This window comes from Rhipicephalus microplus, chromosome X (genome assembly GCF_043290135.1).
Source record: "Rhipicephalus microplus isolate Deutch F79 chromosome X, USDA_Rmic, whole genome shotgun sequence".
NCBI classification, from domain to species: domain Eukaryota; kingdom Metazoa; phylum Arthropoda; class Arachnida; order Ixodida; family Ixodidae; genus Rhipicephalus; species Rhipicephalus microplus.
Window position 1 is genome coordinate 426,221,621 of NC_134710.1, and position 110,169 is coordinate 426,331,789.

General features: G+C 43.9%; 1 protein-coding gene and 1 long non-coding RNA gene across 2 annotated transcripts; one reads left to right on the forward strand and one right to left on the reverse strand.

The window, feature by feature from the left end:
• Positions 1-20,987: 20,987 nt before the first annotated feature.
• On the reverse strand, positions 20,988-54,209 carry LOC119160930 (uncharacterized). Its single transcript, XR_012887629.1, has 4 exons — positions 53,954-54,209; positions 33,351-33,423; positions 24,423-32,405; positions 20,988-21,197 (listed from the first exon to the last, which is right to left on the reverse strand). It is a non-coding gene; the product is annotated as an uncharacterized LOC119160930 (long non-coding RNA).
• A 6,085-nt stretch (positions 54,210-60,294) lies between these two features.
• LOC119160929 (large ribosomal subunit protein eL34) lies at positions 60,295-98,515 on the forward strand. The gene is made up of 5 exons (XM_037413207.2): positions 60,295-60,376; positions 60,496-60,569; positions 60,763-60,856; positions 71,259-71,362; positions 98,375-98,515. Exons 2-5 carry the CDS (start codon positions 60,505-60,507, stop codon positions 98,469-98,471), a joined length of 360 nt encoding a protein of 119 aa, XP_037269104.1. The 5' UTR covers positions 60,295-60,376; positions 60,496-60,504; the 3' UTR covers positions 98,472-98,515.
• The last annotated feature ends 11,654 nt before the right edge of the window (positions 98,516-110,169 follow it).

Consider the following 110,169-nt stretch of genomic DNA (forward strand, 5'->3'; position numbering starts at 1 on the left):
TTCAGTTTCGGTTTCTGCGCCGCCGACGCCGCCGCCGCCGACGAAAATTGGCCGCACGCCGCCGCCGATGAAAAAACCGGCGTGCGCCGACAACGCCGCCGCCGCCGACTCTGTACGACCCCCACGCCGCCGCCGGTCAAAATCGCCTCGGCGCACACCTCTAGTCAGAGCCACGACCTACTGTACTCTACATGAAAGAAGAGAACTCCAGTAGGTCGTGCTGCTGACCACAAACTCTATGCTGCTGACAAACGCCACAGCGAACAGACCACGGATAGACACCAATCTAGTACACTCTACCACGGAGGAAGGCTTGGCCGCTCGACTGGCTAAAAAATAAAAAGCGTTGCTACACATAGCCTTCAAGATCGGCAATGGCAATTTTTGCGTGCATTGCGACATTGGCCCGACATCCATCCATAGCTAGTGCAGCATATTAGTGCTGGCAACCTAGGAAACGTATTGTTAACGTTGCAGCGTCGCTAGAGTTAGGGTCAACGTTAATATTCTAGTAACGTTGTTAGGGTCAACGTTGTGAGTTAGGGTGGCTACTGGCTAGAATGATTCCAGCCACCCTACTAGAGTGTACTAGGACAAGGAGAGCACAGAACACTTACCAGGGGAGTGCCTGAACCGAGCTCTGAAAAATGAAGCCCAAAGAGAGTCAATCCGCTTCCACTTATGGCGCTGCAATTGGTAGTGTGTAGTGTGTCATTGTTTAACGCTTTTTTTAAAAGATGCCTGCCGCATGAAAAGAAAAACACAGCTGACACACCCCTTCTCTCCTTTATTGTAGAATGTTCCCGGTCACTAGCGGCACTTGTGGCGGACGGTGCGCAACGCAGCACTTTGCATAGCCTCTGAAACAGTGTTGTACAGTGCAGGTCTTGAACAGCTCTCGACTGACGCGCCCCTATGGGCCGCAGTTGAAAAACGCTTAGCTGGTACCGCCCTTCGCCGTGAAGATCAACGTTTTTAGAACAATTCTTCTAAAAAACGTTGGTGAAGATAGTGTCAGTCGCAAGCGCCACTGCACGGCGCTTGTTTAAAACTGAAGGCAGGCCAACTCCGCTGAGAGCGCGAGTCATTTTTCAGGCATCTTTCTAGAGGAGGCGTTGCATTGTTTTAGGAACCGTGCCTAGTTCCTCCAAAGTGGTTAAGGGGTAGAATGCTCACTTCCAACTCAAAGGACCCAGGTTTAAATCCCACTTGTGGCCGATGTGTCTTTTTTTTAGTTTTATTTGCAAAGGTGTTTTGGTTGGCTTTTATTTTTTAAATCTAGCTTCAGTTGCTACATAATGCTACAAAAAATTCCACGAAATATGAAGTAAAAAAAACTGTAAATTACTACGTTCTAATAGCTCCCCTCTGGCATTTCTAGCACCGATGCCATAATCTCCTACTGCCTGGTCTCCAGTTTGCTTCTTCCCTACCTTGGCATTGAAGTCGCCCATAAGAATAGTATACTGTTTTTTTACCTTACTCAATGCCGATTCTACGTCTTCATAGAAGCTTTCAACTGACGCGTCATTGTGGCTGGACGTAGGCGCATAAAGCCTGTACCAACTTCATCTTGTATCACTTATTGAGTTTAATTACGATACCTACCACCCTTTCATTATTGCTATAGCATTGCTCCATGTTGCCACCTATGTTTCTGTGGATAAGGAGCCCCACTCCCAATTCTCTTCTGTCAGCCAAGCCCCGATAGCAAAGGACGTGCCCGTTCTGTAGCACTGTATAGGCCTCATCTGTCCTCCTAACCTCACTGAGCCCTATTACATCCCATTTAATACTCTCTAGCTTCTCGAATAGTACAGCTAGACTTGCCTCACTAGATAAGGTTCTAGCGTTAAAGTTGCCAAGTTCAGGTTTCAATGGCGGCCTGTCTGGATCCAGAGATTCTTAGCATTCTCTGCTGCTGCTGCGTTGCAGATCTGACCGCCGCCGTGGTCAGTTACTTTGCAGCCGCTGGGGACTGAGGGCCGTGAGTTAATTGATGTAGGCATGTGGGAGATAGTGGCCAGATACTGCACCAAGATGAGCAATCCTTCTTTGGTGAGGGAGTGCGTTACCGGTGGTGGAAACCGGTGAGGCTACACCCCAGGCCTCTTAATGCAATTCTATCACCACGCGGACTTTTTTGTTTATCCGGTTGGGAGCTGCGCGGCACCGGGATTCGAACCACGGACCTCTTGCATGCGAGGCTGATGTTCTAACCACTACGCCATCGCTGCACCGATATATATATATATATATATATATATATATATATATATATATATATATATATATATATATATATATATATATATATATATATATATATATATATATATATATATATATATATATATATATATATATATCTTACGCAGTTACTAGGTTTTAAAGTGAGTGTGGGACTAGTGTTTGTAGTTTTTTGGATTTGCTGCACATTTACCTACAGTTGTTGTACGTAGAATTTCATGGATACATATTTGTTCGGAAGGATGGTATCTGGATCGAATCGTGCCTGGCGCCGATCTTATCGAATTTGTACATAGCGAAAAGAGATCGCGATTTGCAACCCTGGTTGCAAAGGTACTGTGGCATGTTTCCGTTACGTTGATGATTTCTTATTATATTTTCTTAGGTCAAAAAGTCCCAGCATAAAACCTGACTATTTTGTTGCAATGTTTAAAACGACATATCATGGTTTTGATTGCACTTACAAGAGACCCACAAGTTCTGGCATAAAATGTTTAGACATCATTATTTTGCAAGGCGAGGGACACATTTGCTGGGAATATCACGTTAGAGATGACAAAAGTTTGTTGAGCTATAACTCGGGTCACTCCAAGCTTGTGAAAAGAAGTGTCGCATATGCGTGCATGTTAAACAGCTGCCAAAAGTCGTGTGACAATATCGTAGCGCAAAGCTTGATGAAGCAAGTTGATAGAGTCAGGTACAACGCTTACCCTGAAGCTTTGATCACTACCTTGATTGAGAGGCTCTTAAAAACCATCGGTAACACGCATAAAACGAACGCAGGATTAAAAGAGAATAAAATAGCACATCCCAAATCCCAGCAAATACAATTTTATAGGTTGCCCGCAAGTTCTGGCTTAAAATGTTTAGACATGATGATTTTGCAAGGCGAGGGACACACGTGCTGGAAATATGATGTTAGAGGTGATAAAAGTTCGTTGAGCTATAAATATATATATTATATAAAATTTATATACATAAATATATATATATATATATATATATATATATATATATATATATATATATATATATATATATATATATATATATATATATATATATATATATATATATATATATAAATATATATATATATATATATATATATATATATATATATATATATATATATATATATATATATATATATATATAAATTTGTTCAGCTAGTTTGTTGAGCTATATTGGGGGTTAAAATGGTTCTGATAGTAGCAGCAGCATCCAACCCTCCTGCATTTACCGTAGGTGTGCACATGTTCTTCGTGTCTTTTGTCTTTGTACCAAGCCCGCACTGCAACCAGCTGCTTGACGAACAGTGAATGCATTAATCACACATCATCATCTTCAATCGTTTTCTTTTTACATGCCCCAGGAAGATTTTAGCACAATAACGGATACGCTCACATGGAATAATGACGGCTTTTGTCCCATAAAAATGCATGCCATTGTTTCTTTTCTTTTTAGACAACATTTGTTCAAACACTCCTTAGGCTGCGCGATTCGAGATGGAACAATACCAAAGCAGCCTTCACAGTAACCTAGTCGGGACCAACCTTACTAATGTTTATCACCATCGGCGTCGAAAGGTGGCAACCACAAAGGGGAAGTTCAAGCAAATCAAAACAATGACACACCTTTTTAAGTCTAACCAAGAGGGCACTTCCAAGCGAAAATTTATATTACTTATTGAGCTAGTGGCAAGAAGCTGCTTGAAATATTCTCGGCATTAGAGAATAGCAGGTATAGCAGGACAGACAAGCAAAGTGGTCCATCTGATATGTGTCAACATCCCATTCGAAGTTACTGAGAAGTCCTTCGATCAATGGAGGACAGTAAGTGCACTGGCAGTTCTATGTAGGACGTATTTTCTTTGTTATACTGCTGAACTGCTGCTTAAGAAGGTTGTGTAACATCAAATGAAAATTTTATTGTTTTCTGGCTTCATGTTTTTTTATTACCAGAAGGAAAGATGGGATAATGTATTTACTGCTCGAAAAGTCATGTTTGTCTGCTAAGTTTAGACAGTGTAATGCAATTTTCACCCTTTCAATGCGTAATATATAAAGGACACGCTACAACTAGGGCAAATGCTGCTAAATGAGTAAACGATGCGCTTTGGTCCTTTTAACCTACTAGATATACCAACTGATTTTGTCTCTCCTTTCAGGGCAGAATCCACTCAAGTAAACTATTACAAAAAAAAAAAAACTCTTAACTGCTGAATAATCTTCCAGAGATCTCTTTGTGTTTAAAACATGCTTCAAGCATTCCCGGTCACTGAAAAAAAAAATTCCAGAGTGATGGGAGTTTCGTTTGGGAAAACTTTATTCTGAAAGTCCGAAGGCGTGCACCCTAGAAGTGATGGAAGTGACATTTAACATTTCACAGGAAGAGTACTACTTTGGAGCAGCCGTAAATGCTTACGACAGAAAAAAATGCTAATTAACAGTAGCCACTGGTATTTTAGAAGCAGAAAATTTCTCACACCATAAAGTTCAGAGCATTGTCGAAGCATCTCGTAAATGCTAATAATATATTCAAGACACAACAATCAATATAAATTTCACGAAGCAAACAATCGCAGGTTGTCAAGAATGTGCTCTGAAATAAGCTACAATTCAAATACTAGTATTTGTGGCACAAATCCGATCAAAACTAGAAAAGCTGAGTGCCATATTTTAGTGGTAACCACAGTCCAATATAAGTGTTGCCAAATGAGCAGTAGATAATCGGTATGAGGTAAACAGAATCCTGCTAATTTTCACATTTCATCACACTAGCCTGCATGTCTAACAGAGAAAAAAAAAAGAACAGCCAAATGAGATATATGCTTAATACGCCAGCTTTTGTAACACAAATAAGATCAGAGCTGATAATGCTGCACACATGTAGCACACTGGGATGATAGTACACATATTCTTTTCAGTTTCTCTAGTCAGTCAAACACAAAAATTCGTCATTATCATTCTCTAAATGTCATTTCAGAGCAGGTTTGGGGCGATTCCTAAAAAAAATTACTGTTTGAAGCAGTTTGGAGGATTCGGAGCAGCACTTCCACTATGGCTGCCAGGTCTACGTGGAACACACAATGTAGTCACGGCCAAGACTGGAAGAGCGGCTTGTCAGAGTTTTTTCTAAACACTCTTTCGGCGAACTACAAGAAGCTCACTTGGATAGGTGCCCACTATGCCACAAATGATCATAAATTTTGCGCAGTAGGCGGGCCCACGGTTTTGGCTGGTCTTCATTATGCTATCCTTCGTCATTCTTCGAAGAAGCGTGGTATCCCCTACACACTTGCAGAAAATTTTGAGCGAATTTTTTATGCAGTTGCTGGCGACGACGAAGCGGGTATGCGCCACACTTAATAGGTGATCAAGAACAAGCTTTTGTAAAGAGTTGTAGCACTGAACAATGCACTCGTTATGCGATTTGCATGGTGTGACGCCTGGTAGATCCCTTGCTGTTTTAAGACGCTTTATTATTCATACTAGTGCAATTCCTTTCCCTACATCAAGCCTGCCTAGGGAGAGCTTGCAACAAAGTTACGGGCAAGGGGAGGCTCTGCAGTAGAACGCTGGGCTGTGATGTAGGGTTCCAGAGTTCGAATCTAGCTCTGTTCTCTGTGTTTTTATTTCCATTTTTATTTATTATTTCCTGCGATAGTGGTAAAAAACACCTGCAGCGGAAAACTACGGGACCACACGCAACCCTTCTTGTGATTTCATAACAGCTTTCCCTATCAAAGGAATCATGCTACAATGTCACTAAATGTAAAGAGACAGCCCTTAAGAAATTAAACAGAGAAACAATGGAAAAATTAAGTAGGAGATGGTGACTTGCCACTGAACACTGGAGTGAGCCCAGCTAGACACTGGGAGTAAGTACTGCTCAAATATATATACATATATATATATATATATATATATATATATATATATATATATATATATATATATATATATATATATATATATATATATATATATATATATATATATATATATATATATATATATATATATATATATATATATATATATATATATATATATATTTTGCTCTGCCAGAGCAGACAGGTCGGTCAAATGTGGCAATCAAATCTGCAAGGCCTCAGCGGACAGCCTGAAAAAATCCAGAAGGAACATTATGAAATGCAGTGTACTTTCTTTGCTTCCCGACACAATTTAAAGTATTATATACACCATTTGCATTGTTTCTCTCTTTCTGCACTGCGATAGAGATCATTCATTCCATTGTAAGAAGGCTACCGTGCTCACTTAGCAAAATAATTTTAACATTGATTACCGTTACAGAAAAAGCTCATCAATTCCAACCCGGTTAGTTAGAACTTGCAGTCAATTTGAACTGACGTGCTGGTCCCGGCAGCACCCTGTTTATTTCTATGGGGGCGGAGGGGACTCCACAATTCATATGCGTTGGTATCCACAACGGTGAATTCCACAATGGTACATACAGCCGCCCATTTCTTTTTTAGACCTGGGTCAATAAACGCAGATTTCCGGCATCCTGGTGTCCGGTTCTCTAAACAGCCATGTAGAAAGCAGTCCCACATGACTGTTCATCAGGAGAATGTACGTATTGTCCTTCCTTTTGCCGCCATCCTTCGTTATACGGCGCTTATCAACGGGACGGTCGACGCTCGCGCGTTCAGGTTAGAAAAAGGGCCGGCTGTACTTTGAACTGATACAACACATCACCGCTTGGCACAACCCAACGTAGTACTTCAGCAGCGGCACTCGCCACTGATCTATAGATGCAACATTCTCAGCAGCTTCACAAAGCTTTCCAGATATGTTTTGGTAGCCAGGATGCAAAAAGGCGGCACTGGTATGTTCAACACTTTCGCCAGTGTCGGCAAGGGTGAATCGCAGCTCCAGAATACAGCTCATTATAACTTCCTGCTTTATCACATTAGCGCTCAGTAAAGGATCTTGTTCAAGTTCGCAAGGTTCCGCAAGGCCGACGGTTCGAACAGCGCGTCCTCTATTGCTGGTTCGAACCATGGAGAAAGAAAAAAGGTGATCATTCTCGTCGATGGCGTTAGAACTTTTGTTGCAACCGTCTCTTTACCCTGAACTGGGCCATATCTGCTTATAAAAACATTCAGCCCATACGTGTACCAATGCTACTACAGACAGTATACAAATTACAAAACGCGCACAGTAAATGCTTCAAACACGCTCAAAGCAAACAGAGACGCTCGTAGAATTGTTTCACTATGGTCGTAGTGTGCTCGTAATGGAGAAAGAAAATAACTTCGCTCATCGCAATGTTTGGGAAGGGAAAAAAAGCCTCACATTTTTTTTTCTTTCAAAAATTATTCCGATAAAAAAAAGTGAACAGAAATATATAGATTTAGTGTTAATGTTTGTTAGCTTAACAGTTTTTTTTACCACACAGCCTTTGCAGATCCAAATTACCCAGATAAATTCTGTGAGAATAGAAGAGGCTGTGTTCATCAGGGGTTTAAAAGCGCAGGCAATTACATATCTTGTTTCACGTTGATAATAATTATTAGGTATATTTGAATATAAAGGTTTGCGTTTTAAGACCAAGGCACTTTTGCGCACTCAGAATGGATGTCACAGTAGCAGAGAAAATTTGTCTGCATTTGCCAGTTTTACAAGAAAAAACAGCACCACATTTGTGGACTTGGATGGTGACCACTTTGATTAAAGCTGTGGTTTGTCGATGTTTCAACAGCAATTTTTATTTCCTTCACCAACTAGCCGGGACGGCTCTTAGTGACATTTCGCGCCGGCAACCGAGGTGCGAACAGCGGGACGGCTCAGTGCTCTCCCATAGTTGAGTACGATGTACTCGAAATCGTTAAACATTTTTTCTAAACACAGCTCTCCCATAGAAGAATACCAAGTGCTCGTACTCTAAATCATTACCTACTCTGTCTAATCCCCCCATGTGTCTTCATTGTTCTTTAGATTCCGGGACGGCTTTAAGCTTTTATTGTAGAGTACCTTGTACTCTAAATCATTACCTACTTTTCGGCCCCCCCCTCCCCATGAACCTATGTGAAGAACCCCTGTCTGTGCATATAGCCTTCCTGTTTATAACCTTTAATCATCTCGATGCTCATGCATGAATGTCTTGCCTTTGTTGTACAATTTCTACATCGTACATCACTGCATATCCAAATGAGTTATTTTGGTTGTATTTAACAGCTCGCAGTGTACATACGCATGATCATCATGTCTATCTCTCTGTGTGCCCATGAGCTATGTAAGATATATCTGAAAGTAAAATTCTCTTAAACCAGTTCTGAAGGCCCGCTTTGTGCGCGCGTCGCTGTCTGACATATACATATAGGGTGAATCTCTATGGCGTCCCTGGTCTAAGGGATGAAGCAGTAAGGGATGTTGCGTTAATGCAACAAGGTGCGGTAAAGGGTTAACCCTTTACTGCACCTTGTTGCATTTACGCAACATTCCGATGAACGGCGTTGAAAACAGAAACAAAGTCCGTTTGGAGCTGCCTCTACACGTTGTTACATTTCTGCAACACTGGTTTCGAAAATGAACCGCCTTGTGCTGCTATCTGTGGATATCGTTCGCATTTACTACCATAACAAACATGGCGAAGGCTGCGCGCGCTCACGAGCAGTAATACCGGTAAGTTTTGCCTATTGTAAATGTACCTCTCCATAAAACGAAGCGTAAAAAGATTTCTTGCGCTAAGCTACACATCCTTCTGACTGTGTGCATCAAAAAAAAAAACATTGTTATCTCGGAATAGTTTGTTCCTGGTGAGGGACCATTGCTATGTTGCGCAAACGCAACAACGTGCACGTGGCTTTGTTTTTTTTCTGTTCAGAAGTGCAATGGATCCCAAACACTTTTATGGCCGAGAAATTCCTTCTGATAGCGAAGACAGCGACCTTTCTGGGAATGACGACGACCCTAAGGTTAAGTTCGTTTCGATTCACTATGTGTGCAACATATTTTTTGGCTGAATTCTTTTTTTTTCAAAAGGATTCGGTGCCTCCGCACGCTACCGTGTCTCGCCATTGCGAGCACGACATACGGCACTATTGCCTCCAAGCATCGTTCATCGTTTGCTGAGACATACGCACCTGCATCAAAGTCAATGCTTCCCCCTTGGAGCTTGAGCCGGCCGCGAGTTCACTTAATGATTCCAGGAATGAGGAGAAAATCGGACTTACCAACACATGCCCTGAAACAACTGAGTCTATTCCTACTGGAACAAAACTACAGTAACCACGTGCACATTTACACGGATGGCTCTTCTACGCCGTCTAGTTCAGGTGGAGCAGTGGTTATACCATCACAAAGGGTAACTCGGTGTTTTAAGACTTCACATGTGACAACGTCAAGGACGGCAGAACTCGAGGCTCTGCGAAATGCACTGGACCTCATCAATTCAGAAGAAAGACCAAATAAATGGGCTGTGTTTTTTGACTCAAAACCAGCGTTTTGATACAGTGCCTGATATCAGTTCTCCGACTCGGATGCCACGACCAGTTGACCTACCAAACCGTGAAACTTCACCACCTTTTAATACAAAAAGGCCATGACATCGTCTTTCAGTGGTTACCTGGGCATTGTGGTATAGGCGGCAATGATTCTGCAGATCGTGCTGCTCGCACGTCACATAAAGAAGCGAACAGCGTTCCGATTCCGCTTTCAAGAGTGGATGCGGCGAGGCAGATTCAGATTCGTCAACTGGCCCACAGTCTCACACTGACTGAGTAGAACACACCAAGCGTATGACGTACAAGACTGCACGAGCTTGACCCTTCACTACAACTCCGGCCTCCACCCAGCCTACATCGACGTGCAGCTTCGCTTCTCTATCGCCTTTGGCTGGGAGTTGCTTTCACGAAAGCTTATACCACGTTAATCGGAATTACTGACAGTGCGGCGTGCGATGTTTGCGGCACTGACGAAAATATCGAACACCTAGCTGTTGTGCCATTGTCCTCGATTTGCCTCAGATAGACAAGTACTTGCCAACGCAATGCAGCGACTGGATGATCGGCCTCTTTCTGTGCAGGTGCTATTACAGCAACGTCCACTTGCCTCGACAGCCCACAAGGCAGTGAAAGCACTGCTGCGTTTCCTGAGAAAGACAGGCTTGTGTGAACGCCTCTGACATGCGGTAGAGTTCTACACGCTGCAGTGAAATTACTGTCAGTCTCTCTCCCACCCCCTTTTTTCCCTCTCTTCCGTCTTTCTCGTCTTTCTTGTCCCCTTCCTTTATCCCCCAGTGTAGGGTAGCCAACCGGATGTCTTTCTGGTTAACCTCTCTGCCTTCTCTCTTTTGTTGCTTCCTCCTCCATATGCTTGACTTGACAGTCGTCAATGCTTGCTCTACAAGAGGAATGCAATGACCAAACCTGATGAACACATAGAAAGGCTGCTTCCCTTGGCAGCATTCAAGATGGACCTCGCTACATCACTGTGCAAGACCGGTAAGCAGCAGCTGAAAAAGCGAGGAAGACCTAGCAATGGGTCAGTCAAACGGGCCATCGAAATGAAGAAAAAAAGGATCATCAGCTCCTACTCCTACTCAGGATGTCAGGCTAGATGAGGTAATTCTATTGAGCTATCAAGATTTGCCCAAGTGCTTATTTCCATTTCGTTTTTCAGGTTGGTCACTGGGCCTTTGGAGCCAGAAGCGGCAACGCTGCAAATTTCCGATCTGCATGACGTACTGCTCAAAGTGTGGGATCCACCTTTGCTACACAAGCAAGAACAATTGCTTTTTTTTGTCCCACACCAAAACATGAGCACCAATGATCGTCACGTGCAAATAAACAAGTTCTGAGTATGAATCGCAGCAAGTCTATCTTTCACTTTCAACTACTATTATATATGCATGTTGTTGCGAATACGCAACGTACCAGTTTTGTGCGAAATAAAACCATAGACATCCACTCAAGTTATTTTTCATGGGACTACAGCTACTGTTATGCTTCCCTTCCCTGCAACTCCATGAATAATATTATCAGGAAACAAAAAAATGTGCAGTAATGGGTTAATGACAGAATTGGAACAGCGTTATGAATTCCGTAAGGTAATGCGATCCGTGGTTGTTCTGGGGTAATGTACGTGATATGATGCTCTCGGAGCAGCGTACTTACGCACAGGAGGGTGGTACGTGTTGCGACCATGCGTGGTACTCATCTCGAGTCGTAGAGCCCCGATTGCGAAACAACTTCGGATGGTCACACGTGCCTTGAGTATCGGTGTTGATGAAAGATAGCTGTGTTGTATTTTTGTCTCGCTAAAGATATGTACAAATGTACGCAGACATGTTAAACAGTCAAATGTGTACTGTTGCGTAACGATGCCAACAGCGACATGGATATTATTAACACCAGTAGCAGGAAGCTGATATGTAGCGCAATTGAGCCCGCGCAGACGGCGGCAGAATACTTGGTTGCAACGCAGAACGATTCTGTTCGATTCCTGCAGGCCTCGACATTTTTCATCTATATATTCGTCCGCTCGACGCAGCTGGCGTAAGCTGCGTGATTCCTTGTAAGTTCGAACACAGCATGGCTGGTAGACCTCTTAAATTTCATTCAAAATTTTATACATTGCTGCCTGATCTCTGTAAAGAAGAGACCCGCAATTTGTTTTGCTGTAAACATTTTCATGGAAGCACAGTAATAATGACGGAGATGTGAATTGCCACGCTTAATTATCTGCTCTGCTCTGCTGCATTTTTCGGATTTGCCGATGAATTAATTACACAAAATATATAATACTACGTACCTCAAATTTGTTTGGCTACATATAGGCGTATACTGGTCCTTACTCTCAATTATATTTCGAGTGTCTGTGTAATGTATACTTTGTTATAAAAATTCTCAAATTTAACATAAAAAGTTTTTCTGCCTAGTTTGCAGGCCTTTATTTAACAAAGGGCGCATAGCAGAGGGGTGAAAATTCATCATCACTTTCTCAGCATGCTTATTTATAAAACTGCCAAACCTTATATAAATATAACTTTTGTATAAAAAGGTATAATTGCGCTAGCTTCAAGAAAAGTGCCTGTAAGGGAAACTTCAGACGACGATTAAAAAAATCATTTTTGAATTTTTTTTTCATACTTTCCCCACTCATTCTACTGCACATCAGCTTTCACAATCAATAAAAACTTGTTACAATATATGAATTTGCTTGCATTTACGGCCCGCCAAAAAACGCCCTTGTGTAAGGATGGGCAACTGCAGATGACAGTGGTAGGTGTTCTCTGGATATTAAATCTATGGTTCTCTGGCCGCGTCTTATCTTGGCTGATCCTCTGGTGGGTGACTGTAGCAGCGGCGCTGTAGTCACATTGTGCTGAATATTTCGGGAGCGCGCGCGCCGTAGCCTGCGAAAGCGTGTAATTGCTCGTTTTTAGCACGTTTAATGGGTTTCTGAGTTTTTATCAGTGTATGCACAGCTTCTACGCGCAATGGTGCACGTTGAAATCGGAATTTGCACCGATATGCCTAGGTTATCACTCAAAGCAGCGCTTTGAGCTGCGCTAAATCATAACTAACTACTGGTGAAATACAAAGAGAGGTATCGAAACCACGATTAAATCATATGGTCGTTTTTCGGCAGTCTCTGGGATATCCAGAGCACTGGCTGTTCCTCATATGGGTCCACATGCACTCGATTGTTTCATGACAACCCCGAGTATAAGTAACATTGTCACAATATTTATGTCGGTGACGACTCAGTTTTTGCATGCGTTTTAAGGAAGATAATATTTATTCCTTTCTGAAAGGTTGATCTTGTTTTGACCACGTGATTTTGCGCTTACTCCAACCTCCAAGTGCTTATAATACGAGGAGGCAGCCAGGGAACCGAGCTGAAGGAACGCGTGTACCTCTGAGTGATTAACTCTACGGGAAACGCGTTATCTTAAACATATGCAATGCCCCTTAGAACAGCCACTAGTATTTTTACACAGTGTATTTATTGTCCAACTACGTTAGACTTTAACTAGTTTTGAGACCTCATACTGTCGAAAAGGTGAAATTTACAGTGTGCATTAGTACAGAGACACGCTATATTCAGCTTCGCCAACTGTAAACATTCGGCGCATGGCTACCAAGGAATTTTTGGGGTGGGGGGGGGGGGGGGTTGCAGGAGAGCGAATAAATTTGGTCACTGTGAATGTGTCAAATATTTTAGTCTACCCTGAAAAGGTACGTAACAAAAAAACTGTCCTAAAAGAACAATACATGTTGCAACAGGTCTTATATCCTGAGCGTGTGTGCAAAATGGCTCTATGAATTTAACATTTTCGGGAAGATGGATGGGTCAAAATTTGCCCGACCTTCCACATTCACCTAAAGCCGCTCGAGGTGGCTTTTTTGTTAAGGGTTTCAATCACCATTTCACAACCACACGTGACTCATATATATCTTGATGAAGGAAGGATAAAAACTATATGCCTTCGACAGAACAAAGTTCAGTTTTGACGGCACCCCACTATGGAGAATGAAGAATATGCGTTTAACTTAAAGAGAAAAAAAAAGAAATGAATGGTTAATTCAGCCAGTATCAAGAGGCCATAAGCAAAACCTTGTGTCACTCTGTGTCAGCAGTTAAAGAGAGCAGCTGTTATGAGAGGGTGCTGCATGTAGCTCATTCTTCTGATAGTGGTTGAAAATTCAAAAAGAGAAGCGTGCGAACTTACACTTGTTGGTGGCACATACCAACCCACGGGTATGTGCCACTGGTATGTGGGTATGTGTCACAGGTGATTGACATACTATATCTACCCAGAAACGGGGAGATTACACATGGGTAATTTTAACGCACGAGTGTAATGAAAAAGGTGGCATAGGAAACGTTGCCCCAATGAATGCAAAAAATAAATGTCAGGGTCCCAGCAGGAATCGAATCACAGCATTGTGCGCACGGCAATAAGTATTCTACCAGAGGCCTGTGTGCCAGATTTCGAAACTTCTTTTCAAGTAGACCCTAAGGTTTGGGCAATGCATTGTTGGAGTGCTGGCTATACCATTATATAAGCATTAAATGTACTCCTATTATACAGCTAACTGTCATGTCGGGTGAACGGCAATTCTAGTTAGGTGCCACTCACTGAAGTTCAGTCAGTTAGCAGTGTCCAGGGCTACCATCCTCACGAGCAACAACGCTTTTTCATATCGGCTTACTGCTGTGTTGCTAATATTCTTGTTGATATTGGTATAAACAGCTCGGTATGTAAAACATATGTGGCTGTTTAACATACGTCTGTGAGTGCGTTTGTACACACCTTTAGTGCCCCTTTGTAATGTCTTACTCAATAAAATATTACGACACAATCATCTTTCATGCGCATTCTTCGCATAACATTGATTCCCAAGATATATGTGGGATATGTCAATTTTTTTTTACTACAATAAAAAAAAAGAGGCTTACTTGCGTATCTACCCCACAATACTTGCACCCTTGTTCTGAAGCACACCACCATAGCAGCTAAGCCCCTACAGTGGGATAGTTTTGTTGGATGGTATAAACTTGAAAGCAATACCAATTAGAAATGCTAAATCATGCCTTATTTTGATAAACTAATGTTCCAAAACTGCCTTTCTTCATTTTACATTAATAAGCCCTCTACTAGAAGAGAAAGTTCACAAGAACATGCCCCATAATTTCATGCGTTAATCCCAGAATTGGTACCACGCAATGTCGTAGAATTCGAAGTAGGCTAGCACTTAACCTTTTTTTAGTCAGGTCATTGCAGCATACAAAGGTTTTGAAGCTTGCCAAGTTAAGGATTTGGCCAAATGGCCCATCCTGATTGATAAGTTAACTAGGCTTGAGCAGATGCCATCGAAATTCATATTGTCATGGCTAGCATACTTTTTTTGATAACGTGCAATCCTGAGCAAGAAACCCCACCCCCTTATGGTGAAGAATAATTCAGCATTTGGAGAGGAGGACCTTTCTCAGTCGTGGATCAAAATTAAAGCAGGCAGTAGAAGAGCCACTGATGATAAAATAAACACCCATGATTCTGGTATTGAATACACACATACACTGTTTTCATTCGCCTTGATGATGATGATGATTAATGAGGTTTTGTGGAGCAAGAGCTATAAGTGGCCAAAGAGTGCCGTACCTTTTATACGATGCAAGCGATGACCAATGATTGCGATGACAGCGTGTATTACAGCTGTAGAGAGGCCTAAAACCACATGCAATTTAGAAGTGTCAAAGGTGTGAATAAAAAACTATAAAATTATGGAATGTTGATGTGTGGTATTTTATGGCGCAAGGACCACTTGATGGCCAAACAGTGCCATTTCAGTAGACAAGAGATGTGAACAATGATATGGTACGTTGCTGTATAGGGGCGTTAAAATTCCTTGTGCTAAGGCGGGTAAAAGCATAGAAGTATTAAAATCATAACTGACGTGAAAGATGTGCAGCGAGAGTGAACGGCGAAAAGTGTTGATAGTCAAACAATGGTGGGGATGTATAGCCACTGCAGCAGCGACCTCTCTTTTGAGGTCGTGCTACAGAGTGCCTGGATATATGGCATTAAAAATACACATGTCTTTTAAAAATACCAGCAACAATTTACGTGAGAAAAATAGTTCTCCGCCCTGCCGCGGTGGTCTAGTGGCTAAGGTACTCGGCTGCTGATTCGAAGGTCACGAGATTGAATCCCGGCTCTGGCGGCTGTATTTTCGATGGAGGCAAAAATGCTGTAGGCCCGTGTGCTTAGATTAAGGTGCACGTTGAAGAACCCCAGAGGTCGAAATTTCCAGAGTCCTGCTCTAAGGCATCCCTCATAATCATGCGGTAATTGTGGGATCTTAAACCTCACACTTCATCATCAAAAGTGGTTCCTTACCGATGAACACTAATGGGAGAAAGGGTATCTTGTCGTTAAGGCAATAAAAGAAACATAATTCGTTCTGAGAGTGTCTAACTCATTGCACTGAATGAGGATGTGGAGAACCGTAAGTGGTTCTCCAAATCTCGCTCTCTGGACTTCATGCTGACCCGTTGTGCCACCGCTATCTCCGATGACAGCGCAGCTCTGGCTGACTGGCTCGCTCTACGCCATCTCCTCCTGCCGACAGGAGCTCTTGCTGAGTGGTGCCCCGTCCTCGGACTCCTACTACCGTGTCCATCTTTCCTATCTTCTCCTTGCTTCTGGGTGTCGCTGTCCCTGCGCCACGCTCTCTCCTCCCCCCTCTCTATCTCAACACCTTTAATCTTATCCTTTTAATCCCTCCTTAACCCCATCCCTTGTGAGCTACTGTTGAGGTGTTGGACTTTGATGCAGACAGTTATGGGGCTCACTTTTCTCCTTAAGAATCACATAAGAAAGAATGGCAGATCGCCACCGGACAAAAGGTATTAATCTGTTGCGTGAGTGTATCCTATTTGTAGCCTGGTTAGCGTTACTTGTGCATAGCATGATCTGGATACTGGTGGCCACTTTTGAAGTATCGGTTTGATAACATGTAGTTTGTTTTCTGTTAGCCTATATCATAAGTACTGCCAGCATGCCCTGCACTCCCGCCGTAGAAAAGGTTTCTTATCAAGTGCAGGGACGGCCATGGATGTATTGGCGAGTGCGTGGTCGTGCACAGATGCAGCTATAGCTGGCTTGCCACCACGTTTCCAGCGATCTCGCTGTGCACTGGCACCCAGCACACAAAAATATTTTGTTTGAGGGCGTAGATCATGCATAAAAGAAATTAAAGCTACACTAGGACAGGATTTTTATGTTTTTTAGAGTTTTTAACGTTACGATGCTAAAGGAATCTTTGTATATAACCATGCATTGTCGTTGTAATTCCTTCATATGCTTGACGGCCACAGATATTACATGGGCTTCTGCGGTGTAAAGGCTTGTTTAGGGGTGCAGAATACCAGAATTTGAAAAAAGATGGGCCAATAGCTGCATGGGACACACCAGTATAAGACGCATCTGTAAAGAATTCTGGGAAAATGCATTTATGTTGAAATTCCAGGAAGTGCGTGCAGATGTGTGTAGTAGGTGTGTGTTTAGTAACTTACTCGATAGATACTTCGCAGTCAATAATCTGCCACTTCCACGGCAGTGGATATGCTGCGGGAGCCATCAGACGGTATTGCAGAAAGTCCATGCCGGTTTCCTCAGAGCTCGTAACACATAGTAAGTACGGCTGTCTGATTGAGATGTGGGTAATAAGAGCAATATAATAATAGTAATAACGTTAATAATTGCATGCACCAGCAGTAACACTCTTTGGACCATTAGCAAAAGAGGTAAATTATATTACACACAATCCTAAATATATGTGAGAAAGTGCAATACTTATTACGAAAATGAAGTATAACAGCAATCATTTACTGAATTTAAGAAAACATGGTTGATCCCTACGTCATAGGAATTGGTTTAGCATGAAAATGAAACGCGCCTTTACAGAAGTAATTGAATGTTTAATGTACCTTGATAAAGGAGAATTCGCCAAATGTATACTTTAGTGGTTGACAGCTACAGCACCATTTAATGTGGATTGGGGCGGACGAATGGGACAGATAGGCAGCATTACGTTTTGCAGGTGCTTATCGCGAAGGCCACAGTAATGATGATTTACTTTACTGCTGCAAGAGGGTGACACTACCCCGCTAAAAAAGAGCACTTTAAGAGGAAAGTGCGAGATATATTACGTGTTTGTATAGCAGTTACAATCTGTGGCCGTTGTGCAGTGGATAGCGCACATGGAACTTGTGGTGGCGGATCGAGAGGTGATCAGTTAGATGCCCATTGAAGGAATTTTTTTCCTTGACATGTGATTGCGTCCATTTTTTCAACGTCGTTTCCGTGATGGAAATGCATCGCTGAAGTCTTAGTGGACCCCGGCATACTATGTGTTCTGCATTAAATTCGACAGATCCCATAAACTGTGGGAATCGGTTTCATACGAAGCTGTCAACGAGTCTATGCCACATTTTTTATTTTAGTTCAGGCATGCGTTACGGTGCGGTCAAGTAGATATAGCAGTGGTGACGTGATGGAACCTCAACATTCACGTTTCAGCACAGACGTGAATTTGATAAATACAAAGTATGTGGTATTGTGCAATGAGGTATCATTTGTTAGTGCATTCCTGCATTCCCAAGCAACGCTTTGTTATAGCTTGCCGAGTCAAATGAGTGTGTATATGTATATCATGTTTATGAGGTTGTTAAAAGTGAAGCTGACGCTGAATCTACAATTGATATTAACCGGACATGACGTGCAACTGTATAGAAGGAGTACATATGCAATGTTTATTTCCTTTTTATGAAGTCACATAGCTAGCATTGTCACCATAATCACTTTTCACCGACTCGATGTCTCCACAGTACATTTTCCAAAGCAGATTCAATATCTTCCATGTTTCTACTTGACTGCTGCCCGAAATACTTGGTTTCGATTGTTGCTGGGATCCTGATTTTTATTCTTTCCAGTCGTCGGCTCAACACTGCCAATGCCGCATTTTTTAAAGGTTCTCGCGTTTCAATTACCGATGTCGTCGCCATTTCTATATGTATAGATACAAACTTTTAAGCGCGTACCCACAAACCGCAGCATGTGGTATACGGGTATGTGACACACATGGCTACAAAAAAAGAGTTTCATGGTGCACAAGTAATTTTCATGTTATATCGGGATTATATGCATATTCTCATACCCTCGCGCCCCTTTTTATTGATTTTGGTCAATAATCAAGTGATGAGTCAGCTACAATAGCACCAAGACGTTGCTGGTCGGTAGAGGAGGAGATAGAAATGCTCAAAGTGTTTTTTGGTTATATAAGGACTGTTTTGCATTTAGAAAGACATCTTTGTAAGCTACTATTAGTCATCATTAAAAAATCATTAAGTGATACAAATATGTACTGTTGCGGAGGCCGCCATCAATATATTTGTATTTATGCAAAAATTTGCGAGGTAATGCATAAAAAGCATTGCGTGTTACATGCATTACGTGCATACATGTGTTGTCTCTGTGCATGCTGCTAAAGACTGACTCCCTTTTGTATGCCAGTGAACAAGTGCTGTGTGTATGCATAAAAAAATCACACGAAAGTGTGAGCGCCTATATATATATATATTTATATATATATATATAGGGAGGCAGTAACTAATGGTAGAAGTAGAGAAGGAAGAAGTAATTAGGGAACCCTAAAGCATTGCCTTTTATAATTTTACCCCATACCGACATCCTGTTCCTAGTGCGTACTTCAAACACTTAGTGCATGAAACCTTTTCGAATTTGCTATGCACCCACTACGTGGCCTTAAGGAAATAGGCACAGTACCGTATGTGCCTTTTGTTGTTGGGTACCAGTTTTTAACTACAGAGCCACTTTGATAATCACGTATTCTGACCCGGTTGGCAATGGACACTTGTACCATGCATTCATGCATTATTACTGAAATCTTTCATGTTGCATTGTGAAGCATGTGTACAGGACGCATATTTATGTGAAGCATGAGAGCTACTTTCACTGCATTTCTAAACAGAGCAAGTTGTTTTCACTGTTTTCGTAAGCAGAGGCATTGTCTTGGCACCTTGCACACCAGATTTTGTGCTACTGGGAAACAACATCGTAGTTAATGGCCCTGTTCTCCATGAAATGATGCAATCAAACAGTGGAACCTAGACATCCTTGTTGCATCAAATGTAAGCCTTGAAGCACTTATAAAATGAATATCAGAGCTGCATAATTTTACAACCGAGTACTGACCAGTGTACTTGACTATCTTCCATCTCTCAAAACGAAACTGCAATATTAGTAAGACTGCCCCAAAATATTTGAAGTGGAAAAAAAAACTGTACATGTAACTCAAATGGCACCAAATGAAGACAAGTTAATAAAAAAAATCTTATACTTCTTACTTTTCACAGAACTTAACAATGGCCACAATTATTAGTTGACATGTTTATTAGAAAACGAGTGCAAGAGTCTGAACTTTTTTTTTCAGCTGTTCGATCTGATATAGAATGATCATTGAGCGTGAGAGTATACCTTTAAAAAAATAAAGACAGCAACACAGAAGAAGAAAAATAAGGTGAGGAAGCTAACAAACTGAGAGAACATTCCACTCTGATGTAAATGAAATTTTCATATGACACGAGCAGCTAATTTCTTGCACTCATGTTTAAAGACTGGAGATTATGTTTTAAGATGAGTCTTTTTTTTTCTAACATTATGAACATGTGTAGTAACATGTGGAAAAAAGAATGAAATATTAAATGAATTTTTCCACACAAAGGCCCTGGTGACCTAAACATTTGCATAAAAATCAAGACGAATAAGCTTGCCACCACTCTAACAGAGGCTAAATTGGTGCACGGCTAAACTCTCGCATAAATATATTACACAGATTGACATAAAATACCTTTGCCATTGATATAAAGTAGTTGCGTTTGAAGTGTCCTGCCAATGCTAGACTTCGAAATTGGGAAAGAAACATAAGCCACGCAATGCAATCAACAAAGGTGCTGGGTTATTGAACTATACAGACAAGCCATGAAAATTAAAATTCAATAGTGGTGTTTTTGCTTCAGCAACATGCTCATTATGGTAATACATGGCTTGACAATTCACTTAGAGCCTGTTTTGCAGCAGTTGATGAACCATTAAATTGAGGATTGCTAAGTAATATAACACTGAAAATAGCAAATGTGAAAAAAAGGCACGACCTAGTTCCAACACTAGCTTGATAATGTGGGAAAAATTGTTGATGCCATGTTTTATTGAAACAAAGCCACGGATTCATAGCATGGGTCCTTATACACAGTCAATGCAGGCACTGGAGGGCGCCGGGTAATTTCACAAGGAACAAATAAAAAAAATAATGCAGGCTCTTGGGGTACCCAGGTCTTTTGATGATAGGTGAATAAAAATTTATCTTCTTTGGCCCTGATGAAGTCCTGAAAGTTGGAGGAAACAACCAGTCAATGTTAAGGCATCGCAGCCACTATAAGAAAGCAGGTAGCAATGGAAGTTGTACAATGAAATGAAGCCAATCAAAATTGTCAGTCCAATTTTTTTTTAGCTTAATGCAAAACATGCATGGTTTAAATAAAACCAAATGTGCACCTGTATTTAGTAAATTGAAGGGCAACTCTGAAAATGCGTGATCAACTGAATAAGAAAATTTTGCCAATAGCTGGCTCAAATATGTAGTTTAAAAATCTAGAAAAAAAAAGCAACAGCCCATAGGCTTACTGAACGTGGAGAGCCATTTGTTTCAAGAAGGATCAAAATAATCTTGTGTTCAAAAATATTGTACACTTGCAGAGCTTAAAAAATATATTCAGTGCTATTCCCGTAGGCACTGCAAGCTTTCAGAATCTTAAAATGGCATTTATCTACAAATGTTTCTGCTATGCAGCTATGTTTACCACAACACAGAGTAAACAGAATCTGATACTTTTAAATCACAGTGAAATCTTTGTAACTGTAAGCAGCTTGTTAAACAGAAGGAACACTCAGACAGACCGCTTCCAATTTGGCTGGCTTTGTACTTTGATGCTGTACTCCTATAGTACATCTGTCTCTGTAAACAAAATTGCTGTTAAATGGAACATATCTCCCAAGCACCTTGAGGCCCTGTTTGAAAAAATTCGACTGTTTATTACCACAAAGTCTCATTTAAATAATGGAAGTGTAGTTTGAAGTTCAATAAGTTGACAACTCAACGATATTACCATAGCTCAAAAAACTGAAAATTAGAATCTTACGGTTGAAATTTACATTGTAGCATTAGCCATCACCAGCTGATCGCAATTATTAGAGAGCAAGTTAATATACCTTTACTGTCATAGTGTACATCTGGATGGTATTCATAAGGCATTAAAGGCAATGAAATATAATTTATATATGCATTGAGACGCCCACACCCATGCAATATCTTTGCAGTAATTACTTAGCCTAAAAGCAGTAGTTTAGAACATTGTATAGAAATGCAGAAAGAAGATTTTCTACTCAGTGACCAATGTTCACAGCTTCAGTTGGCAACTAGTGCAATATACCTTTTTAACGTAGACAATTGCCACCAACGGGTGCGCAAGCGTTCATAGGAAAACTGTGTACACCACAGCAGCTACCGTGATGAGTGCATGGGCCTTGCACTTTAGCTTGCCACTCGTGCCAAGCCAAAACTTTTTAGACAGTGAAATTGAAAAGGTGCAACTTAGTACGTACTGTGTCATTCAACCACAAACTTCAGTGTTTAGCTGAGACAACTTCTGAACAATTTTCATCAGTCCTACTGTAGGACGAGATGAGCAGCTCAGAGGAGACTTTCTGTTTTTGGTGCCAGCGCTTTACAGCATTAATGAAAAAAGAAAAATATATCTATGATTCATGGATGCATTTGGAATCGACTTCCATCGACACTGACAATGAGCACAATGTGAAGTGTATATTGAAAGAGTACACTAGAAAATATAGTCTGCATTCAGTAAAATAAGATACATCCACTAATAGGCATGTGCATTGCTCGCACCATATGTGTGACAAACAATAAATGCCTATTAACCTGCGTTAGCACAACAACGATAAGTTGAAATAGTAGTCAAGAGTGAAAAAAAAAGCAGGACAAAGAAGTGAATACACATACCATGGCTGTCACTCAACTGGAGGTTTATTGCATGCGCAAAAAAAAAGGGGGGGGGGGGTGCAGCGCATGTGTCAAAGAAGCACAAAAATTTAAGCAACGCAGGGGCACGTTTCAAGTTGATTAATAGTAACGACCGAGAAGGTAGACTTATACAAAGTGACATAACGTGGCGTTATTTTTGACATGATATATCGCTAGAGGCTGGAATGTAGGCAAACGCCTATATTGTTTCTTGCATTTCTATTGTGCCACTTTGATATATGAGCATAAAGTGGAGGTTAAGAAGGCCTTTCCTTACGTTTTTATAGGGCCTATATAAATGCCTATTTTTGACTTTTGTGCTTAAATTCCTATAAATGCCCCATTTTCCAATTCAGTGCCTAAATGAGCAATATTTGATTTCGAATTTCGTTTTCGAGTACAGGGATACCAGTATTCATGTTATCAGGCAAAATAGGGTTTTCAGAACCCTATGGGGTGCAACCTCCACTCCATCTTGAAGCTCCTTCCAGCATGGTCAAGGCTAGAAGGCCCCTTAGCCAATAGAAAGGCCTATTAACCTCTACACATGTATTAATCTGTGTCGCGTCGCCTCAGCACTTCCCTGGCGTCTGCTCTCATGCGTAAGGAACAGGTCACATGAGAAATTTTAGTAAGACACTGTAAGTTGCTGCATGCCCAAAGAAAAACTTTGTGCCACAAGAATTTTTTAACTGGTTCATTACGAACCGCGAAAGCAGGATGCGAGGAGGTGAGCTTGAAAACTGCCACTCGATGCGGGTATGCTTCACAAGCCAAATACTTTTCCTGCTGACTTGGGTATCGGATAAATGCGGAGCCAGAAGATAACATGACACAGACACATCAACACGTCATGCGCATGTAAGGTTACGTTCGCAAAGCATGCCGAAACCAGGTCGTGCACGCAAGCAGTGTCGTTTCAGTGTTCTCTGTATTGTACTGCTTGTTTATGTGGAAGCAATCCCTCTATGCTTACATGTTTGGAGAAGCTGGCATAGACCATGTGCCCTTACCATGATACACAGCGTCGCACCGCTAGAACTGCTCTAAGAGATGATGCACCAAAAACACGCCAAGAATTATCAGAGCAGGCACTAGCATGATGCGAGAACGACGAGAACAGCAATGCAAACGAAAAGAAGGCAGCTTAGTCTAACATCTCGCTCAATACAGAGTTAAAAAATAATCACGTGCACAGATTTAATTTGTATATTTTAATATTTCTATCAATCTTGATACCTCTATTCAAGCAACAGATTCCACAAATTACACACGTAGCATCGAATATTTCTCATAGTGTCACATATTACTTTGATGTACGGAGAACCATTCCTTGTCGAGTCTGTTATTTTACCTCTTCACAGGGCGGGTAGTGGTGCAAATCTCGGCAGATGACACCGTGAGCGCCAAGTGCATGCATTTCTTTTGCCTGTTCGTAATGCTCAAACCTGGTGAGGGGCCCTTTAATGTGTTCACAGACAGACGAGAAATTGATCGTGTGCGATCATACCTGGTTAATACGCTGCTACAAGACCCTTCTGGCCTATTAGCGGTCTGGCTATTTGCTCCTGCTGCCCTTCTGAGCCATGTCGAACATAAAGACGCCCGGGATGCATGTTTAATCGACGATTGACACTGGAATAACCTTGCTGGACAACAAAAGGAGAGATCGTGTTCTGCAAACACTGCGGGAAAAAAAAAGCATAGTTATGCTAAACTGCACCTTTGCATCATAATAAAGTAAAGCATTGTGGCTTTCCTGTTGTAGACATAGGTCCCGCATATATTACTTCAAAAATGGGAGTCATTGCAAAAATTTATTGTGGCTATGTTTAATATATTGGGGGCCGAAAATTATGCTTTGTCTGCCTGTTTTGGTGCCTAAAAACCCGATTTTTTAGTCCCTATAAATCGGGCCTCTGCATATCACCTCTGAAATTTCTCTCAGATTAGGTTGATGGTGCAAATTTATTGTGCTTTATGTCGCCTCCATTCAATTAATACATCAAACAGACTGACCAATGCACATGCGGACGAAAAAGAAATTGGCATTTAACTCCAACACAATAAATGGTAAAACAATAAAACAATAGACCATGTTCAAGCACATGAGCGCCACGAACGGGCATGCAAGCATTCATGAGAATGGTGGGTATGCCGCAGAAATCGTCACAATGAGCTCGTGGGCCTGACGCTTTAGCCTTCACTTGCGCAGTGGAAGAGCTCTTTAGATACAGTGAATTTAACAAACAACAACACATTACTACGCGGTTCAGTCACCAACTTCAGTGTTTAGCTGTGATGGCCTCTCAACAATTTTCATCAGACTCACTGTTGAACTAGCTGAGTGGCTCAGAAGTGTCAACCCCCTTTTTTTTGGGTGTGTGTGTGTGTGTCTTACAACATTTCTGGGGTGTGTGTGTGTGTCTTACAGCACACATACACAACCCGTTTGCCTATGAACTGCAGGAGTGGTCTACGACTCGTACATTAATTTGGAATCAATGTCTATCAATACTGTCGATGAGTACAAAGTGAGGTTCCGATATTTGAAACCTGCTTAACTTGACTCACGGTCCCAGTAACTTCAAATTAACGAGGGTTTACTGTATGTATAAAATGAACAATAAGCCTTTACTAACCTTTGTTGGTACTACACAGGGCTGGGCAAAGATACTTTGAAAATGTATCACGCTATGATACAAGATACATGGACAAAAAGTATTGGTGATACAGATACAGGATACTTCCGTGAAAATTGTATTTGGTACGATACTTGCGAATAGTGTTTTAAGATACTTCGACACATTCGCAAAGTTGTTGTTATAGACCCCCAGAATATAGTAGCGAACGCATTTGCACAAAAACGATGGCTTTAAGACTTCTGAATTATGCCTAATTTCATTTTAATGAAATTTTTATTGGTATATGAAAAGTTTTGTCTTATAGTTATACAGTTTACTTCTGAAGAACTTATTCTTTTCTTCCCTTTTGTTTGCTTCCACACTATTATGTTTCTGAATAAGGAGTACTAACTAGCCCGGTCTGCCACCCTTCTCTGTAGACAATTTGATGACAGTGCTTCTTGCTTGTCAGTTCTGGAATTCCTGGGAGCCGCTGCTCAGCTTGCCGACCAGCTTGCGGATTGCCACATGAGCTTCAATTAGAAGCCTTCGCACGATAGTGCAAATACCAGTGTGCAGTTTTAGCTTGTTCATAAATGACCGTCTTGCAATGCCCAATCACTAGTGTACAGCCACAAAAATGCTGGTAGCGATATTATTTATGGAACATTGCGTATATAAAGAGGCCTGCACAGAGCGCATAAAGCTGCTATTTCTTTTCTTAATCTGAATATATGCTGGCATAAATCGTTCATTATCTTTATACTTACCAAGGTGCAATCAATTTTCTTGAGCGAGAGGACGTCTGTACCTCAGAAACCCCTCATATCCACTGTGTTGTCACCTGACGGTGACCCTGAATAAAGCACCAGTCACTCTGGTACAAATTAAATTCCTCATAAGCCAACTTGTTCCCAGAAAACTATGCAATTCAAAGTACAAAGGAAGTTCACTGTACTCTGATAGCGACATTAAGTGTTGTAGGCCTTCGGTAATCTGAATATCGGCAGAACGAGTCTTGTATTTATACAGCAGTGATCGCACCTTCCAGTGTTATCGCTGTTGCATGCATAAGCTCGCGAATTAGTTTGAGTATGCGTAGTGTGCGTAATCTGAAAAATAATAAATTAGCCTTTTATGTCCAAAAACTGAGATCTGATTGTGAGGACCGCAAAAGTGAGGGATCCGGAAAATTTGACCATGTGGTATTCTTCAACGTGCAATCAAATCGAAGTGCATGCGGCTCTAGCATTTCACCTCTATCGACAAGTGGCTGTCGCAGCAGGATTTGCGCGTAATCTTAGCAGAACAATCTGCGACAATATCAAAGTTTATGAAAAATTGGGGGCGGCTTGCACCGAGCGTTCATAAGTTTTTTGTGTCTTAGCCAAACCAACACCAAACCAAACAAACAATCAAACAACCAACCAAACAAACAAAAAGATAGCGCAAGGCAGCATAGTTACACACGTTGTCACGGGAGAATACCACTTACAGCAGCCCATAGCTACGATTTCCTGGCAGTTAGCAATAACAAGAATAAAATAGGGTAGACTAACACAGGAAAACAATCACAACCAAAATAGAAAAGCCGTTCTGTTTCAAGCAGTCATGGTGAATAAATCGAGATACCCGATACAGGTGGTGCACCTCATAGCTATGGCAATTAATCATGAAGTATCGTCAACGTACTTGTTAAAGTAAGACAATAAACAAATCAGTGCCTATGACAAATTACTTGAAATGACTTGTTGGGACGCTCATAGGAAACGGACAATTTGACCGAACAATGTTTCTCAAAAACGTCTTCCAAGATCTTTCCGGTAGCTTCTAATTATTGCGATTAATATTATTAACTAAATTTGGTCATTTTATGAAGCATTAAGCAGAATGTTTGTGATGTATAACGCCTGTCCACATAAAGACGTATTTGTTTCCCAAATTGCCTTGCCAGAAGAGCAAACATGAAGGAATATAAATGTATAAGTGTATAGTAGAACAAATAAAGCGGACCAATAAATTTAAGGATAAAACAGAGATATTATTTTGGCTTTACATTACAGAAGGCATTCACGAGACCAAAAAAAAAACAGTTCAGAACTATAGATGAATATGAGATGCAAGCGAAGAACAAATGAGAAAGCACTTGTGGTAATAATTCTATTATAATTTCAAGAGCTCTTTCAATAGAAACAGCAGAAGGAAAGCAGCATGGACAGCCAAGATATCGTCTGATAGGTAAGTGCTTGTTATTCTAGATACATCATCAGTGCCAGCGGTGCTATATTTCAACGCTTGAAAGCGGCACCAGAATTGGTGCTGTCATAACTGCACGCACAAAGGTACGTGGCGCTTTCAAGAGGCCAATGCTAAGTTTTATGGCTCTGACACAACTACCGAGGGAAGAAATTTCGAAAACAAAAAGACTACGCAAGCCCTGCTTCACTGAAAGGGACGCGCGCACCTCATCGCCTACCCTGACTGTCGGAGTGGAACGAAAGGATTAAATGTCATTGCCCTTAGTTTTATTCAGGTGTCTTAGTGGCACCAGCACCAGCCTGAGCAGCAGAGTTAGGTCAGCTAAATATGTTTCGCAAGGTATAGCATTCCGACCGCTGTACATTGTATCTTAAAATACACGATACATTATCGAATGTAACGGAAATACAGATACAGATACTCGTTTTGAGAGACGTATTACGATACAGATACAAAATACTCAAAGAGTATCTAAGATACCCCCATTTTTCAGATACTTCTCTTTTTTTTTAAACAAAAAGTCAAACAACCAAGCTGCGTGTTTACAGTTGATTAATGAAGCTCACCTTCTCTATCATTACAACACAAAAAACATGACTTGGACAGATTGCGGCGTTATTTGTGACATGATATGCCTCCAAAATTTCTTGCGTTGTTGAAAGCACAGTGACAAAATCACTGCTTTTAAAGATAGGATTACATTTGCATTATTGACTTATAAAGGCAAGGTCAGAGGCTCCATTTAATGGACTTTGATGCTTGCTGAGAAGTGTGCTAATACATCGACCTGGTCGATGTGCATGTGGGCAAAAGAAGGATATTTGCACTTAACTTGTGTACAAATATTGACCAAACAATTGACATGCCTTTGACCGCATTTCTCTTTGAACACTGCACACCTTTGTGATCTAGTGTGCACTACGGAACAAATGTGGCTAAACTTATTTGGGCTAACAATCGCTTCCGTATAAATTTCCAAGTCACTTCGGTACACATTCTTTGCTTTGTGCCACTTCCTATACATACATGAAATAACTGCGATATTTCTAGTTGCTTCATTTTTTACTGGTAGCAGCAGACACAGTGCTTATCTTTATTTGCCATGCGAACAAATTTCAACAAACTGATGCAACGATATGCAGGATACCCTGCCTCTTTGCGACGATCAATTCAACATTCGGATATGCTGGTGTAAAATTAAACACCGTGGTTTCGCTGCATTCGGACTATAGGCGCGCAAACAAGCTCACAGTGAAGCAAAGGGATAATAAAGAGCAAAACGATTTTCCACGCATTAGTAAAGTACAGTTTCACAATGCTGAAAACAGCACTCTTACCGCAACAGGATGCTTGGTAGGCTAGAAAATGCATGAAAAGAAAATACGGGTGGAAACGCCATCTTGAAATTCCCACACCAAGTCATTGTGACGTCATACATTTTGAAGTGAACTAATGGATCCTATGTGGCTTTTAATCGATAAACATGAAGTACATTGACATCTGTGGGTGCCATAGACCAAGAACATGAAGTTTCAGGATATTTCATTGAGCCAATGTAGCGAAAATACAAAATTACATTTGGAAATTTTCAATGTAACGCACAGAGATTTCAGTGCGGAATTGAAAAACGAAACTTCAACCTTGATTTTCTTTTCAAAAAATAAACTAATGATAGTGAAATTTATAGCATTATAGTTCTCAGAGTTCAGTTTGTCAACATCAACCTAGTCATTGTTCCTCTTTAGTGTCCCTTTAAGAACATGTACCAAGAAACTGCAAATTACCAAAGCAGGGCACATTGCAAGTGAATTCTAGTCCCATCCCTTTTTTCGTAAACATGTTTAAAATGAGCTCACTTATTTGCACAGAGCATAACTTGTCAATTAAATCAAGTAATAATCTCTATAAATGAACACTAACACCTCTCTTCAGTTGGGTTAAACTTTATCACAGATAATTAATCGTTCAGTTTATGAATAAGTAATTATTGAATAATTATGAATTGGATGTTACAGCTCACATTACTCACGACAGCTCGTTTTAACTGCATGTATCGGCATGCGGCAACTCGCATGCGTATCAAGCCGTATACATACGCTCAGTTATACCTGCACTCACTGCATGATTCCTTTCGATTTTCATGCGTTGAGATACAAGCAAGTGCCTTCAGACATGTGTAGTACTGTTAATTTAATAATAGTCAACAAGCGGTGATGCATTTTTCATTTCGTGCTCCCAGCACTAACAAGCAGAGGGTGAAGAAACCGCCGGCACACTCAACGTAGAGGCTATTCCCATCGCGCGTTGCGCGCCCACGGGGGTTTCTGGGATTGCTTGAAAGTGTTCAATTGGCATGCCTCTAACCCCATTTTCTTTTGCCCTATGCAGACCCTTAAACCCTTTTGTGCACTATGGAACAAATGCGAGTAAGATTATTTGGGGCAGCAAACACAACCCTCACCCCACATTGCTTCCCTCCATTCCTCAGTCCTTATGCAAGTTCTTATACATACAAAGTACAACTGCAATATTTCCAGTTTCTTCATTTGTCATGGGTGCACAACATCCGTATTTGTCTTTGTTTGCCATGCAAACAGATTTTCACAAACCGATGCAACGACACGTAAGAGTCACCTTGCCATTTTGAGATGATCAATTTGTAGCTAGAAAGAATGCTCATCTTATGCGCACAAGTTTTTTTTTTCTGTTTCACATTATTCAAATGCGCCAAAACGAAATAGAACTTGTTTAGCAGAAACCGAAGAATACAGCCCACAAACACGCTCGCAGTGAAGCTTAAAAATATAGTGTCAAGAAACTGCAAATTATCAAAGCAAGATACCTTGCAATCGAATTCTAGTCCCATCCCTTTTGCTTTAGACACATTTGGAATGCGCTCACTTATTTGCACAGCACATGACTTGTCAATGCAAATAAGATTATCATCTCTCTAGCTGAACACTATAACACCTCTTTGGAGTTTGGTTCAACCCAATCATGGACAAATAATTGTTTAGCTTGTGAACAAGTAATCAATGAATAATTAGGAAGTCAGCATGTCATGCCACATTGCTCACAATAGCATGTTTTGACTGCACGTATCAACATCTGATAAGTCTTTTGCTGTTTAATGGCTACATCCTGTACAGTGCAAAGCTACGCTGACTGCACCACTGCTTTCGCAAATCATCTGTAGAGATACATGCAGGTGCGTTTACATATGTGTAGTAATTGGATTTTATTAACAGCCAACAAGCCATGAAATTTTTTTTTTCGTTAGGTGCTCCAACCGTGCCAACGAGCAGCAGGTGACGGAACAGCCACAACGCTTGACGTACAGTACTCATGAATTCAAACCAGACATTAGTATCATGACCGGGATTCGCTATTGCTTGTGATAACCGTCGCGACCAATCTGCTCTCTAAGCATAAGTTTGGCTCTGATCTACTCATTCGAGTTGAAAAGATGCCAATGTGACCAGAACTGAAGACGGTGGAAAGGAAATAATGTGGGTTACTTAGCCGTAAATTGTCCCGTTTCAATCCGTGGGTACTGTACAAACTTTTCTCAAAGGGCTCCATGTGCCCTGTGTGACAAGGCATGCAAACAACGAAGTGGAGCATAAATGAAATGGTTCCATGCATTGCAAAAGGAGCCCAAGGCTGAATACTGAACACTAACTCACTTGACAGTTATGATAGACACGACTATTGTCACACACTGAAATAGATATGCATGGACATATTCAGACAGACTATTAATATATTCCCTAGTATGTACTGAGGTGGACATCTGTGCACGTTCCTATTCCATGATTAAAAACGGTAAAAGCACACTTAAAACGAGGACACACACACAGGTTGCGCTATATGTGAATGTGCCTTCTTTGTGCCCTCGTTGTCAGTGTGCTTTTAGCGTTCTTAATATGTACTGACCGGGTAGTGGGTGAACAATAATATATTTGATGACTCGGAATACAAGAAACTGTTCTTTCAGAACTGATAAATGCTGAATATCATAAAGAACATTTCTTACTTTTTTTTGCCCCAATAAAGCCAAAATGTAAAAGATGAACAAAAACTAAATTATATGTGTGGTGGTTCTGGGGCCTCAGACACGGACACGAAACATTTATTGACTGGATACAATCACAAACACTCTGATTGGCCAAACACTATAAATATCATGAAAGTCATAACCCTATGCTCCTAGCCCACACAAGTGCGACAATCGGTGCATCCAAAAATAATTGTTCGTCGGACGTCACTCACAGTACCAGGAGAATGACGAAAGATGCACGAAGCGTTAGGATCACGTGTAGTACCCGTGTGCACGATGATGTCGTGCGTCGACGCACGAGCAGATGTGGAACTGCTTGTTTCCCAACACGCAGGCCGTGTTGCGCCCGACGTGGCACCGAAACCACTCCTTCAGCTCGGGCTTCAGCTTCAGCTCCGCTTGGACGTGGCACTGAAACCACGATCCCCGCCGGTTGAACGGAAACAACAGCTGCTCGCCCAGCTGCTCCCTTGCTCACCACAGAAGTACTGCTACGCTGGGTCCGGACACTCGCCCTTCCGGCGAGCAGCTGTTTCAGGGGGTCTATAAACTGCGAAAAGTACAAAGCTATAGCCCTAAAGCGATGCCCTAATGCACAGGCATTCCAACGAGGGTATTATTTCCAGAACAACAGCTTTAACTTGATTTTTAACTAGGACTGCAACACCCCCTTTCCTAGAAGATCTATCTTCTTGATAAACATTGTAGCAAAGGGGAAACACATCTTGGTCGTTAATTTCCTTGCAAAGCCAAGTCTAAGTAATAACTGTAATATGAGGGTCATGTTGAAGTAACAGTATCTCAAGGAAACTTGTTTTATTTGAAACACTTCGAGCGATAACATTAATTATTTGCAGATGCTTGTTTTGCCGATATACATTATTTCATGCTTGCAATACCTGTCTTCTCTAGCTAACTTGTAGCCAAGTCTACATTTTGGCTATTTTGATGAAACAACTTCAGTTAGAAAAAGAAGTATTGAAAACAAGGACAGAGCGAGGCATTCCAGTGGGAAATAATATGGCCAAGAAATTATGTGCAAGGTTTACCGTATGGCTTCAATATATGGGAACACTGGTCAACTGGTATTTTCAGAAACTGCAAGTAGCAGCCCTGTGTAGATGTTTGAGCTATTCACACATACCGCTTATCTCTACGAACTTCCTGTAAATAAGCTCGGCCAAAATATTCACAGATCCTTACTAAACCAACTAACACAATGTCTATTCAATTAAAGGGGCTGCTCAGGACCCTATCAAGGGACACAAGCCTCACACTAACTTTTCAGCTTGTGGTCTGGTGCTCTGAAAGGTACAACATAAATTATGACACTGACCAAGGCATTAGATTCCCTCCTGAATGATGCAGTGAGAAACTGTGGCATATCATGCATATAAAGTATTAAAACCACGGTTTCTCAAATAACTAAGATTTTGATAATCTAGGTGAAGTCAAATACGCACACGCAATATACTAGTAGGTACTAAATGCTTACCTTTTCGGTGTCATTTGAGAGCTCTTTCTACAAAGAGAACCACAGATTGGACCAAGTGATGTGCTTCCTGGTGCTAAGAAAGGAACAGAAAAACCAAATGACAGACACGCTACACTCACCCGAACAAAAGGTATACTGACTTTGCCAGCACCACTGTGAATGAGCTATTCGTGGTGCAAGACACATCTGCATGCATTTTTTGAATGGGCAGCACAAAAAGCGAGGACACTGGAAGTACTAGACACCACACAGCACTGATGATGCGATGTGATGTGTAACACTCCTAATGTCCCCATTTTTTTGTGCAGTCGGTTCCAAAATACATAACCAATTTTAACTAGCCCAAATGACAATTCTTCTGAGATCTGGAAATGAATGACTCAATGCATTTTGCACAAAACACAACATTTTCTGTGGGATGGATACTAATAAGTATAGATTATATACCTGTACAAGCAGACTGTATAACAGCAGCAAAGATTGGACAAAAAGACTGACAAGCTAAACAGTAAAGTTCTTTTTTTTTCGATAAGTTTGCTAGAAATGATTACAGTGATGCTTCCGAGGTCTGCTGATTTGGAGCAATTTTTGGAACTAAAAAATTTACATATTGGAGCACTTTGGAGCAGAAAAATCTGCATTTTAGAGCACTTTGGAGTAGCAAAATTTTCAATTTTGGAGAAATCAGGAGCAGGTAACTTCACATCCTTCAGGAGAAGCAAGTTGCATTTACATTCAAGGGCATGAATAATTATTTTTGAGCTCTCGGAAAGAGCTAGAAATATCTCATTTGATTGCAAACCTTATGGAGCCAAATTATTTTAGGAGCACTCCCTGTCTCAGTTGATGATGCAGAAAATATGTCATGCTGTAGAGAATTCTGGAAAAAGTTGTTCAGTGACTATTTTCATAGTAAATAGACAGAATACTGGTTGAATAAAATAGCACATCCCAAATCCCTGAAAATACAATTCTATGGGACAAAAATTATATTATTGTGGCCCTGAAAATATACTCTGCTATATATTTTGAACTTGGCTGGTCCTCTAGCATGCACCTGACCTCAATTGGGGGTTAAACAATGGTTCTGATAGTAGCAGCATCCAACTCTTCTGTATTTACCGTAGGTGTGCACGTGTTCTTCGTGCCTCCTTTTGTCTTTGTGCCAAGTCCGCACTGCAACCAGCTACTTGACGAACAGTGAATGCATTAATCACACATCATCATCTTCAATCCTTTTCTTTTTACATGCCCTAAGAAGATTTTAGCACAAAACGGATACGCTCACATGGAATAATGACGGCTTTTGTCCCATTATATTGCATGCCTTTCTTTCTTTTCTTTTTAGGCAACATTTGTTCAAACACTCCTTAGGCGGCGCGATTCGAGATAGAACAATACAAAAGCAGCGTTCACAGTAACCTAGTCGGGACCAACATTACTAATGTTTATCACCGTCGGCGTCAAAAGTGGCGACCACAAAGGGCAAGTTCAAGCAAATTAAAACAATGACATACCTCTTTAGGTCCAACCAAGAGTGCACTTCCAAGCGAAAATTTACATTACTTATTGAGCTAGTGGCAAGAAGCTGCTTGACATATTCTCGGCATTATGGAGAATCACATGTATAGCAGGACAGACAAGCAAAGTGGTCCATCTGATATGTGTCAAAATCCCATTCGAGGTTACTGAGAAGTCCTTCGATCAATGGAGGACAGTAAGTGCGCAGGCAGTTCTATGTAGGACGTATTTTCTTTGTTATACTGCTGAACTGCTGCTTAAGAAGGTTGTGTAACATCAAATGAAAATTTTATTGTTTTCTGGCTTCATGTTTTTTTATTACCAGAAGGAAAGATGGGATAATGTATTTACTGCTCGAAAAGTCATGTTTGTCTGCTAAGTTTAGACAGTGAAATGCAATTTTTACCCTTTCAATTTATAATATATGAAGGACACGCTACAACTAGGGCAAATGCTGCTATATGAGTAAATGATGTTCTTTCTTCCTGTTAACCTACTAGATATACCAACTGATTTCGTCTGTCCCTTCAGGGCAGAATTCACTCAAGTAAACTATATAAAAGAAACTTAATTGCTGAATAATCTTCCAGAGATCTCTTTGTACTTTAAACACATGCGTCAAGCATTCCCGGTCACTGAAAAAAAAAAAATTCCAGAGTGATGGGAGTTTCGTTTGGGAAAACTTTATTCTGAAAGTCCGAAGGCGTGCACCCTAGAAGTGATGGAAGGAAGATTTAACATTTCACAATAAGAGTACTACTTTGGAGCAGCCTTAAATGTTTACGGAGCCGAAATAAAATGCTAATAATAGTAGCCACTGGTATTTTAGGAGCAGGAAATTACCCACACCATAAAGTTCAGAGCATTGTCGAAGCATCTCGTAAATGCTAATAGTATAATCAAAAGACAACAATTGATATAAATTTCATGAAGCAAACAATTACAGGTGGTAAAAAATGTGCTCTGAAATAAGCTACAATTCGAAGTACTAGTATTTGTGGCACAAATCAAATCAAAACTAGAAAAGCTGAGTGCCATATTTTAGAGGTAACCACAGTCCAATATAATTGTTGCCAAATAAGCAGTAGATAATCGGTATGAGGTAAACACAATCCTGCTAATTTTCACATCTCGCCACACTAGCCTGCATGTCTAACAGAGAAAAAAAAAAGAATAGCCAAATGAGATATATCCTTAATATGCCAGCTTTTGTCACGCAAATGAGATCAGAGCTGATAACGCTGCACACATGTAGCACACTGGCATGATAGTACACATATTATTTACAGTTTCTCTAGTCGGTCAAACACAAAAATTCGTCATTCTCATTCTCTATGCGTCATTTCAGAACAGGTTTGGAGCAATTCCTAAGACAAATTAGTGTTTGGAGCAGTTTGGAGGAATCGAAGCAGCACTTCCATTGCGGCCGCCAGATCTGCGCGGAACAAGCAACATAGTCAAGGCCAAGACTGGAAGAGTGACCTGTCAGAGTCTTTTCTAAACATTCTTTGAGGTAACTACAAGAAGCACACTTGGATAGGTGCCCACTATGCCACAAATGATCATAAATTTTGTGCAGTAGGCGGGCCCACGGTTTTGGCTGGCCTTCATTATGCTATCCTTCGTCATTCTTCGAAGAAGTGTGGTATCCCCTACACAGATGGAAAGAATTTCGAGCAAATTTTTTATGCAGTGGCTGGCGACGACGAAGCAGGTATGCACCACACTTAATAGGTGATCAAGAACAAGGTTTTGTAAAGAGTTTTAGCACTGAATGCACTCGTTATGCAATTCGCATGGTGTGAAGCCTGGTAGATCCTTTGCTGTTCTAAGACGCTTTATTATTCATACTAGTGCAATTCCTTTCTCTACATCAAGCCTGCCTAGGGAGAGTTTGCAACAAAGTTACGAGCATAGGGTGGCTCTAAAGTAGAATGCTGGGCTGTGATGCAGGGTACCCAGGTTCGAATCTCGTTCTGTTCTTCATGTTTTTATTTCTATTTTTATTTATTATTTCCTGCGATAGTGGTTAAAAACACCGGAAGCGGAAAACTACGGCACCACACGCAACCCGTCTTGTGATTTCATAACAGCTTTCCCTATGAAAAGGAATCATGCTACAACGTCACTAAATGTAAAGAAACAGCACTTAAGAAATTAAACAGAGAAACAATGGAAAAATTAAGTAGGAGACGGTGACTTGCCACTGAACTCTGGGGTGAGTCCAGCTAGACACTGGGAGTAAGTACTGCTCAAATATTTTTTTTTTTTTTTTTGCTCTGCCAGAGTAGACAAGTCGGTTAAATGTGGCAATCAAATTTGCAAGGCCTCAGCGGACAGCCTGAAATAATCCAGAAGGATCATTATGAAATGCAGTGTACTTTCTTTGCTTCCCGACACAGTTTAAATTATTATATACACCATTCGCATTTCTTGAAGTATCTCTCTTTCTGCACTGCTATAGAGATCATTCATTCCGTTGTAAGAAGGCTACTGTGCTCATTTAGCAAAATAATTTTAACATTGATTACCATTACAGAAAAGGTTCATCAATTCCAGCCCGGTTATTTAGAACTTGCAGTCAATTTGAACTGACGTGCTGGTCACGGCAGCACCCTGTTTATTTCCATAGGAACGGGGGGGACTCCGCCATTCAAATGCGTTGGTATCTACAACGGTGAATTCCACAATGGTACATACAGCTGCCCATTTATTTTTTAGACCTGGGTCAATAAACGCTGATTTCCGGCATCCTGGTGTCCGGTTCTCTAAACAGCCATGTAGAAAGCAGTCCCACATGACTGTTCATCAGGAGAATGTACGTATTGTCCTTCCTTTTGCCGCCATCCTTCGTTATACGGCGCTTATCAACGGGACGGTCGACGCTCGCGCGTTCAGGTTAGAAAAAGGGCCGGCTGTACTTTGAACTGATACAACACATCACCGCTTGGCACAACCCAACGTAGTACTTCAGCAGCGGCACTCGCCACTGATCTATAGATGCAACATTCTCAGCAGCTTCACAAAGCTTTCCAGATATGTTTTGGTAGCCAGGATGCAAAAAGGCGGCACTGGTATGTTCACCACTTTCGCCAGTGTCGGCAAGGGCGAATCGCAGCTCCAGAATACAGCTCATTATAACTTCCTGCTTTATCACATCATCGCTCAGTAAAGGGTCTCGTTCAAGTTCGCAAGATTCCGCAAGGCCGACGATTCGAACAGCGGGACGGTTCGAACAGCGCGTCCTCTATTGCTAGTTCGAACCATGGAGGAGGAAGAAAAATGGTTGGAACATTCACGTCGATGGAGTTATAACTTTCGTTGCAACCATCTCTTTAACCTGAACTTGGCCAAATCTGCTTATAAAAACATTCAGCCCATACAAGTACCAGTGCTACTACAGACAGTATACAAATTACAAAACACGCACAGTAAATGCTTCAAACACGCTCAAAGCAAACAGAGATGCTCGTAGAAATATGTTTCTCTGTGCTCGTAGTGTGCTCGTCATGGAGAAAGGAATTAACTTCGCTCATCGCAATGTTTGGGAAGAAAAAAAAAAGCCTCATATTTTTTTTTTCTTTCAAAAGTTATTTCGATAAAAAAAAAAGTGAACAGAAATATATACATTTAGTGTTAATGTTTGTTAGCTTAACAGTTTTTTTTCCCACACAGCCTCTCTAGATCCAAATTACTCGGATAGATTTTGTGAAAATAGAAGAGCTAGGCTGTGTTCATCATGGGTTTAAAAGTGCAGGCAGTTACATATCTTCTTTCACGCTGATAATAATCATTAGGTATATTTGTATATAAAGGTTTGTGTTTTATGACCAAGGCATTTTTGCGCACTAAAAGTGAATGTCACAGCAGGAGAGAAAATATGTCTGCATTTGCCATTTTTACAAGGAAAAACCGCATCACATTTGTGGACTTGGATGATGACCACTTTGATTGAAGCTGTGTTTGTTGATGTTTTAGCAGCAATTTCAACGGCGCAAGGTGTGTACGTGATTCCACGTAAGTTCGAGCACAGCATGGCTTGTCGACCTCTTAAATGTCATTCAAGATTTTATATATTGCTGCCTGATTTATGTAAAGAAGAGATCCGCTATTTCTTTTGCCATAAAAAGTTTCTTGGAAGCACAGTAAATCAATAATGACGGAGATGTGGAGTACCACGTTTAATTATCTGCCCTGCTGCGTTTTTCAAATTTGCCGATGATTTAATTACACAAAATATATTAATACTATGTATCTCAAATTTGTTTGGCTACATATAGGCGTACTGGTCCTTACGCACAATTATATTTTGCGTGTCTGCTTTATTATAAAAATTCTCAAATTTAACATAAGAAGTTTTTGTCCCTAGTTTGCAGGTCTTTATTTCACAAAGGGCACATAGCAGAAGGGTTAAAATTCATCATCACTTTTTCAGCATGCTTAATTGTAAAACTGCCAAACCTTATAATAATATCACTTTTCTATAAAAAGGTATAATCGTGCTGACTTCAAGAATATAGCCTTGAAGGAAACCTGTGACGACGATTTGAAAAATCATTTTTGAAAATCCCACCCATTCTACTGCACATCAGGTTTCACAATCAATAAAAACTTGTTACATTATATGAATTTGCTTACATTTACAGCCATCAAAAAATGCCCTTGCGCAAAGATGGGCAACGGCATATGAAAGTGGTAGGTGTTCTCTGCATATTTATGGTTCTCTACCGCGTCGTATCTCGGCTGATTCTCCAATGGGTGACAGTAGTGGCGGCGCTATAGTCACAATGGCATTCACTACAGTGGTGCGATGGGCAGGAGGGCCGGTAACAGAATGGGTCGCCAAGCCACAGCTCTTTTAGGGGGACCCAGAGCCCTGAGGCCAACAGTGTAGCCAAAGACGGACCTAAAGGGGCACAAATATTCAAGCCAGATGAAGTCCGTGGGAGAAGAAATTGACGTAAGCACAAGGGCCGAGCTAAGTCAGATGTAGGCTATATTAACATGCAGGGTGGCAGGAATAGGTTAAAGTGGGAAGAGATAGAAAAGCAGTTGAGGCAGACAGAGCTGATGGTATATGGGGTTGTGGAGACACATCTTCCGGACATGGAGCAATCACCCTGCAATCCGGACTACGTATGAGAATATTGCAATAGAACAAAAGGCAGCAAAAAGGGGGGTGGAATTGCTGTATTTATACATAAGAGCATGGGTTGGCAAAGAGTCAAGCAGGGATGCATGGAACATTAATCATCATCATCATCATAAGCCTGACTACGTCCACTGCAGGACAAAGGCCTCTCCCATGTTCCGCCAGTTAACCCGGTCCTGTGCTTGCTGCTGCCAATTTATACCCGCAAACTTCTTAATCTCATCTGCCCACCTAACCTTCTGTCTCCCCCTAACCCGCTTGCCGTCTCTGGGAATCCAGTTAGTTACCCTTAACGACCAGTGGTTATCCTGTCTACGCGCTAAATGCCCGGCCCATGTCCATTTCTTCTTCTTGATTTCAGCTACGATATCCTTAACCCCTGTTTGTTCCCTAATCCACTCTGCTCTCTTCTTGTCTCTTAAGGTTACACCTACCATTTTCTTTCCATTGCTCGCTGCGTCGTCCTCAATTTAAGCTGAACCCTCTTTGTAAGTCTCCAGGTTTCTGCTCCGTAGCTAAGTACCGGCAAGATAAAACAGTTTTATACCTTTCTCTTGAGGGATAGTGGCAATCTACCTGTCATAATTTGAGAGTGCTGGCCAAATGTGCTCCACCCCATTCTTATTCTTCTAGTTACTTCAATCTCGTGTTTCGGCTCCGCGGTTATTACCTGCTCTAAGTAGACATAGTCTTTTACAACTTGAAGTGCACTATTACCTATTAAACTGAAAAAGAGATACAAGATGAAGGTGGTACAGGCTTACGTGCCTACATCTAGCCATGATGACGCTTCAGTTGAATGCTTCAATGAAGACGTAGAATTGGCAATGAGTGAAGTAAAAACACAGTATACAATACTGATGGGAGACTTTAATGCAAAGGTAGGGAAGAAGCGGGCTGGAGGCCAGGCAGTAGGAGATTATGACATCGGTACTAGAAACGCCAGAGGAGAGCTACTAGTAAAATTCGCAGAACGCAATAATTTACGGATTTTGAATACCTTCTACCGAAAATGAGGAAACCGCAAGTGGACATGGAGGAGCCCTAATGGCGAAGATAATAACAAAATAGACTTTATAATGAGTGCACACCCAGGCATCGTGCAGGATGTGGAAGTGGTTGGCAAGGTACGATGCAGTGACCATAGAATGGTACGGTCTCGAATTCGCCTAGACTTGAGGAAGGAACGACAGAAACTGATACGCAAGAAGCCAATCAATGAGCTAGCACTGAGAGGGAAAGTACAGGAATTCACAGTCTCGCTTCAGAACAGGTATTGGCTCTTGGTGAGGAAACCAACCTTAGCATAGATGCAATGAATGATAATCTGACAAGTATCATTACGGAGTGTGCAGTGGAAGTTGGAGGCAGGGTAGTTAGACAGGACACTGGCAAGCTTTCCCACGAAATGAAGAATCTTATTAAGAAGCGTCAAATCGTGAAAGTCTCAAGTACAACAGACAAAATAGAATGGCAAAGCTTTCGAAGTTGATTAATAGACGTAAGGTATCCGATGTAAGAAGGTATAACATGCAGAGAATTGAACACGCTCTGAAAAATGGAGGAAGCGTCAAAGCAGTGAAGAGGACACTTGGGATAGGCGAAAATCGGATGTATGCACTAAGGGACAAAGAAGGCAAAATAACTACCAATATGGATAGAATAGTTAAAATAGCGGAGGAGTTTTACAGAGATCTGTACAGTAGCCGGGACAACCACGACTTTAATACTATAAGAACTAGCAGTAACCCAGATAACACCCCACCAGTAATGATAGAAGAAGTCAGAAAAGCTTTGGAGAGCATGCAAAGAGGCAAAGCTGCTGGTGAGGATAAGGTAACATCAGATCTGCTGAAAGATGGAGGACAGATTGTGTTAGAAAAACTAGCCACTCTGTTTACGAGGTGTCTCCTGACAGGAAGGGTACCAGAGTCTTGAAAGAATGCTAACATCATCTTAATACATAAGAAAGGAGATGAAAAGGACTTGAATAATTACAAGCCGATTAGCTTGCTCTCTGTGGTATACAAGCTATTTACAAAGGTAATTGCTAACAAAGTAAAGAAAACATTAGAATTCAATCAACCAAAGGAACAAGCTGGATTTCGAACAGGCTACTCAACAATCGACCACATTCATATTATCAATCAGGTAATAGAGAAATGCTCAGAATATAACCAACCACTATACATAGCCTTCATAGATTACGAGAAGGCATTTGATTCAGTAGAAATATCAGTCGTCATGCAGACACTGCAGAATCAGGGCGCCGATGAAGTATATATAAACATCCTGGAAGAAATCTACAGGGGATCAACTGCTACCATAGTGCTTCATAAAGAAAGCAACAGAATACCAATCAAGAAGGGTGTAAGGCAGGGGGACACAATCTCCCCAATGCAATTTACCGCATGCTTACAGGAGGTTTTCAGAAGCCTAGAATGGGAACAGTTAGGGATAAGAGTTAATGGAAAGTACCGTAGTATCCTGCGCTTTGCCGATGACATTGCATTGCTGAGTAACTCAGGGGACGAATTGCAACTCATGATTACGGAGTTAGACAAGGAGAGCAGTAAAGTGGGTCTTAAAATGAATCTGCAGAAAACGAAAGTAATGTACAACAACCTCAGAAAAGAGCAGCGCTGTGAGATAGGAACATTTATGGTTAAGAGGAAAAGTAGCTGGGCAAATGACACTCCTTGGTTTGTCGGATTTGTGGACGGGAGCAAAGGCCAGAGAGGAAAACCAGGCAATGATGGAGTGTATATCAAAGGACATTGAGGAGTTAGGAGGAGAGTGCGAGATAATTATACTAATAGATATGAATGCGCACATAGAAAATATAGATGGGTATACTGACTCAACAGGCAAAATGATCATGGATATGTGTGAAAGGCATGATTTGATCATTTGCAACAGTACCGAGAAGGGTGAAGGGCAAATAACATGGGAGGTAGAAAGGCTGCAGTCGACGACAGATGACGCACTGATGTCACATAGGATGTATGATAAGCTCAGGGGAATGCACATAGATGAAGGTGACTCCAGAAGTCGGGGTAGTGATCACAAACGTATCAAGCTAAGTTTTGGAAGAGCAGCGAAAGTGGGAAGGAGACAAGATGAGCAACCAGTACAGGAAAATTTTCATTCAGAAAGGCAAATAGGAATTGCTACTAAACAAATTGAGAAAGTAATTACTGTGGATTATAAAACTGTATGGACATACACAAATCTAATTAGACTGTTTGGGCTAGAGCTTGCTAAGGCACGTGACAAGTCACCCCGGAAAAGAAGACACAAGCCTAAGAGTTGGTAGGATGAGGAAGTTAAGAGAGCCATAACAAAACGTCAGGAAGCTTCTAGGGAACACAGACATGCTAAGCAGCGGGGTGAACCGACAGATGATGTTGAAAGAAAACGGGAAATCTTTCTAAGCTCTAGAAGGGAAGCATCCCTCCTGATAAATGAAAAGATTAGAAGAAAGGGTGCTCAGTGGCTGGCAGAAGTACATAAAAAGGACAGAAAGGCAGCTGCGAAATTTTGGAACCATATAAACTCCCTAAGAAATGAAAGAAATCTAGAGCAGAGGTTTATAACTACAGCTCAAGGTGCTTGGCTAGAGGGGACGAAGCCATTGAATATATAAGAAAAAAAGTGACCGAAAATTTTCAAAAAAGAAGTGCCTTATGCACCACAATAGACAAGGTTGGATCAAGTGTAGCAATGGCTCCATTTTCACAACGAGAGTGGGATGGGGCTGAGAAGAGGGTTTCAAGTAGTACATCAACAGGCCCAGATGGCAATCCAATTATGCTGATAAAGACATTGGGTCCGAAGTATAAACAGACTTTGAGAGAGTCAGTGAGCAGAACTATATTCGATGGTGAAGTCCCTGATGGATGGAAACTTAGCAGGATGAGCATGATCTATAAAGGAAAGGGGGACAAAGCTGACATAAACAACTACCGTCCTATAACAGTGACATCAGTGGTCTACAGGCTGGCGATGCACATAATAAAGGAAAGACTGCGGGCATGAATAGAGGATGAGGAGGTGCTGGGATAACTGCAGAATGGGTTTCGGAAACACAGGAGGTTGGAAGACAATCTGTTCTCACTGACACAGTGCATCGAAATAGCAGAAAAGGAACTCAGGCCTCTGTGGCTAGCATTTTTGGATACCAATGGAGCGTACGAAAGCGTGGTTCAAGAGGACTTGAGGGGAAAACTAGACACACTGGGTGTGGAAGTTGGAGTCACTAATCTTTTAAAGGAAATCTATAAAAGTAACAAGGTAGTTATAAAGTGGGAAAAACAGGTATCCAAGCCCACAGAGGTGAAACGGGGACTTAGGCAGGGGTGTCCACTGTCACCCTTCTTATTCATGATGTACCTACAAAGATTAGAGGCCAAATTAGAGGGAGGTCGAAATGGCTTCAACCTCTTTTTAGTGAAACAAGGAAAACTCATTGATCAGGCACTACCAGCATTAATGTACACAGATGATATAGTGCTAATGGCCGACAACAAGGAAGATTTGCAGAGATTGATGGACATCTGCAGTAATGAGGGAAATAGGTGAGATTTTAGATTCAGTAAGGAGAAATCAGCAGTCATAATTTTTAATGATAACGAAGGTAGTGAGCTTAGAATACAGGAGGTCACACTAGAGATAACAGATAAATACAAATATCTGAGCATATGAATAAGCAATGGGACTGAGTACCTAAGGGAACACGAAATATATGTGACGACTAAAGGTAACAAGAATGCAGCAGTGATGAAAAATAGGGCACTGTAGAAATACAATAGGTATGATGTGGTGAGAGGAATACGGAAAGGGGTCATGGTTCCTGGGCGGACGTTCGGCAATGCGGTCTTGTGCATGAGATCAGAAGTTCAAGCAAGATTAAAAATTAAGCAACGTGGATTAGGTAGGCTTGCTTTAGGAGCTCACGGGAATACACCAAATCAGGGAGTACAAGGTGATATGGGATGGACATCATTTGAGGACAGGGAAGCTAGCAGCAAGATAAAATTTGAGAAGCGATTGAGAGAAATGGGGGAGGAGTGTTGGGCTAGGAAGGTATTCAGCTACTTGTACATGAAGAATGTCGATACGAAATGAAGGAAGCGAACCAGGAAATTGACTGGTAAATACTTAGAAAACAGCAGGTGGCCAAACCAAAAAGAATTATCGGTTAAGAAGAAGGTAAAGGAAGCTGAGACCGATATGTGGAGAATTGGCATGATTAAGAAGTCCACACTAGAGATCTATCGAACTTTTAAGTGAGAAATTGCCAAGGAAAGGATCTATGATAATACTCGGGGTAGTTCTCTACTGTTTGAGGCCAGGACGGGAGTATTACTAACCAAGACATATTGGGCTACATACGAAGGGGTAGACACGGTATGCAGTGCATGTGGAGAGGAGGAGGAAACTGCCGAACACTTGATAATGTTCTGTATAGGACTTCACCCTATAGTTCAGGATGATGGCGCAGTTTTTTTCAAAGCACTGGGGTTTTGGGACAGGGAGGTCAAAATAGACTTTAAGGGGGTAGACTTAACTAGAAGGAGGTTATCTGATTGGTGGCTAAAGTCAAGGCACGAGTGAAAATTAAACCCTTCACTGTAAAGTACAAATCCTCAACCTCACTATTCAAAGAAAAAAACAGATAAATCTAATGGTTAGTTCACTTAGTATTACGGCTAGGTGACGTTAGCCGCCACTCGATCTAAAGGGTACAGACACATCCATCCATCCATCCATCCATCCATCCATCCATCCATCCGGGAGCGCCTGCATCGAAAGCGCGCGTGCCATAGCCTGCGAAAGCGTGTAATTGCTAGTTTTTAGTGTGTTTAATGGGTTTCTGAGTTTTTATCAGTGTATGCACAGCTGATACGCGCAATGGAGCACGAGTGAATATGCAGGCACGCTGAAACTGCCGCAGGACATTCACTGTTTCAAGGGGCTGCCCAAACACACACACACACACATCGAAATCAGAATTTGCACGGATCCGCCTAGCTTATCGCTCAAAGCAGCGCTTTGACTGCGCCAAATCATAACTAGCTACTGGTGAACTACAACAAGAGGTATCAAAACCACGATTAAATCTTCGGTCGTTTTTCGGCAGTCTCTACGTATACGTTAGACTTGAACTAGTTTCGAGACCTCATACTGTCGAAAAGGTGAAATTTACAATGCGCATTAGTACAGAGACACGCTATATTTAGCTTCGCCAACTGTAAACATTCGGCCCATGGCTACTCAGGATTTTTTTTTTCAGGGGGGGGGGGGGGGTTGCACAGAAGCAGCACCTTCAGAGGCTTATTCGAAACTACGCCGGTACAGAAGAACACCTCCTAGAAGAATTACAAAAGAAGCTTCTGTGGCGATGCACCCACTGGGGCTTCAATTCACACCAAAGAATACGCTGGCGCACCAAACACTGAACTAGACCGGCCCTTCAGCCTGGCTGAACTGCACACAGCTAACAAAGTTGACAAGAAATACCAGCCCCGGAATGGACAGGATTGTCAACAAGCACTTACACAACCTACCGCAACCAGCCACCACGGCTCTTCTCCGATATTACAACGACTGCTGGGATAAAGGAGAGCTACCTGCGGTATGGAAGCACTCGGAAATCACCATGATCTCTAAGCCTAACAAACCGGTCGGCATCGAGAACCTACGCCGGATTTCTCTCACCTCGTGCGCGGGAAAGCTGTTCGAACACATGGTGCACGACCGCTTAACCCAGTACCTGGAAGATAGTGGACACCTACCGGACACCATGTTTGGCTTCAGGCAGCATCTTTCGACGCACGACGTGCTCTTACTACTCAAAGAAGACCTCCTTGAATACTTCACCCATCGAAGAAAGTACTCCATACTCGGAGTCGACGCCAAGGCGGCCTTCGATAACGTCAGCCACGACGTGATCATCAACAACCTCGAAGGCATTGGCTGCGGCATTAGAACCTACACGTATGTCAGAAACTTTCTGACGGACCGTACGGCAACTGTGGGCGTATGCAACATCCGCAGCAAAAGCTTCCAACTACCGAAAAAAGGAACGCCGCATGGTTCGGTCATCTCGCCGTTACTTTTCAATGTGGCTATGATCAATCTGCTAAAAATTCTCGACAAAATACCTGATTTACGGCACGCGATCTACGCTGATGACATCACGCTCTGGACCAGGGCTTCGAACACTGGGAGACAAGAGACCTGCCTACAAACCGCCGTAGATGCCACCGAACAGTATCTCAGAAACTGCGGTCTCTGCTGTGCTCCCCGAGAAATCTGAGCACCTGGTCCTCAAAGCGAGAACAAGAGGCAGACCCCTCTATACGACGAGCCCGACCCTAGCGTAACGCTGAAAGGGACCTTAATTCCAAAAGTCGAGACCCTGCGAGTGCTTGGAGTTCACATTCACAAGGACGGATCGGGAGCTGCCACCATACCGAGACTTCAACGGACACTATCACAACTCACGCACCTCGTCAAGAGGATTGCGAATCAACGAAACGGACTCAAAGAGCACGACACGCTATGTATAATGCAAGCTCTGTTCACGAGCCGCAATACGTACGGCACGCCGTACCTGAATTTGAAAACCGCTGAAATTGAAAAACTTAATATCATGATAAGAAAGGCCACTAAAGTAGCCCTGGGACTTCCGCCAATGGCCTCTACCAAACGTCTCTTAAAGATGGGCGTCCACTACACGTGGCGAAAGCTCATCGAAGCGCATAGGAACAGTCCGCTGGAGAGGCTCAAGCTGACGCTCACAAGGAGGTCGGTGCTCCGGTACCTCAACTACAGCGACACGTTCATCACCGATGCAGACCGGAAAAAGCGCATCCCACTGTACATTAGAGAGTTGCTGTCCATCGCACCTATTCCACGCAACATGCATCCTACTGTCCACAAAAGTAGACGCAAGGCTAGAGCTAACGCTATTCGACGAAAGTTCAAGCAAGACCCGGACGCCCGCTACACTGACGCGGCCAAGTATCCGCATAGAAACGCGTACGCTGTCAGCGTCGTCGATTCTCAAGGCCGAGAATTAGCGTCGGCCACGGTCAACGCACTCAATTCAGACGCCGCAGAAGAATCGGCAATCGCTCTAGCAACCACAACATGTACAGACGCCACGGTGATTTTCACTGACTCACAAGCCGCCTGCAGGAATTTTGCTAAGGGCCGTATCTCAGCCAATGCCATCAATATTTTGAAACGGTGAAGCACTCCACTCCCATACACTTGTGTATTATGGGTGCCAGGACACGAGGGTCTGCAGGGAAACCCACGCCGCTGCCCGCGATCACGTCAGCCGGGCTGCCCCCTGTCCACAGGACATTCGACCCGTCATTGAAGAGACGGAAGTTGTTAAAAACACCTACTCGTCGTTACTCCAGCATTACAGGCTGGAGCGACGAGTATACCCTCCACCACACCCAAAACTGACAAAAGAGGAAAACGTAATACTGAGATGCCTGCAAAGCAGCACATACACACATGGGGCCCTAATGCACCGTCTCTACCCAACGAGATATAGTTCTATGTGCCTGCTTTGCAACGTACCGGACACCCTGGCGCACTTGCTTCTTGCATGCCAGTGCCAGACATAATCTGTAAAAACACACGACTGGTAACGAAGCAGGACAGACGAACGAAGACCTAACCGAAACGTGGGAGGCTAAGCTCGCCCTCGAGGACCTGGAAGAGCAACAACAACTCGTCGCCAGGGCCAAGAGGGCAGTAGAAGCCAGAGGGTTCCTGGACTAAGGAGCCCTCCCACCTCTGGGAGACACCGGGCATTGCTCGGGGCTCTGTGACGATCACCTGCGAAAAAAAAAAAAAGTGTGTGTGTGTGTGTGGGGGGGGGGGCAGCGCCTGCTGCGACTCTATATTCAGTTTTCCCCGTCGTTCCTCATACTGAGACGCGATCTCTTAATCGCACAGCTGCGCACACAGCTAGAGAACCCGCCCCGACTTCTGTAACGCACGTTCCATTGCGTTAATTACGTCGCACACACACTCGCAAAAAAGTTATCGCACTCGCGAAATGCACGGCGGACGACGCGTTGTTGATTCCTCAACTCTGAGACACGATCTCTTAATTGCACAGCAGTGCACACAACAAGATAACGCGCCCCGACTTTTGGAACGCTCGTTTTCCGTTCATTTTGTTAATTAAAATGGCCAACGTAGCTCACACACTCGCGAAATGCACCGCAGACGACACCAAACTCTCACGGAGAAGTCACAACTACAGGGCAAATGTTTTCGCTAAATTTAGTGGCAGTCTGACAACAGCCACCCCAAAGTCTGGCAACTGATTTATGCAACACCAAACAGAGCCTTGCCTCAGCTGCTGTGTTTTACCGACGTTCGGCTGCGCTGCTTTCAGCGTGAAAATTAAACGCCGGAAAGTCGCTCGGACACTGCCTACGAAGACGGAATAATCTTGCACAATGCCGGCGTGTTCGCCGGTGAGTGAAAATGCGCTGCTTTGCATGTGATCATTGCCCCTTTCTTTTAGATGCGCTACATTTTTGTCATTTCATAATGCTTTTCGACTTGTACAGCTAATGAGATGCACACCTTGTGAATGTTTGAGATTGTTTACTTTGTTGTCACATTTGCGGAAAATATCTTTACTGCTAAAATTTGTAGCACAGATCACAGCCTAAGTTCTACCTGTTTCTGCTCGAAATGAGTCTGCTGCAATATATGCTCATAAATTCAATACATAGTAGAGCCAAAGGAACCTTTAGTATATATACGCATTTGTACATTTTTCGTTTGCAGTGAAGCATATTACATTTGCATGAAACATATAGTCTATCCATTTGGGGAATTACCTAGCTTTGTCCTCTGAACAACTTCACTAAAACAAATTCATTATAATGCCATCCACAAGGCAAATACACAAAAACAGCAATGTTATGTCCACACTACCTTTCTTATATGCAGTGTTCCCATATACATTCTTCTTAGTCATGCATCACCAATCCATTCACGCTTTTCTACCAGAGTAACCAGGACTGTTTTTTTTTTTTCTTACAACCCAACTGCAGCCTTCAAGGAACTGCCCATATCGGTGTACGCTTGGATGCCTCATCACTCTGAACCTACCTCAAGTCAGCGTAGAATGTGTCATCACTGAAAGCAAGCTCATGGGCCAAAATCCTCGGAAGGTATGATTGAAGACACTTTATTTATTGAACATAATTTGTTGAACCGTTTCTGGCTTGCCCTGCTCATGGATATGTTTTTTTTTTTCTTCTCAGAAAACTGCACTAAAGAGAGACCATTGATTTCCAAGCTACCGACATCCAGTCGTTAGAAGCTCTACAGTTGCCATAGTGACAACCACACGCACCACCAATATGCCTGGCGGACAAATGGAAGCCTTATACTGAAAAGCAGTGATAGTGTACGGTATGTTCAAGTTGTACGAAATTGGTTGCACAGATTGTTGTTTCTTGCTTTATGAATTACTCAGTTTACAGGAAATGTGCAGGCTTCAATATTCTTGGATAGTGCATACTGTACTTCACTCAATGTGTCAAACTTTGCATAGAGTATCACATATAACTAGGTAACAAATGGGCTTTTGGTAGTGCATATTTAGCAGCACTTCTTTTTCACATTGTGTATAGATTGCTGTGAATGTAATGACTGTTGCAAGGCGGTGGTAGATACAGCTATAGTAGTGTTGAAACAGTTACTGATACCGTGTGCATGTTGGGAGTGACCTTATAAAAGTTCTAAAAAAAAAGACTATCATCTTAAAAAACTGTGCAAGAACTCGTGCCTCCATTAAGCAAGACATGTATTGCAGTGGTAGAAACCACGGAGTCAAACCATGAGAGTAAAATACCTAGAAGAATAGGGAAGAATAAGAATGGGTGGATCACATTCGACAAGCATTCTCGAATCATTAATGATAATCTGTCACTAACCCTCAAGAGGATGATATATAACAGCTACGTCTTGCCCGCACTTACCTACAGAGCAGAAACCTGGAGGCTTACAAAAAGGGTTCAGTTTAAATTGAGGACGACGCAGCGAGCGATGGAAAGGAAAATGATGGGTGTAACCTTAAGACACAAGAAAAGAGCAGAGTGGGTCAGAGAACAAATCTTTGTTGAGGATATCGTAGATGAAATCAAGAAGTAGAAATGGACATGGGTTGGGCTCGTAGTACGCAGGCAGAATAACTGCTGGTCATTAAAGGGCCAGAAACCAAGCCCCATACCGAATTTTAGTAAGACAGTGGAAGTTGCTGGGTGTCTGATGAGGAACGTTTTGCCACAAAAAGTTTTCGAATCGATTCATTATGAGCGGAGAAAACAGGTTTTTTTTAAGCGGCACGAAACGAGGGTGAGAGGAGGCGAGCTCGAAACCCTTGCCGCTCCTCCGCGTAGCCTTCGCAAGCCAAATCTCTTCCTCACCCTCTCCGGCATCCGACCACGAGATGACGTGCAGAACAAGCCCAGCCCCCGAGCACGCGAGCAGCGTTGTTTTGTTGAGCAGCGTTATTTTGTGGCCTTCTGCCTGTTTCTGCAGGATGGTTTGGAAACGCTGGCTTAGACGTGGTAGAGTGCGTGAACGCGTAGGAGCGTTCTACAGCGGTCGTCTGCTCAATGCGCTGACCGTGGGGACGCGAACGCATGCGCAACGCTGGCACATTAGCCCCGCATCTCGTAGCATTTCATGGGAAAAAAATTAAAGAAAAATGCACACAATTTTTTTATTGCGTCTCATTATTTATTTTGTTTTATTCATCTCTTAAAGCAACAAATACATGAGCTATGCATGTTGTGGTAAATAATTTTCGCCATGTGGTATACTGCTGACAACGTCAGAGCAGAGTCGTCTACATAGAGGACCAACGTCACTGCATTGCTGTGTACATAGGGCCATTCCTAGGCCTACGTCATGCCCTCCTCCTCTACGCGTGCGCCGGCAGAGGGGAGGGAGAGCAGCTTTCATCTTGAAATTTGACCCATTTTCGCGGCGCGAAGCGTTGCAAAGTTAGGCAGACGTGATCATGAGCGCCTCGTCTACGCATTGCGCTTGTCAGCTCGAAATTGTCAAACCTGGTGAGTGGCCCTTTAAGGGTAACTGACTAGATTCACAGAGAAGGAAAACGCATAAGTGAATACAGAAGGTTAGGTGGGCCAATGATATTAAAAAGCTTGTACGTATAACGTGGCAGCAGAAACCACAGGACCAAGTTGATTGGCTGATCATGGGAGAGGCCTTTCTCCTGCAGTGGGTCTAATCAGGCTGATGATACGCCAAAACAAGCACTGACATGCACACAAGCAGTGAGCCTTAGTGATTAAACGTATGTCAGTATTTGTGCTTCGAAACATGTATGTTTACATGACAGAGCTAACGCAGTCAAAATGAGGAGTAATCAGTAATTTACATTGGCTTGCATTTATTCCACTGCGACTCCATGACCATCATTCCTAGCTTGTCCAAGGGCTCCAGATCAGCATGTATAATCTCATCTGCTGAGAAATGCTGCTGTTGTTTCCCTCCGCTAGTTTGGTTTGTTGTTGGAAACTGTTGTAATCACTCTGGACAGACTTGTGCGAGCAGCAAAACAAGGGGTTCCCAGTTTGAATTAGCTGTTGTGGATACTAATGTGTTCAAATTGTCGAAATTTCCCCTAATAGAACCCCCCAATACACAGGGCTGTGCTCTTTTACTTAACCGAGTTCAAATAACGATCTTTTACTGTAATACTATTTGTTCTATGTAAAATACCTGACGCATGGCAAGGCATTTTTAAAGGTATGTTAACTTTTAAAAAGAACAATGACTGAGTGCACTCAGTAGGTATAATCCAAGTTGGCCAGTGTTTGTACATGTTGATAATTCGAATGTCTACTAACAGCTATTTCCTTGATATTGCTGTGAAATATGTAGCCGAAAGGACTAGTTTTGTATGATACCCATGTTAAGAGTGAGGCAGACAGTTATGAAGTAGTGAAGAATAAAAATGTGAATTCAGCTTCTGCCATTGTCCATTGTTTGAGCTGTGTCTTTGATGACTATGCACCATTGGCACACACACACAAAAAAAAACTCAGTTATTCATCTGTGAATGCCAAGCATAAAAACATTGAAGGTAATTAAAAAAGTAAGGGCTACTTGGTTCTAAGCAAGTAAATATTCATTAGCAAAAGTTTTCATTGGTGGGCTTAGTTTAGCAAAAACCTACTTCACTTTTCTACAGAATTACTGCTAACTTCTTATGCTTGTCGTACCGTCGCAGTAGTTTCTTTAGTCAATCTGAATAAAAGATCGCCGCTTGGTAATTGAACCTGTTGCGAACGGTGATCTTGAATTTCTCACTGTCTTCAAATCGTACCCCGAGCCACTGTTTCGAGTGAAAGAAGAGGAAATAATCACACGGTGCTGGCACAGAACAGTAGAGCGAGCAATTAGTGTTCCCTACCAAAATATTTGATCATCCCATTGGTTGGGATTGTGGTGCAAGGATGCATGTTGTCATGTAGGAGGCAGATTCCGGATGAGAATTTGTTTTATTTCTTTTTATTCAACGTGATGTGCTACTTGCCCACGCGCTGTCAAATATATAATTGCGGCTAATGCTAATCGTAATAACACTGCACTTGTTGAGAGCATGTGTGGTGAGACAGACAATGGGCAGCACAGTGTCAAGTACTATGCAAGGGGTGTCCAGTGTAAGTATCGTTGTCTGACTGAACGAGCCAAGAGAAAGTTGCACAATTTCAGCGGGTAATTAATAAACAGATGGCTATCACTTTTTTTCCATGTATTGGTAAACTCTGTGAGAGACAGTGTTCCTTGTTTACATGTATACTACAGCATTCACGATTGTCAATAAACAATGTAAGCTTACTTGCTTGGCGTGTTTTTTGCCAGTTGAGGCCTCTCGGTCACCTGGCGGCATAGCGGAAATATTTATAGTAACGTTAGGGTGCCGGGAATAAACGCCCATAAACCTGCTAGCGTGCACCGCGACTCCCCCACACCTGCTACCACGGAGGAAGGAAAGGTTTCCTTCCTCTGTGTCCGCTACTATAGTGTACTAGATATTCTAGTACACAAACTATATACTAACTCTATAGCCACCCTAATTATACCGTTACTAAAGTAGCCACCATATTGCCCTAGCGCAAAAATGATGGATGGATGGATGTGGTTTACCCTTTAGATTGGGCATCGGCTAACGCCACCTAGCCGTAATACTTAGTGAACTAACCACTATATTTATCTTTTTTTTCCTTTAAATAGTGAAGTTGAGGACTGGTAATTTGCAGTGAAGGGTTTAATTTTCACTTGTGCCTTGACTTTAGCCACCAGTCAGATAACCTTCTTCTAGACAGTTCTACCCGCTTAAAGTCTATTTTGCTCTCCCTGTCCCAAAACCCCAGTGCTTTGAAAAAAAACTCCGCCATCATCCTGAACTATAGGGTGAAGTCCTATACAGAACATTATCAAGTGTTCGGCAGTTTCCTCCTCCTCTCCACACGCACTGCATACCGTGTCTACCCTTTCGTATTTGGCCCAATATGTCTTGGTTTGCAATACTCCCGTCCTGGCCTCAAACAGTAGAGAACTACCCCGAGTATTATCATAGATCCTTTCCTTGGCAATTTCTCACTTAAAAGTTCGATAGATCTCTAGTGTGGACTTCTTAATCATGCCAATTCTCCACATATCGGTCTCAGCTTCCTTTACCTTCTTCTTAACCGATAATTCTTTTTGGTTTGGCCACCTACTGTTTTCTAAGTATTTACCAGTTAATTTCCTGGTTCGCTTCCTCCATTTTGTATCGACATTCTTCATGTACAAGTAGCTGAATACCTTCCTAGCCCAACGCTCCTCCCCCATTTCTCTCAATCGCTTCTCAAATTTTATCTTGCTGCTAGCTTCCCTGTCCTCAAATGATGTCCATCCCATATCACCTTGTACTCCCTGATTTGGTGTATTCCCGTGAGCTCCTAAAGCAAGCCTACCTAATCCACGTTGCTTAATTTCTAATCTTGCTTGAACTTCTGATCTCATGTACAAGACCGCATTGCCGAACGTCCGCCCAGGAACCATGACCCCTTTTCCATATTCCTCTCACAACATCATACCTATTGTATTTCTACAGTGCCCTATTTTTCATCACTGCTGCATTCCTGTTACCTTTAGTCGTCAGATATATTTCGTGTTCCCTTAGGTACTCAGTCCCATTGCTTATTCATATGCCCAGATATTTGTATTTATCTGTTATCTCTAGTGTGACCTCCTGTATTCTAAGCTCACTACCTTCGTTATCATTAAAAATCATGACTGCTGATTTTTCCTTACTGGTACTGAAATCTAACCTATCTCGCTCATTACCGCAGATGTCCACCAATCTCTGCAAATCTCCCTTGTTGTCTGCCATTAGCATTATATAATCTGCGTACATCAATGCTGGTAGTGCCTGTTCAATGAGTTTTCCTTGTTTGACAAAAGAGAGGTTGAAGCCTAGTCCACTTCCCTCTAATTTGGCCTCTAATCCTTGTAGGTACATCATGAATAATAAGGGTGACAGGGGACACCCCTGCGTAAGCCCCCGTTTTGCCTCTGCAGGATTGTATACCTGTTTTTTCCCACTTTATAACTATCTTGTTACTTTTATATATTTCCTTTAAAAGATTAGTGACTCCATCTTCCACACCCAGTGTGGCTGCTTTCCCCACAAGTCCTCTTGAACCACGCTTTCGTACGCTCCCTTGACATCCAAAAATGTTAGCCACAGGGGCCTGAGTTCCTTTTCTGCTATTTCGATGCACTGCGTCAGTGAGAACTTATTGTCTTCCAACCTCTTGAGTTTCCAAAACCCATTCTGCAGTTCCCCCAGCACCTCCTCATCCTCTATTCATGCCTGCAGTCTTTCCTTTATAATCTGCATCGCCAGCCTTGTAGACCACTGTTGTCACTGTTATAGGACGGTAGTTGTTTATGTCAGCTTTGTCCAACTTTCCTTTATAGATCATGCTCAGTCTGCTAAGTTTCCATCCATCGGGAACTTCTCCATCGATTATTATTTTTCTCACTGCCTCTCTCAAAGCCTGCTTAGACTTCGGACCTAATGTCTTTATCAGCATAATTGGACTGCCACCTGGGCCTGTTGATCTACTACTAGGAACCCTTTTCTCAGCCTTTTCCCACTCTTGTTGTGAAAATGCAGCCATTGCGCCACTTGATTCATCCTTGTCTATTGTGGTGCATAAATCAATTCTTTGTTGAAAATTCTTTGTCACCCTTGTTCTTATACATTCAATAGCTTTGTCCCCTTCTAGCCTAGCACCTTGAGCTGTAGTTATAAACCTCTGCTCTAGGTTTGTTTCAATTCATAGGGAGTTTAGATGGTTCCAAAATTTCGCAGCTGCCTTTCTGTCCTTTTTATGTACTTCTGCCAGCCACTGAGCACCCTTCCTTCTAATCTTTTCATTGATCAGGAGGGATGCTTCCCTTCTAGAGCTTAGAAAGATTTCCCATTTTCTTTCAACATCATCTGTCGGCTCACCACGTTGCTTAGCATGTCTGTGTTCATCATCATCATCATCATCATCATCATCAGCCTGACTACGTCCACTGCAGGACAAAGGCCTCTCCCATGTTCCGCCAGTTAACCCGGTCCTGTGCTTGCTGCTGCAAATTTATACCGGCAAACTTCTTAATCTCATCTGCCCACCTAACCTTCTGTCTCCCCCTAACCCACTTGCCTTCTCTGGGAACCCAGTTAGTTACCCTTAACTACCAGCGGTTATCCTGTCTAGGCGTTACATGCCCGGCCCATGTCCATTTCTTCTTCTTGATTTCAGCTGTGATATCCTTAACCCCCGTTTGTTCCCTAATCCACTCTGCTCTCTTCTTGCCTCTTAAGGTTACACCTACCAGTTTTCTTTCCATTGCTCGCTGCGTCGTCCTCAATTTAAGCTGAACCCTCTTTGTAAGTCTCCAGGTTTCTGCTCCGTAGCTAAGTACCGGCAAGATACAGCTGTTATATACCTTCCTCTTGAGGGACAGTCTTGAGGACACAATCTCCCCAATACTATTTACCGCGTGCTTACAGGAGGTTTTCAGAAGCCTAGAATGGAAACAGTTAGGGATAAGAGTTAATGGAGAGTACCTTAGTAACCTGCGCTTCGCCGATGACATTGCATTGCTGAGTAACTCAGGTGACGAATTGCAACTCATGATTACGGAGTTAGACAAGGAGAGCAGAAAGGTGGGTCTCAAAATGAATCTGCATAAAACGAAAGTAATGTACAACAACCTCGGAAAAGAGCAGCGCTTCGAGATAGGTAATAGTGGACTTCAAGTTGTAAAAGACTATGTCTACTTGGGGCAGGTAATAACCGCGGAGCCGAACCAAAAGATTGGAGTAACTAGAAGAATAAGAATGGGGGGGGGGGGGGCACATTTGGCAAGCACTTTCAAATCCTGACAGGTAGATGTCTGTGTTACCTAGAGGCTTTCTGACGTTTTGCTATGGCTCTCTTAACTTCCTCATCCCACCAACTCTTGGGCTTGTGTCTTCTTTTCCGGGGTTACTTGTCACGTGCCTTAGCAAGCTCTAGCCCAAACAGTCTAATTAGATTTGCGTACGTTCACACAGTTTTATTATTCTCAGTGATTACTTTCTCAATTTGTTTAGTAGCAATTTCTATTTGCCTTTCTGAATGAAAATTTTCCTGTATTTGTTTATCTTGTCTCCTTCCCACTTTTGCTGCTCTTCCAAAACTTAGCTTGATGCGTTTGTGATCACTACCCAGACTTCTAGAGCCACCTTCATCTATGTGCATTCCCCTGAGCTTATCATACATCCTATGTGACACCAGTGCGTAATCTGTCATCGACTGCAGCCTTCCCACCTCTCATGTTCTTTGCCCTTCACACTTCTCGGTACTGTTGCAAATGATCAAATCAAGCCTTTCACACATATCCATGATCATTTGGCCTGTCGGGTCGCTATACCCATCTATATCTTCTATGTGCGCATTCATATCTCCTAGTATAATTATCTCACTCTCTCCTTTTAACTCCTCATTGTCATTTGATATACACTCTACCATTGCCTGGTTTTCCTCTTTGGCCTTTGCTCCCGTCCACAAGTACACGAAACCAAGGAGTGTCATTTGCCCTGCCACTTTCCCTTTTAGCCATAAATGTTCCGTGCACTCCTGCTTGACCCTTTGCCAGGCTGTACTTTAATGAATGAATGCCCCAGTACCACCCCCCTTTCTGCTGCCTTCTGTTCTATTACAATATTCCTACGCGTAGTCCACATTGTTAGGAGGTTGTTCCATGTACATGAGATGTGTTTCTACAAAACCGTATACCATCGGCCTCTCCTTCCTTAGCTTTTTTTCTATCTCTTTCCACTTCAGCCTGTTCCTACCACTCTGCTTGTTAATATACCCTATGTCTGAATTGACTCGGCGCTCGTGGCTATACGTCTATTTCTGCCCCGGACTTTACCTATCTTAGATACTGCTGCCACTTTGGAATCGTATCTGTCCATACCACCTGTCAAATGAATCTCCCTGGTTGTTTTCCTCGTTACTAGCTATCCTGCACCCCGAAGGGCCCGCTTGCCCCCCAAAAAAGCTGCTGTGCGTCTTGCAAGTCGCCAACCCACCTCATGACCTAGCCGCCCATCGAAGTGAATTCTGTCTCGTTGAAAACCACCCACCTATGCACATCTCTGTTTATTTCCACCACCTCAAAGCCTTTCTCTCGACTAATCCACGATATCTCTTGGTTTGCGTTGACAACCGCTCTATGCAGGTTGCTATCACGCACCGGTACCTCCGGTATCGTGCATATCGCTACCTGTACCTGAGGAGAAGTGGCGCGCATGTCATCGACGCCTTTCGCCAGTGTGATTGCTAGTCCTGCTGTATCTTCATTTAAGACATCGTTTAAACCGCCTGAAATTATCACAAGGTTTTGTCTATCAGCTGTAGTTTTGAGTTTTGTGCTCGCTTGCCTCAAGACTGCTTCCAGCTTGCGTCCTGGAAACGCCCCTACTGCAACCCTCTTGTCACATCTTACCCTCTCTTTGATGGCTTCTGTGCATCAATTTCAATTCGAGTCCCCGGTGATTATCACATGCTGTGACTTTTCAGCTGGAGCGTAATGCACCTGGGGGTTACTTGCACATGTGACGCCGGCTGCTTTGTCCCCTCCCAGCCCCACCACTACTTCGCTGAAGCTGGGCCTTGCGACAATTGAACTGGCTGAACCTGATTTTTCCAAACTTTCTTGCTCTTTTTTCTCCGCCGTTCTGGTTGCCGATTCCCTACTGTTCTCTCCGTAGGCTGCTCCTCTGTTCACATTGGCTAGTGCTTCCTCGGCGGACTTCAGTCTTTCTCCCATATTCCTCGTTTTTTCTTGCTCTGTCGCCAACGCAGTCTCGAGCTCGGTGATTCTCATCAGCAGTTCACTCTGGGCAACCATCATTTTCTCCATTTTTCGCTCGACCTCACATTGCCTACACTTCGCGTCAGCCTCTTCTCCTTCCGCTTCTACACTTGGTTCCACTTTCAAACCAACCTCTCATCCTGAACACTTTACAGTCTTTTTAACCATGTCTTTCCGACACGAATTGTTCCTATGACTTGTCTCACTCGATAATAACAAAACCCGAGCCCTGCTCTGCGAAAAAGAGAAAGTCTAAGCTCTACTACAAAAACTTGCGTGTTCAATGTACGTGCACGTCCCCCATGAGGTGGCAAAAAAAAAAACAAACAATTGTGTCGGTCGCGAGCGCTATCGCGCAGCTTATGCTCAAAACTGAAGACAGGCCAACTCTTCTGGGAGCGTGAGCCACTCCTCAGACACCTTTCTAGAGGCCAACGCCTCCTCTAGAAAGATGCCTGCCGCATGAGAATAAAAACAGCTGCCACACTCTTTCCCTCTTTCATTTTAAAATATTTTTGGTCGCTAGCGTCACTTGTGGCGGACGGTGCAAAACGCAACACTTTGCATAGCCTCTAATACAGTGGTGCACAATTGCAGGTCTCGAACAACTCTCGACTGACGCGCCCCTGTGGGCCGCAGCTAAAAAACGCTTAGCTGGTACCGGCCGCCGCCGCGATAATAGCATCTGTCGCGAGCGCCATCGTGCAGGGCTTGTTTAAAACTGAAGGCAGGCCAGCTCCGCTGGAAGCGCGAGCCATTCTTCAGGCATCTTTCTAGAGGAGGCGTTGGCTTGGTTTATGCCACTTCCGCTTCCTTTCGTTTCTCCTTTTCTGCCATTCTCGACATCGACTAGGTAAGCGCTGTCGTGTGCTCGTGTTCAAAATCCATGTAATCGGTTCTTGAATTGCGCGGTGATAGCTTGATTTTGTCGCCACCTTTCTCCTAAAGCACTAATTCATTCATATTTTGCAGAAATAAGCCATGGCGCAGCGTTTAACCCTCCGACGGCGCCTGTCATACAACACCAACTCGAACCGCCGGAGAATGTAAGTGTGTGCGTTTTTGTTGTCCACGTGCGGTCCTGTTAATGGCAAATATGAGCTGAGTGAGAATGTATGGGAATAGAATTCTGTCAACGGGCGGATCGAGCTTGATCTGCTTCTAAAAAGAGGAGAAAGTGTGTGGACTGCATTTGGCGATTGGCATGCTTCGCTACTTACACCACGCCGGTGTTTGCAGCTCCAAGACTCCCGGCGGCAAGTTGGTGTACCTCTACCTGAAGAAGCCAGGCAGCGTGCCGAAGTGTGGTGATTGCAAGCTGAGGCTTCGTGGCGTAAGTTTTTACTTCCGTGTCTCTTGCCGCCCGTGTCCATCCTAATGCTTTGCAGCTCTTAATAGCTGTCGAGTTTCGCTTATGGACTACATGATTATTGCCGCATTCACCCATTGCTGCCTGCAAGAACGACATTTTGCAGGCAGAAAGGCATGTGGCTGACAGCAGCTCTCGATCAATCGTCGCGATGCTTCATGATCGTTTGCAAGCTCGTGGGGCGGCGTGCTATTCTCGGGATCGATTTAATCCTAGTGGGAATATCTCAGTTGTTCATGCATGGTGCGTGAGCCATAATTTAGGCCGTTCTGACGGCCGCTTTGAAATCTGTGCCTGTTTTTTTATCATTGGAAGGATGAACAGGACAAGGCCTCAACCTGTTTGTTCTTGCACAACTGAGCTGCTGTTAGAATTTCATTTTCGCTGCTGTATTCGTGAGAGTGAGTCAAATGTGACAAACTTTACAAAACAAAGGGTTTAGGTTGGATAAAACACCTTGTTTAAATGGGCTATTGATTTCCACATAATTGTGATGTAATAATTTCAAGTGTGTTGCAGCTCGAAGCACGGCTAATTATGCCCACTGGCTAGTTACATTAGTTCAGGGTATTCACAGATTGCTCTTATAAGGTTGGAATGTAATTTTTTTCCATGCGTAGGCATTATAGTTTTACTTCACAAGCATAGAGAACGAATCACACTTGCTTAGCACAGTGGAGTGGCAGTGGACACTGTTGTTCGCAGCTGTTACCCTGTGTTAAGCACAAGCTTCTGTCCATGCTTGAATTATAACACAAGAAACTAGCATGCAGTATGCTGGCATCGGTCTTTGCATATTTTGCAGAATATAGCAGCTGATGTGGTCAGCTGAGTACACTGTTGCACCTTGTGAAAGGGAACAATTGATCATGCGCCATCAAATGACACCTAAAAAAAGCATGTCTGCCTTTGGTTTCATCATTCGGCAAACAAAATAAGGAGCACAAAAGACAGTGCACAACCACATCTATATCTGTGTATAGTGCATGAGCAGCTGGTCGTGCTCTTTAGCATGTCACTTTGCAGTGGTTGGGGAGTTCTGGCATGGTTTGCCCGGGAGCATGCATGGCCCTAATAGACTTGTAGACCATTGGCACCATTGAAGAGTGCCTTTCTTTAGCAGCGTTCTCACTCAGCCTTTTGGTGCTGGCGACTTGCCGATACCAAAATAATAGTGTGCTCAAGCTGACACTGGCAAATTTAGTGCGACTTTTCAAAGCGAGAGTTTTTGTGCTTTGAACACTTCAAGGATAGTGACTATGACACGAGCCCTGCTGTCTTGCTTATGTTTGGCATGCAAGTGGCAGTACCTAAAGCAGGATGCTGCCCTCTTCATTTTCTCCAGAGTGGAAGGGTTATTATGTATATAGTTTTGGAGGCCTCACTGAGTCTCAATCATCGCTCATGGAACCACTGTCACTCGCGCCTTGAATCTTTGCATGCTCCCGACATGCCAGGTAGTATTAGTGTTTCTTAAGAAAAAGGCACTATTTTTTCTTTTATGTGGGGGCACCAGGGACATGGCGCCGCTTAGCGCAGCGCCACACATTGCGATTCTTTAGAGGTACCCGCCTCGGTGGTCTAGTCACCAAGGCACTTGGCTGCTAACCCGCAGGTCGCGGGATCGAATCCCAGCCTCGGTGGCCGCATTTTTCGATGGAGGTGAAAATGCTTGAGACCCAATCGCTAAGATTTAGGTGTAAGGTAAAGAACCCCTGGTGCTCGAAATTTCTGGAGCTTTCTACTACGGCGTCTCTCATAATGATATAGTGGTTTTGGGATGTTGAACCCCAACAATTATTAGTATTATCTTGAGAAGTGTGGAAAAGAAAAGTACTTACCTGCCAACTCTCCCGAATTTTGAACTAATCTTCTGATAGTACGAAAGGTATCTTAATCTACCGAAATGTGGCCGCCACAGCTGAGGTGTCTTTTTTTTTTTTAAATCATGCACGTACATCAGCTTTTTGTGCTGCAAGAGTTGCAATACTGCGGAAAGCACTCGCTATTACATTTATAGTTCATTGTAACCATACTGTAGAGTACTCCTAAGTATATTCTAGGCACTATGGTATTGTGCATGTGAGCCAAGGCGGGCAGCCGCAAGACACGATCGTCACTGTTTCGAAAAAATGCGAGAGAAAAGGTACTGCAACCTGTCAGTCTTTCTGTCTTGGCCCCCTCATTTTGCGCGCTAGACCTATGCAGCTTCCCTGGGCCTCAATTGTAAGTGTTTCGTGGTTGGGGGGGTTGCCTCTTTCCCAGAGTTCAGCTAGGAGGTCGATAGTGGTGTCAAAAGCAGAGAAGCACTTGCAAGTGTTTCTGTACTGGCACACAGCGGAGTTTCTGTGCTTTGTGGCTTCGCGGAAAGGTGACAAGTACGGATTCTGTACCATGTGTGCCTATAATTAGAATCAAAGCGAATTCGAACACTGTAGTATTCATTCATGTATTTGAATATTCACACCCTAGTTTTTGCAATAATTTGGGCAATTTTAAGCATGCCTTTTGCATATGCCAAGCGAATTTTATGAGCCGCTTTATGGTGAATTGTGGGCTTCTACACCTACCACTCTAGGTTTTTTTCTTACCCCCCCTCCAGGCTTTTTTTATGTAGCATTTTTTCTCTCACCTCTATTTCTTCTCTTTCACCTTACTTTTTTTTTTTTTGCTCTCACTCCTTTCAATTCCCATTCCTCTGGGAGTGTATCGGTTGAGGTGTCCTCACATGGGAGACATTTATCGTGCACTCCACACCCCATTTCTTAATTTTTCTATCTTTTCCTAAAGAATACCCCCTCTCCCTTTACACTTGCTTGCTTCGTTCCACTTCCTAGTGATCACTAGAGACATTTTATCGTGCACTCCACACCCCATTAAGAATCTTTTTATCTTTTCCTAAAGAATACACCCTCTCCCTTTACACTTGCTTGCTTCGTTCCACTTCCTAGTGATCACTAGAGCCAAAAATAATCACGTCACAGAAATGTGCAGGTTTTCTTTACAATCACTGAATGACAAGAACATTGGAGCAGCGCTAAGCTGGGCCTTGAACCCAAAGTGCTGTAGCAGACAAAGAGCCGTTTTGCTATTCCCCTGAGTCGCTGGGTTAGACTGGCATCATACTAGGGCATTCAGGGAATCCATCAAGCTGAAAAAGCTTGATTGATTGATATGTGGGGTTTAACGTCCCAAAACCACCATATGGTTATGAGAGAGGTCGTAGTGGAGGGCTCCGGAAATTTCGACCACCTGGGGCTCAACGTGCACCCAAATCTGAGCACACGGGCCTACAAAATTTTCGCCTATATCGGAAATGCAGCCACCACAGCCGGGATTTAATCCCGCGACCTGCGGGTCGAGTACCTTAGCCACTAGACCACCGCGGCGAGGACCTGGAAAACCTTAAAATCCCCGAAAAGTCGGGGAATTCGGACCCTTCTGAAAAAGTCTGAATTTCTGAAAGACCTTGCCAGGTCATGGAAACTGACAGCAAGCAGTTCTGGGTGGCCGTCACAAAAATAAGCATTACCATTGATCAAAGTTTAAAAAATCGGTCTTCCAACTGCAACTACAGTGAGCTGCTTGAAGAGGTGTGGAAAAAAAGAAAGAGTGCATTTCTGTTGTTTCTTAGTGTAAACGCGAAAGGGTACACTGACCCATGGAACACGAAGTTGACTGATGTTTCGGCACCCGATGTGGGAGAGAGCCTTGTTCACAATAAAAGCCATAAGAAAAGCACAGCATACTTAAGTATGCCTAAATAAATGCATGACATAAGCAGCGATAGTGCATTGTCATAAGTGTCTCATCACTCCTGTACAGTGTATGTACAGTCGTCTGTGTATCTGGATTCCAGGTGCAGGCTAGACGCAAGCTTCTTTTAAGTGCGGAGCATTTTATAGTCGCACCTACTCGCAAATCCGGTGTTGGCGATGGTGTCTACACCCCAACTGTGCGTGTTTGCGTTTCATGCCGCATGCTCGTGCCAACTGTCGCTCTCTCTCCCCCCCCCCCCCCCTATCGCCTTGCAAGGCCGACGCAGGCAGCATCTGCTTGTAAAAACTGGCTTGCGCTGCACAACTGTTCACTGGCCACCCCACATGTGTAGGCATTGGATCAGGCGTTCGTAATTCAGTCAAGGGCGTCTTAACTTGGCTTTCGCATGACTTGACACTTTGCTTTGACTGGGGTAGATGCGACGGAAGCAACAGGACATTCAACCAGTAGTGGGGCACAACCCAACATCAGTGTTCCACCACTCGTTAAAGGCAATGCTTCTCCTTCATTTAATACATACGATTAATGAAGACGAAATAACAATTAAGCATTCCCAAACCTTACCCAGTTACGCAACATTCACACGATATCCCCACCACTCTGTGACGCACTTACACGAGTCTCCCCCTTGTGGGAATATGCGAGTTTTTTCTTTGTCCAGAACACAGGCGTTTTACAAATCTATTTGGTGATCTGTAGATTTCGCGTGTTTAGCGAGGGCAGTCGAGGCCACGCGACGTTTTGTTGTGTCATGTTTGTGTTTAACTCTTTTTCTTGAAATCACCAGTTTCATCGATGTACTGGTTGTCACAATAGACCATTTTCAAGCACACCAGCGCCACCAACGGGCGCGCAAGCGCTCATGGGAAAAGTTGGCATGCCAGAGCAACCGCCGCGACGAGTATGCATGCCTCGCGCTTTACCTTTGCGCTGGTGCTGTTCCAGGACTTCTTAGACACCATGAATTTGGCAAGGTGCAACATATTGCTCCATAATTCAATCACGAACTTTATTGTTTAGCTGTGAGGGCCTCTCGACTAGCTCCGTTGGATTTGTTGAGCAGCTCAGAAACGCCACCCTTTCGTTTTCCTCGACACCAGTGCTCTACGGCAAAAATGAAACAGGGACAACTCGGTTGCCAATGAAGCACACCAGCGGTCTTAATCCCAAATACAGAGATGTTACTTGAGTGGTGCCTTCGACTTGACTTAAGTAAGACGGCGTGAAGGAAGCAGCGGACTTCAAAACGCTCAAGTCAGCCTTCGCGTTTCATAGATGCTCAGGCTGTGTTGCTTGGTCAAGTCAAGAAGGAGCTTCAAAGCAGAAGCATGCTGCTTGCCTGCTAACGAGGTTAATAATGAAGTAGTTTGCATGAGGCATGTGTTAAAGCAAAAAAAGGAGCATACGTTTAAAAATAACTATAAAAACGAAATGCCACAAGCATAATTTTGCCATTTTATGGCTAACGAGCGGCATGTGGTGCCTGCCGCCATAGCCATGCGCAGTGTTGCTTCTGTAGAGCGTCTGTTGCCCACTGGTTTTAGTGGCCACCCAAATGCGGCGCATTTGGAGGCGAAACAAGCGTCGTGTTGGGTTTTTCTGTATTTTTTATTATTATTTTTTTTTCAATCGATCGCCACGGCATGTATTTGTGCTGACCTGGCTCAGGAGGTAACGCGATTTTCACGGTGTTCGCGTTTGCCTATGGACATGCTTGTAGCGGGCTAGGTCGCAGTTATATATGAAAAATAAACAAGTTCAGGGAACAAAAGAGATTCGTATCCTTTTGTTGAGCTTAGTAAACGAGAAAAAGCGGGGGTCAGGACGCTGCCCTCAGCAGAATATTGTCTCACGGAGTGCAGCAATGTCTCACCGCATGATGGTGGAGGGGGAGGCACATGATCAGGAAACCCATGATAGGGGCACTTCTTTTTTTTGTGTGTCTGTGGAATTTTTCGTAGCGTTGTACTGCAAATGATGCCTTTCTGGGCTAGAAACGGCGCCCTAGACGGGACGAAAGGATAAACGAGGCACACAGACACAGCGTTGAGTCAGTTTTGTACCGAAAGAGATGGAAAATGTCGTCGTGTTTTAGAAAAACAGAAATAATCTTTCCGGTTACAGAACACTTCGGCGTCATCACCACTGGGGCTATTAATACGCATGTGTGTGTAGTCGACACAACCTGTAACGCCAGGGAACTCAGCCACTTCATAACAGTCCAGCATATTTGTAGGAAGTGCCGCCGGCTGCAGAAAGCGCACGAGCATCACGTACAGGTGCTTTGTGATGAGTAGCGTAACTTTTCCGACTGCATGGTACACTGTCGACTACGGAATGCGGACGAGATTCCCGGTGACTGTTCGGAATGTGCCAGCGCCTTAAAACCTGAGAGCCATCAGTAGCTAAAACCTGAGAGCCATTGGTAGCTGTAACACTAGAGGCACAGGTTGTCTTCGGTTGTCCCCACTTTCACGGAGCGGCAACATAGCCAGCAGCTGCCGCATGGCGTTCTTCGTTGATCTGTACCGAGCGTGGAATTGTTGCTCGTCGTACAACTCCATTGGGTTTCTTCGGTCACGCAAAGCGGGTCGAGGAATCTTCGGCAGGCAGTGTGCCTCAGAAAATTCTACGCTTAGGGTGAGGGAAGCAAACTCAAAAGTGGCCACCCTCCGTGCGACTTCCGTTCGAGAGGTGGCCATGTTGGAATCACGCATGAAGTCGCTTTCAAGCTAGCCCCGCTGCTGACTTGAAACTTGTCCTGACTTCGACAGAGCCAAGTCGCCTTCAAGTCGTCCTCAAGTTCGAGAACGATTTATGGCGACGGGTAAGACTGTCTTGAGTCAAGTACGAGTCAACATCTCTGCATTCTGGGGTTAGATTTACAGATGCATTCGTAACCAATGTCCATTGACATTGTCGACAAGTAGAATTTGAGGTTCCAATTTTTGAAGAGTACTGTAGAAAGTATAGTCGGCATTTAATAAAATAAGACCCATTCAAACAACAGTGTGCGCGTTACTGACACCATATGTGTAATGACAATAACTGTGTAACCTGCATTGACACTAGTTGGAATAGTACTTAAAATGAAAAAAGAAAAGCAGGACATGAAAGCCTGGGAATATACGCACCATCTAGTGCTCCCTTACAAATGAAAGTTACACGCGTAAAAAATAAAATCTACAAAAATACGGGTGCAGCGTGCGTGTTATAAACACGCATAAAAAGTCAAACAATGGTATAATTACAGTCTTATTAATAGTCAAATTACTTGTCTTGTAAGAACCGCGAAGGCCAACTTGCACAAAGTGCAGAGTTATTTGTGACATGATATGCTTCCGCAATTTCTCAATTTGTCTGATTAGATTGATGGTACAAAACTGCTGTGCTTTCGAAGACTGAATCGCATTTGCATGATTGACATATAGCGGGGCGAGATAAGACAACTCCATTAAATGAATTCCGAGGCTCGCTAGTGCACGTGTTAACACACATCAACCAGTGTAGCTGATGGGGGACGAAAGAGATAAAGAAATTTGTGTTTACCTGCTACACATTAACTGACAAAACAACTGACATGACTGATTGAATTTTCGTTGGGTTACAGCAGACTAGTAATACTAATATCTGGCATTCCAATGTCTCAAATCATAGTTGGGGGCTCTGGACCATCTGGTGTTCTTTAATATGCACTGACATCGCACAGTACACTAGCTATTACCATATCGCCGCCACCGAAATGCGACTGCCATGGCATGGCTCGAACACGCGACCTTCGGGTCAGCAGCAGAGCACCGTTGCCACTGTTGCACCGCGGTAGACCTCACTTCTGACCCTTGCGATCTCTTGTGCACAAGGGAACAAATGCGACTAATCTCATTTGTAGTGGCGACCCCCCCCCCACCCCCCCCACTTCTTTATTCACGGGTCAAGTACGCCAATATTTATCTTTCTTTGTCATGTGAACCAATTTTCGCAAACCGATGCAAGAATATGCAGCATTCCGGCCTTTAAGGCGATTGATTTGCAGCTGAAAACCACTAATCTCATGTGAGCAAGTTTTTTTTTTTTTTTCCCTGATGCAATGCTTAGCATGACATCACAATTCCTTATGTAAAAATATTTGAATGATGCACCGACGCATGATTAAAACACCGCTTTCGGTGAACCCACAGTGAAACTTAAAAGCATGTACCAAGAAACTGCAAATTGTCAGAGCAAAGAACCTCACAAATGAATCTTAGTCCTATTCCTTTTTGTTTAGAATGTGCTCACTTCTTTGTAAAGCTCGTGACTTGTGAAATAAAATAATAATCTCTGTACTTGAATACTGAAAAACCTCTCTGCAGTTTGGCTACACTCCATCACGGACAGTTAATTGTTCAACTTAGTAACAAGTAATCATAGAATAATTATGAATTCAATGTTCCAGCTGCCATTGCTCACGATGACACGTTTTGACTGCTTGTATCGGCACGTCATCATTTATTCGCATGCCGCTTAACTGCTACAACCTGTATACGTCCACTTGGTTAAGCGACACGGACTGCATCATTCTTTTCGTATTTCATGCGTAGATATACGTGCAGGTGTGTTCAGACATGTATAGTATTTTGGATGGAATAATAGTCAACATGTGGGGATGCTTTTCATTTTTTTTCCCCCGTCTGGTGCTCCCACGGTGCCAACCAGCAGCGGACGACGTAAAACAGCCAGCGCGCTTGACCGGTTTCGACGTACACACTTCTCCCACAGTGCTTCGCGCGCTCGCGGGTGCTCTGGGATCTCTGGAAAATGGTCTATTGTGGCAGCCTACGGCATAAACAAGACCAAGGAAATTTCTGCTCTGCAACTTGTTCTTCACATTGGCTAAAGCATTCCTTAGGTTTCATGTTGGTACATGCGCTATTTTGATATCTGTTGCTTCTGTATATCACACGGCATATCTGACTTCCGAACCACAACATTACTCGCGTCTAAATTTATGCATGTTTGTCTAGGCCACGATTTGAACTCTGCTTGAAGGCCATCTTGTTTTTTTATTTTAGGCTAGAACTGCCTTCAGCAAAAGCTTTCTGGGCTACTCATGCCTTTTATTTTTATTTTTATTATTATTATTATTATTATTATTATTATTGGTGATGCATCACCAAACGTCCTCAGCTGGACACTCATTGCTGGTAGCCCGTGTTACAACGGTAGCACTTGGGTAACTTCAGCTGAATTTCTCATTTCAGTTTCATACGATTGTGTAAATAAATCTGCAATTATTTTTCAGTGTCACATCCACAGAAGAGTACGTAAGCATACCTGGCAAGAGTCCCGGATGGGCTGGGAGACTCCCGGATGTTTTGTGTTAGCGACATTGGCTCAAGGAAATTCCTGAAGCTTCGTAGGTCAAGTCTTGGCCCCTTCAGAGAACAATGTTCTTTATTTTATTTATTTATTAGGAGCTACTTAAGACTTCCTAGACACCTTCAAAATCGTTTTGTTGATTGATCTGAGAATGTCAAGGTGGCGTCACTCACGAGTTCTGTTTTTGCTTCATTTTCTCACTAAATTTTAGTCTTGTGACAAGCCTGGAGATGGTATTATTAGTCTTGTGACAAGCCTGGAGATGGTATCATTTGCTAATACAAGAAAATTCTTATCTCTTTAGTGTCCCTAAAAGGCACAGGTATTATGCTGTGCCTAACATTTGGCTGGTCATACTTGCAGCAGTCCAACTTGTATCCAATTCAATCTGTATTAAAGTCAGAAACTAGCTTGATGACTTTTTTCAAGAAAAATATTCAAGGATCAAATTAATGTGGGGATGAAAAAACTTGAGCCAGTCGAAACTCCTTTAGCAGATGAGGACTTGGTAAAGGTGAAATCATTGTATGGCATTGTAGTGAGGTTTGGCACTTTTCAAAAGCCAGGAAGCATAAAATAATAGTATAATGAGGGAACTCAGGATAATTACCTTGCAAGTACAACAGGATACCTTGCATCTCTGATAATGCTTTGAAATTTCGTATATGTAAGGAACTAGTAGAGAAACAAGACTGGACATCTCTACTCTTAATTTTTCTGTTTATATGACTAAAGATCTCTAATGTTTGAGAAATGTATAAAAAAAATTTCTGCTTATGGCACTGCTCTGTATCATTGAAAGACCATGGACATGAACCCTTAAACCCCTTGAATTTAAGCCTTGGAAGCCTGCACAAATTTTGCGGGTGTTTTTCACACGCTTCAAACTTGCACTGTGCAGGCAGATTTCTACGTCCTTGAAAACTTGTCACTTTTTTTTCCTTGGAATGCTATGGTGAGATGTCATCTGCTTCTGGTTATTTTCGCTGCAAAGTAGAAAAGGCACAGAAGGTTCACGAAATGACGAAAGCACTAAATGGAGCCACCACAAAGCTATGCCACAAGTCAAGTAGTAGCAGTAGTAGAGAACCTTAGTGGTTCAAAATAGGATAAACGATTCTGGGGTCGGTTGTGGTCACTGTTTGAGAGCTCCAGCATTGTGGTTGATCTACTTATGGAAAACGTACTCGTATGCTGCATAAAATCACTGTCTCCTTACCTGTTCCAGATCACGCCTGCAAGGCCAAGGGAGCTGTCCGCACTTAGCAAGCGTCACAAGACTGTCACAAGGACCTATGGTGGCTCGCGCTGCGGAAAGTGTGTGAGGAATAGGTGAGCGGCAGTTGTTGTGATTAGACCCAAATAATTGTGTGGGTGAGGGCACATCGTTTTATCCTCCCCTCCCCCCTCCTTGAAAAAATATTGAAAGCAGTGTTGTCAAGCATTTTTTACTTAGCCATATTTGCCAATTCATAGTTGCTGTTCTGATATAAAAAGAGTTGGCTGTGGATTCAAAGCCATGTTCTGTAATCCTTTGCCTTTAGCAAAGCATTGCATATGTAACAGGTATTGCTGCATGTACAGTGCAGGACTAAATCAGAACTGCGACACTGGTGGGAAAATGAATTCACACTTTTTCACTTCTTTAAGGGGGACGTGTCTTTCAGAACAAACTTTCTTGTTTCTGGTTAGATCTTGATGAAAATAGGCACAGGGACTAAAAATGACCTCATAATGCTTCCATAAAAATTTCAAGATATCATGAAAACTTTCTGAGAAACAAATAATTTCATTACTGGACCTCGTGGAGCGGCTGGAGAGTTTAAAAAATGACAGAAAGTTGGTAAACACTGTGTGCAGAGGTGAATGTATGCTCTAGGGGGCTGCGTTTTCAAAATAATTTTTTTGCAACACTAAAATTTGTAGTTCATGTTTTCTCCACTGATACATCAATGAGCACATTTGCACTACAAACAAGAAACCCTACCAAAAATTTTTAAAAGGCGAAATCTTAACAATAAAAACGCAGCCCCCTGAAGCACAGTTCAAGGAGCATTACAAAAAACACAGAATCAAAATCTGTCAAGTAGTTGCGAAGATATCTGCTCCACGAGCTGAGCAACATGCCAAAAAAACAGTATTGAGAAAACGAGGTTCAAAGTCTTGAGTCACGGTTTACATGCCTAATAGGCACCAGGGTTGTAGTCCTTAGTGTCCTTTGCAGTGCGGTCCTTAGTGTCCGAATCGTGCTACTGGTGGTGCTGGTAGATGGCCTCGCATCCTCACGCGAAGTACTTGGCTGAGCATCCGCGATGTCTACATCCTCGCGCGAAGTGCTAGGCTTAGCATCCGCGGCGTCTACATCCTCGCGGGAAGTGCTTGGCTGGGCATCCGCGGCGTCTACATCCTCGCGCAAAGTGCTTGGCTGGGCATCCGCGATGAATACATCCTAACGCGAAGTGCTAGGCTTAGCATCCGCGATGTTTGCAGCCTGCGCGGAACGACGAACGGATGTTTCCTCAGACAGCACAAAGCACTGCTCCACAGGCATATGAACAGTTTCGTCGATGCTCGCGGACGATGCTCCGTGCGTGCTTGTTCTCGGCTGCGAGTCCTCGTCGTGCCGCACGCCGTCGTCGCTGCTCGCAGAAGTTGCCGGACTGAATTTCTTTTTCACGATCGGCGGCTTCGGCTTACGAGCACCAAATTGCTGCGCAGTCTTGCGTTTCTTCTTGAACGATCGCCGGTCCATGATCGCATGCGGGAACTGATCTCAAAACTGCAATGCGCCAAACTGGATAACAATGTTTTTCTCCTTTCACGAGCGCCGGTCTTATCGCAGCGCCATGCGATCTCGAAACCACGCCGCGACGAGTTGAAACCAAATGCAGTAAGCGGCCCGTCAGCGCGTAGAGCAGACGACCTTTGCGCTAATTGCTACAAGCGACCGCACGAAACCACGCCGCGACGAGTTGAAAACAAATGCAGTAAGCGGCCCATCAGCGCGTAGGGCAGACGACATTTGCGCCGATTGCTACAAGCGACCGCACGAAACCACGCCGCGAGGAGTTGAAAACAAATGCAGTAAGCGGCCCGTCAGCGCGTAGAGCAGTCGACATTTGCGCCGATTGCTACAAGCGACCGCACGGGCGACCAATGCGGAGCCGCCGTACAGTCACGTGAAGCGCGTCGCCAATCGGAAACTGTTGTGATACCTTTACACTTTGGCTTGCTGTGGGCTTGCTCTTGCCTGGTTCAGCCGGTCGAGGCGGCAAATTTGAAATGGAAGAATCGCGCTATCCATAGAGACAAAGATGGCGGTGCTAGGTTACGTGGTTGCGGAGATATCGCGGTTCGAAAAATGCCGTTTTTTCGTAATTTCCGTGAAATTCATCGCCACCCTAGCTTCGATAAAAATTTTTTACGTCATTTCTACGCTGTTTTCAGGGACGAAACTTCGAAATTAGATAGAAAAGGGGTCACAGAATGTGAAAATGAGATTTTCAGAAAATCGATTTTTTGGTCAAATTTCGCGATGCCAAAGCCGCGTCCCCCCCTTAAAGTGGTCAAATAGCTACAGCCACATTTGAAATGGCTCCGACGGCCTGTCAGTACAAACATGAGGCATTTTGGTGCTTGCACAAGTCTATATGAATTCGTTTGGTACCTGCAGGAAACCAGCCGATAGTTCCTAGTTCCTTCCTGACACCCCCTACTTAGTTCATGCTGTCACTTCTAGGGCACTTATATTGCCCGATTTGTGTTGTCATGGCCACTCATTTCCTGGCCACACACTGTCGAGTTGGTGGGAAGTTGTTTTCATTCCGAAAAGCAACGAATCTGTGTGGGGCACTTAGAGGTATTGTACAGTAAGGCAGCAATGAACGGCATCAGAGTATGTGTAGGTAGTTGGCGTGCAGTGCGCTTACAACTTCACTTGGCCCCACACTCTACCGATCAGTTAGTAGAAGGCACTTATAATAGTTCTCAATGATGGAATTGCTGGCATGGTTGCTGCTTTGTGCCATTATGCCTCCATGCATTTTTGATGCTTATTCGTGAAGGCATTGCAGTATGGAGCAGACACTGTGGCTTCTTTAATTACCGTATTTACTCGCGTAACGAATGCACTTTTTCTTTCTAAAGAACTGAATCAAATTTGAGGGTGCATTTATTATGTGGGGCAAACTTTATGAAAACTTTTTCAGTGTGAGCAGAAAAATGCACTAATTCTAAAAAAAAGTTAGATTGCTAAGTGTCTTTGTTGCACTTAACCCATTTTCGGTGGTTGAAGGAGCTATCTTCTGCAAGCTGTTGCCGCATTGCCCGTGCACGCCAAAAGAGTGTTTTGTGACTATCTTTTCTCGCAATTGTTTAACTGCAACAGAGGTATCTGCTGTGATCTCGAGGGGCACCCAGAAGCGTGGGCTACGACACCACTACACACTTTAACAACTTCATGGTAACCTCGCACGACGACCGCGAGGGCGCCATTGGCATTGTAGCAAGCAACTAACAATGTGGCCAACACCCCCAAAGCATCAAAACATCACGTCGATAACAAGATTAAGGACAAAATACGGCGGCCGCCTCACTTGCAACAGAAGCGAGAATTTGGGACTATGTTGGGGAAATAGTCACAATCTTCTCTGGGCAACAAGCGATTTCTTTCTGGTTTTCCAGAAACCTGCGACACGATGGCGACGAAGGGCCCCTTCGTAACAGCCAAAGCGACAACAAATGCTGTCGTCGCTCGAAAATTGCGTGCATGTGGTTGGGCCTTAAGGGGGCAGACTGGTCTTAGACATTTTTTTGTTTATTTCTTCAGTAAACGTGATTAAACTGCACAGGATTATGCAGTTTTTTCTGCTGGTTTCAAATATTTAATTAGTTTTCATGTAAGTCATCCTGTTCCTGAGATAACTTAAGTTCACCCCCTATTATTTAAGGCCGCCATAGAAATAAAGTGCTTAAGTGATATTTAAGATATGCCAACATAGACTAATGACTATAGAGTGAAAGTATTCAAGAGTTTTTTTTTGTTTTTCGGCCTTTTTTATGGTTATTTTACAGCAAAATGAACTATTCATTTGCAAAAGCAGTTAGAATTATATTACAATCTTGATGAGTAATTAATTAAAACTCCCATACTTGCATTCTACACACATACAGCTCCCATACTTGCATTCTACACACATACAGGTTTCCATTGCAAAAAGAATTATCATACCTGCCCTAGCTGCAGAGATATTGAGGCCTCAAAAGTGAACTGTCGTAAATTTACTTTTTTTGAGAACAATAAAAAAAACTGAAAACACACTGCTTTTTTAATAAGAAACAATCGTGGTGTGCATGTTTGCAATGTTCATAACGGTGCTCATAAATTCGTAGCAGAGCTTCTAACACAGGTGCCAGCCAATTATAAAGAAGCTTAGAAGTCTGTTCCCCATTTTTTGCAGGTTTTGCATGTTGACAGCACCAAGAATCTGGACAGTTAGAGTGACATTACAAAAAAATGACTAATTCCTAGTGTGTGTAAATTTGCAGAGAGATAGAAAAATATTTGCAGAAACCAAATATGTCAATTTTAAAATTGCATTTTTTTGTCACTTTTTGGTCCCAAAGTACAGTCTGCCCCCTTGAGTTTTGTTCACTGTAGACCACTTATAACCTAACCGCTTATAGTGCACAACCGCTTACAATGCGGTCTTTTTCTACTCTCATTTACTCTCCCATAGAACCTTATGTATATGCATACTGCTTATTGTGCAGTGCCCCAAGATCAAAGACTGGTTCTAGTGCGGTTGCCGAAAATTGTTTCTGACAAATGCGGTAACGAGTGCCCTTCTAAAAGGAGGCGCACAGGGTGCGCTGCTGGGGAGTGAACGAGGTCGTTACGGGGAAGGAGGGGACACGGAGTGAACGAACAAAGGGCGGAGGACAGAAAATAAGAAAATAAAAAAAGACTGTGGGACACTGCGCGGGCTCGTCGAGTAAGAGAAGAGGACGGTTGCCTTCGTTACCGATAAACCTTTACACCGGCGTCGATGCGGCTACAGCGTACGTCGCTAGCGTGACTTCGGCTGTGCGCCGCTGAACGGTGTGATCCCGTCTTCATCAACTGCATGTGCTCGAGTTTCCTGTCGGGAAAGACGTCATCGTTATCACGCTTTCAACAAATATCGCATTTGCTTCCTCGTTTGTAAATTGAAAACCTTTTACGGTTTTATAATGCGAGCGTTCACTTTTGCTGCCAGTGCACTGTTGTACGTAAGCTTGGCGAGTTGTCGTCGTTGCTGATCTCCCGGTCGCGAAGGCGAACTTTGTATGACGCACGGTGTTCTTAGTTTACTGCTGGTGCGATCCTTGTGGCGCCGAATCATGTTCTGGACAAACTTTCAGCGAGAACATGCCAAACGGCAAGCTAGGCCTAATCAGCATTGATTGCGGTTTGGTACCGAATCAGAGACACTCTTTGCAGTGGCCGCACCTGACTGAAAGGAATACATACGTTAATGAAAAGGAGGGCGGCACGTGTAGCGCTCAAATAGTGATTCGCGATTAGATTGTGATGTCTTAAATCGGGTGTGCGTCCGTGAAATCGAATGGTTGGCGTCTTTCAACGCGTCAAATTCTGAATGGGATTCTGTGTTTTTGTGTAATGTGCATAATTGAGGCGGTCTGGTAGTCGGCAAATTTCCGCGATGGTGCTTTCATTTGTTAGACCCCCCCCCCCCCCCCTTTTCTTGTTCATTTCATTGTCAGCGCGTGTCTTTGGACGTCAAATTCTTTCAACATTCAGAACATTCAATTAGCAAGCACGCATCGCCTGTTTAGATTCTCTGACACGCGAAGCTGCATGCTCAACACGTTTTGCGCAAGTGCGGCTCTTGAAAAAGGTTGTTTTGGTTATAGTATTCATGACTTACATTATAAACGGTCTATACTGTATTTGCAGGAACCGACCATCGGTTGGCATGGGAAGTTTCGTGACCTTCGCTCGCTGTGTGTCAGCTGCGATATCTTTTCACTCACACCGTTCGTTAACCTCGCTATGGCGCATAGGTATTTAAGAAAGATGGGTACGTGCCACACACAGATAGAAAAATTATAGGGCGCGTGTGCGGGCGAAGTGGGGGAGGGAGCAAGCTGAGGTGGCTGAGGGGGGTCTGCATAATAGAAAAACGGAAAAGATCCAACGGGCAAGGAGGCCCCAGGTGTCCGTTAGCAGGACTGCGGCGGACAAATGTAGGGTTGCGTTTCTTAGGCGGGGACAAGAAAAATCCAAATTTTAACGACTGAAGTTGGGAGTGTGTTTATTATGTGAGTGCATTCATTAAGCGAGTAAGTAAGCTAATTCTCGCACATACCAGATCGCCCAACAAAAATACTTTTTTTTTTTTTCATGTGTAGTTATTGCACCCCCGAAAGTTGCAGCAGTAATGCCGTCTGCTCGTTCCCTGACAGTGATAACGAAAGCCTATGCCATCTGGCGCCGTCTTAATCTTAAGCCTCATGCATACTATCAATGCACAGAGCCTAAATCTAAGCCAAGAGACTACGGGACTGCTTTAAAGTCTAAAGTGATTCATCATGCACTAAACCACGACAACAGGGCCACTGGTAGGTACTGCGGAGTAGGTGAATGTTGTGTTCGCTACTGGCGACAGCAGCACAAGCAGCTGAAAGCCACCAAGATGCGTTAGGCCTTCAGTGTGCCTAAGACTGAGATTGATGGTAAACTTTATTTTGGCAAAATGCAACTGCGGATGATTCCGTGTTGGATGGCCATACGCTAACCTTTTGTGGGCTCTATTTGAGTGACAAATGCTAACGCTGCACCTGCAACGCCCTCAAACTTAGCATACTCAGAATACCTTGGCATTGCAGAAGACAAACTTTGGGAATCTTTTACAGTCGCAAATGGCCAGACTCGGTGAAGTGCTGATTTAACGCTGCGAGATGATCAATGCAGTAGCAGTGATGGATTCAATTGATGCTGTTTCATACCTACAAGTTAAACAGAAAGTCTTAAATTTTAGATGTTCCTGTACAGTGACTCTTTGGCACTTGTGGCTGTACTGCGAAGGTGCAGTGGTTCCAATCGTGCACCAAAGTGCGCCAAATCAGATTTACTGCACCATACTACAGTAAGCAAAACATGACGGTGATGGCCAGTGGCGTAGCCGGGGGGCGGGGTGGCACTGCCTATGCCCCCCAGCGGTAAAAAACCAGTAAAAAATCTCCGTATAATTGCTATCGCAATGAAAAAAAAATGGCTCTCGCCTTCGAGACGTCTTCATAAAGTACCCTGTGAGGGTTGTTTTCGTTTATTATTATTTAGTGCCTTCTAGAGGGCAGACACTAGAGGAAAATTTTGGAGTAGACAGAACGCCCTAACCGCATAAAGCACCGCTTCAAAAGGAAAATGAAGCTTGTTGAATCATTTAGTTTCAGCATGGAGAGATGAGTGCTGGAGCAGGTTGGCTTAATTAGATTAGCTAAATGATGTCATGTGATGCCTAGCAATACGTTCAGTTGTGAAGAATTTATCTTTGAATTAATCTTAGCGAACTGCAGTTAGGACTATATGAGTCTATAACAATGTATGTCGCAGCGGTTGTTTTACCCAATCTGCTGATAACCACATGGGTGTATTTAGAGTTAATTCATGAAGTTCCAGTATTGTTTATTTACTACAAAAATAATCACTGAACAAGTTTTTCCAGAATGCTCAACAGTGTGACCGCATCATTTTTGCATCAACTGAAATAGGGAGTGCTCCTAAGATGTCTGGCTCAATGTGGTTTGCAATGAATTGAATTATTTCCAGCTCTTCGCAACAGGCCCAATATAATTATGTTCTTGAATGGAAATTCAAATTGCTTCTCCTTTAGGGTTGGGAACTTAGTTGTTACGGATTGCTCGAAAATGGAAAATTTTGCTGCTCCAAAAATTGCTCTTAATCATCAGACCTCTGTAGCGTCACTGGAAGGTGTCCTTTCAAGCATGTTTGAAATATTGGCAGTTGACTGTGCTTCTTCAGCATTTCAAGGTTCAGCTGTGTATGCCTGAAGCAATATTTTTGTGTGCAGTCTATTCCTATATAGTTTGTATACATATATAGGTATACAGTAAACTGAAATCTGTTGAACAGAACTGCTGCTTAAATGGAACAAGTGCTTCTGACAAGATTGGTTTTGTTCTTGTATTCTGCAACCCAGTTCGTCTCTCAGTGAACGGAACTCTTGTTAAATGGAACACACTTTCTAGTCCCTTTAGGTTCTGTTTAAAGCTTCCAGTATAAAATTATTGAACTGAACAAGGCTTCAGAGGTTCATTAGCCTTGCCACGGTGGTCTAGTAGCTAAGGTAATCAGCAGCTGACCCGCAGGTCGTGGTATCGAATTCCGGCTGCGGGGGCTGCATTTTTAATGGAGGCGAAAGTGCTGTAAGACAGTGTGCCAAGATTTGGGTCCACGTTAAAAGAACCCTGGGTGGTCGAAATTTCCAGAGCCCTCCACTATGGCGTCTCTCATAATCATGTGGTGGTATTGTGACATTAAACCTAGCATATCAGTTCATAAAATGTTCATTAAATTTAGTTAAGGAGTCTCAAGAAAGCCTTAGTATGCATCTCTTCTGTAAAAGCTCAGCTACAGTGAAACCCCAGGGATACAAGTTGAGCAGGGTGACCAAAAATATTTATCTCTAGACAATGTGGGAAATCAGTATGCAGCAAAAGAAAGTTGGTAGATATTGTTTCCCCGACCCACAGCAACATCATGAACAGCTCTGAATGATTGCCAGTAAATTTTTTCAACGTCAACAATCATACTCTTAAAACATACGGTGTGCCCACACATGTGAAGCTGCTGAACCATATGTGTTGTCCCATGACAGCTGGTAGCCTTTTCGTAATCTTAGTATGCTTTTGGGATGCCAACACCACTTGTAATGTACTATTGGCATCCAATGAAACACGAACAGCGGAGCACGTAGCACAAGCTTTATCAATGGCATAGTGCGCGCCGTCCACCAGTCATTCACACAGACAGGCCCGCACATCCGGTGTGGCAACACTGCGGGATCCCCCTATAGTGCAGTATTTCTGCTTCTGTTCCAGGTATGGTAGTAATATTTGAAAGGAACAAAATAAAAAATACAGAGGTTAAACTACTGGAGCCGAAGGCGAGTATTGCAGCACGGTTTGTCATCATGGAGTCCCTAATCACGGAATGCCTGGCAAATTCTATTTATAGCTGACAAAACTTGGTTCACAATGCTGGCAATTTCACGCTGTTTCACTTTGTGCTGGTAAAGCGAAAGAATTTGCGCTCTCTCTTCCGAAGAAATGCTCAGAATTTCCAGTTAAAGTGAAGCCTTTTCCGCTCGGTCTCTGAAAGAAGAGTGCAGGTGAAGCAGCACTGGCGAACGAGATACGACGATTGTTTGAAAATCAACCGCAAAATGATTATATTTCTCTTTTTATTTTATTTTGCCAAGACACTGCACTGCGACACTGAAGTAAAAACAAGGAATTGCGAGTGATACAATCAAAAGCGCTTGGCACGCCCACGATGGCCACCATTATCACCATACGAAAACTAGGGCGGAAACGGAGATAACGCACTCTAGGGGTATCGCGCAGTGCTGCCAAACCAGATGTGCACGCCTGTCAATGGTGATGACCGGACGGCAACACTAAGCTGTTCCTAATGCTTGAAACATGCGCTCCACTGTTCGAGTTTCATTTGACGCCGATAGTACATACGAAGGTGCATTAGGGCTTACAAGATTCGAGTTCACAATCTCGGAGAGTGCAGTGTGCCGTTTAAGGTTTATTCTGACAAATGGGCAACACTGCATGTATACCAGCGCTTGATTGCTCTATCTCTATCACAATGCAAGCAGTAGCCATATCAAATTTCACTGCAGTCAATGTGCGACGACCGTGTTTCATTACATTGGAAGCTAATGGGCGTTATCTGGGCACCACAGAAAAAGTCTTATGGCTTGAAATTTGAACAGGCAGTGATTATATCATATCTGCCAAGTCTCCCGTATAGTCTTGGAGACTCATGTATTTCTTCCGTTTGTACGGTTGCCATGAAAGTCTCCCGGAAATCGAAATTTGTATGTGAGATCTGGCCATATTGACAAAAGTGCTGGTGAGTTCGTTCCAGGCTTTTTGCGAGCCCATCATATTTTATTATAAACGAACTTTAGAGGCCTTCATTTAATTATACAGTAGAGATGCGAAACCACGGCAGATACGAATTCGTGAAATTCTCCATCCAAATTCATGTGTCTATTGGGCCAAAACTCGAATGTTCCGAACACTTTTCTCGATCGCAGCGTGTGATATGAACTTCAGTACCAAAACCATTGAACGAAGGCCGATCGAGAGCAGCGTGCTCGAAGCTTTCGAAGTACGTGTGCGACCAGTGCACGCACTATCTTTTACAGTGCATGTAGTTGTCGTTGCCACAAGTACGCAGTGGGCATAACCGCGGTCGTTCAACACGATCATGTATGGCGACAACGTAACTGACAGAAGCCAGAAAGTGTGCTCGCGGCCAACGCTCAACCAGTCAAAGCAGCACTGTTTTCCGCAAACTCTGTAGGCGAAGCCGCGGCAGTTGCGATCATAGATGGCATAAAACGACCTAGTAGTGAAGGCACGTCAATGGCAAACAAAACATTTTGCCGCAACCGCAGTCGCGGCGATGCGATAGCGATCTACAACCTCCGAGGGCACGTGGCTGACGTAGCGGTAGATTGAAGGCAGTAAAGACGTGAAAAAGGCTAAAAGTGTTTTGGTGTTCCTGTCCAAAGAATCTATAGTGGCGAGCAAAGCCAAAGCTTTGACCCGCGCTTTCGCAGCAGCCAACTGCGCCGTCCCGTCCGTTCACGTGTGAAGACATACACGAGTTGTTGTGGCGGAAATCGATATTGTTTTGCTAGTTGTTTCAATGGCGCAAAATTTCGGGAGAATTTGCCCTCCCCTTTTGAGACTTTCACCTAACTGGGAAACCCTACCCTTGTGTGTTCAGTCCCTCCAAGCCATTATAGAACTGCAACGCCGATGTTCGCGCTTGCGTTTGGGACCCCTCCCCCCTATTATTGCAATGTTTTTTTTTTCTTTTAGTGCCAAAATTGGGAAAAATAATTCAGCACGTCGATTTGACTTATGACGGCAAAACAAGATTATGCTTGTCGCTTAAGGCAAATCCATCACAGCCACAATTTAAAGAAAAAAGGTCTGGAATCCCCCACCCCCTTCAGTACTCGGGGGTTTTACGAATTTCTCTGTTCGCAGGTTGGCAGGTATGTTATTTCATGGTACTTTTGCTGTATTTGAATAAAGGACATGTGGCATTAATGACATTCCCAAATTTCTCCCAATGACTGGGAAAATGATGAAAGTATGTGTCCGAGTGCTTGCTTCTGCACTGGTATTTGGTATTGGGTAGAGTTTAATGGCTTTTATCCACCTTCCACAACACAAGACAAAAGTTGCTGCCAGTGGGACTCTTCGATTTTCCACTTCTGGCTCGCGCGCGCGTTTTTCTCTAACTGCTCCGTCACCCCCGCAGTGCACTTCCGGTTGGCGTTCGTTTTTCTTGGGTTGGACGGTTCTGGCCACCCACTGGGAGCCCGCCGGTCCCCAGACGCTTCCAGGACAATTTAGTCGTGGAAGCTTTCTGGAAGGTTTTGGGCAGGTTTCGCGCTAGCAGACCCCGAAAAGGTATGATGCGCGCTCGGTGCCATCTTTGTGAGGACTCGATGGATTGCAATGTGGGCGCTTGAGGACTGCGCCTTCGCTTGTGATTACGCGTGGCGTTATCTTCTAAAGCCTGTTCCGCCTTGCGAGATGAGGCGGTTACGAGTGGCGGCGAGTGTTTGAAGCTACTGTTCATTGCTTTTGTTATGTTTTCCGTGAAGCTTCCTCCTGTGAACAACGCGGTAAACTGTTGCCTGTTGACTGCGTCGTGCACATGCATGCCTTAACAGTTATGTATGTACTACACGTTTGTACGCCCGCTTGTAGACAACTTTGGAGCTAATTTTCGTAGTAGTCGTTTGTGGAGCTGTGCCTGCTTTCTGTGCACTTGTGATTGAACTAGCTCGCTCAGTCGTATGTTTGCGTACGTAAACCTTTTAAAAAAAAACCTCTGTCCTGACTACTCGATTGATCTTCGATGGTGATAGAAGGCTCTAGATCGCGACTGTTGGTGATGCTCGTTGGTTACGAACGGCGTTTGAACCCATTTCTACCTATGAGCCTGCATATGTGGTATGATATTAATGATACGGCATGAGAAAAAAAACGGAGAATGCATTCAGAATTGTGTACATCGTTTCGTGGCCCATTTCATCGTTAGCTTTGTCTTTTTTCACCTCTTCGTAATAATGCCGCGCAGTATGTACTATGACCTAGTAGGTCAAATCAAAGCTGATATACATGATATTCATTAAGTGCCACTTAGGACTGGAAAACAGGCCCAGGCAAGTTCTAAAATGGGTCGAGAGCGTGTCATGCAAATGTTTATTTTATATACGACGCGCACTCGTGGTACCGATACCTGCACGTATAATAAACTTTAGACAAAAATGTAAGTTGGTCAACGTGTGTTTGCGACATATAATATGCGATAGGTGAGCAGGTATATATGCTCGAGCTTTTTTGGGGACACGATCACTTTCGCGTGACTTCGCGTCGTGTTGTGCAGTAGCTGATACATGTACTAAAGAGACGTGAACTTGTTAAGCCGTCAGCGTCGCGGCTGCTCAGCTTGCATTGTTCTCGAGGCAGCGTGTGCCAGCTGGCTATTTTCGTTTGCGAACGCGGCGAGTGATCGTGCGAGCGAAGTCGTACACCAAATGCGTATGCTCGGGGATATCATTTTAGCTCTTTGGCGAGCTTGGCTACGTATTTCCAAGCGGACAATGCAGAAAAAAAAAAAACATGCATGCGGCGCATTGTTTCATTTGCTGCCATGATGGTAGAGTTTATTTACGTTTACGCTGGCTGTTCCAGCATTCGATTTTGCGATCATCGGGCAGCTTCGTGGTGTCTCGGGTTTCCCACATACGTGACCACAACGCTGTTTCCTGTCTAGACTGGAACTAGCTGACTGACCTCTGGCTAGCTCTTGCTGCCAGATAGCTGCCAGTGGCCTAAAAATCGAAGAGCCCCACTAGTAGCACTGAACTTTTATGAGGTCGTAGTATTGTCACACCTTCTTTGCAGCGCCCCGCCGTGGTGTTCTAGTGGCTAAGGTACTTGGCTGCTGACCCGCAGGTCGCGGGATTGAATCCCGGCTGTGGTGGCTGCATTTCCGATGGAGACGGAAATGTTGTAGGCCCGTGTGCTTAGATTTGGGCGCACGTTAAAAAAAACCCCAGATGGTCGAAATTTCTGGAGCCCTCCACTACGGCATAGGACGTTGAAACTCCAAATATCATCACCTTCTTCTATGCGGCGTCAGAGAACAACTGGCCATTACTGTAAAGGTTGCCTATGCAGCCCCCCCCCCCCCCCCCCCCACGTCTGAAAAGGGAAATAATGTGTTGTGCTGCATGCCAGAATATCTATCGTGGGTTATTCGTGTACGTCCATTCTAATGCCTGGCAGGTGTCTATATTTCCTGCTGGGTTTCGCTAATGGACAACAGTAAAATGTCTTCCGTTACCCATTACTGCCTCTGAGCCTGTCTCTCAGAAGCAGAAAGTTATGCAAGACACACTGACCACACCTAAGTTTCGTCCTCTGGATGGTTTAGGGACCCTTTAAAGCTGGGCCTTAAACGACCTAGATGTTATAACTTTGGTATAGAGTTTTAGTTGTGTATGAGCATACAATTAACAAGTAGTCGTGAGATATTTTTCAGAAACGGTCCTGTAATAGAGGAGTTACACAAAGCAATGTAACAAAAATGCCGACCAGGGTAAAATACTCAAAAATTAAAAAGTTGTGGCTCCCCACATGGGAGCCTTATTCACAGTGACCGCAAATAGCGTAGTGCGCTCTTCTGTAATTTCTGTAAAGACAAAATTCCTTGCAAAGACTGTGGATACGGATACATTGGCGGATACATTGGAAACAGGGTGGCTTCTAATGCCCTTGCAGAACATGTTGCGTCTACTGGGCATGCTATCTACTAGGATAAAGCCTGCGTCATTGCCACGGAAAAGAAAGTTGTTATCACGATTGCACATTGAACCTCTGGCCACCCTAACTAGTGCGCATACGTTGAACAAGAATATTGGGATACTCCCCCCTGTGTATGCGCGATGTCTGCAACGCATGATGAAACGTGAATAAGAAGAGTGCACAACGCTATTAGTGGTCACTGTGAACAAGGCTCCTGTGTGGGGAGCCGAAACGTCTCTTTGATTTTTGTGTATTTTACCTTGGTCGGCATTTTTGTTACTTTGCTGTACGTTTTTTCCCAACCAGTTGGAATTCCGTCGGACTCTTATCTATTGAGGAATTACACGTGTTAGATGTGACTGCTCATTTCGCTCTTTCCATCCCTACCCTCTCAGTTTGTCGATCGGCCTTTTCTTTCCAAGCTGTGTCGCCCTCTTCGCCAAGTGCTCCTCCCAGTCTCATTCGAGACATGTCATCTCTGACCTGCTGTTTGGAACAGTGTCCATTTCTGGTTACCGTGACTCCATCAGCTGCGTTCTTCTTGGTTACCCGTGGTTGTTGATTCAGTCAGCTTATCTGACCGCTGGCATGACTGTAGCCACGCTAGCGATTTGGCATTAGTGTCCCAGGTTGAAGTTGCCGATTTGTAAGTGCTCACACATGGCCAATGGGACAAACAGCAGGGAGTGTGGGCAGCCGCTTGTCCTGATAATTGCAGCATTGATTGTCGATAGATAATGTGACAGATTTAAAATTTTCATGTTGCACACGTCACCGGGGTTCGTCATTCATATGGGTATAATGCACCACGACAAGGACACAAAATAGAATAAGGGCACACACGTGCTACTTGTACAGTAACAGTAGATCGATAAAACCTAGAAAACATCATGTAAAGATACAGCACAGCTCAGGCGCGTGTCATCACAGTCTGCACTCACCAACGTCAAATCCCCGCAGGGGCGCCTGCGCAAGTAGGCGTTTGGTGTGTAGCGACACCACGTACCCGAGCTAACGGGGGAGTTTTGACTCCCTCCCACGCCTAGCCGTGCGTGGCTTTGCCGTGTCCGGGGAAAAGGGGATGCTGGGGGTTGAGCCGACGCTGGGTGGTTGGACCTTTAAGGCCCCCCAGCAGAGGCAACACACCCCTTTGGCCCCGGCTTCACGTAGACGGCACCGCCCGGGGGGAATCGGCAGTCGTCTTTTCCCGTCTCCACCTCACATCTTCGTCTTTTCTCTCACTTTAAATCTTTCCTGTTCTCTACTCACTTCCATTGACTTCCGTGTTTCCTGGCGGCAAGGGTTAACTCTGTGTGGCTATCCTACCTTGGATACACCATATTCGGTTATAGTGGTGGCGTACAGCTGGCGTCTGCGGGGCCTGTACTTACAGACCCTGCAGCGTCCCCTTGTAGGACTCCATGGTGGGTGGCTGGCGCCGCTGCCGAAAGTAAGCATTTACATATGGCTTGTTCCTTCCCCCCACTCCCTGATCGCCCTCAGAAAAGAGGGCGCACCGAAGAAGTTTTCCAGTTTTTCGGTAACCAGAAAGTATTTTTTCCCCGATTCCATGTTATCCACGCTGACACACCCGGCAAATCAGTGTGAACACTTTCACCTTTTCTAGTATCAAAGTCTTTGACGGAAATCTTTGGCCCAGGATATAAAGCAACGAGAATGGCATGTGGTGACCTCCTGTTGGAGCTCCGCGACCAGAAACAATATGAGAGACTGCCTAATCTAGTGAAATTTGGAGATACCAAAATAATAGTAACCCCACACCGAACCATGAACACCACCCGTGGCGTTGTTTCAGATGATGACCTGTTAGGGCTGACAGAAGCTGAACTCCTGGAGGGTTTCAGCAAACAGAATATCATCAACGTGAAAAGAATTAGGATGAAGCGTGATGGCAAATAAGTCCAGACTAAGCGCCTGATACTCACCTTCAATTCAAGTGTACTCCCCGACTCCGTTGAGGCTGGATATATCAGGCTTCAAGTGAGGCCATATATACCAAACCCTCTCCGATGTTTCAAATGCCAGCGGTTCGGCCACAGTTCACAGAACTGCCGAGGCCGCCTAACTTGCGCGAAATGCAGTGCTCAAGAACGCATATCAGATGCCTGTGAAAACTCTCTTCACTGTGCGAACTGTAATGGGGAGCATGCCGCGTACTCGCGGCCATGCCCATGTTGGAAAAAAGAAAAGGAAATTGTCACAATTAAAGTAAAACAAAACATTTCAATTAGGGAGACACGAAGGCAGGTGTCCTGCCTACCAGAAACCAGCTTTGCCGAAGTGGCGTGTCAGGGGGCAGCGCCACGACGGCCCTCGGCGCCTGTCTGGCACACGCGTAGTGAGCCAGCGGGGACGCCATCCGCCCCCTCGGCGGTTGCAGCCAGTGCTGCTCCGCCATCCAAGAAAGACCCACCAACCTCCGGGCTGGGGGCCGCGAAGGTCTCGTCTTTTGAGGCGACGCCCTCAAAACAAATGCAGCGCTCGCAAGAGCGCGTGTCCAGCGCCTCGCAAGAGGCAATGGACACAACACCGAGCGTGAGCCAGCGCCTAAGGATCGGCGCGACTCAGTTGACCGATCCAAAAAAGAAAAATCTCGTGTCATGGCCCCTGGAAAAGGTCCGTGAGTTAACTTTCCATCCTTGAGCACACGGCACAAAACACATCTAAAATGGGTACACAGATCTTGCAGTGGAATGTGAGAGGACTTCTCCATAACCTCGATGATATTAGAGAACTTCTTAATAAACATACTCCAAAGGTGCTGTGTGTTCAGGACACACATCTCAAGTCCACACAAACAAACTTTCTAAAGCATTATGCCATCTTCCGCAAAGATCGTGACGACGCTGCCGCTTCGTCGGGCGGTGTCGCTATAATAGTTGATAAAGGTGTTGCCTGTAAGCAATTAAACCTCCGAACTTCTCTTGAGGCAGTTGCTGTCTGAGCAGTGCTGTTCGGGAAGCTACTAACAATTACCTCTATTTACATTCCCCCGTGCTATCAACTTTCAAAGACACAATTTCAAAGCTTCATTGATGAACTTCCTCCGCCATATATGTAGTCGTTGGTGATCTAAATGCACATAATCCCCTATGGAGCGACTCCCGTTTAGATGCGCGAGGACGCCTAATAGCACACTTTCTGTTTTCGTCAGGTGCATGTCTACTAAACAAAGAAGAACCAACGTATTATAGCACTACACATAACACATACTCTTATATAGACCTGAGTATTGTCTTGAGTGCTATAATTCCATATCTGGAGTGGTTCGTTCTCAAGAATCCTTTTGGGAGTGACCACTTCCCGATTATGTTAAAGTTAACAAAAGAAGATACATGCTCGCCTGACTTTCCTCGCTGGAACACCAAGTCAGCCAACTGGGAACTGTTTCGAGAAATTACATTTTTAGACGGAGATGAGATTGCTGATTTTAATATAGACGATGCTGTAGCATACCTAACAGGTTGTATTATTGACGCTGCAGTGAAATGTATCAAGCAAACCAACGGAATGACCAATCAACGCCGCATCCCATGGTGGAACGACTATTGTCGGAAAGCGCCCAATAGACAAAATAAAGCTTGGAGACTACTCCGAAATTACCCAACGGCTGAAAACCTCAACAATTTCAAACAGGTTAAGTCCCAAGCCAGAAGAACGCGTCGCCTTGCAAAGAAAGAAAGTTGGAATAGGTACATCTCCGGTATAAATTCTTACACCGACGAAACGAAGGTTTGGAATAGGGTAAACAAGTTAATGGGTCGGGATTCACACCCCCTACCTTTGGTAAGTAGCCGAGGGGAGAGCCTGGAGGAGCAGGCGGACTGCCTAGGCGAACACTTTGAATACGTCTCGAGTGCATTGCACTACACAGAAACGTTCTTAAGATTCAAAGATCGCGAAGAGCGGCAACCCCTTAAATTTAAACGTCCATCTAGGGAGGCTTACAACTGCCCATTGTCATTAGCTGAACTTAAGGCATCTCTTGCGTACTGCAACAACTCGGCGCCAGGTGGCGATCGTATAACGTACGAAATGATCAAGTATCTTCACCCAGAAGCACTAAAAACGCTCCTAACCCTCTTCAATACCATGTGGGAAGCTGGATATATTCCATTGTCATGTAAAGAAGCGATAGTCATCCGGTACTTAAACAAGGCAAAGACCCGTCCTTGGCCGCCAGCTACAGGCCAATAGCGTTAACAAGCTGTTTGTGCAAACTATATGAGAAAATGTTAAACCGGCGCTTAACCCACTTCCTAGGAAGTAACAGTATACTAGACCCCCTTCAGTGTGGTTTCAGAGAGGGGAGGTCGACAATAGATCACCTTGTTTGCATAGAGATATACATCAGAGATGCATTTATTCATAGGCAGTTTGTACTTTCGGTATTCTTAGACCTGGAGAAAGCGTACAATACCACATGGCGATTCGGGATTCTACGCGATCTTGCCGCCATGGGCATCCATGGGAACATGCTAAACACAATTAAAAGTTATCTGTCTAACCGAACCTTTCGCGTAAAAGTGAGAAATGCTCTCTCTAGATCATTTACCCAAGAGACTAGTGTTCCGCAAGGGGGCGTGCGTAGTTGCACACTCTTTCTTGTAAAAATGAACTCCCTGCAGTCAGTCATACCAAGCACGATGTTTTATTCTGTGTATGTTGATGATGTGCAGATGAGTTTCAAATCGTGCAATATGTCTATCTGCGAACGACAAGTGCAGCTTGGAATGAATAAATTCTCTAAATGGGTGGATGGGAATGGTTTTAAAATAAACACCCAGAAAAGTACTTGCTACTGTTTTCCAACAAACGAGGGGTAATGCCACTACCAATTATTACGATCAAGGGAGACCAACTCTCTGTGAGCAGCGAGCATAAATTCCTAAAAACCACTTTAGATTCTAAGCTCACGTTTATTCCCCATATTAAACATGTAAAAATGAAATGTCTGAAAGCGATGAACCTCCTAAAGCTCCTATCACGTACAACATGGGGTAGTGACCGGAAGTGTCTCTTGAACTTGTACAAAAGCCTTGTTTGGTCGCGCCTTGATTATGCCTCTATAATTTATCATTCCGCAACGCCAAGTGCTTTGAAAATCCTAGATCCCGTTCACCATCTGTGTATCCGACTGGCAACCGGTGCTTTCAGGACAAGTCTGATACAGAGTCTTTATGTAGAGTCGAATCGGTGGTCACTTCACCTACAGCGATCCTATAGCAGTTTCACTTATTTTATAAAGGTACGCGCAAACATAAAGCATCCTTCTTATTCAGCTATAAACGATATGACCGCTGCCACCCTCTATCATAATCGACCCGCAGCGAGAAAGCCGTTCTTTGCGTGTGAGAAGCTTAAGTGAGGAAATGGGTGTTCCGCTGCTAGAACTTTGTCCTATGCCCACAACAAAACATTTCGCCGTGGCAGAGGCAGCTCATACATTGTGACACTTCCTTTGCCGAGATCACTAAACATGCACCAGAAGCACATATTAAAATGCATTTCCGACAACTTCAGTCCAACTACTCATGCGTAGAGTTTTATACTGACGCTTCTAAATCGCATGCAGGGGTGGCTTATGCAGCCGTCGGACCATCCTTCTCGGAATCCGGTGTGCTGCACCCGGAAATAAGTATATTTAGGGCTGAGGGATATGCACTGTTGTCGGCTGTGAAGCATATACGGAAATCAAACATACAAAAATCTATTATATTCACAGACTCGTTAAGCGTCATAAATGCATTAAGATCCCTTTTCAGATTCAGAAATCCGGTGATAATTGAGCTGTATTCCGTTCTGTGTACAGCGTATATGTCCAACCAGCATGTTACTATTTGCTGGGTTCCTGGCCATAGAAGCATCGAGGGCAATGTGTTAGCTGACCAAATGGCCACCTCAATTATATTGCCCGCTATTAACCCCACCACTACTGTCCCTGCAACAGACCTAAAACCCTTCCTACGTAAGAAACTGCGAAACCACTGGCAACGCTTGTGGGACACTGAAATAAATAATAAGCTTCACTTGATTAAGCCGCGGTTGGGTTACTGGCCCTCCGCTACAAGAACACTGCGAACTGATGTCCTATTCTGTCGCCTCAGAATAGGATACACTTATGGTACCCATAGCTTTCTGCTGACTGGCGATGAACCTCCTACTTGTGGTAGATGTGTTGAGAGGCTAACCGTCCTCCACGTCCTCCTGGAGTGTCCTGAAGCTGAAAGTGAGAGAAAGAAATATTTTGCTTTAGCATACCGCTATAATCTTCCTCTACGTCCAATTATGTTTCTCGGTGAAGAGCCGCTTTTTGATGCAAAATCAGTTTTAAGCTTTTTAAAGGATGTAGTATTGAATGTTTTTAGCCCAACAGGTTCATAGCGCATCCTCTGTTCAGAGGATGCCACTGTGATAGCAGCTTTCAATGAGCCCAGGCCTCCATGCTCTTGTTTTAAGGGTTCTGTCGAGGCACTGGTGCTCCATGCCAAGTTTTTATTTCACATACATATCACTTTTAAACCATTTTATGTTTCCATAGCAGCACACATCATTTGTCATTGCCATAATTTTACTATATATATATTTTTACGCACCTACAGCGACTGTTTTTAGGCCCATTTACAGCCACGTCCCATCTATTTCATCTACACTGCACATCGCACAGTTCATTATCATCGCTCTGGCGCTCTTTGGCCACATCTGGCCCTTGCGCCAATAAACTCCACTAATCATCATCATCACCAACGTCAGAGTGAAGATTCTAGTTCCTTTCTTCTTTAGCTGACAAATTAAGGAAACCACACTCACACATTTTTCTTTCATTTTGTAAATTTCATAGCCTTCAATGATTTCAAGCATAGTTCTGTCACGGGCACTATAGAGAGCACGGGTGTTCTGAAACACCAAGATGCAACCACCACTCTGACAGTGAATCCCCAAATGATCAGATAGTTTTTTATATGTTGTGCTGGTGTTCCATAAGTCTTTGGTTCACACACCTTCCAGTTGGGCCTATTTACACACGATCACAAGTCTAAGGAATGCAATAGACAACACCTCGACTACAATTCACAAGTTTTCCCCGGTGCTTGATCTTACAATCCTGTTTTCTGTTACTGTCTGCATTAATGTTTTCGCACATTCCTTGGAACCGGTAACACTACGTCTGCACCGGCCTTTCTCGCTATCCTGGTCATTTGGACATTCACTGTCAGAGGTGTGGTTGCGTCCTTGTGTTTCAAAACACCCGCACTCTCTACAGTGCCCGTGACAGAACATGCGTGCAATCGTTGAAGCCTATAAAATTCACAAAATGAAAGAAAAATGTGTTTGTATTTGTTCCCTAGCTTTGTCAGCTAAAGAAAAAAAGATATCTAGAATCTTCACTTCGACTTTGGCGAGTGCAGATTGTCACAATTGGGATTGACACATGCATGAGCTGTGCTGTACCTTTACTTGTTTTCTGGGTTTTATCAATCTACTGTTATTATGCAAATACAGTCGACTCCTCTTAAACGGAACGCGAACGGGATCCATAAAACTGTTCCATTGATCAGAAGTTTCAGTTAAGCAAAGTACACTTGTTTAGTGAATTAAAACCTTTATTCAAATTGCACGAAACTCACTGTACTCAAGAGGTGAGTAGGAGAAAAAAGAAGTGAAAGGTGGTTTGTTTGGCAAGTTTTAGTTTTTTCACAAGGTACGCACCCATGCCCGACAATCTAGCCAGAAATTCTGGACGAGCCTTATGCTCAAAATAGTGCTGCAAATCTTCAACAGCCTCTTTAGCTGATCAGTGTGGTGGCACCACTACACTGTCAATATTGTCCACACATTCATTGCTGGAAGGTTAATCCTCATCTTGCACTTCGGAATCATTTCCTCAACAGTCTCCTCATGACAGGTATGAGCATTTTCATCAATTTATTTGAAGTCCTGTCAGCATGAAAGGGGCAGAGGGCACGACTTCACTGAATACTGCCTCAATGACAGCATCTGCAGGGCTTTCCTATTTATCAGGTACTGCTTCTTGCACTTTAAAGCCAGCATAATGAAAGCATGTGTGTATTGTTGCCTTCGCTTGCTCCCTGGCACGGGCCAAAAATGTGGATGGCTGCCAATAAATATATGCTGTAGCATTTCCTGCTGTCTGCACAAAGCAGCAATCGATGGAGCAAGTCTGCAGTAGTGAACTTTAATGTTTGAATAAACCCTTGATCCATCGGCTAGATCACTGCCGTTTCATTGGCTGGTGAGAACTCCAGAGTGACGGCTTGGAGTCACCTTGACCATGGGCTAGGCAAATATACACGATGGAGACAACTTTCCTGCCTTGCCTTGTCTTCCATTAGCATTGTACACAATGGGAAGTTGTCGAACGCCTTTGAAAAACGTGGGTGCATTGATTTTTCTATTACCAACAGCTTCAATTTCTCATCTCCTGCCTTGTTTGCACCCACCAGCATAGTGATGCGATCTTTACTGCGTTTTCCTGCACTACAGGCTTCGCCTTTGAAGGTCAGAGTCTTTGATGGAAGCGCCTTATAAAAAAGACCCGTCTCGTCGACGTTTGAGACTTCTCGTGGCTCAAAGCTCATCAAAATTTCCTTGAGCCGCCCCTTTTGCCAGTCGGTGCAAATGTCCCTGTTGACTGCAGCACTCTAACCTGAGATTGCTTTGAAGACTAGGCCATGGCGTGTTTTGAAGCGGCTGAGCCATCCATCACTTAGGACGAAGTTCTCAACACACGTTTGCATGGCGATTTTTCGAGCTTTCTGCTCGAGAATCGGTCCACTTGTAGGCCAATTGGAACACCGTGCACGCTTGAACCACAGAAAAATAACTTTTTATAGTTGTTCATAAGGCGTCGTCCGCATCCGTTTAGATGTAAAGGTCCCGTTTTTTACAGCGCCTTCAATCTTTTCTCTGTCTTTGAAAATCCGCGACAGCGCCGATTTCGGGATGTATTTTTTCGCCACTTCTGCCAGGCCGCCTCGATCGAGCTCCTGATGAATTTTAAGCTTTTTTCTTTCAAGTGAGAGTGCATGGTGCGGCCGCGTCCTTTCCATAGGGCTGAAATAACACCATGATCCACCGCACTTAGCAGCACAAATAGGCCTAACACACAACTGACTCGCCGACTTGGCTCTCGCAGCCAACACAAGCGAGAATGGCTACTGGATTGGCTTGTCTCGAGGTACTGTCATGGTTGTGAGACTACCTTTGGCCTGAGCGAGTCTATTCTGTGTTTAGAGTTTGTGCCGTTTAACCGTAAGTGACCAGTAAGCACTGTTTTGATTAACCGATGAATTTTCCTGTGCAACACATTGAATTCCAGCCATATGAGCCCGTTTAGTTTCATTAATGAGGCATTTTAATTTAAGCGTAAGTTTCGTTTATCAGGAGTTCACTTAGCAGGTGTGATCGCAAACAAAACATTAGTTGCAAGTAAGCGCTGTGTGTGTGTGTGTCTCTTTTGTGTCTTTATCGTGGTGCGCTATACCCATATAAACGACAAACCCCTGTCAAGTCTCCAGGAGACTCCCGAACTTCGACCGTTTCTTCTGTTTGTACGGTTGTCATTAAAAACCTCCCGGGAATCAAAATTTCCATGTGTGATCTGGTCGCATTGACAAAAAAGCAGCTCAGTCCACTCCAGGCTTTTCAAACCTACCCCGTTTGATTACAAATTATTTTAAGAGGCGTTAATCTAAACGTACAGTAGAATATCCGTGATGCGTAACCGCGGCAGATATGAATGCGTGAAATTCCTCAGCGAAATTTCACTATGTCTATTGGGCCTAAATTTGAATGTTCCGAACATATTTCCTAATTGCAGCAGGTGATACAAACTTTAGTACGGAAACCATCAAATGAAGGCCGAGAGCAGCGTACTCAGAAGCTTCCGAAGTATGTGTGCGAACGGCGCACACGCTATCTACAGTGCACGTGATTGTCGTTGCCACTACCGCTGTGGACGAAACCGCTGTCGGTCTTGACACAATCATGTATCGTGATGATGTAATTGGCAGAACCCCGAAAATGTGCACACGTCCAATGCTCAACCAGTCAAAGCAACGCTGCTTTCAACAAACTGTGCGGACATAACCGGAGCAGATGCGATTGTAAGTGGCATAAAATGACTGTTTTGAAAGCGTGTGTGCAGCCAAGTGCACAGGGATTTAAAAAGCAACTGCCGTTTGTCGCAACTACCAGGCACAAAACAGCGATCGCGGCGACGCGATAGCGATCTACGACCTCAGCGGGCATACGGCTAACTCAGCGGTAGATTGAAGGCAGTAAATACGTGGGGGGAAAAAAAGGGCCAGACGCGTTTTGGCATTCCTGTCAAATAAATCTAGTAGTGAGCAAAGCTTTCAGCCACGCTTTTGCAGCAGCCAGCTGCGCTGTCCTGTCCGTTCACATGTGTTCCAGGAAAGCATATGCAACTTCTTTGACGGAAATAGATTCTGATAAATCATGATCCTTTGAGACTCTCTAACCTTAGTGGTAAAACTTACCCTTGTGTTTGGCTACTCCAAGCCGCAATGCTGATGTTGGCGCTTGCAATTGAGACCCGACTCCCACTTTTTCTTGTTTTTCGTGATGCTTTTTTTGTTTGCCCTCGAGCTTTTTTTTTTTTTTTTGTGCTGAAAAAAAAAAAAAGGCCAATTAATTCACTGCAACTCCCCCCTGTTGCAGAAATCTCCCCGATTCAAAATCCTTGAACTTGGCTGGTATGTAGCGAACATCACTGGGGAAGCCGGAAAGGCCCAGAGATGAAAAAAGATTGTTTCTTGGAATTAGTCGTGCACCCCATAGCTTCTATGTCGCATGGTAGATTGTGATGGCATTCTGGTCATGATGCATGGGCTTACTAGAAATATTTGAACAAAATATTGAAAAGGGGCCTTCTTCTGGCACATTTGGCAAATAATGGGGTAATGATCACATTATCCAAGAGCTGCCAGATTTGGTATAGTCTTCATAAATTTACTTGAGATAACGTAATTTCGTACCTTAGTCATGGCAGACATTGGCTTGAGTTGCTCTTATGCTAGTGAAACTGAGGTTAACGTGTAGTGGCATTGTAGTGTTTTTTAAGTGGCTGAAAGGAAACAACTTGTCACTTCTGAAACCAACCCATAACTTCCACATTACACGTCAAGTAAACTTCCATTGGGCTGTGTTGACGGCCGTGTTGCATATGTAACCTAGAAGTATAGACGGCCTCACTTGTGGCGTTGGTGAATGTAGAACATTGTTGCGCGATCGCATCATGTAGTCATGAACATAGTGTGGAGGTTGTTGGTTTTTCTTGTATGAGAGCTGTTTCTTGATCCACTTTACCTGAACATTTTACTCCTTGCAAGCTCTATAAATAGCATCTTCTGCTTTCCTTTGTCATCGTGATATGTCGCTTTCATCTGGTTATCAACCTAAATTGGGCACCTTAGTTCTCTTTAATGTCAATTTTATGTAGGTTTATATTCTAAGAGTCAGAATAGATGGAAGAGCTACTCATTTATGACCTTCCCCTTTGTGTTGACTTATTTGCTTTGTCTTTACGCCGGTAATCTTGAATTCTATGAACATTGTTTTAGAAAACAGTGCCAAGATTTCAAATAAAGTGGATTACCCTCACTTGCGTGTCAACTGCTACTCCATGAACATTGTTTTAGTAAGCACTAATGTTCAGCACATATTTAGAGTTGCAGTCAAACTCCACTACAAATAAACTTGACGGTGTGGAAAAAGTTTCATTGAAGCACAAATTTCATTGTAGTGAGATAGTAAAAACTTGAGCTAGCGATACGAAATAGTAAAGACCTGAGCTAGCGAAACGGGGGAACATTTATTCCCAGAATTCAATAACTGTCGGCTGCTTCCTTTTCTTTCCTAGCAGTGTCGTGATGCAATTCTCATGCATGCTGGCGGCACCATGTTGAAAAGCATGCTGAAACAACGGCCACTGCGGCTTTCGTGAATGAACGATTAATTGCGCTAACATGCTAACTCCAGCAACTCTTCGCCATCAAAAGCTATCCAACAATGCTCGGATAGAGGAATGGTATCGTGGAGTGGTGACTTTTCCATATTCTATGCTATTATTATTTATCCACTTGTGGCGGCTGGCTGATTCTGTTGATAACGTGGACGAACAGCCGCTCTGGCCAGCGACTGCACTGGCCAAGCACAAAAAGAAGCAAAGGCAGTGGCATTGCAAAAAACCATCGTTCTAAGTTTGCACCTAGCAGCAGAGGCGTGTAGAAAACTATAAACTGAGCTTCAGGTTTGGATTGTCTACAGCTCAGAAGCAAGCCAGTGGCAAAAGGAGGGCAATCTTATTGCCATCTATCGAGCAATTGTGCTTATAAACCATGGCAGTTTCTGGTCATGCTAATAAGTGTTTTTGGACTTCGTAGACCAATTTCTATGTTTTGAAAATGCACCCCGCCACGATGGTCTAAGGCCTAAGGTACTCAGCTGCTGACCCGCAAGTTGCGAGATTGAATCCTGGCTGCGGCGGCTACATTTTCGATGGAGGCGAAAATGCTGTAGGCCCGTGTACTCGGATTTGGATGCACGTTAAAGAACCCCAGATGGTCTAAATTTCCGGAGCCCTCTACTGCGGAGTCTCTCATAATCATACGGTGCTTTTGGGACATTAAATCTCGCATAGTCATCAAATCAATGTTGTGAAAATGCATTAAAATGTTCAAGATTGTGTTTACTGCATGCCATTAAATATCTTGAGTCTCCAATTGCATAGTCTAATTTCACGGAAACAGAACGACAGTAGAAAAAGTGTTCGTTGTGGTGAGACTATATATGCATTGACTCCATTGGATTGCTGACGGGGGATAAAGAATTTTTTGTTGTAGATAGGTTCAAATGTACTACAACCTCAGGTACATGATGTTACTTTCTTGCATTTGCTTAGTCTCTGGTTTAAGGGAGTTCTGGTGTAGTGCTAGTTGTGGAAAGGTAGAATTTTGATCTTGTAGTATGTGCTCTCATTCTAGTTCCCGTTACCATGAAATGTAACAGGACCAATTTATTATGTAAACATTATATTTGTGCTGAGCAATTGAGACGAGTTCTGTAGTGGGAGTTCACGGCATGTGATGTTGCCCCCTCTCCCCCTTTTTATTTCTGCAGGATCATCAGGGCTTTCCTCATCGAAGAACAGAAGATTGTGGCCAAGGTGCTTAAAGCAAAGCAGTCCGAGGAGCCAAAGAAGGCATCAAAGAAGTGAAGTGTCATGACAGAGAGAAATGCATAAAAGATTTGTAAACTGTCTGAGTGCACTTTTTCATACTTCAGGAGTCTGAGCTATGGAAACTAGGATTGGCATTACTCGATCTTTTAACAGGCACTCTGAGAATATTTTACAACGTAAAGACTGTCCACCAGCCATAAAGTCGGAGGTTCGAACACTGGCAGGGTTCGTGCAGGTATTTGAAATCTTTGAAAACTATTGAATTTAAAAAAGTTAATTTTCATAGCCTTGAAAGTGCTGGAATTCTACCAAATGCTTGAATTTTTTTTTTTTTTTTGAACATTGTCGGACATTTCACACTGCATTATTTGTGAGGCTCTAAATGTAGCAGGGAGCATATGCAGTGATGGAAGTGCTGCTCCAAAAGAGAAATGCTGCTTCATGCTACTCCAAAGTGCAATATTTGCTAGTAACTGCTCCAAAAGGATGTTTGCTAACTAAAAAGAAGGAAGTTGAACCATGGGACAATCCTGTGAGCCTACACGAAAGCAATCTGTATACACTACCATTCTAGTATGCTACTCAGTGGCGTAAATCCAGAAAAATCTCTACGGGTGACACATATCGGGCCATAGTGTCCAATTAATATTTTTAATATGGGTTGTATTTTTATTTATATGAGCAATTGCATTGTTCTATTCAGTCTGTTTTTCATCTTTTTTTTTATTTCCATAGTTCACACAGCTGAGGGGCATTTAACCAGGTATGCAGTAAAAAAAAGCCTTTTAAAAAGTTGATACGCTGTACTTAACTGTCAACTAAATTATATCACATGCTAAAGCTAAATCTCAAGTGGGACACTTGCAAAGGGTGTCCTCCCCAGCCTGAACACCAGAAGTCCAAACTCTCTTGACCCCCTCCCCCCCCACCCATGATGTACACCAACTATACAACTTGCATACTAGCATACAGCCTTTTTTTAATAATAAATATAAATATTTATTAGATGCTTAGATGATGGTTTAGACTTCAGAAGTCTAAACCATCAGGAACATGCATCCGCTCTGAAAACACCAAAAGCAACCCTAAGCTACAGCACTTTTTTCTGCTCCGAAGACACTTATGGGTGCTCCAAAGCGCCATTTTTTCTGCTCCAAAAAGCAAAATGTTGCTTGCATCACTGCGTATGAAATGTACCAGTCGCAAAAGAATTGAGAACATCAGTAGATTCTGCACGGTACCAACACCATGCATTTTTGGAAGCGTGAAAAAGGCTGGAGAAGGAGGATGAGAAACAAAAAAAATCACAGCATATCCACGGAGTGAATGATGATGAGTGGGACGAAGCGTCCGTACGTGCATCCATCTAGTGAACGCTCCAAGTACCGCCATCCGCATCCCCTGTGGCACATACCTGCTCTAGAGCGGGTATGTGCCACCAGTGGCTATGTACATCACCAACCATAAACCCAATGGCATGTACAGATCCACACCCTAAGGAGCTTCGCCCTAAAAAAGAAATGTTGCATTGAGGAGGTCGAAATGCTAACGAAAAAGAAACTAGAAGCCACTGTTGAAGAATTAACAGCTATAGCAGAAAAGGCAGAGACAATTAGCAACCTGATGTGCATCAAGTCGGAGCCTTAAGGTGACTGCTAAAACAAAGCAGTAGGAGATAGTGGATATTGATTTAAAAATTCAGAAAAAAGCAACAAGGCATTCTGTAATTATTGTTCCTTAGTCTTTTTTTTATCTGAATAAAAGTTTGCACCTTGTGCCATACTGAAAGCAGGGTTCGTAGCGGTCCTTGAAACCCTTGAATTTCAATATGGCATTTTCAAGGCCTTGAAAACCCTTAAATTTGTTTGAGGTCCTTAAAAAGTCCTGAATTTCGTCAGCCAAAGTGTTTTAAGCAATATTTTAGTGGATTTCTTTCTGCTTGCCTAGCAACTAAGTGCTCTCAAGCCATATTCATTGTGCCATATTCGCTAGGCACAATGGCGGCGTTTTGTTATTGTTGATGTAGTGCGGTGCGGCACCGTTCAGGTGGTCCAGCGGCGGTGTGCGCGTTTTCATGGGCCTCGCACCTAACCGTGGCGTACTGCAGGTGTTCGACAGCATCCATTCATTGTGCCGCATTGTTAGCTACGCGATTTTCCTCCGGTGGTGGTTGTAACCAGGTGTCTGAACATAAAACCACGGAACGAGCGCGCATATATGTACTCCGAATTCGCAGCGTCCGTCAAAATTATGCTGAAAAGCCATCATAGAAGATAACGACTGTGCTCAGGAATTCATTCAATGAATGCCTTGCAGGTTAGTGACGGTTATGCGGTGTTGCTTCTTATGACAACGGACGATGCATTTGCGGTCCACAGGCCCTTATAAGACTGTAATCTAATCTTGCTTTTCATGTTTCTGTACATGCTTCTGCGCATTAAAGTTCCTGTTCTTCTTTGCTTAAGATGCTCCCTCTTCGCAATATTGTCTGTATTGTAGCAAAACTCGTTAAAATGTCTACACGCACCTGCACAAGGTAACTAGGTGCACCTCACTAGATGCGCGTGCTTGTGCATTCAGAAGCTGACAAAGCCGTTCGAACGATGTTGACCTTTTCTCACGCATTACTTCGGCTAACTTTCCCACCTTTCGCCCTAACGCGATCCTGGTCTCCGTTCTCCGTAGCTATACTAGTGCGCGTGAATCACGCTGGAGACGTGTTCCCACGCACTTTTGGGTGGTCTTCCCGGCAGTTTCTTCTTCCTCTCTATACGCACTGCATACCGTGTTACCCCTTCGTATTTGGCCCGATATGTTTTGGTTTGCAATACTCCCGTCCTGGACTCAAACAGTAGAGAACTACCCCGAGTATATTATCATAGATCCTTTCCTTGGCAATTTCCTGCTTAAAAGTTCGATAGATCTCTAGTGCGGACATCTTAATCATGCCAATTCTCCACATGTCAGTCTCCGTTTGCTTCACTTTCTTCTTAACCGATAGTTCTTTTTGATTTGGCCACCTGCCGTTTTCTAAGTATTTACCAGTCAATTTCCTGGTTCGCTTCCTCCATTTTGTATCGACATTCTTCATGTACAAGTAGCTGAAAACCTTCCTAGCCCACCGCTCCTCTCCCATTTCTCTCAATCGCTTCTCAACTTTTATCTTGCTGCTAGCTTCCCTGCCCTCAAATGATGTCCATCCCATATCACCTTGTACTCCCTGATTTGGTGTATTCACGTGAGCTCCTAAAGCAAGCCTACCTATTCCACGTTGCTTAATATCTAATCTTGCTTGAACTTCTGATCACATGCACAAGACCGCATTGCCGAACGTCAGCCCAGGAACCATGACCCCTTTCCATATTCCTCTCACAACATCATACCTATTGTAATTGCACAGTGCCCTATCTTTCATGACTGCTGCATTCCTGTTACCTTTAGTTGTCACGTATATTTCGTGTTCCCTCAGATACTCGGTCCCATTGCTTATCCATTCGCCCAGATATTTGTATTTATCTGTTATCTCTAGTGTGACCTCCTGTATTCTAAGCTCACTACCTTCGTTATCATTAAAAATTATGACTGCTGATTTCTCCTTATTGAATCTAAAATCTAACCCATCTCCCTCATTACCGCAGATGTCCATCAATCTCTGCAAATCTTCCTTGTTGTCGGCCATTAGCACTATATCATCTGTGTACATTAGTGCTGGTAGTGCCTGATCAATGAGTTTTCCTTGTTTGACTAAAGAGAGGTTGAAGCCCAGTCCACTTCCCTCTAATTTGGCCTCTAATCCTTGTAGGTACATCATGAATAATAAGGGTGACAGGGGACACCCCTGCCTAAGCCCCCGTTTTACCTCTGCAGGCTTGGATACCTGTTTTTCACACTTTATAACTACCTTGCTACTTCTATAGATTTCCTTTAAAAGATTAGTGACTCCATCTTCCACACCCAGAGTGTCTAGTATTTCCCACAAGTCCTCTTGAACCACGCTATCGTACGCTCCCTTGATATCCAGAAATGCTAGCCACAGGGGCCCGAGTTCCTTTTCTGCTATTTCGATGCACCGCGTCAGTGACAACAGATTGTCTTCCAACCTCCTGTGTTTCCGAAACCCATTCTGCAGTTCCCCCAGCACCCCCTTATCCTCTATCCATGCCTGCAGTCTTTCCTTTATAATCTGCATCGCCAGCCTGTAGACCACTGATGTCACTGTTACAGGACAGTAGTTGTTTATGTCAGCTTTGTCCCCCTTTCCGGATGAGGTAAGTTGCAGTGCCACGGGGCGCATAGTGCCAGAAACCAATACCAGAAAGGGCGTGCTGGCGCTTCACTCGTCAGTGAAATACAGAAGGTCGTGGTTTCAACAGCCGTTGTTGTCCGCGTGGCCGAATTGATAAGGCGTCTGATTCCGGATCAGAAGATTGAAGGTTCGAGTACTGTCGTGGACGGTTGTTTTTTAGCTACTGATTTTCTTCGTGGTTTTTTCCCACGAGGATACGCCATCCACACTTCGGTTGTTTCAGTCGTAATGTCTAATGTGCAAAGTAACGATAAACGTTCATGCATTACCACGGACAATGTTGTCATTGTGCTTTTTAGAGCAATTTTCAATGAATGCGATGAACTCGTATGAATAGCTTTTCAAAAAAACTAAAAATAAATTTTTTGTTATTCAAACTTTACGACCATGACGGGACTCGAACCTGCAATCTCCTGATCCGGAATTAAAAGCCTTATCTATTAGGCCACGCGGACAACCTGCTCACAAGGCTTGTTAGTGCTTTTTATACATCTTTGAAAATATGACCTTTTTAATATATACACGAATGGTGGCGTTTGAACATTGGCAATGACAAACGCGCATTTCCACAGTGGTAATATTATCGTTACAAAGCTCAGTGATCGGGAACGTTTGCGCGACCTAGAAGTAATGAAGTAAAACTTCCTTAGCGAACTTTGCTAAGGTGTATATGTGTTGTCATCGTCGTCACTTGAAAGACGTGGCGCTATATTTCATATACATACGGGAACTAAATATATATATATATTGTGGGCATTTGTAACTTACATCGTCCTCATCCCTTCATAATCACAATCACCATCATCCGCTTGTCTCTTTGCCCTCATTGCCACTCTGGGTCATCATCATCGTCTTCGTCTGTGCGCTGGCTCTGCCCGTTCGTTTTGCGAGGTCTTTCCTCAAATAAACGTTGTCGCAGCCAAGACTACCAAGACTTCATACGTGGTGGAGGTAGATTTTCGGTCCTCTGACCTCCCGCAGCTCGCTATACCCCCTGGAGCTTCGTTCAGGCCGCCGCTTGCGCCCACAGTCAGGCAGCATGTCCCAGACCGAGCCTGCCGGCACTGATGTCATCAACCACGCACCGCCGCAAGCTGCCCCTCCTACTTACATACACGGACATCAGCGGGAACCCCCGCTCTTCGCTGGTCTTCGGGGAGAAGACGTAGAAGACTGGCTTGATGACTACGACCGCGTAAGTGCCGCTAATAGGTGGGACGAGGCCGCAAAACTGCGTTACGTGCCTTTTTATCTGGTCGGAGTCGCGAAGATATGGTATTTTAACCACGTCGTTGACTTACCAGACTGGGCTACCTTCCAGCAGCAGTTGCGGCACGTCTTTGGGACACCAGACATTCGATCCGCCGTCGCGAAGAGGACACTCGATACTCGCCGACAACATCCAGGTGAATCGTATACTTCATACATCGAGGATGTCCTCGCACTCTGCCGGCGTGTCAATAAATCCATGCCGGAATCGGACAAAGTGCGCCACATATTGAAAGGCATTGGGCCTGTTGCCTTTAATGCTCTCGCTTTGCAAAACCCAGCCACCATCGCTGATGTCGTGGCGACATGCCAGCGCCTTGATGCGCTGGACTCCGTTCGCCTTCAACCAGACATCGGCGACCACCACTCCACGTCAGATGGCCATCTGCGTGACCTCATCCGGGACATTATACGCGAAGAATTGCGGTCCATGGGCTTCACACCTCCTACACCGCGACCTACACAGCCTTCGGGAATGCCCTTACGTGACATCATCAGGGAGGAACTTACATCCCTGACTGGCTCTGCGCCCGTACAGCCACCTGCTTTTCACCCTATAGCCACGTACCCTCAAGTTGCTGCCGTGCCTCCCAGCGACGCCCACGCGACATTGCCACGTCCATCCTACGCGTCAGTTGCTGCCGCTACCCCGGTGAACTACCATTCCGTGCCCCCTGACCCTTCGGCCCACCTGACCGCGCTATCTCCAGGTGCCCCGAATGCCTTTTATACCCCACCGTGGCGCTCGTCCCGCCCTGTATGCTACTACTGTGGCTATCGCGGCCACATATCTCGTTTCTGCCGAAAGCGCCAGCAAGATGAGCGTCGGAACGATGTGCGTGAACGGGATTTGTACACCGGGGCGTCTTACCAAGGTCGGCGTTATTCGTCTCCCCCGCACCGGTCTCCATCTCCTCCTGCATCGACTGCACCACGAAACAGCCGAAACACGAGACGCCGCTCGCCTTCGCCCTTCCGCCGTTCCACTTCTCCACTTCGGCCCGCCTCATTCACCTCTGATATGCATTCGGAAAACTAAGTGATGCAGTTTGTGGAGGAAAAACTGCATTCGGAATTAGAACTGAAATTCCTCCATTAGGCCCGTGTAACATGGTTTCTGTGGAAGTGGAAGGAGTGCGAGTCGATGCTTTGGTGGACACAGGTGCGACATTGTCTGTGATACGTGCTGATTTGTGTGAACATTTAAGGAAAGTAATGACGCCTTACGATGGCCCCACGTTAGTTGCTGCCCAGGGGAACGTCATTCGCCCTTCCGCGCTTTGTACTGTGCGTGTTTTCATCATCATGTCCAGTTTGCTGTCCTGTCCCGCTGCTCTCACCAACTAATTTTAGGGTGGGATTTTCTATCATCTGCTTCCGCGGCGATTTGTTGTGGACAACGCGTCGTTCACCTCGCTGACACCGACTACATGCTTGACGACGATAACCAGAAGCCACTTCGTCTGGTCGCTGCGAAAGACATCGAACTCCCGCCACTACAAGAGCAAATTGTCAGCATTACGTCCAACGACATCTATCACGGGGATGTATTGGTCTCACCATCACCACTTTGCGTTCGCAAAGGTATAGTTCTTCCGTCCGGTGTCGTTCGTTTTTGCAATGGCTCGGCACTTGTCACCGCTGTCAACTCTACACCGGAGAAGATCTTACTGCCACAGGGCACTACTGTGGCCCGTGTTGCTGACTTCGAGCCTGTACTCGTCACGCCACTTCAGGCCATCGCATCCAAAGAACCTTGCATCGGTGAGCATGTTTCTTCCTCCGCCTTTACCACCACTATCAGCAGCGAATTGACATATTCACAGAGGCAGCAGCTGCTCGCATTGTTACAAAAACATGCAAATTATTTCGATATTTGCTCGTCTAAGCTGGGCCACACTAATACTACAGCACATCGAATTCAAACTGTTGGGACATCTATTGTACACCGCCGACCCTACCGCGTGTCTCCAAATGAAAGAAAAATTATAGAAGAAAACGTTGCGGACATGCTTAAACGGGAAGTCATCCGTCCCTCATCTAGCCCTTGGTCGTCTCCTATTGTTTTGGTCCATAAGAAGGATGGCTCTGTGCGGTTTTGCGTGGACTACCGGGCGCTCAATAAGATCACACGCAAGGACGTGTACCCTATGCCACGCATTGACGACGCCCTTGATTCCCTACAAGGCGCGGAATTCTTTTCAAGCATCGACTTGCGTTCTGGGTACTGGCAGATCCCCATGCATGAAGACGATAAGGAGAAAACGGCATTCGCAACCCCCGATGGGCTATATGAATTCAACGTGATGCCTTTCGGGCTCTGCAACGCACCCGCGACTTTTGAGCGCATGATAGATACCGTGCTGCGCGGCCTGAAATGGAAAAGTTGCCTATGCTACCTGGACGACATTATTATATTTTCGTCAACGTTTCCTGAGCACCTAGAACGATTGGATCAAGTTTTGACGTGCCTTGCGGGCGCCGGGCTTCAAATAAACACGAAGAAATGCTCTTTCGCTAGCAAATCTATCAAGGTCTTAGGACACGTCGTTAGCAAAGATGGCATCCGGCCCGACCCTGACAAGATTTCTGCAGTCCTTCACTTTCCGCGCCCCGAAAAACCAACGGAGCTTCGCAGTTTCCTTGGCCTCGCCTCCTATTTTCGCCGGTTTATCCAGAACTTCGCTTCTATTGCTGCTCCATTACACCAACTACTTGCTTCCAACGTCCCCTTTCTGTGGTCTCAAGAATGTCAAACGGCATTCGACCTGTTGAAGCGGGCACTCATCACGTCTGAACCTCTGCTCTGCCACTTTGACGAAGCCGCACCAACTATCCTCCATACCGACGCTAGCGGCCTTGGTATAGGAGCCGTTCTTCTACAACGCGACAAGTCTTCCCTAGAGAAAGTTGTTGCATATGCCAGTCGCGTACTCACCGCTGCTGAAAAGAACTACACTATAACTGAGCAAGAGTGTTTGGCTGTGGTTTGGTCGGTCCAGAAGTTCCGTCCCTATCTCCACGGCCGTCACTTCACAATCGTTACGGACCACCATGCCTTATGCTGGCTTTCTACACTGAAGAACTTGTCCGGACGCTTGGGTCGGTGGATACTACGCTTACAGGAGTACGACTTTGACATAACCTACAAGTCAGGCAGAAAACATAAAGACGCCGATGCTTTATCTCGTTGCCCGCTTCCAACTACCCATATGAGCGTTGGTGAAAACTCAACCGCCACATTTACCAAAGTTCATACGCTCGCATCAATAACGCAACCCTTTTCGGACGACGAGCCAACATTTATCTCCCGCCAGCGGTCCGATTCATACTGCAGACGCATGATGGACCACCTTTCGGGAGTTTCTCATCCACCAAACGCGCGACTCCGTCGTCAACTCCTGCACTTTAAGCTGGACAATGGGGTTCTCTACCGCCACGTCTACCACCCTGACGGTCAGCGCTGGGTTCCTGTACTGCCACGCTCTCTTCGACTTCAGGTACTCGAAGCCTTCCACGACGACTTGACTGCTGGTCATCTTGGTTTTAAAAAAACTCTTGACCGCATTCGATGTCGTTATTACTGGCCTGGCCTTTCTTCTAGTGTAGCTCGGTACGTCGGTTCCTGCTACCCATGCCAGCGTCGTAAACTCCCCACGTCGGCACCTGCTGTACCTCTACAGCCACTTCCGTGCCCTTCAATGCCGTTCGAGGTTGTAGGTGTTATCTTTACGGGCCTCTCCCCGTCACATCTGCTGGCAAACGATGGATAGTGACTGCCGTGGACCACCTGACACGCTACGCTGAGACTTCCTCTGTTATTACAGGCTCAGCTGTGGAAGTTGCAGACTTTATTTTTCACGCAATAATACTGCGTCATGGGGCTCCTCGTGTACTGCTTAGTGACCGCGGCAAAGTGTTCCTGTCACAAGTTGTAAATGAAGTACTGCGCGCTTCTGGAACTACTCACAAGACAGCTTCAAGCTACCACCCTCAGACAAATGGTCTCACAGAAAGATTTCACCGAACCCTTGCAGACATGATAGCCGTTTACGTCCAACCCGACCCCAAAAACTGGGATACTTTTTTACCATTCCTGACATTCGCTTACAACACCGCCGTTCAGCGAACAACTTGCTACTCACCGTTTTACCTCGTGTACGGACGCACCCCGACTACCTTTCTCGACGTCTCCTTCTTTAGCAGCCATGGGAATTCATGTCAGTCTTCTAGCGAAGAATACATTTCCCGCCTGGCCCAGTCTCGCCATCAGGCTCGCATCAATACTGAAGCGAGACAGCACGAGCGGAAGATCATCTATGACGAATCCCACCGCGTTGTGTCTTTCCAACCTGGTGACGAGGTGCTGCTTTTGACACCTATTCGCACTCCTGGTCTCTGTGACAAATTCCAACCACGCTTCATCGGGCCATACATTGTTTTAGAACAGACTTCGCCGGTTAATTATCGTGTGACACCACTCGTCGCCCCAACAGACCGCCACTACCGCAGCACAGAGATTGTCCACGTTTGTCGCATAAAACCTTTCACGCGACGTTCCCCGTCACTTTGACTTACGGCGGCCAGGGTGTCCGCTTCCAAGTGGGGGGAATTAGTGTGGGCATTTGTAACTTACATCGTCCTCATCCCTTCATAATCACAATCACCATCATCCGCTTGTCTCTTTGCCCTCATTGCCACTCTGGGTCATCATCATCGTCTTCGTCTGTGCGCTGGCTCTGCCCGTTCGTTTTGCGAGGTCTTTCCTCAAATAAACGCTGTCGCAGCCAAGACTACCAAGACTTCATAATATATATATATATATATATATATATATATATATATATATATATATATATATATATATATATATATATATATATATATATATATATATATATATATATATATATATGACGCTACGATGAATGGGTGACGTGGCCTGGCTCATACCCCATGTGTATTCCGTTCTGCACTTCTTCCTTCTCGGCTTTTACCAATCATCGCTTCATACGTCACACGATTCCCCCTCCCCCCGAAAAAAGGCATGGATTGCGAACAAGAAAAAGTACACAAGGAGAGGTTGAGAAGTCACAAATATCAAAATGCACAATTGGTTTCATGGCCCCGTGGTGTTCCGTAACCTCGCAAAGCTTCAAAAAAGAGTGCAGCAGTCCGGTTAACGCAGGAGTTCTGGTGGGCGAGGCTGATGGTTGCGTCCTGGATAACACAAGAATGCTTTGGACGTGGAGATAGCGGAAATCGCAGCTGGCATTCTTGTGAAGAACAAACGAGGTTCGAACGCCTTGCAGAATGGACAGTTCGGATATCGTAGGCATGGAATTCTTCGTCTTGGCACAGGTCGTGCAGGCAGCTTGCGTGCGCGTTGATCGAGGTTGATTGGGTGCTGCCTGTGTTTCTGCCGAGTACAAGGGGTGCTTTTGTGGCTTTTGGAGATTTTCCTATCGCGATGTCGCAGATGGTTTGATGGAAGGCACATTCTTGATCTTTGGTGGAGAATGTATCCACGACGATGGGTCTTTTTGCAATGTTCTTTGAGCCTTAAAAGTGGTTTCGATGAGGTTTCCTTTCGTCGTTGACAATGTTGAAGTATACGTTGACGTTGTAGTTTCTTGGTTTCGTCGACTTGCTTGTGGTGTGACATTGATCGTGCTGTGTCAGGATTCTTAGCAAGTCCTTCGCAGGCTTCTACGGCGTAAACCAATGCAGATGTTTCTGGCACAAAACAATGTGCGGGGTTTCGTGCACTTGAAACTTCTGTATTCATAAATCGTTCATTGTTGGTGGTTGCCTGAAGATTACTTGTGTCATCAGAAGTCGCACCTGTGCTTTTGTTTTCATTGTTGACAGTGAGGTTGCATCCTGGGTTTACGTCACTTCGATCTTGTAATTGATTAACACTAGACGCTTCTGCAGAAGACTTTCCTTCACAAGATGCTGATTGTGAATGCTTCTGTCTTTGTGGCACTGCTGAGCTGAATGCCAAGTCAGTTTGCAAAGTACGCATGCGGCATGAGGTATTAAATGCATCTCGGTCATCAATAGCGGATTCATTTCTTTTATGCAGCAGTGAGTTGAGCATTGGTGATATATCCGCGGATGAGGAACCAGGTGGAAGGTTGGGAACACGACCACGTG

What these genes read in the sequence shown, in the direction of transcription:
- LOC119160929 (XM_037413207.2), top strand. Translation starts at nt 60,505, where the DNA reads ATGGCGCAGCGTTTAACCCTCCGACGGCGCCTGTCATACAACACCAAC. An exon ending in GCAAGCTGAGGCTTCGTGGC is followed by an intron (nt 60,857 to 71,258) that starts GTAAGTTTTTAC and finishes TACCTGTTCCAG; the next exon opens with ATCACGCCTGCAAGGCCAAG. An exon ending in GGAAAGTGTGTGAGGAATAG is followed by an intron (nt 71,363 to 98,374) that starts GTGAGCGGCAGT and finishes TTATTTCTGCAG; the next exon opens with GATCATCAGGGCTTTCCTCA.